General features: G+C 38.1%; 2 long non-coding RNA genes across 4 annotated transcripts; both read right to left on the reverse strand.

The window, feature by feature from the left end:
• Positions 232-57,838, reverse strand: LOC106505765. Of its 3 annotated transcripts, XR_001300483.2 has the most exons (7): positions 57,545-57,838; positions 29,027-29,153; positions 19,114-19,203; positions 18,506-18,619; positions 17,640-17,843; positions 11,425-11,505; positions 8,890-10,667 (listed from the first exon to the last, which is right to left on the reverse strand). It is a non-coding gene; the product is annotated as an uncharacterized LOC106505765 (long non-coding RNA). The 3 variants fall into 3 exon arrangements; XR_001300484.2 differs by lacking the exons at positions 8,890-10,667; positions 17,640-17,843 and adding an exon at positions 232-414 and having other exon boundaries at positions 57,545-57,829; XR_001300482.2 differs by lacking the exon at positions 17,640-17,843 and having other exon boundaries at positions 57,545-57,826.
• Positions 65,497-110,218, reverse strand: LOC110256550. The gene is made up of 3 exons (XR_002338180.1): positions 110,046-110,218; positions 101,672-101,761; positions 65,497-65,961 (listed from the first exon to the last, which is right to left on the reverse strand). It is a non-coding gene; the product is annotated as an uncharacterized LOC110256550 (long non-coding RNA).

A 144,179-nucleotide genomic window follows, 5' to 3' on the forward strand; every position in this document is an offset into this window, starting at 1 on the left:
CCACTGGGATTTCTCTTTTTTGCCAGTTCCTCCATCACACCCTCTCATCAGAGCCATACTATTGTCTTTCCCATCATGAAATTTCACCTTAGTCTGACCCCGATCCTGGGACTTCACTCACCTGGTTTTGAGATTGGGATGTGAAAACACTGCATAATTGAAATAGTTTATGGATCCATAATGAACTGTATGGAAGGAACATAATATTGACTCATCAAATTCAATTTTTAATTTGTTTAAAGGCACTTTTATGGTGGAGATTTGCCTTAGCTCTCACATGAATATTCCAGTGCCCCCCCTTTTTTCCATGGCATCCTCTTTTTTCACCCAGGAGGAGGTCACTACTTTCCAGGTTAGCCAACCAACATGTGAATGCATCCAGCACAGGCCTTGCCACCCCGCTTCTTCAATATCCTGGAAGAGATTTGAACAAGCTTTAGTGAGAAGCTGAGGAAAGTTTCTGAAAAAGTGACTCCCCTTAGCAGTTAACTTGAAAGAGTTGGGAGATGAGTGATAAGTACTACACTTCCCCTAGATGAGTTGATCTAAGATTAACAGCTGATCAGGAGCCTACTTTCCAAATGGATTCTGGCAGGTTCTAGGATACTTTGTGCAGCATAGGGGAGCAGCACTGAACAAGGATTGGCGTTGCATCACATCTGGGCAAAACCCGCCAGTGACATGCCTCAAAAGTGTCCTTGACCTCAGAGTGGCATAGAAGGTATGGTAAATGGTCTATGAATCTCTTTGGAGAGTTCAGAGACAGTAATCTCAGGATCTGGAAAAATGTCATGATGAGAAAAAGCAATGTCAAAGCAGAACATGATGTGGAATATATGGCAAGAGATTTGTGGCATTTCAATTCGTGAGTGTTTATTGAGTTTTTGAGTACATGTCAGATACTGTTCTAGCCACTTGAGATACAGTAATAATAATAATAAAAAAACATAAAAATCCCTGCCTCATGAAGCATTTTGGGGATGGGGAGCAAAGGGAGAGGAAGGAAAATAGACATGATAGAGGAATCCTTAAGAAGCTGAAAAATACTGTGGATGGAGAATGCTGGAGGTAAGTGGTTGATTCTGAATATAGTAATCAAGGATGGTCTCATTGAGCAAAGACCTGAAGAGGGTGAGAAAGAGAACCTTGGGGATACTGAGAATATCCAGAGCAAAGGCTCTGAGGCGGGATATGTTTGACATGTTTCAGGAACGAAGGAGGCCAGTATACCTGCAAGTGGTATGTTAGGAGTGAGTCAGGGAAGTCAAGATCAGGTGGGCCATGTGCATCCAGATCTTGGATGTGGCTATAAGCTTTGGCTCTTACTTTCAGTGAGATGGGAAGTCTTTCACTATTTTGTGTAGATGGGCAACATGATCTGACTTAATTTTTAATGGGATCACTTTAGATGCTCTGAGTAAAATCATTTATAGATATATATGGGGGAAACAGAGAGAACAGTAAGGAGGCTAATGCAATAACCCAGGTGAGATATCATGGTGGCTTGGATGGGGGTGCTGCAAGTAGATTAACATAAGTGATTGGACTCTGGACATATTTGGAAGTTGGAACAGTAGCATTTTATTATTGTATAGATATGGGCTATGGGAATATGAGGAAAAGTCAAACAAGTCCACGTTTTTTGTTCTGAGCAAATACAAAAATACGGTTGCCATTTCCAGAGTTTGGAAAGATTAAGAAAGAAGGCTAGGGGTTATGGAACATTAGGAATTGATATGGGATGTGTTAAGCATGGGATATCTATCTATACTCTTAGGAGGAGGTGGGATCTAGTGAACAAATGACAGGGTTATTGAGGAATAAAGGCAGTAGAACACATGGGCATTAAAGCTGGAAGGTAGAAATGAAAACATCTCAGCTAATAACAGCTTGTACTGATAGAGCTTTGGTCCAGAGGTTTTCTGCATGATGTAACATCAGCCTTCTCAGAACTTAGATACATTCTTGCAAAGAACAGAAGAGAAATGTGAATGAACTCAGTTGGAATTTAAAGAGACTAAGTTTATCCAGAATGGTAAACATTGTTATTTTTGCCACCAGGCAGAAACTGGGCTTCAATAAAGATTATATGCAAATGTATTACAATTTTCCTTGTGAATCTATGTTTTCTGTTGTAAATACCATATGTGCTACACATTTTAATAGCATGAGTGAAGGAAAGATAATACAGTGAATGTATGAACTTCATGAAAGAGTAACCTGAAAGGTACATTTGAATGCAGAGTGGAAAATATAAATTCAAGGAAGGAGTGGTGGAGCTCACATAAACTGATAAGACAGGTAATCAATGGTTCTTCTCTTATTTCATTAGAAAATACCCGAATGGCAGGTCCTAGATCTAGGGATCAGACCCTAGTGTGACATCAACAATCAGAGAAATCTTCAGGGAGCATGTCTCAAACCACCTCCTATGAGGGAGTCACTTGCGAAGAGTTCATGGAATTACCACTATCATTTCCACACATTCTGAAGAGCTGGCATGGAGCAGGGATTATACTTTTGCTCTATTTTTTTTTTTCTCTTTTGGACACACCTGCAGCATGCAGAAGTTCTTGGGTCAGGGATTGAATCCTTGCCACAGCAGTGACCACTCCCGATCCTTAACCCACTGCACCAAAACAGAACCCATACTTGTGCTCTAAAGGATAGAGATTAGGACTAATGTAATGGGTGCTCTTGGAAAAATGATTTCACAAGGTAAAATTGACAATGTTGTTCAAAGATGGGATGAACTGCTCCTAGGAGTTAGTGAGCACCCTGTAGACAGAGTTTACAAACAAACTCCAGAGCCATTCGGCAGAGAACTGTACAGAAAGCATCCAACAACAAGTTCCTGCCCAAACCTGAGATTCTATTAGCTAATCATGGCACCATGAAAAATGTGGACTAAGACAAATACTATTGATAAAGGCTCAGCAAGATATAGGAAGACCAAAAATAAGGACCAAACTCATGAAGTCATTTTCTGTTTGTATGCATTTGGCAAAGTTTAATGACTGGTCACAAATCTAGTGTAGACTTTTACTGGCTGATTAGATAGGAATATTTTAGGTTTATTTTAAATAGAGAGACTTGAACAGTGCCTAAATAAATACTAGATAATTTGGCAGTTAAGAATAGTTTCAGAAGAGAGCTCTTATTCTCCCTTTTTTTATAAACGTAAGCAAGAAAAAAATGTTTCTAACGGAGGTTTTAAAGGATCAGAATCTGGGATTGAAGAAGAGGCCACAAAGCTTCATTTTACTGTGAGCTGTCATTTTTCAGATGGCTCCTAATCACATTCCACAGCCTGTCTGGAAGGACCAAAATATTAGTGTTCTTAGATGCAAGGCAGTTAAGTGATTACTGTCTCATGCAAAGGCATCTTGGTTTTAGCTGAGATCGACACAGCGGAATTACAGTCTCTGTGTCCTTAAGTTGGCTTCAGACATTTTTTGACAAACAAAAAGACTACAGTCACACCATTAAGGTATGTGTAGAACTCATGGAGGAGCTCAGAATCAGGATCTTGTCTCTGTTGCATGATATCCTCCTTTGAGTTTGTAACTCAGAGTTCAGTCATTGGGCAGTCCTCTTTTTGTCCAGAAATTTCACATTTAATATCCATTCAATTCAGCCAATACTTTTTTTTAGTACTCACTATGTAGCATCTGTTATGGGAATTACTGTGGGCTTTAGAAGGTAATGTGGGCTATGTCCTGGCCTCCAGGAGCTCACAGAGGGAGTGAAAATCCAGGAAACTAACAATGAGAATGTTGTGCTTTGTGTTACAATAGAGCCCAGGGAGCAGTCCATGCTTGACTTCAGAGAGTTGATACAGGCCAACTTTTAGAGGTAATTAGATTTTAGACAAGAAGGCAAAGATGGGAGATTTTGTCTGGCAGGAAGACTAACACAAATCAAGGTCTGGGGGCATGGAAAAATAGGAAGGCTTAGCACCTCAGGCTGGTTGGAGGAAAAGTTAGGTGGATGAAGAGGGTTGAAGGTTAGAGATGAGGCCAGACAGGTAAGATGGAGCCAGAATCTTAAAGGACTTGGTGTGTTAACCCTAAGAGTTGGACTTAATATCCTGAAAGTAATAGGAGACATTCTTATTTCACAGAGTTGTTGAAGATACAACAAGATAATCCATGGGAAAACACTACAGGAACACATATTTAGAGATCTGTTTATATTTTCTGTCATTTCCATTTTGCGGGGAAGATCCTTGGACCATAAGAGAATGTAATCAAAAGATTGCGAGATAAGTGCAAAGGGTTCTGTACCTGGAAAGAGGTCAGTGAGAGACAAATCCAAGGTAAGCTCATGATACTGAGGAAGGAAGACATCCTGATGCCTTCCCATAGCCCAAGGCTCGTGTGGTTGCTTCAGGGAAGCAAGCACTTGTGTTTGCACAGAATGTAACACCTTTATATTTGCATTGGCTGTGAAAGATTGTAGACCAAGTTAATATACTTGCTTGGCAACCCTGGAAGAGTCTAGGTGTGCTCTGGTGGTTGAGATGTCAACTTTTAGAAAAACTATACAGTGAAAATAAAATTATCTAAAAGAAGCTGTTGTGATGGAAAAAGACACTAGAATCCAGGGTCAGAGAGAATCTGGACCAAATTTGAATCCTGGGGATCGTGCCCTCCCTCTTTTTGTCTTATTCTTTTTAATTGAATTTCTGCGATATAACTAGTATTTTGACAAATATATTCACCTATGTACCCATCACCTCAAACAAGATAAAGAACATTTCCATCCACCCAAGAAATTTCCTCATGCCACTTTTTAGACAATGCACTTTCACTTCTAGCCTTGGATTTATATCACTATGAATAGTTTTGGTTTTTTCCTAGGACTTCATGTAAATGGAATCATACGTATTATTTTTTGTATCACTTCTCTCTGTTTTTTTTTTTTTTTTTTTTTAATGACTGTGCCCTCAGTATGTGGAAATTCCAGAGTCAGAGACAGAATCCAAGGTGCAGCTTGTCCTATGCAGCTGCTGGGGCAATTCCAGATCATTAACCCACTGCACTGGCTGGGGATCAAACCCCTGTCTCTGCAGCGACCTGAGCTGCTTCAGTCGGATTCTTAACCTACTGAACCATAGCAGGGAACTCCTGTATGACTTTTTTTATTCAGTATATTATTTTGAGATATATTATGCTGTGTACATTAGTGATATTTCTTATTACTGTGGAGCAGTTGTCTACCATAACTCCTGATTACTAAACTAAAACGTGTTGCTCTATTAACTGATGATAGATGGATTGTGTTGAATTTTCAGCTTATTCTTTTTTTTTTTTTTTTTTTTTTTTGCCTTTTCTAGGGCTTCTCCCACAGCATATGGAGGTTCCCAGGCTAGGGGTCTAATCAGAGCTGCAGCCGCTGGCCTACACCACAGCCACAGCAACATGGGATCCGAGCCGTGTCTGCGACCTACACCACAGCTCACGGCAACGACGGATCCTTAACCCACTGAGCAAGGCCAGTGGAACCTGCAACCTCATGGTTCCTAGTCAGATTCGTTAACCACTGCACCAAGACGGGAACTCCTCAGCTTATTCTTTTATCCGTGGACTCTACTGGCAAAGATGGCAGAGACAGCACCCCTAGGCACAAAGTGTAAGTGTAACTTGCTACAATAGTTTAAAAGGAGAATTTGACAGTATCTATTTGTTTTAAAACTTCATTCTTTTTTTATTTAGCAAGTCTACTCTTTAGGATCTATCATACAGAAATAGTCACATGTTTTAAAAGCCATTAGTATGAAGCATTTTTTAAAATCCTCTACATTTATTCCTCTGGAATCTCCATCCATTCCACAGGATTTTTTTTTTGCTATTGTTGTTGTTGCATCCTTACCTTTTACTCCTCCCTGGTACTGAATTTTTTAGCTGACCTTAATGTTATTTAGGAAGGAAGGCATTTTTTAATGCAGCCAATTCCTCATCCAAAAGAACTAGAAATCTAGGAGTTCCCATCATGGCTCATTGGTTAATGAACCTGACTATTATCCATTAGGACACCAGTTTGATCGCTGGCCTTGCTCAGTGGGTTAAGGATCCGGCATTGCCGTGAGCTGTGGTGTAGGTCTCAGGTGCAGCTCGAATCCCAAGTTGCTGTGGCTGTGGCGTAGGCAAGCAACTACAGCTCTGATTCAACCCCTAGCCTGGAAACCTCCATATGCTGCAGGTGTGGCCCTAAAAAGACAGAAAAAGAACTAGATATCTATATATTCTATGTATTTGTATTGACATTGTTAACATCGGAAAACTTCGATTATCTCAAAGCTTCTAACTTTGGTTTTTCTTCTTCATCCTTAGTTCTGAACTTGTCCAGAATTTAAGAAATCACATAAGGAGTTGAAAAAGTGGAATGTTTCATATGTTGCTGTTTCTTGCATTTCTCCCTGGCATCCTGGGACACCTTGTTATCCAGCCAGGTTTTTTTAGCCAAATGCCTTTTCAAAGAGGTTTTTGTAGTTATCTAATGAGTTTACCCTATGAAGTGGTCACTGTAAGTATTTTTATTTTACAATTGATGGAATTTAGTCACAAACCAAGTAAATATCCTCCAGAGGGAAAGACCAGGCAATGGCAGAGCCTCAGACCAAGGAATGCCCTGCTTATGTCTTGGCATCTGCACGCTCCAGCAGTCCACCTGAATGCACAGCCCGCAACCTGAATGTCTGCTAGCATCTGTAAAAGAGTGGTATTAAGACAGTTGTAGAGCTCAATGACATGAGCCAAAGTCCAATCCTGGTAATACGAAAGTCTAGAGCTGATGTGCACTCTTCCACTTATGAAATGAATGTTTCAGTGTTTATAGAAGTCCTATTTTTGTGCAAAACATTATTCTAAATTTGGGGCCAAGACTAGGAATGGATCATTCTTTGGCACTTAGTATGCGTACCAAATAAGGCAAATAATAAAAACAGTAACATCGAATCCTTACTATGTGCCAAGCATGGTGCCAAGTATGTTATATAACTTTCACTATTTAAATCTCACAACAGGTAATGCTATTATTATCATTTTATGGATTAATAACCTGCTGTCCAGAGAAGTTAGGTGACTGGTTATAGTAGCACAAGGGGAAGTGACAGAGCTAGCCTTTGAACCAGGCAGTTGGTCCCTCAGGTCTGCATTTTTAATATCCTGACTATGCTGATCCGTATAAGAATGCTTCCACTTCATAGGTATTATAGGGCAGTTTGCAAATGGGTGTCCTTCTGGAAGGATGGGAAGGTGTGGTCAACAGCCCGTTATGCTCTCACTAATCACTCACTGTTTTCCACATGTATCACTCATATTTTCACACTTTTTTTGCTCTTTCTGTTTGACTCTAGCTTGAAATGAGCTCACTCCTATATTCTCCAAGCCTGCCTGTCCTTTGAGATTCAGGTCATGTGGCACAGATTTCACGATGGCCTTCTAAACATCCACCACCAGAGTTTATTTGTGTTTCCTCTGCATTCCATCGCCATCACCTGCTGCTTATATTTTTATTTTGCCTGATATTAGAGTTGATATTTTTTAACCTATTTCTTCTCTCTATGGCTTTTTTTTCCCTTGTGTTTTTAGGGCCACACCCACGGCATACGGAGGTTCCCAGGCAAGGGGTCAAATAGGAGCTGTTGGCCTACACCACAGCCACAGCCACACCAGATCTGAGCTGTGTCTGCAACCTACACCACAGCTCACGGCAATGCCATATCCTTAACCTACTGAGCGAGGCCAAGGATCAAACCTGAGTCCTCATGGATAATAGTCAGATTTGTTTCTGCTGAGCCATGATGGGAACTCCTCTCTGTGCCTTTCTTGAGTGCAAAATGTAAGTATTATTTGTCTTTCATGCAAGACTGGGCATGGTAGGTGTACCAGAAGTAGGTACACTATTACCTGCCAGAATGGTAAGGGTTAAATGTGACCAAGAAGGGGCTGGGCATGAAGTAGTTACATTTTTCTTAAACAATTATCATTTAGTCATCTGTCTTCAGGTCAAGGGCTTCTCCACTCTGGGTTTTCCAGAAGAAGATTTATCTTGGATCCAGCTCTCTTCCTCCTCTCCTTCATAGGAAAGATACGCTGAGTTGAAGCAAGTTGTGCAAAAAGGGGTTGAAGTGATGAAATTCGATCATAAATAACAGAGACCAATGGGTCTTTCTTGTAACTCTCAAAAAGCTCAGGAATGGTCTGATGTATAACGATTCTTTTCTTAACAATAATCTGCTCCCATTGTTTTAAACAATACAACCACTGAGTCTTTGGAGTTCTGTGCTCTTTGCTGGGGAGATTCAGAGGTCTCTGGAGCCGAGACTTGCAAAGCTCATGCACTTTCTTCACTTCATGGATCCAAATATAGGCTCTGGTCATCTGTCCTCTGAATGTTCATACTCTGTCTTAAAGAGGTTAATGGATCTATCCAAGATCACTGAGCTACTTTTTTTTAAAATGAATTCTCACAGGTCACATGGAGCTAAAACAAAATTGCCAGGAACTATCATTTTAGAATTTGTATCATGATCAAATTTCTCCTTTCTCTTACAGAGATCAAAGAGAATATTTTTGAACTTCTGAAAAGCTGTAGAAGAAAGGGAGACTTTTATGAACCAAGGGGTTAAGATAATAATGATAATTTAAAAAGGGCATAGTTTCTAGTTTCCCTCTCACCTAAAGTCCTGTTGCATCAGGCTGTGTCCCTGCCCAGCCAGAGTATTAAATTCACTGCAAGCTGCTCAGAAAGCTGTATCTATTTCAAGGTCGCAGCCCAGGCTGTGCCTTTTTTTTTTTTTTTTTTTTTTTTTTTTTTTTTTTTTTTTTAATGAATTGTTGGGCGGGAGAGGGGTTCAGGAGGGTGGGGAGACAGAAGGTAGAAGAGAAGGGGGGTTATTTCAGGCCTTGCTTCTCTAAGCCTTCGACGTCTGAGCCCCAGGACAGACCTTCCTGTTGTGAAATACTGGACCAGTTGTTGCGGTCTGAAGATAAACAACATTCCAGTAGTTCCCCCAGAGGCTACCCGAGGCCTTGTGCTTTTTAACATTTCCCTGGCCCTACGATGATCCAGGAGCTGAAGCTTACTGCAGTGCTGCAGTACACACAGCAATTTTGTGGTCTCTGTGTTCTTACATTGGGCTATGGTAATGAGCCCAGGGTGAGATCTAAATGCCTCTGCCTGGTTGTTAAACCCCTGCAACACTAGCATCTTTTGTGTAGCTTTGGACACCCAAGCTGTGCTTATGAGAGGTTTGTAAGAATGGTTTTTTGCCCTGGTATGCGAGGTTTCTGTCTTCATTAAAGTTGGAGGCTGAACTAGGACTCCCAGGTTATGTGAGGGCAAGTTTGGAAACCAGATGCAAACCGTTAACAAAATCCACCTGGGTTCATCATGAAAGGGTTGGGCCCCAGGTTGCTGTACCCAACAGAACAGGCATTTCAACGAGTTTCTCATTAGTTCTTGGTTCCTATATAGGTAGGCGTGGCTTTAAAGGGCATAAAACCACAACAAATCAAAGAATAGCTCAGACTTGCCCTTGACTTTATGACTGAGAATTTGAGTAATGATTCATGGACTGTGAATGTCGGCCCTGGTCCCTGGCTCATCTCTACCTGCAAACACCATTGCAGCCAACAAATTTGAGAAACACATTCTCTCAGTTCTGGTCACTTTCTGCAGCTTATCAATGGCACTTACACCCATTGTTATAACTTCACCACAGTTGCCTATAGGGCATATACAAGGAGTATTACTAACCTAATTTTAATAACAAGAAACTGAGGCTCAGAGAAACGAAAACATTTCCAAAATCTTACACCTGCCACTATTGTATAAGTCAAATAATTTTAATTTCTGTTGCCATTCGGCATTATTTTACCTTTTGTGTGGGTATGAATATGTATAATCGCTAATTCAGTCAGTTTAAGATGGCTATAGCAGGCAAACATCTAAAGTGTCCCACAGTGATTTCTACCTCCTTTATACAAAAAGAAAAAAAACATTTTTTTGCTGTAGTAATGACTTTACTATTATGTTTTGGGTATGACACTGTGGGGTAGTGTGAACAAATATGCAGATTAAAAATTTGAATATGATATTTTCAATAAAAGGAAAGCCATCATAACATAACAGAGACATAAATAAAAAGAAAAATGGCTATTTTAATCATTAGCAAATAAACACAATATTAAGACATTCACCTTTAATAAAACTTAGCACCTGGCATGCCCAGTTTTTGAAACAATGACATAATAGTAACGAATTATAGGTAATGGAAAAAATAAATAACAATAACTGTGAAAGGTAACCAAAGGCAAGAAAATAAATACTAATACTGAAAAGACTTTTGCAATCATCAAGCTAAATGGTCAAATAATCTAGGACATAAAACAGCTTAAGAGAGCAATGTCTGTAATATGATGGCAGATTCAAAGTACATGGAGTAGAGCTTGAGAAGGAGGTTAAAAAGAGAAATAAATATAATCAGAGGAAAAATGTCACACATGTACCATCCCATAGTTTTCCAAATTTTTAAATTATAAATGACTTCTCTTACTCTTGACAAAAATTCTGTGATATAGCGAAGGAAGCAAGGAGGAGGTTGTTATTCCCATTTTACAAACATGGAAACTGAGGAGCAGAGATATCAAAAGTCTTGCCTAAGGTCAAAGAAAAGAGAAAAAGTTAATAATCAGCTCTTGTACTTCGAGCTTCTCATTTATGTTTATGCGCTTAGAGCTTAGCCTTTTGTATAGTACTCATGTCAAAATCTATGTCTTTACAAAAAGCTTTTGATGGCCAATAAATAGGAACATATGGGAAAAAAATAAGCCTCCATGTATTTTAAAGCAGCAATGGAGTAATTGCAAGATAGTTTTACTTTCCATTAATAATCAATGAAAACTTTCCAATTAAACCAGAATTTGAATAATTCAAGAACTGTGTCACATAAACTCTTCTGTTCTCTTTTGGTTCTGTTTTTTACATTTTTGTCTGTTTTGTTTTTAGGAATAAGTCCAGCAACTGTAAATTTGCTTATTAAAAAAAAAGGGATTTTTCTCTTTATATAAAAATCAGTCAGTCAAGGATTCAAGTGAAGATGATTATTGCTATTCTGTTTTTGAAATGTCCTTTAGTGTGTGACATGGACGCATCAGACCATGAGGCATACTTTGCCAAAAAGTGTGATAAGAACACATACATCAGAGACAGCTAGAGGAGGGTGTGGCACCTGATGGGAAACCAGTAGGAATGGCAGCTATGACCCTGTAACTAAGGGGACAGCAGAGGAGTCCTAACTCTCCACTCTAATCTGACTGCCCAGGGCCAGTGGAATCAGCAGAGGTCAGAGCTTAAAAATCCCCTGGTCCATTTATAGACAGAAAAATAAGAAGCCAAAGAAGGAGAGATACTTACAGGTTATCAGGAAGCATAGCTGTCTTCCGTGATTTCCACTCTCATTTTCCCCCTTGTATTTAGAGGAATAACAGGATTTTTCTGGTGAGAGTAGCAAGCATTGGGAGTGTATTACATCACTGCCATGGCTTCTGGGATCTTTGCCCCCCTTTTCCATCTCCCCCAGGGGCAAGTGGGATTGATCTTTAGCCCCCTATGCAATGCCTTGGAAGAAAGCTCGGCCATACATTGCCACCATCCTATGCTTGGTTATCTAGGGCTTATCTTGCAGTGGGAGGGAAAATGCAATGTTCTAGGTTCTGGAGTTCTGTTTCTGCACTTTATACCCGTACAATCTGAGACCAGTCCCTTAACTTTACAAGGCCTCAGTGTTTTCATCCCTTACATGGGGTTTAACAGGTGCTACCATGACACCTTCACACATTTTTATGAGGATTAAAAAAGATGGATGGTATTAACAATTGTAAACACTGCAGGACAGCATAGGTATTAACACCATCTGTTTCCAAGAGGAGTATAGAATAGGGGTTAGAAGCTATGGATTTACTTAAAGTTTGTTCAAAAGCTGCTTTGGCCACTCAGAAGCTGTTTAAATTCAGGTGTGTTGTGTACCTTTGCCAAAATCTCAGTCTCTTCATTCTGAAGTGGGAATTGTAATAGTTCCTACCTCCCCTCAATGGATGACTTTGAGTGTTAAATTAGGTAATGCCACAGTGGATAACACATAGTAAGTAATCAGGATGTGTTTCTATTCCTGGGACACCATAGCTACAAACTCTGGCTACTGTGATTCCCAAAATCTGCAAGAGTAAGCCTTTCTGGAAATCCACACTAGAATTCCTTATACCGCATGGGTGTTCTTTTGAGCTAATCCTTAACTATCCTTGGGAATATCACTATTCCCGATTTTTAAAATACAGTTATGTTTATAGCAGTCAGTAGAAGTAAAAAGAATTCTGTAGAAATAATTCAGCCAGTGGAAGTAAGAGAATTTTGACAAAGTCAAAAGAATTTTTCTGTACCATGTTTTCTTACTTCTGTATTCTAAATTTTTCTTGGATGATAGTGAGCTCTGGCAGGGATGGGAAGGACAGTGGGCTTGGGAGTTGATGAGAAAAGGGAATGAAAGCGATTGAGGAGATGACCAGACTGAGAATTTCATCCTAGGTCTGCTCCAAAGACACAGTGTGACCTATCACCTCAGGTGTCTTTTCTGAGAAAAAAGAAAAGTTTCCCACTAAGGGAAGGAGGAGGGTAGGATCAGAGCTCCTCAATGTGGCAAAACAGTCATAGCAAAGCACTGACACGGTTTCTGGTACAGAATTTGTACTAAATAATTATTCTTCCCCACTCTTTCTCCTTTCTAAGGAATTCCTAGCGCTAACATTCTGTAATTTTGGAATTGTGTCTTTTGGCAAAGGGAGACAGACCCCTCTGTCATAGTTATGTTGAAGTGTTTAACATATGGGCAAAACCTCGTGGAAAGAATCCCAGGAAATCAGGTGATAGTTTCCTGGTCTCAGAAACTCCTTCCTAGTCCACCTTTAAGATCTTTTCTTTTCTTTTTTTTTTTTTTTAATAATAATTTTGTGAATCCTCCCAGTCAAGACCTTGGCACTCTTGCGTACAGAGCTATATGTACTTTAAGCCACTCTCTCTGAAGCAGTGATCCATATCTTGGTGCCATGTCATCCAGAATCCTTTGGAAACCAATGTTTATTAAAGGAGGATGGATGGTACTGAGCCAAGCCCTGCAGACCACACAGAGAACTGAACTTAGGAGCCTCACCTAATTAATTGCTCTAATTGGCTTTACTAACCAGCCAGCTTCACTGCAGAGATATTATCTGTGAGCTGAGAAAGGGATCTTAAGTATCCTCTCTAATCAAGCTCCTGATGTTATAGGAGTGGAAAGTACAGATGGGAGGGTCCGAGTGACTGTCCAAGGGTCAGAGAGAGGTAGAAGGGGTAGCACTAAAAATTGGATCTTTTGACTCCCAGTCATTTTGTCACCAGTGCCCCAAAATAATGTCAAGGCATAGAGAATGCATCTTTCTTCATGTTAAACTGAACCTCCTTCCACCAAATTTTCCAAATCTCCTCTAGACATTCAAGTTCAATAACTGAATGGACAAGGGTATGCACTCCTTAAATGAAAGGCACTGCAGAGGCTGTTTAAAATGGCCTGGAGGCTGAGCCTGCTGACCTTGCACTGGGTCAATCTTGGGTCAGACACCATTCACTAAATGGAATCTCAATGCACAGATTTCAGGGTTTTATTCTGTGGGTTTAGCTGGTATATTGTCCCAGCTGTTGGAAGTACAGGCCATAACATAAGTCTCTTGCCTCTGTTGCCCCTGTGGAGAGACTTGTGCTTGGCAATTTCAGGAAAGTCTGTTGGCTGGGGTGATGGGTTTATGGAGAATCCTGAGGAAGCAAGCAGTATTATTCAAGTAGAGCAGAAGTTCTCAATCTTGAGCATTGGAATCACTTGGAAGGTTGGTTAAAACACAGAATAGGGGCCCTGTCCCCACCTTTCATGATTCAATAGGTCTGAAGGCAGGAGTTCCCTGATAGCCTAGTGGTTGTTAGGATTCAATGCTTTCACTACTGTATCTCGGGTTCAATCCCTGGTCTGGGAGCTGAGATCCCACATCAAGTCTCTGCATGCTATGGGAAAAAAAAAAAATCTGAATGGGTCCCACAGATTGCATTTCTATCAATTTCTTTAGTGATGCTGCTGCTGCTGTTCTGGGGACCACACTGAGAGCCACTGGCCGAGAGCATAATGTGTTGATGTACACAGCTGGTATCCAGCCACATACAGCTGATGTCCAACAATTTGAATGGAATATAAAGAATTCTGGAAGCTCTCTCTTTAATGAGCTCCTTAGGCAAGCACTGCAGCTTTTTCCTTTGGGTCAGCCTGGGTCTTTAACAATCTGGCTAGCATTTAGGAAGGCATTTGATATTCTGGTTTTAATGTAAACACTTCCCACCTGTCCCAAGTATGTGTATCCCTTTCCAAGAGCTTCAACATTTCTGACATTGGCAGAACCCTAATCTTCTCTCTCCCTTCTCACTCTCTCCCTCTCTCCTGGCCAGCATCTGTTCATTTCACAGCTGTGGCTGTTTCATTCTGTCTGCCCCTTTCTCCTTGTGTCCCCAACAGCTCACTGGCCCCTCCCCCACCCCATTCGGATCAAAATACTCTGTTTTTATTTATTTACTCCACAGCTGTCAGTGTTGTGTCTGGGTCACTGCAGTGCAACTTGCAGGGAAATGTGATCCATGAAGAGTCCTTAAAACTGCAGATACTTGTAGTAACCAATGGACCCACACTCAATAACATAGATAGCTTCCTTGGTCCCTGGGTTGGTCTGAAAAAGGCTGCCTTAAGGCTGTGTGTCAGGGTGACCCCAGGAGGAATGAAGCTGAATGGTCCTTGGAATTTACACTCAACCGTTTAAAGGTATTGAACAATTCTGAGTATTTAAAACTTTAGCACTAGAAAAGGAGATGGAATTGTTCAGTGGAAAGAGCTCTAAATTAGGAATCCAGAAACTAAGTTCTAATTCCAGCTCTGCAACTAATAAGCAGAGTGACTCTGAACAATGAGCTCCCCCCTTTCTAATCCTTATATTGAAAATAGTGGACTTGATAATTTCCAAAGTCCTGCTCTCAGTGGCCTGAGTAATAAAAATGTGAAGACTCCCTTGAGTGTTTGATTTCTATATGGTGGCTCCATATCCTATACATAGTGATCCCAGCTTGGATTCTAAGGAGTTTCCAATTTTTCACTGGGGTAACTGAAAAACTTGACAGTGTGGGTTTTGAGGCAGAGACTAGGACAATGAAAGCAATATAAGTGAATAGATCAACCAATAAGGATTTATTCAGCAAGTGATATGTCTAAAGGAGATTTGAGAGAGGCAATCTGGCAAGCATTCATTCACCACTGGTTGAAGAGGGACTGAACTGGACCAGATGTAGGAAAGGTAATCAATATGAAAGAAGAATCATCATTATACAGAAGGAAAGTGAACAGACTCTGTGAATCTATTCTGCCTTCTATTCTTCATATCCATGTTCTGAGTTAAACCAACCTGAAGGATAAAAGACAGAATCAGGAGTTCCCATTGCGGTTCAGCACTAAGGAACCTGACTAGTATCCATGAGGATGCAGGTTTGATCCCTGGCCCCGCTCAGTGGGTTAAGTATCTGGCGTTGCCATGAGCTGTGGTGTAAATCGCAAACACAGTTTGGATCTGGCATTTCTGTGACTGTGGCGTAGGCCAGCAGTTACAGCTCCAATTCAATCCCTAACCTGGGAACTTCCGTATGCCACAGGTGTGGCCCTAGAAAGAAAAAAAGAAAGAAGCAACAAAGAATCATGCAGATATTAGTGGGGAAATGACCTAAGGAATGAAATGAATAATAAATACTGCCTGGTAAAAGTTTTAATTGAATTGCCCTGATTTCTCACAGTAGGTAATCTTTTTGGGAAACAGTTAATATCATATAGGTTAAAGAAAAAAAAATCCTTCTTAATGCCCAAAATGCACTCCTGTGTTAATATATTTTTTCTCTTTAGTGCCTTAATATTTTGGTGCTCTTTTTGTTGCTAATTTTTCATCAAAAAAGATGAAAAAATGCATTAAATAATAATTCACTTTTTAGAGCCAATTACAACTGCAGTACACAATCACACCCTCTTTTTCATTTGATTAATACAATCACCCTATGAGGTGGCCAAATAATCACTGCTATTCTCTCTCTTTCTCTCTCTCTTTTTTTTTTTTTTTTTTCTTTTTAGGGCCACAACTACAGCACATGGAAGTTCCCAGGCTAGGGGTTATAATCTGAGCTACAGCTGCTGGCCTAGGCCACAGCCACGATGTTAGTTTCGAGTCGTGTCTGCGACCCGCGACACAGCTCATGGCTACACTGGATCCTTAACCCACTGAGTGAGGCCAGACATTGAACCCACAGCCTTATGGATACTGGTCCAGTTCATTAACCACCGAGCCATGATGGGAACTCCCTCACTGCTATTCTCAATTCCACATTAGGGATCTGGGATCAGAGAGGATCATGGGCACTGTTCAAATGGATAGTAAGTGTGATAATGTCACCAAAATACAGACCTTAATTTCCATTAATTAATTTAAAAACATTTAATATGTCTTGAAAATAGGACTTAGTTGGGCTGATGAAGATAGAAAAGTTTTCTGTTCTTAAAGGCAGTTCAGCGGGGAAGGTCGAGCGTGTGAAGGACTGGATGCAACTATGAGTTTCAAGTGCTGTGACCAAAGTACCATGTCAAATAGGAGCACAAAGTGGTAAGCTTCAGGAGAGAAAGTCACACTGGTTTCTGTTAATCTCTAAGTTATGAAGGTTTCTCTCTGGCAGACATTTAGACCCCATTTTACTATAACTCTGTTCCTTAGCATGCACACAATATGTAGAGTGCATACCAATAAGAATTTATCTAGAAATATTGACTGTGATGCCCATTTCTATACAACAAATACAATTGATCACTTCGCATGAGTTACAAATAAAAAATATTTCCATGATGATAAACATCTCAAAATGTGATTTGGAAAAGATTTTGCAGAAGAAAGAATAAGGAAACGGCCAGTTCTGTGCAATATTAAACTTTTGGACTATGGTAAGCATGCCACATTTCCTTCATAGGGCTTCCTCAATATTGCAGAAAATTTTCAATTTAAGTATTTCTTCAACATTTTAGTCATTCTCCTGCCTTCATTTTTTTACTCATCATTTTATATTTTCCATGTTGGTAAGTTTTCAGTCTAAAAATTCCTCTGTGAATAGAGGCCATTTCAATAGAAGGTTACTTATTTTTTCTATTATTTTTCAGGTCTTTAACTCCTTTCAGAACTAAACATGTATACTTAATATAGAGCATGAGGGCATAACCTCACGAAGATTATATAGAGTTTAGTTGTTTGATAAATCGGTATGCCTGGTTAACATTTCCTCATTAATTTCTTCCAATGAAAGACATGTCTGAACTTTATATGATGAAAGAATCTTTTGCTGAACATATGTGCAAAATTCCTTTAATAAATACTTATTGAGCAAAAACAGCTATGCTGGGGGAACTAGTGGAGCTCTCAGAGGAGCCTTAGGAATGATTTAATTAAATACTTTTATTTTAGAGAAGTTCAGTAATTACCATAACTCACCCAACAATTCAGAGGCAGAGCTGGCACCAAAATTTTTCACTGTTGATTTTTTTCCTCAGAGGCTATTTCCTGTAACTGACTTAAGGTCAATGGTATTTTCAAGCAGGTAATTTTCCTGGTCCCCACAATTTCACCATAAACTTAATTTAATCATAAGTTCTTTAGAGACTTCTTCAACAGATGTTGTACCAAATCCTGCTGAAGCTGTTTGGAAACAGTGATACTGGGAAACTTTAATCAGATATTTGCAGTGTTTCTAAGCAATTAATTGACAGTGGTATTCTATAGTGCAAAGATCCCTGTTTGTTACTCAATGAAGAATCTATTAATACTTTTTGAGGAGCCCTTATGCAAATCCCTTTATTTCTCTAGGTCCTCATTTTTCTTTAGTAAAATTATGAGACTGGTTTAAAGATCTCATTTTTTTTTCCCCTGACATTCTGGCTCTATAACTCAAATCTGGCTATTGAATAAGACATTCAAGATGATCATGACTAGATGAGTCCCATTATCTTAAAGGGTATTTTGTATCACAGAAATTTTAACTGATATCTCATTGTTCATTGATTTAAATATTTTATATCAAATTTTTATTTTGTTTAATTTATCAGATACACACACACACACACATATATATATATACTCATCAATGATGTATGGGGATTTTAGATTTTGTTTACCTGAAGGTAATTGTCCCATGAAAGAAAATGGCTATGAGATAAGTCTCTTTCATGGGAAGCCAGTCCACTTAAATCTAACTGTAAATAGACCATTAACACCTCTACACTTTTGTTTATGAAACTGACAGAAGTTTAGCCTTGGGTAAAATCAGCTCAACAAACAGTGAGAGGAATGCAGTGGCCTACCCCATCATTGGAGAGCAGACTAAAAATTCTTCTTAAGTGGCCTGCAGTTGGAATAGACTGCTTCGTGAATTCTTTCCATATCCAATTCTCATGATTCTGCAATAACTCTACTTCCTGAATGTAAAAATAAACTGTTAGAAGAGCAGTGGAATGGTGACTCCCTTCCACCCTAGGACAGGTCCAACTCCCAGTTAGATTCACCTTTTTTCAACTCAGGTAAAACACCACTATCTGATTTTTTTTTTTTTTTAAACACCTACACTTTGAGGGCCTGATATGACTGAGAATAGTGAGCTATAGTAGACACATTCTTGGAAGTGAAAGGTACTCACTCTAAAAATACAGATATCATTGACCTGGCATCAATAGGCTCTCACTCCATCCCTTTGTTCCCCTCCCCCAACCCCTGCAGTCTATCTTCTGTAAAAGTACATCCAAATATAAAGTAGATGGGTCGTGTCCCATTCCATGGGATCTTGAAATGTCTGTACTTAAAATGGGATAAAGCTAAAGCTGTGTTTGAAGTGTCCTAAACTAGGGCACAAGAGCAGCTGCTCTTATTTCCAGCTGGATCCCTCAGCCTGGCAGGGAGGAAGGGCAATGGTTACCTTGACAAATTCTCATTTCCAGGCATTTGGAGACTTAGAGGTGGAGATTGCTCAAGGCAAAATGCTGACAAGTTCAAAGCAAAACAAAACCTAACAGAACAAAACAGAAAACAAGAATCATCATAATAATAACAAAATTATTCCAATGTGATTTATTTTAAAGAAAATCCATTTAACGATGTGAATAAAACATATAGCACAATCTATGCAATTCAAGATGACACATTTTTCCATCCTTCTATAGCTCATTTAACTCTACTGTTTCAGATGCATGTGTTGTTTACATTCACTATGAGGACCCAGGTATTCCAAGGTTCCTAGGTATATACTGATGAGATATATATTATTATGATGAGATACAGATCATATATATATCTACATTCAGAAAATTAGATATATCCATGTAGAGACTTGGTCCCTAGAACCAGACTTAAAGTAACGAGGAATGACTTAACAGTTACAGAAAAATTCATCATTTGCTTTACTGTTACTACTTAACATTTATTGAGACTCTATATCAGGCAATATATTAAAATCTTTGCTTATTTTATTTTTACCACAAGCCTATGAAATAAGGCATGATTGGTCTCATTTTATAAATGTCAGAAAGTGAAGCTCAGAGATATTAAAGTAACGAAGTTGACACAACTAGATAGTGGTGGATCAAGGGTCCAAACTCAGTCAAATCATACTATAAGCCTGTCTTTAAAAATACTACATTGCTTGGCAGGAAAAACAAATATAACTGATATTTTTCTTCCTTAATTCTAGTAGTCCCTTTAATGCCATGATGTTACCTAGCTGAACTAGGTAAATCAAAATTTATTAATTAAAAAAAAGAGGTAGTATAGTAGAATGAGTAAAAAGTCTATCATTCTGGCTTTTGAGCTTTAAAAATGTCTGTCTCCTTTGGAGAGAGGCAGAGACAGAGACTGGCTGACCTTATACTAATCCATTTCCTCTTCCTTCCAGTACACAGCACAACGTTTCTTCCCAGCCTCCTTTGCAGTTAGGTGTTGGAGTGGAATATGAGTGGAAGGGATGTGCACTGCATTCAGGCCTGAGACACTGGAAAAATAAAAGGACCTCCACATAAGATGATCCATGCTTCTTCTCCCTCCCTGTTGGAGGGCTGACTGGAATGAGAAGGTCCAGCTTGGCAAACTCAAAATGTGTATGTTAGACATGATGAGGCCCTGAGTCACTGTGTAGAGGAGAGCCACTGTTCAGAGGATTAGTAACATCTCTTTTACATTTTACCTGAGGAAATAGATTTCTATTGTGTCAAGACACTCTTATTGGGGGTTTATGCGTCATGTACTAATATAGGTGACTATGGGAAAAATCTTTGAAAAATAGATTTAGGAGGCTATCTGATGAATGTGTATATGTGAGGGGAAGGGATGGGGTGCTGGTGGCGGGGGCGGAAGAGTTTTCCCCTCTGGCATCCAGGTAAAGATCTCTTGAAAATTTATAGGACAAAAGACCTCATTTCTTCAAGAAAAAAAATATATGTTACATGTATATGTGTATATATATATTTTGGAAGGGAGGTATGTGAAAATTGATGGAGTTATACCTATAGATAAAAATAGATTTATAAGGCATATCAATCAATAGTAATAAACCCTTTATGTTTGAATCTTAATTCAAACAAATTGTTTTAAAAAGCACATAAGTGTGAAATATGTGGATATTAAGTAGATATTTGATGACAGTAAGAGATTATTCTTTTTTTGTATGCTAATATTTTGCTATTTAAAAGAATTCATAGCATTTAGAGATTGCCTAAATATTTACAAATGAAATAATATGATATCTGGGATTTTCTCCAAAGTAACATTGGTCGGGATGGCTGGGAAAAAAATTAGATAAAATGATTTGTTTGTGGTAGGAGATAGCTAAATCAAGGTAATGGATACATGGAGTTCATTATACTTTCTCTACTTTTATATATATTTGAAACTTTCTATTACTAAAACGTTTTTTTAAAAGGAGAATATTTCCTTAGTTAGGGAGAGAACTGAATTATTAAGCAATGCATATATAGCTATTTTGAGACCCTGAAAAAGTTACTCTGCCACTGTTTCTACCCCAGATGAAAACCCTGAGAAGGATGGCCAACTCCTCTTACAGATTTATAGAATTAGAGAATTGTGAGGCCTGTGACTTGCTTCCCAGGAAAGCCTGTACAAGAAGCGAAATCCAGTGTGGAAATGAACACATGGTGTGTGCAAATAGAGCTTTGGTCTCACAGGGTCTCTTGTGGCACAACGTGGCCCAGAATCAGCAAAAGGGGGCAAAGAGACTGAAGGAGAGCCCTAGACCTCTTGGCATGAGAAAGAGGGATAACTGAGTAGGGACCTGTGTGGACCTCAGGACATGATTCAAAGTTGTAATGGATCTCAGTGAATGCTTACACGGCGGTAGAGGACCAGATGCTTCCTGATGCCTCAGCATAGAATAAATCCTTTGGAACCTAAATGAAAACCTGGGACAAGGAGAGTATTCCTGAAGTGAACAGGGTTACCTTCCACCAACCGGTAGAATGGGGTACACAACGTATACATCATATCCAATTACACACCAATAAAGAAAATGAAAATTTTACCCACCCACATGTTGGGACTACAATTCATATACACTACAATTACAGTGCCTTTCAAAAACCCAGCGATTATTTCCACCATGTGTAAGTTCCTCCAAAGAAGCTCTAAACACTCCTCGTTTCTCTGTTTTTCTTCTTCATTGCCTTTATCTTGGCCCTTTAGGTTAGTTAAATATTTAAATTCTTAATTCCTATAGGAAAAGATCTTCCTGGGAGATAAGAACTCTGGGTTGGAGCCTGTGCTCTGCTAATAACTGTGTGTGACAGGCAAAAATAATTTACCTTTATGGATCTGAGATTCTTCTTTTTTTTTTTTCTTTTTGCTATTTCTTTGGGCCGCTCCCACGGCATATGGAGGTTCCCAGGCTAGGGGTCGAATCAGAGCTGTAGCCCCCGGCCTATGCCAGAGCCACAGCAATGCAGGATCCGAGCCGTGTCTGCAACCTACACCTCAGCTCACGGCAACACTGGATCGTTAACCCACTGAGCAAGGGCAGGGACCGAACCCGCAACCTCATGGTTCCTAGTCGGATTCGCTAACCACTGCGCCACGATGGGAACTCCTGAGATTCTTCTTTAGTGAAGTGAGGCTTTGACTCTAAATACATATTCAAGGTCTTTTCAACAGTGGGCTATTTTAAGGTTTTGTTTTGTGTTTGTCCTCCAGGTTGCAGAGAATGTCAGGGAATGTCAGCCCATGCCATGTAGATTCACTGGTTGACCCCATATAATGAGGTATCACGGATCAGAGTCTAAATTTCTGAAGCTGGGTCAGGGGTTAGGATCAAAATAATCAGTATTTTAAGCACAGTATGGTACTGGGGAAATCATAAAATGACAAATTCTAAATACTAGAAGGGATCTTAGAGATTATCTATTGCATGTTCTTTTAACCTAGAGAGACAGTTACTTGTCATATTTCAAACGATAGTGGTAGAGCCTCACTTTGAGCATGAGTTTTTTGGTTTATGGCTCAGTTAATCTTTTCACTATTCCTTCCAGCTTTAACTATAAAGCTGCAGATTTCAACACATCTATTTTGTTGTTTATCTCAAATACTATTACTGAGCATCTGTTGGATACAGAATGCTATGAAAGCTTCTGTATGAGTCATTGAAAAGCCACCCATACTTGTTAATTATATCAGATAATGAAAGTTCAACTGGGCTTTGTTTTGTTTCCTCCTTGCCCCCACAAGGGGTTTACCACCTATGTTTTCTTTTTTGGGGGGAAGGATGAGGGAAGGAGCTTTGTTGAGAAGGCTTAAATGCATATTTTGGAGGTAAAGTTGAAAACAAAGTATAATTTTGGGAGAAGAATAGTACTTGACCCAGGCCTTACAATGTGGGTAGAATTTTGTGAAATCTGGGGCGGGGGGTAGAATTGGGAAAGATATTTCAGAGAAGAAAAAAAATCACTGAAGTCTGAAAGAAAGAGAATGTAGAGAATGGGGGGTAGGGTGGAATCTGTTATACAGATGTACCCAGAATTATGGCAAGGCTGGAAATTAGACCTGGGATTTGGACTTTGTCATGAAAGAGGGAGTCATGGCAATATCAGTACAGGAAATGATGTGAACTCTATGGGCCCAGAGTCCCCTAAAATCAATTTTGGCAAAATTAACCAGATCTCTGTTTGGAAAGATACACTGTTTGCATGTTTTGACAGTACCCCTAAGCACGGGAAAGTGCTAGGGAGGAGCTTTCTCTGAGTCCCTAAGGAGGTAAATGAAATTGGGGTTAGTTTCATTGGGAATACTAATTTTAAAATTTGAATTCAGCTAGGAGGACTGAGAAGATGTTGGCTTCAAGCCAGAACACAGAAAAAACAATGGTAAATTAAGTTAAAGTGGTTTAAACCGTTTTAAATAAAACCATTTGGCCATTAGGGCTTTAGGGCCCTGTAAGGGCCTGAAATAATTCACAAGTTTGCATTTTCACAGTGACAGGAGCAGCTGACAACGTCTACTCTGGTTTTCTTCCTGAGGGCTTGTTTTAACACGGTCTTACTTTCACAGCATATAAGGTTTAACTTTTGGAAATGAAAACCAATAATCAATTCTAAAAAATGATATTAGGTTTGCCAGACTCTAGGGTTTTTGTCAGTTTCCATCTGTGTCGCCTCTGCCTTTATATCTGGATGGTACTTATAAATAACTATTGTCCCAAGGGAATCATTTATGCCATAGAAATAGAAAAAGAAATGAAATCTGTATGCTTTCCTATGATAGCAGCTGATTGTGCAAAAATTTCCTCCATGTGTAGTTACTTAAAATAATGTGCAAGTCTTTAAGAGCTCCAACTCTGGAACCCAATACCTAGATTTTAATTCCACTTCTACTACCTTTTTGCTCTGGAACCTTGGCAGACTTAACTTCTCTGTACATAGTTCCTTCATCTGTAATATATAGGTATTTGAGGCTTAAATGAATTATAATACGTAAAGGATTTAGAAAGGTGCTAGGCAGACAGTAGGATCATTAAAGTGTCACATGTGATGATAATAATTTTAATGTATTTATTTATTCATTCGCATTAATCACTGTTCCCATCCTGGCCCTCAGACCCCAAATCTGCATGGCTACCTCCTCTTCCTATTCAAGCCAGAAATGCTCCCATCTCTGCACTTATGCTGGAATTGAATTATTCATTCTAAGAACTTTCTCATTTAACCTTTTGATGAAACGTTCTCGTTCTTTAGTTTTTGGATCATGTGACATTGCCTTTGTGAAGTCTGCTCCCAACATGCCCTTTTGTAGCAATTCTTAGAATTCACCACCACCTCTTCTGTGTTCCCATAACATTTTTCATATTGTATCATTCTTTTATGTTTGCCCTCATTACTAAAGGCTGAGCTGCTTGAGTCCACAAAATATTGCCCTTTAGTCTCTTTCTCTCTAGAACTTTAGACAGAGTACTGTTTCAAATGAATACTGTGTATAGTCATTGAAGTAATTAATTAGATGGCACTGTGCACAATGATATTGGAAAAAATAAAATCATTAGAAATCATGAGAATTCGAACAAAGACATCACTAAATTTTGTTGAACTGTCTAGAAATAAGACCTTAAGTAAACTGAAACCACATGCAGGATCACAAATAATTAAAAGGGGCTTTTCAACAATTTTTAGCTTATAACAAGTAATGCCAATTAATTTTCACTGAGTATGAAAACAATTATGCCATTACTTCCCCCTACACCTGTCACAGCAATATTTTTCTAAAAGCGTGAGGATTTATAGCATATTTCAAAAGTTTTCAGGTCCACCAGGTTTTATTTATCTAGTCCCCAAATGCTTTTAAGTTATATTTATACACACATGTCCATGTACACACACTACCAGCACCACTGCTACCATCACACTAATCCAAAGCAATTTCTTATAGATCCCTTCAGTTAATTAATTATTATCACATTATGATTTTGAATTGCTGAGCAATATAAAATCCTTTCTTAGCATCTTTGGGAATTCACGAAGTAAGAGTACTCCTAACACAGATGAATCTACAAACTAAAATATGTTGGATAATTTAGTGGATATTTCTTAAAAGGCAAAATGCAAATTATTAATTACTTTAGTTCAGTGGAATTAAAAAGGCAAAATAACAACTACGTATTGGTAACAATGATAATGATATATGCTGCAACCTACCATGATCAAAATGCAATCATAAATTTGTAGTTGCTAAATAATATTGCCTTGAAATTCATAATTTATAAAATTAATTGGATAAATTTATAATCACTGCAGACATTTTTATTCTTTTTTAGGGCTGCACCCGTGGCATTTGGAAAATCCCAAGGTAGGGATCAAATCAGAGCTGCATCTGCCAGCCTATGCCACAGCCACAGAAACACCAGATCTGAGCCCACATCTGTGATATACAACACAGCTTGTGCCAGATCCTTAACCCACTGAGCAGGGCCAGGGATTGAACCCACATCCTGACGGACACTATGTCCATTTCTGAACCACAATGGGACCTCACCGTGGGCTGTGGGCAATTTTTAACACAATCAGACAAAATTTGGCACTGAATATGGAAGATTTGAAGACAATATTAACTAGTTGATAGAAACTAGTTATTTGCTATTATCCAGGCAATTGTTCACAAAGGGAGGTTCATCAAGCTTTAAATAGTCAATGTCATGTTCTGGAACCAAAGTGGATTTACATTAAAAAATCATCTACATAAAGGAATGCCCATATCTTCACTCAACAACAATACACATTTGCAAATGAAGAAACACATTCTAAAATAAGTCATGAGTTAATGAGCAAATCATATTCAACCCAAGAAATTACAAAAGAGGAATTATGTAAAACTATGCAAAAAAGAAGTCTGGAGGAAGGAAATACAAATGGTAAGAGCAAAAAATAGTTTGAAACAAAAAAGTAAACGAAAAGAATCAAAGGCCATTTTTTAAATGGCCACACCCTCTGCATATTGAAGTTTACAGTAATAATATTCAAAATAGTATTGTAATCAAGTTATCATCTTTTTCTAAATTTCTTTTAAGATGATTATTAAAATTTTGCCTCTATTCCCTTTGTTTCTTAGTTCTTTGTATATACTTTGTCATTAATGTTTCCCTTGTATTTTAAGAGAATTTATCAATTCCATCTTCAGCTGTAGCTATTCTACTAGTCAATTTACTGTGATTTTAATTTTGTTAATCAGGAGTTCCCACCATGGCTCAGTGATTAATGAATCCGACAGGGAACCATGGGGTTGTGGGTTCGATCCCTGGCCTTGCTCAGTGGGTTAAGGATCCGGCATTGCTGTGAGCTGTGGTGTAGGTCGCAGATGCGGCTCAGATCCCATGTTGCTATGGCTCTGGAATAGGCCAGTGGCTGCAGCTCTGATTAGACCCCTAGCCTGGGAACCTCCATATGCCTCAGCAAGCGGCCCTAGAAAAGCAAAAAGACAAAAAAAAAAAAATTGTTAATCACATTTCATCTTCAAGATATCTAATTGGTAGTTTTTCACAACAGAGTTATTGATTCATCAACATGGTAAACTCTTCTTAAGCTGAAGATACTTATTATAAGTTTCAGAGTATTTTTTGCACTAGGAACGCTATATCTTTGTGTGCTAGTTCTCATGTTGATTGAAGTTGGTGACTCCCTCTCTCCCCCTACCCCATGTTATTGATTTTCCTCAAGTCTTGATGATTCTAGCTTATCTCTTCATCTTTGTATTTAAGAATATTTGACCTTTTTTAAAGAATATGATTTCTGGAGTTCCCGTCGAGGTGCAGTGGAAATGAATCTGACTAGGAACTATGAGGTTGTGGGTTCTATCCCTGGTCTCGCTCAGTGGGTTAAGGATCTGGCATTGCCGTGAGCTGTGGTGTAGGTAGTAGATGTGGCTCGGATCTGTTGTTGCTGTGGCTGCGGTGTAGGCCAGCAGCTGTAGCTCTGATTGGACCCCTAGCCTGGGAACCTCCACACGCTGCAGGTGCAGCCCTAAAAAAGGACAAAAAGACAAAAAAAAAAAACATGATTTCTGAGTTTTTCAGTCTGTCTTCAAAATTGAAAGAGAGAAAAAAAATGTGGTCTTTGCCAGGTTATACCAAGAGCTAGTATTGCAACTATGAGGATTCCTTTTAAATATAACCAATTATCCAAGACCTTACCCTGTGTCTCAAGTCCAAGCGGTCGTAGTGACCACTTTTGCTTAAAGCAAAAGCACATTTTTCTCTATTGTATATAGCCTAGAGAGTGAGAGATGTGAAAAGGAGATCTCTCTGCATGTTATCCTGAAGGTCTCCCCAAAAGACTTCCGTTCTTAAAGACCTGTTACCTTCAAACTCAGCAAACACACATGCATCGCCATCGCTACCTTTTATAGCAGTGCTCCCTTTTAAGTGTATTGAGCTATGATTTTCCTCAGTAATCAAATCCTGTGTGTGTGTTGTATGTGTACATACATATATATTTAGGTATATGACAAGAATCTGGTATAATTTCTGTTAAACAGAAGTGAATCGTCCTTGCTTTTCAGTACTATAACTCATTTATATGCCTTATTCAAAATTCTTATATATAATACTTAATATGTAATTCTATATTTATAATTTTGAATATATATACACACATACATACATTTAGTGATTTACAAAGGTGTAAAAGATGAGAAGAAGGTAGGTTCATGTCTCATTTCACCATTCGATTCACTTTCACTCAGTATCTAAGTTGAGAACATAATCACTTCCTGGTTTAAGAAAAAGTTACACTTAATAGAAATTCCAGGAATTCAAAAGAGCACAAGTCAAGCCTAGGTGTGTGTGTGGGTTAAGGATTTAAAATAATCCTTATATAAATAAATATCAGTAATTTGTACTCTTTTTGTTAAAAAAAATAAAGTTCTGAATTGTACATCTCATACCCTTTTTGTCAATATTAGAGTACTTGAATTAGATTTTAAAAATTCATTGGAAGTCCAATTTTTAATTTTAGAAATCTAATGAATTATTGGCATTTCATAACAATCTTATGCCATGCACATTAATAAATATGTGAATGAACTATGTAATGTCTTATCATCATAGATACATTTCACAATTAAAATATTGAATTACCTACAATAAGCCACATTATTAAGTATTTTTAATTAACTTCTCTCTGATTCTCCTTAATGGCAGTATTGTTCATAGTATGAGATTATAATTGTTTTAAGCCATAGAACTGCCAAGTTTCACTGGAACTGCTGACCTCAGGAATTCTTATAAGAGATAGTAAACCCCTTACTGTTTAAATTAGTTTTGATCAGCTTTCTGTTACTGCAGATAAAACCATTCTAAGACAAAAGAACTGATTTTTAAAATATTACTATTACTAATAAAATTTTCTTTTTAGGGGATAAGTTTTTAAACTTAGAGATTGATTTTGTTTTATATGTAAGTTAAATTTCATTTGTAAATATTACTCGCTTTGTCTTTTGCTGATATCTGACGATGGTTAAAATGAGTTCTGAGGGCTGGACTGGCTTCCATGATTCTGAGACAAATTCCAGAACGGAGTTAAATGTTAAACTTTACATAACAACCTGGCCTAGCTCTCAGTCACAATGGTTGAAATGAACAAATGGTTGAATATTCAGCTTTGGTAAAGTATTTTTCCAGGCTACACAACAATGAATTGCTATCAGACCCATCATGTGGCTCCAAGAAGATAAAGCTTCTTACCTATTATATATACTTAGCCAGTGATATATCTGCTCAGGCAACTGAGAATAAATCTACCTGCATGGAATTAGGGAAAAAGAATATTTTCTGAACTAAATTAATATGAACTTACTTAGAAAGAAAAAATAAAAGATTGTAGTTCTCTTGAAGTGCAGCAGGTTAAGGATCCAGCGTTGTTAGTGCAGCAGGTCAGGTCGCCACTGTGGAGCAGATTGGATCCCTAGCCCAGTAACTTCCACCTGCCAAGGGAATGGTAAAAAACAAAACAAAACAAAAAACATACTAAAGTATTCTGAAAGTTTTAAAGAAAACTTTTCATCATTTCTCTTTATTTTCATTGTTGCAGAGGAATATATACAAATGTACAAACTCTGGTTTTTCACTAATTCATATGTTTACTTGAGGAACAGATTGAAATTTAAATGTTTAATTGGAACCTTATTTGGTAGGTGAGTACTTAACTCATTTTGAAAACCAATTTTCACTGGTAGTATCGATAGCGAAAACTTCCACTAAGATCCAATGATCTTTCGGTCACTGTTTACCTAGAAACAAGTTGACATGTAAATATACAAATACTATTTGGGACTGTGGTGTCAAGGGTGATTCTCCATGGGACTAAAGCACATAAAATAAGAAATGGTTTGAAATATGTCAAAAGAAATATTTAACCTATTGGATTTAGAATCAGAAAACCTAGGTTTATGCGTTCATGTTATTACCTGTGAGATTGTGGACTTCAGTTTCTCATCTCTGAAGAGGAGATAATAATGATAATAATAATAATAACAGCAATAACAATGACAGCAACTTTTTCCAAGGAAGTGTCAAAAGGAATGAGTTAAGATATGTGAGAATTTTTTTAATGAGAAGTTTATAGAAATCCTAAATTTCAGAGGGTTCTGAATTGCTACGTAATGGGCCATGCAAAATATTACCTGGGAAAAAAAAAATAAAAGCAGAAGGCACATTTAACACTCATTTTGAGAAGAATTCGGTTTACAGTTTTGACTACGGGGCTTTTTTTTTTTCCGCTATCTGGGATTACCCAAAGGCAATCATTTATTTTTAAGTTCTTAACCTATTTCTCGGGTCAAATGTTTTTGGGGAATCCCACCAGGCCATCTCTGTAGAGTCTTATTAGCACTAAAATTGGAATCTAAGAAATCTGGGGTCTGTTTACAGCTGTCATATTAACTGTGTGGCTTTAGGCAAACGGTTCGGGGCAAACCCAGAGTTTGATAAATAACAAATGAGATAACAGATATGAAAATGCTTGGTTGACTGAATATGCCCTGGTCCCCTTTGTGAACCTGATCAAATTGAGTTCTCTGTGCCTCAGATTCCTCATTCACAGGATGAATAAGTTGGACAGGATCATCTCTGAATTTCTTCCAGTATTTACATTAACCCAGTTTCAATTTTTTTAAGTGTTTAAACATTTTGGGGAAATGATAAACCATAAGATAAATGTTTTTTGTCAGAGTTAGAATGGGAAGATAAAACTGGTAAAAAGACAATAATATCAGGATATGCCATGTTTTTTATTATGTTTTCTTTATTCTGCCTCTTTTTCTCTTCCTGAACATCCAGGACTATGGTCACAAGGATACCTTGGGAATACAGACACAGAAAAGCACCCACATGCTGACTTTCCCTTCCTCTGTTCTCTGTTTTTAGTAAGTTCAGAGTAAAGATGAGACGGAATCTACCAAGAACCGTTTCCTCAGCACTAAACTTAGACTTAGCCGAGATCCCTAGCCAAAGAAGGATCACTAACCTCTTTAAAATGAAGTGGGTCTGATTATACACATTTGACTTTCAACAAAGGATCTACTTGAAAAAAAGAAAACGTAAAGTGCCTTGGAGGTTTTTGTATTCCTTAATTTACCATAGTTTCTAAGAACAAACACTGTTTATGAAACTCACACAGTTTTAGGGCCGATTTCAGGAGCGAAGGAAAGGATCTATGGGACATCAGGGAGGAGAAAATCATGGCCCTACATCTCAGGTGCTATCATGCAAAGGTTTCCTAAAGAAAAAGAGCAGGGTGCTTATGGAGACTACAAGGCTGAGAGATGCGGGCAATGTGTTATGGAAAGTACATTCTGCCCCACATTTTCCAGGTCTCCAGCATCCTGTGGTCATATTCTCCCTTTGTATTCTCACTTCTTGTCCTCCTGGACCTAGTTAGCATGAACTTGAAGTTTCCATCTCCTGGCTCAGGAAGGTGGGAGTGAGGTTTTCCAATCATTCCAAATTTAAGTCCATTGTCCCACACAAACTTGGTTGTATTTCATAGTCAGTTACTGTAACTGTTTTGTCCAGTGTTGTAGGTGCATTTGAGATGTAGCACTTTTTTTGTGGGATAAACCTGGGTTCGTAACCAACATTTATGCCATGGTTTCCATAAGAAATTTTGATCTCAGTTCCAAAATACTTCTTGGCCTCTACATTAAGGCAGAATTGAAGATAATTGTTTTTTTTCAAGTGTACCCTTCTAAGTTGAAGATAAGAGGCACATGAGAAATGAAGGTGCAGTCTAATCATGGTCTGGTACTTGATGTCCCCTGAGTCCTCAAAGAATGTCTGGACCCCCCCAAACTTCCATTTGCTCAACACAAAGTGATACGGAACCTTTTTGAAATGAGTTGATAGTGACATGCCAGGCATCTTCTAATAATCGTTATGTTTCATTCTTCTCTCTGGCCATATGGAATTACTAATTCTCCAGAACAGCCATGCTATCTCACACCTCTGATGTTATACTCCCTCTTTATCCTTAAAGATTCAGCTCAAACATCATTTCCAAGGAAAGCTTCCTGAGCGCTGCACACACATACAACCCAAACACACACAAGACAGTCGCCCCATGGAGCTTAAACATGCCATGTATGTAAATTACTAATGTTATAGGATATATCTCACAGTATAAAATTCAGCTCTTGACCTTCCATCTCTCACTTTTTGAGAACAGGTGTCATGTTACTTGCCTTTGTATCATTTGTATATCCCCGGCATGTGGCAGGTAATCAATAAATATCTCTTGCATAACTAAATGAATACACGGAAATAGTAAGGATTTTTATGCTGAGTGATGATGCCCTTCTTAATTCACACCTCAATTTACCTGGGCCAAGCATATCTTTGGTTGGGTGAATAATCAGAACTGCTCCATGTCCCAGAACTCATTAGCAAGAGCTCTGCAGGGTGAAACCATGCTCCTTCACCCTCATTCACCCAATCACACTGACAGTAAGGAGCTACAGGGAAGCACCCAGAGCCCACACCCTTCCTGTAGACTGTCCCTTGGCACGAAGTGTTCCGAAGTCTGAGTCAGCTACTTCTGACCATCTGCATGCTTGACTGCTGCTCAAAACTCGGAAAAAAAACCGCCCAGGTGCTCAGCCTCAGAAAAACAACAAGGTGGTCTGGGACAACAGAGACCAAATTAACCGAGTGCAGAAGTAAAAAGGAAGCAAGCTCAAGCTGAGAGTCAGGAGATCTGGTCTAGTTGCTCCACTAGAAGGTAAATGGGTTAAGCTAAACCATCTCTCACGTCTTGTCTGATACTCAAGTTCTAAGATCTGAAATAAAGGGCAGTCTATCTGCACCTGAAAGGATAATAATATTTGCCCTCTCTGGATTAACCCTATTCACAGCTCAAGGTCACTGTCAGTGATGATTCAATATGCACACCGGATACTCTCCTGGCCCTCATTCCACGAGGCTCCATTCTAAGAAAGTTTAGTCTCACAGTCTCACAAAGAGCTCACTGCTCCGTTCCACACACCACGAATGATCACACAAATGGCTCTGCACTGTCTATCTGCAGCATCTCCATCAAGCACTTTATTTGTGCCCTGCAGATAGACTAGGATCCAATACTAATTTCTTTGGAATAGATCAATAGAAGCAGGACTACTACCAAGAGCATCACCGTTTACTCAGCCTGTAGTGCTTCCAAGCCTTGTGCTATATGCTCCACGTGTTTGCTCGTTGTGTTCACATCACCATTCAGTTAAGTGTTTTCCTGATATATATAAAGAAACCACAGTTCATCATTCATGTAATTCAGACAAAATCTATAAACTAGCTGAGAAATGGTATATAACAATTATAATCCCTCATATTTGCATACTACTTTAGGCTTACAAAGACCATTTTATAACATCATTCTATTTGGTTTTCACTATGATGCTTTGGCTGATTCATGATTGTTTCCACTTTAGGAAACGGAAACTCGAAGTGAGGTGAAGTGATAGCAGGTCTCTTGACCCTAGTCCTGGGCTTTCCCAGGAAACCACCAATCTTTGCTGGGATGCCTCAGCAGTAAAGAAGGGCCAAGTGACAGAGTTTCCTAGTGAAGTGGCCTGAGGTCAGACAGAGTGTATGATGCTGAATGTCTGGATCTTAGATTAAGATTGTGAATGAGATGAGGGATGAACAAATGCAGAGATGGAAAGAGGAAATTGTAGGAGAATCACTGCTCATGTTCTCCTGGATTGGACCGCATAGACATCACATCAGTAGTGCAGGGGCAGATCTGTGCTGAGCTCATGTTTAAAGAAAGGTTCCCTGAGTGTGGTAAGGGGGGAGGTCATGCTAGGTGGAGCCACTTCTGTTTCCGCAGGGGCTTTTGGTGCCTATTCAACTTGAAACTTCAAAAATAACTCATTCTGTGTGGAATAGCAGGTGTTCACAGTCAATATATTTGCTTGGCCTCATGTTGTCTGTTGTTTGGTGGCAATTTCTCTTCTTTACCTACTGTCAGGTCATTAGTCAAACAGAGTGACTCGCGAACAGTACTTAGAAAGGAATTACATATCTGAATCTTTTGGACAAGGGAAATTGATATTTCAGATTCTGGGTAAAACTAGGTTTATCAAACAAAGTTGGTGGAGGTCACTCTGTCATTTGGTGAAAGTCAACGTTTAGAAAATCCAGGATGGCTTTTATTTTATACATGCTTAATTCACAAAAGAAGTGTGGGTGAAATTCACTTTAAGGAACTAGGGGTTCTTGGAGTTCCCGTCTGGCTCAGCTGTAACGAACCTGATTACAATCCATGAAGACGTGGGTTCAGTCCCTGGCTATGTTCAGTGGGTCAAGGATTGGGCATTGCCATGAGCTGTGGTGTAGGTCACAGATGTGGCTCAGATCCCAAGTTGCTGTGGCTGTGGTGTAGGCCAGCAGCTACAGCTCCGATTACACCCCTAGTCTGGGAACTTCCATATGCCAGGAGTGTGACCCTAAAAAGCCAAACAAACAAAAACCAAGGAAACTAGGGGTTCTCTTTATCTTACGCTTTGGTCCCTCTTAATTTAATTTTAGAAGACTGCGATTGGAAGGATGATCAAATAAAAGTCATCCTTTAGCAGTGCTTGTATTCATCCAGCTGTGTGTCTTCTGTCCCTGAGTGAGCCTTGACTGACTCCTCTTCTTCTGCTTTCCTTGCACATTTAATGATTTGCTTATTTCTATAGATCTTGCCTCATAAACATCTTCAGATTCTCCTTTAAATCTCACTTCTATCTCTTTAGATTTGTCCTAGGTCATAATTCCTGTGAACTATTGTAATCGCCTTTTAATCATCATCCAGACTCCAATCTGGAACAGATTACTGACAGACTACAAACAGATTAACCCAATGTGTAAAACCTTCCATGGTTCTGCAACCTCAAGATAAAATTCCAAACCCTGCACCTTCTGCTTCCTGAACCTCATTTCTTGCCCATCTACCATACATCTATTTACTATATTGACTTGCAGATCCCAGAACTTGCTACACTCCTTTAAGTCACCTTGTCTCTGATTATGGTGATGCCTTAACCAGAATGTATTTGCTATCCTTGCCCTACTATTGATTCATTATTGCATGATATTTTTTCTCCTTTCACCCATCCCTGACTGCTCTCTTCCCCAGGCCTTCATCATCCATTTATCTTTTGGAAATTTACACACTCTTCTTAGATCTGATTTCACTATAATTTCAGTAGTAGTACCTCCATTTGTTTACTTGCTAAACAGAATTTCTCAAGTACATTAGCTGTGCTTTTTATCTTTTTTTACCTATAGGAAGACTCAATAAATATGATTTAAATAGATATCTATAATATATTAAATTTTTTCCCAGTTCAAACAGAGAAGCTACTCATATTCTTTTTTTTTCCATACTGAATGATACAGGGAAAGTCTGTATTATCATATTGATTTTTTTACTTTCTGAGAATAATCTTTATTTAATAATAAAGGTTTCTTCCTTCAAAATTGTTCATTTATGTGTTATCTAGTTTTTTATTGTATATCATTTTTATATTAAAATATTTTATTGACATATAATTGACGTACAATGTTGTATTGGTTTCAGGTGTACAGCAAAGTGAATCAGTCATACATATACATATATCCATTTTTTTTCCCATATAGGTTATCACAAACTACTGAGTACATTTGCCTGTGCTACACAGTAGTTTCTTGTTAATCATCTATTTTATACAGTAGTGTGTATATGTTATTCCCTCCCTCCTAATTCCTCCCTCTCCCCCATGGTTTATCCTATGGTAACTATGAAATTGGTTTTGAAGTCTATGAGTTTGTTTCTTTTTTATAAATAAGTTATTTTGTATCACTTTTTATTAGATTCCACATATAAGTGATATCACATATTTGTCTTTCTCTGTATGACTTACTTCATTGAGTATGATAATCTTTAGATCCATCCATGTTGCCGCAAATGGCCTTATTTTGTTCTTTAATGGATGAATAATATTCTTTATAATTATTTAATTCAGGGGTCTGCACTGCTGTAATAAATGGCTGTCTGAGAATGTGTATGTCTCTCTTCTTTACTGCATGACTTCTAGGAATGATTGGTTGTGATTCAGTCTGGCCCTAGTATCTCTCAAATTACTCATACTTTCAAATATCATTCAATCTTCATATTGATATATTGTTCACTCAACCATTTTGAAGAATTTTGGAAAGAAACATATTTAGTTTACACCATGAAGAGCAAATTGTCACTTTATAATGTAACACCATTCTTATTTAGAGATATTGATAATGTATTGGAAAGGTAAACATATTTCAGCTTGTTTATATTTGGTATGGAACATAAATGCCATTTTCATCTGTTCCTTTTCATTTATGGATTGTTTTGTAATCTGAAAACACTTACTTTGTATTCTTACTCCACTACCTTTTTTTTTTTAATGGACGATTATTTTATTAGATTTGCATTTTTTAATTTACTTTTTTATTTCTACAATACGTTTTCTTTTTCTACTGTACAGTGTGGTGACCCAGTTACACATACATGTATACATTCTTTTTTCTCACTTATCATACTCCCTCATAAGTGACTACACCAGTCAGAATGGCCGTCATTAAAAAGTCCACAAATAACAAATGCTGGAGGGGTTGTGGACAAAAGGGAACCCTCCTGCACTGTTGGTGGGAATGTAAGCCAGTACAACCACTATGAAGAACAGTATGGAGGTACATTATAAAACTATACATAGAACTACTATATGATCCCACTCTTGGGTGTATATCCAGACAAAACTTTCCTTAAGAAAACACATGCACCCGCATGTTCATTGTAGCTCTACTCACAATAGCCAAGACATGGAAACAACCCAAATGTCCATCGACAGATGATTGGATTCAGAAGATGTGGTATATATACACAATGGAATACTACTCAGCCATAAAAAAGAATGACATCATGCCATTTGCAGCAACATGGATGGAACTAGAGAATCTCATAATGAGTGAAATGAGCCAGAAAGACAAAGACAAATACCATATGATATCACTTATAACTGGAATCTAATATCCAGCACAAATGAACATCTCCTTAGAAAAGAAAATCATGGACTTGGAGAAGAGACTTGTGGCTGCCTGATGGGAGGGGGAGGGAGTGGGAGGGATCGGGAGCTTGGGCTTATCAGACACAACTTAGAATAGATTTACAAGGAGACCCTCCTGAATAGCATTGAGAACTTTGTCTAGATGCTCATGTTGCAACAGAAGAAAGGGTGGGGGAAAAAATGTAGTTGTGATGTATACATGTAAGGATAACCTGACCCCCTTGCTGTACAGTGGGAAAATAAAAAAAATTACATAAAAAAATTTAGTTTTTTTAATAAGTATATGAGCATGCATATTTCTTATTTCTTCTTATGTTCATGGTAGTAAGTTGTATTTTTTTTTTTTTTTTAATGGCCGCATCTGCAGCCTATGAAGTTTTCCAGGCTAGGGGTCGAATCAGAGCTGCAGTCACGGGCCTACACCACAGCCACAGCAACATGTGTTCCAAGCCACGTCTGCGACATACACCACAGCTCACGGCAATGCTGGATCCTTAACCCACTGAGGGAGGCCAGGGATTGAACCTGCAACCTCTTGATTCCACAAGTTACTAGTTACTGGTTACTAGTCAAATTCGTTTCTGCCAAGCCACTGAAGGGAACTTCTAATTTTTTTTTTTTTTATGGCAGTAAGTTGTATTTATCAAAGAATTTGTCCATTGCGTCCAAGTTGTCAAATTTATTGGCATAATGTTATTCATAATATCATCTATTTTTCTTTTGACATCTGTAGTGCTTTCTCCTCATTTATCACTGATATTGCTAATTAGTATTCTCTCCCTTATTTTTTTGAGCAGTCTTGAAAAGTGTCTACTAAGTATTAAACTTTTGCCTTCATTGTTTGTTTCCTATTAGTCCAGTTTCTATTTTATTGATTTTTACATGTATTTTTAATTTTTCTTAGTATTTCTCTTCTTTTAATTTGCTACCTTTCAAGATTTTTTTTATGGTGAAAAATTAGCACATTGATGTTCATCTCTCTTTTTTCCTAACATAGGCATTTAAAATAACAGCCATTTTGTTTTTTCTTTTTAGGGCCACACCAGTTGTGTATGGTAGTTCCCAGGCTAGGGGTCAAATTGGAGCTACAGCTGCAGGCCTACACCACAGCCACAGCAACAGGAGATCAGAGCCACATCTGTGACCTGCACCACAGCTTGCAGCAACACTGGATCATTAACCCAATGAGTAAGGCCAGGGATCAAACCTGCATCCCCACAGAAACAGTCAGGTTTATAACCCACTGAACCACAACAGGAACTCCCAAAATAATAGTTTTCTTATTCCTCTTTTTATTCCCTTTTCTTCCTGAAAAAGTTAGTCCAAAGGACTTTTGGGGTCCATATTGGGAAGAGGGGAAAAACTATGGTGGCCCAGAGTGAGATTTTAGATCCCGGCTAGTGTGAGGAAGGTGTCTAAGGGTAGGTTTTGGAACCCAGCTCAGGATGGAGCCTGACAAGTGTGAAGAGAGTTTGTTTGTGTCAGGGATGAACAGCTTAACTTGGAACACTGGAGTCCTGACAGGGAAATGTGAGCGTGTATGTGTCAGCAGTGAGGGAGATTTTTCCCATACAAGGGGTTAATCAAAGAAGCAAAACTATTAAGCATAATGGGAGCCAGTGTCTCACTATTAGAGAAGGGAGTTGCAAATATGGAAAGGGAAAAACAAAATGGAAATGGTGGTGTTAGGTTAGAACTGAAGCTGTCAATGTGAACTCATAGTTTTCAGTATAGATAGCTAAATAGATACAGAGATAAATTAATAATAGATATATAAATAAACATAGATATAAATGAGTGTATATGTGTGCATGCCTTAGCTTGATTCACTAAGAGGAATTGAGAGCAGTAACGTAGTTTTACAAACAAGCCTGAGTATCATTTAAATTTTGGTTTTGAAATGAAATTCTCCACTAAAGGAAACCGGAGCTCTTTGAAGGAATGGCTATTTCCAGAGCTTGGGCAGAGAAAGCACAAGATGAGCCTGGAACATTTTGTAATGCTGAAAAGTAAAGAAGTACTCTTGGCATGATGGGTACATGTCCAAAGAACAGAGATGCTAACTTGAAGGAGCTTCCCAGGCCAAGTGTGGGTCAATTTAAGCACCCAAATAAATAAAATTGGATTATAGCCATCAAATAGACTATAACTATATGAATCCACGAAAGTATAAATTAATTATAAATGCAAAGATTAATAAGTCACATAAAGGGTAAATTTGAAGATAAGGCAAAATGTGCTAAGGTACATAGACTAATCAAGCTTGTGTTAAAGAAAGATGCATTGGTAAATCCTTGAATCCACTTCAGTTTTGTTGTTTGTTTGTTTTTAGGGCCTGACTCGCAATATATGAAAATTCCCAGGCTAGGGGTCAAATCAGAGTTTTAGCTGCTGGCATATGCCACAGCCACAGCAACACGGTATGCAAGCCGTGTCTGTGACCTACACCAGAGCTCATGGCAGTGCTGGATCCTTAACCCACTGAGTGAGGCCAGGGATCAAACACACATCCTCATGGATACTAGTTGGATTTGCTTCTGCTGCGCCACAACAGAAACTCCCAAAGTCCACTTCAGTTATTCTTTAAATATCTTAAAATTAACCTCCATTGTATTCAAGTAATAGTATATTTAGTACTCTTTATAAGAAATACTGATGTAATATAATTTTAAATGATGTGTAAATAATTTATAAACAATGGCTATTTCTGAATAAGAATTATTTTTAACTTCACTCTTTCAGCTTTTCTCTAGTAAAAAGTAATGATGTTTCTTATAGCCATCTATGTGTTTTCCTAGGCAACTGTAACAAGTTTAAACTTCCTATTTAACAGAGTGTCTGAACTGGAATTTCCTGTGCTTTTCCACATCCATTCTCCGTTATCCTCCATCATGCACTGTGATCTAGGAGGCTGACATCTGGATGTCATGTCTAGGATCCCATTCCCCAAATCTTCCAAATGGATTTGGCCAAAGGAGATCAAAGCGGAACATTTGTTCTTACTGGCCAGCTTTCCACTGGATGATGGTTGGACCATGGCTCTCATCTATGGCCATAACTCTTATCTGTCACAGCTCCTGAGAGGGACCCTCCCCTATAGCTATAGATCATGCCAGGTACTGGTAATTGCTTCTTCCACCTGCCCCTTGAAATAATCTGGATACTTCAGCACCCCTTATTGTTTTACTTAAACATGGTCTACAGTTTTACAAATTGCTTTTTATTAAACACTCTTCAACAACAGTGTGCCATCTGTTTTCTGCTCAGAATCCAACTAACACAGTATCTAATGACTCCCCCCCATGAAAATTATGCTTCCTCTGACTATTGACTCACAGATTTATAGATCTTAATGTTCTATTACCCTAGTAGGTATCTTTTTAATTCTAAATAACACACTGCAATTTCCATTTCTTTCTTTATATATTTTAGATATCCTTTGACTTCCCAAGAGGAAAGATAAATAATTTAGCACCCCTACAGTGCCTAAGGGAAGTGATTTGTCAGAAGGAAGGAGCTGCGTGTTCTTAGAATTATTAATAGAAAAATATCGTGTTAAAACTGCCTTTGACTTTGGTCCTTCAATCACTATATCCTCCATTTCAGCTGGAGTTTTATCTTCTCATTATATCCAAACATCTATAGCATTTTTAAAAATAGTATTTTGGGTACATATTAAATGCTTTTTGCTACAAATATAACATGTATTAAATAATAAAATAATTAGTATCTGCAAGTATCTCATGAAATAGAGTCTATCATTTAGATAGTTGGGACTCGTCTTTCTTCAGGTAAACTTATTGGGAGGTAAAGACTATTTTGTTGTTGTTTTTTGTTTGTTTGTTTGTTTTTTGTCTGCATCTGAGGCATATGGAAGTTCCCAGGTTAGGGGTCAAGTTGGAGCTATAGACCCAGCCTATTTCATAGCCACAGCAATGTGGGATCCCGGCCCCATCTGCAACCTACACCACAGCTCACAGCAACAGCAGATCCCCAACCCACTGAGTGAGGCCGGGGATTGAATCTGCATCTCATGGACACTATATTGGGTTCTTAATAAGCTGAGCCATGATGGAAACTTCAAAACATTGTTCAATGAAGCAAGCTCTTTCGCATTGAAATATCTGAGCAGCCATATGTATAAATCTGTTGTCATAGAGCCCAACAAAGCACAGCACATGTATGCTAGGCCTGGCCTAAGTAGTGCATTGGAAAGGACTCTGATTTCTCCAAATTCCTCAACTTTTGCTGTTAACAGTGATCAGTGAGCTGGGCACCATCTGCTAAAGAAGTCTGTCTCTCAGACTTGGTCCCTCCACAGGCTTCCCCAACTCAAATGATGGCAACATCATCCTTCCAGATCTTCAAACTAAATACCTTGAAATTATCCTTGATACCTCTCTGTCTCTCACCGTGGCATTTGCTCTGTCAAGAAATTCTGTTGACTTTTTCTTTATAATTTGCACCAAGTGACAGGTGAGGTGTATTATTGTTTTAATTTTATTTTGAGACAAGTGAAGATCAAGAAGGTTAAATGTTATGGCTAAAGTCACATAGTGAAAGTATATTCTGAAAAATTAGAAAATGTAAACAGGAAAATACCCACACAGATTCCTCCCTGCCCTGCAAATCCTATTTTTTAGTGTCACGTTGAAAACATTTGTTATTATGATGTTTGGCTATGCTTTATGCTGATTAAGGCATTTCATTATTTATAAAACATCTCTTTTTCCTAACTGTAAGATACAACCCTTAATTCTTGGGAACTGAGTTTATAGTGTTTCAACCTGTGCCAGAGTTTCACTGTTGGCATTTTCACTTGTTCTTTCACTCTACTTTTACCAAGATACTAATGCTAAGAGTTTTGTGTTTTGTCTTTAAGTCTGTTTATATGGATTATAAATGGGTGAGGTCTAAATAAAAAAGAAAACAACTTTATAAAAATACTCTAGCATCATATTACATTAGCTAATATTAAATTGAACATGACTGATTTGAAAACATTTTTCAGGTGTGTCTATGCTAAAAGCAGTTCTCATTGTCCTTCCTATGTTTTGTGTGTTTAGCTAGTATTTTTTGTGTCTTTGTGATTCGGATTGTTTAGATAACATTCCTTTGTTATCCCTGAATCACTCCTGCATTCCTTTATTTTTCTTTTCAACTTGTCTATGTAAAGGGAGTAATCAGAAAATGAGTCTATCTCCTTTAAGAATAGATTGAAACTCTAGTAAAGCAACAAGCCTTTTTTTTTTTTTTTCTCTCTTAATTGAGGATCTGGCCAAATAAAAATGCAAAAATGCCAAAGAAATAGACTTATGGGAATTCAATAACACAAAACAATGGCTTTAAGAAAATTTTCAAATAGTGTATCAATAACTAGGTAGTTTTAGAAGGCATTGGAAATAAAAAAAATAGCTTATGGAAATAGGGAATCCATTGACAAGAAATCTGAGGCAGTCAGATTTGTCTCTTATGTTTTGTTGGAGTGGAGTGAGAGTTATATAAGGCAACTTCCAGTATATCTGATAGTTGATAAAAGTGTAGTATGAAGGCAGAGGAAGAGTCTGTACTACTTCTAGGTTTTAGGTTTATGTCTCTTAACTCTTAAATTACAAATAGGACAGAGAGGGTAATGTGACCTAATTTAGATACCTGGATTTGGGGATTCTAAGTTTGGCAATGTAAGGACTTGCTCTGCCTTCTTGGGAAAGTCATCTCCCTTTTGTAGGGTTTCGTGTCTTAAGTGAAAAAAAAAAAAAAAGATACTAGTCCTTTAGTCTATCTTTCCTATCCTATTTCTCTTCATTTGACAGTATTAGGATGGGCTGAATTGTCTGAATTAAAATGTCAGAAAATCCTATTGTAAGTATTTCAATGCTTCTGATTGAATGCAAACCTTTGGAAGTGAATGATAAAGATCCAATAGTACTTCGGTTTAGTTTAGTCTTGCCTGGTAAGGGATATTATAGACTTCAAAATAGCACAGTACTTTGCCAAAAACAAAAGCATAAATAACATTTATTTATTTAATCATCCAACTAACATCTTTCATCTACAAGTTTATATGATAAACTATAACTATAAAGTTACTATATAGCATCATACCTCAAACCATAGCTACGAATTATTAAGGAACTAGTATACGGCAAAAATTTGGATACTTTACCTAGAGTTTGATTATAACAAGTCTACAGAGTGTAATATTACTGTCACTTAAAAATAACCCTTAGAAATGTTTAACGGTTGTCAAAGATCACACATGCTAATAAATTACAGAATTTATTTCATATTATAATTAAAAATCACTTTCATATGTGAATTAAAATATGGATTTGAATAACATTAAATTATGTATTCCTTTTTGTAAACAAAATTAATAAGAATATATGTCAAAAATCTCATTTTCCCAACAACTTACACTGTCATGTTGACCAAAGCAGTTCCTTCCACTGGATCTTGGTTATACCCACTATACGTGGAAGGATTAAACCAGATGATCTCTATCTATCTCTACAGTCTTAAAATAATGGACTATTAATGGACTTCTGTGAGCTTTTATCCATGTTTTCCTCTCTTTTTGTATGTCCAAGTTATTGTGAGATCATATTTTTGAAGCATAATAATGTGCTTTTTAGTCCTGATGTTTTCTTTTTGACTCCTCCTCCATTTAGCCAGGTAGACTCTCTTTGGATTGCCTCAAAGAGGAGATGCCATAAAAGAAATAAAAAAGAAAAATAGAGTTAATCCTTGGCTTTTGAGTCTTAAAAGTCTTAACTTCAAGGCACTGAGTAGGATTCATATGCTTAAAATTAGATTATAGAGATTATGGGGAGGGGGAGGAGAGATGCTTTCCATTCTGGAGACTTCAACAGATGCCTTGAGTTGTGGAGAAAAAGACTGTACTGATACAGTAAGTGGGGGCCTCAGTAGGTCCAAATTGATCTTGAGTGGCACAGAGGGTAGCAGCTTCAGTAGCTGAAGACCTCCCAATCTCACCAGGGCACAGACTTAAGATAGAGCCTTTGCTGCCTGGAGCCTACGAGCAATGTGGGGGTAGAATGAGAGCCACAGCCACTCTCTCAATTTTCATTAGAATGAAGAATGCACATTGCCTGGGTTGAGGGATTTTGTTACCTGTCTTTCATCTTGGCCTCCATCTGACAAGACAGCAGCCAGCAAGCTGCCCCACTGGCTGTCCGACAGAGTGTTATCCTGCTTGACATTTTGCTTAGTCCCCATCTGACTTGCCCCAGGTACAGATACTCATTTCCATGTGCCAGAATATTTATAATGAGATATTATAAACTCTGCCACTCTAGATGGAGATTTAGGTCAGGAGAAGTAGGACAGAATAGTGTGGAAAACAAAATCCCTTCCCTTCCCTTCCCTTCCCAATGAAATATTCTTATTTTATAGGGGCAGGACTGAACACAATCATCTCTTGGTCCCATCCACAAATGAATTCAGTGATAAAATACACCTTGTAAAAAAAAGAGTCCTCTGTCTTAAACTAGAATACGTTAAAAATATCCAATAGGGCAGATTTGCCTTAAGGAATGAAACATAATCTTTCCAACATATTCTTCCATAAAGAAAGATAACTTGGGGGGGAAATGCCCCAGGCATTGTTGATGACCCTAGTAGTGACACCTATGATTGAAGTTATTTTTTATATCTTTTGATTAACTTTCATGGAAACTCAAAGCCCTGAGGTTTATTTACCTCCAATATTAAATTCACTTCTACTCCTACCCAGGACAATGTGTGGTTAAAGGAAAGGATCATTAATTCTCATTTCTAAAAGACAATGAAAATTTATGCCTGAGTCTCTTTATTTAACTGTGGATTTAAAAACGGACATCCCTGGGCAGCTAGGTCTCACTGGTTTTGCCAGTACATTTATTAAACAACTTTTGCTTACTTAAATGTGCATGTGTGGCTTTTTCCCAGAAAATATCCCATGGTGCATTATTCCCAATTGACATCTAAGGTAAGAAGAAATGTATGTCATTCCAAACATGGAGCACCACCAGCTCTAACAAGTATCAGAGAACTTACAATAGTCATTAGTATCCCCCTTTTTAAAGTTTTATTGAAGTGTAGTTAATTTACAAGGTTGTGATAATTTCTGCTATACAACAAAGTGGCCCAGTCATTAAGATACATATATCCATTCTCTCTCAGATTCTTTCCCACAGAGATTATCACAGAATACTGGGTAGAACTCTCTGGGCTAAACAACAGGTCCCCATTGGCCAATCATTCCATATACCTCAGTGTGCACACGCTAACCCCAAACTCCCAGTCTAGCCCTCCCACCCCTCTACCTGTCTCCTTTGGTAACCATTAAGTTTTTCAAAATCTCTGAGTCTGTTCTGCAAATAAGTTCATTTGCATCCTTTTTTTTTTTTTTTAAGATTCCACATATGGGTGATACCATATGAAGGTTGTCTTTCACTGTCTAACTTCACTTTATGATAGTTTCAAGGTCCATCCATGTTGATGCAAATGGCATTATTTCATTCTTTTTTATGGCTGAATAATACTCCATGAATTCTTCTTCTTAACGTATTGCTGGAGATGTGACATATTGCATTGAAGGAGCAAGATGAGATCTTTGCGAAAGAGAAAAGGCTATGTCTGTTGCAACACACTGATATTAGGATGTTGCGCTGTAAAATTAAGAACACACTGTCATTTTGATGTTAGCTCATGGTACAATCTATTGTCCATGCCATGCCTTTTCACCCAAGGTCACAATTCAAAATTCCAGTTGAGGTTTGGAACTTTGGCAATAGCTCAAGTTAACTTTTATGTTCCAACCAAGAAACATTTCCATTATATGCCTCTTCCAGCAACCTGCAAATACGTAGTCTCCACCTCCATTCAAATTCCCACCTGCTACTCCATTATTCATCAAACATGTATTGATTATTTAGGAGAGCTCTTTTTTTCTGTGCAAGAATTGGCAGTGGTTCTTGTGAAGTTTTGAGGTAAATAAGACGTGGTTTCTGCCCTCAAATTACTCCAGCCCTGTAAGGGAGAGACAGGGACTCTGAATCATATGCTGCAGACTAACCAAACCAACAACTGATTTTATGAACTTGATCTTTTCCCTTGTGATATTGGATATTTCTAAGAATTAAATCTTTCATCAAATTATAAACAGTGATGAGCTGTTTTATTCAAAAAATATTCGTGATGGTCTATCACGTAGCAAGATATTGCTAAGTATTAGAGATACAGGCAAAACTGAAGACTGGGCCCTTAATCATTTAACAGCCTGGTAAAAGGAAATCACCAATGATGTGCCATAGACTAGGTATAATGCTCCCTGGAATTCTAAATAGGTTTTGAATAATAGTAGCATTATTAAAATATCTGTAAATTCTGGGGTTAATAGACACAAACTATTGCCTTCAGAATGGATAAGCAATGAGATCCTACTATATAGCACTGGGAACTGTATCTAGTCACTTATGATGGAGCATGATGGAGGATAATGTGAGAAAAAGAATGTATATATGTATGTATGACTGGGTCACTTTGCTGTACACTAGAAAATTGACAGAACACTGTAAACTAACTATAATGGAAAAAATAAAAATCATTAAAAAATATCTGTAAACTTCTAAAAGGACTATTTCGAATGGATAAAAATAAATCTATGTTTATTTGGAAGTGTGATCTCTGGTCTGTTTGGGGGACGGGGACAATATAGCAAGATACAAAAGACTCTGTCCTTGGATCTTGAGATACAGCTTCTAGTGCTACTCTTTCTGTGTGATTTTGGGAATTTTATCCACTCTAGCCCTTCATTTACTGTGCTGTAAAATTAAGAAAATTGACAAGTTATTTTCTAACATCTGGGCCAATCCAATGAATGCAAGTGACTGGACATCACAGACTTGACTTCTTCAGTTGTTCATCTGCAAGGTCAATGGTGAAAAAAACCCGACCATGTGGGTCTAAAATGACAGGGCCAGCTGTACTAAGACCTTCGTAAAATGAACTGAGAAATGGAACTTCGAAACCAGAGGGACTTCCCAGAGAGCTGGTGAAAAGCCCTTCTTCCCCAGAGCCCAGCTCCTAGCCTAGCTTCCATTTCAGATATACCAGTTTCATGAAAAGAAGGCTCCTGAAATGAACCTGTTTGTGATCACAAATTCTTTAAGATCCAGGCCAGCCTAATCCCTTGACCTGAGGTTGTACTGAATAGAGGGATTAGGGTATTTGATGTGAAAGGTGAGACATCCTGAGGTTAGAGTCTCAGGATGAGGTCACTGGTTTGGCCCCTTGCTTATGAGACCTCAAGCAAGTTCTGTGCCAACGCAGGAGAGGTTTCCTCCTTATTTGGTTTGTGATATACACTGGACAGTCACCGCAGTGCTAATCGCAAATAAAATAGGGAGAAAACAACCTATTTGCTTGCCTAACATTTTCCACTGAACCACAATGAACTATTGCAGAAAGCAGGTGCAAATTCATATGGTGCCATTTCTACCAGTTTTCTTACAGCAAAGCAGAGTCGCAAAAGATGAACTGCCTTCTGTCTGGTCTAACTTATTTCTCCAACCATTGGTTTTGGTTAACCTTGGTGAACTATTATTAATTTCTCTTATGAATGTATGTTATTGGGTTGAAATTTTGTATTCCTGATATATTTATTTCCTTAGTATAAAAAATTATTCTATGGATGTTTCAACCAGTACCAATTTTCTGGACAACCACACATAGAATGAGTAGAAGAGAGATTTTTTTTTCCGTGTATATTTGCACTGGGGATTGTATTGTCCTATGTTTATATGAGACTTTAGTTGATGGTTGGTATGGGGCATTATATTATTGGGGAAAACTCCTGACTATTTGGTTTTTAGACATGAACACACACACACAAAATGCCTGCTGAGTGTTAGTTCTCTCAATGCAAAGTGAAATACATGAGGAACTTTGCTCCTCTCACAGAGCAACAGTGAAAGGATATTCCTCAAATTATCAAAGGGACAGTATATTCTTTTTTCATTTTTATATTTCTAGCCAAATATTCTTTCTCATGTGCCAGAGGAGACTTTGCATTATGCAAAGGTTTTAGTCACTAGAGGGAGATGTAATCACAAACTCCCTTTAGTAGGTTGGAGACCATGGGACAGATGGAAGGCAAAGGAGCCAGGAAATGACTTGGTCCCATATCCTGCCAGAAATCTCAGTGGTAACAGAGATCCAATGGGTATCTTATGTTAAGCTCACTCTCTGGTATGCTGATGGCTACTTACCAGAAAACAGCTCATCTATCCAAACCTGCAAGGACATCTCTACTGAAAAATTGGCACTCTTAAAGGGCCACAACTTCCATCTGTGTTTAAGTAAACACCTGTTACTGTTAGATGTCGTAGGTTGTTGAAAGCCTGGGCTACTTAGCAGTATCACGGAATATAAATATTTTAAAGAATATTTATGGATCCCATAAATACTTTTCTTCTTAAAGGAACAGAGATCCTGGAGTAGCAGAGGAGATAGGAAATTTACAGGTCACTTAGTCCCTTCCCCTCAATTTAGAGATGAAAGAACTGGGTCTCAGAAGAAATTCGTTTAAAGATAGTACTTAGTAGCTACTCACTGAACTAGAATTTAGGTCTCCTCACTCCTAATTCAATGTTCATTTTACCACTTTCCTTTCTATATTTCATGAAGACCTACTACTTGCTGGGTCCAGTTAGTGCTACAAAGATGAGTAAATGTTGTCTGTGACCTAAAGGAACATATGAGTAACAATTATTGGAAGGCTATGGAGGGTCCCACAGTGGAGGAACTCAAAGGGGCTAAATAAAAACAAAAGAGCTAATTCATGTACATGGTTTGGATTGCAGGTATCCCAAATACATACTATAAAGTAAATTTTTCATTCAGGTTCCCTCTCCAAACCTTGCCATCTCTGGATATTCCAGTCTCAACCCCTCTTTCGGTGAATTATTATAAATTTAAAAAATATTAGTAAGTGATGCTCAATGAAAAAAATGTATAAAATTTTAAGTAATGTTTAATCCTACTTATATAACAAGGGACATGTGTACAGAATTGAAACTGGAAGTAAATAAGATAAATGTTTACAAGCACTTGGTTTCTGAGGGCTAAAATTATGGATGACTTTTATTTTCTATCTTTTTAGTAATTATTATAGAAGTAATAGATGAATATATTTTATTATAAAAATCAAAATGTAAAACTTGGAACTTTAAAAAAATTAGAAGATATAGAATATGTTAGTGATATTAGAATTAGTGAGGATTCTATAAACAAATCCAAGAAAGCACAAACCATAAAAAAAATATTGATAGTTTTGACTATATTAAAATTTAAAACTTTTTTATGATGATATAGTGTACAAGAGCAAGTGGAAGACTGAAAGAAGACTCTTGAAACTCAAATAAATGATAATGAATAATGAAAACTGTGTCCTTAATTTATAAGAAACTTCTAAAATTAATGAGAAAATGTCAAATAACCCAATAGAAATATGACTAAATATTAAATATAGGAATTTTGAAAAAAGAGAAAACTGAAAGGCCAATACATATCTGAAACTCCTCTAGCAGTCAGAGAAAGTTAATTGAAATCATAGTGAAATTCACAACTATTAGACTAGCAAATTAAAAACTTGGAAAGTATCAAAGACATCCCACTGGTGGGAGAGCAAATTGGGAAAATCATTAGCAATGGTATTTGGGAATATCAAATACATTTGAAAATATCATACTCTTATGACTGAAAAAATCATTTTTAGGACTATTACTTAGAGGAATGCTTATATACCTACATGAAGAAATATGTTCAAGAATAATCATTATGATAGAATTTGTAAGACGGAAGTTGGTGAATGATATTCAGTAGGTGAATGAATATATAAACCCAGTGAAATTCTAGGCAGCAATGAAAATAACTGAACTTAATCTTCATGTATCAAGATGGATAATTATCAGGAGTTCTAGTCATGGCACAGCGGTAAAGAACCCAACTAGGAGGTGGGTTTGATTCTCACTCAGTGGGTTAAGGATCTAGTGTTGCCATGAGCAGTGGTATGAGTTGCAGACACGGCTTGGATCTGGTGTTGCTGTGGCTGTGGTGTAAGCTGGCAGCTGCAACTCTGATTTGACCCTTAGCCTGGATCCTCTGTATGCCGTGGATGCGGCCCCCAAAAAAAGATAATTACCAGAAACATAATGTTAGGGTGAAAAAGAGATATCATTGGATACATACAATATATTAACATTTAAATTGTTTTAAATTAAGTAAAAGACATTATTTGTACATGCTTATGTATGTATTAAGCTTATAAATCATATTGTGGGAAGGATATATATGAACAGCAAAACAGATATGATTCCTAGGGAGAAAAAGGGGGAATAGAATTTTAGGAAATTGTAGGATAAATTTGTATCCTGAACTTTTATTTCTCAGCAATTTTATGTCTTTGAAAACATGTTGTATTTCTTAAAAAGAATGATTGTATTTATTTCTCCCTAAATATGTTTTTATTTCTTTAAAATTCTGACGCCAATATGGCAAAACATAACAACATAGAAATCTGGTTGGTGTTTATATGCATGCCTGTTAATTATTTTCCATATTTTTGTGTATTTTAAATATTTCATGACACAAATTAAAACATTAGAAAATCAAGACATATCAGATAATGATGAACTAATAAATTGTAAAAATGTGCATTTATGAATCTTTTGGAATATTGAACACTGGCTGGATACTTCATGAATTAAATGATGAATTTTTAAAATATGGATAATTATATGAAAATTTACTTATAATATCATGCCTGGGATTTTCTTCAAACTTATTTACAAAGGGTGAAAATAGATAGGAGTAGGGATATAATTAGATTGGGTTTAAGTTGATAATTATTAAAATTGGGAGATATAGACATGGGGATTCAGTGTATTAGTGTCTTTACCTTCCCACAATGAAAAGTAGAAAAATGAATTGTTTAAAAAATAAGAAATTTGTAGAAGAAAAAAAAAAAAAAAAACTACCTACAGCTTAAGTTCCTCTTCTAATTGCCATCACACTGTTGTCATTTCCAGACCTATTCCCTGAAGTCCTGAATACATCTATTCCTATAGAAAAGGAAATGTTTGCTTATTATATATGTCATCATACTAAAAATATTGGGTACCTTCCTTCCTCTCACCAACAAACATTTGCTAGAAATCTATCTATGGCAGTACAATGTCCCCACATAAGTATTCTTTCTTTCTTGTGTGCCTTGAGGCATATGGAGTTCTCAGGCCAGGGATCAAATCCAAGCCACAGTTATGATCTGCACCACAGCTGTGGCAATACTGGATCCTTAACCCACTGCGCCCTGCCAGGGATTAAACCTAGGTGCTAGCACTCCAGAGAAACCACCAATCCCATTCACTGCATGGGAACTCTCCCACATAATCATTCTTAAGGCTGCATTAAACTCCGTACAAGGACATAACTTACTATCTTATTGAGCTATAGTTTTCTAAATCCAGTTGAGAATGTATGAACATAGTACAACTAACATTCTTTTGTAAATGTTATGGACATATTTCAATGATTTTTAATTTATAAATTTTTTTGCAATTAATATCTATCTAGAATTTTTCAAAATAAAATATGCACATCATGAAAACTAAGGCTTCCAATGACAACCACAAGTCTTCTGTCTTAGCTTTTCACACTGTCCAGGACATTTAGCCATTTATGGATTAAGTTCATCTGCTGGTTATTTCCAAAACCCTAAATAATGCACTTATACCACTATTACTTTTATTTGAAAATGTTACATGACATTGTTTGAAATTTTGCAAGATGAAAATTTAACCTTATTATATTAGTTCTCATTTCTTTCCAATATTTCATTTTCATGTAGTTCTATTGCTTATATTTGTAACTTTAAATGTAAGTTAAACTACTTATGATCTTATAAATATACTTATATCTTTGTTTCTTTTTTCACCAACTTCAGATAGGGCTGCTCTGCTGTTCACTTTGGAAAAGAGGAAATTAATTTCCCTAGTTTTATTTTTATACCACATCCCCCTTCTAACTCCTGTCAGCCATACTTTTCAAGATTAATAATTGCATTATCTTGGAGTTCCAGTCGTGGCTCAGTGGTTAACGAATCCGACTAGGAACCATGAGGTTGCGGGTTCGATCCCTGGCCTTGCTCAGTGGGTTAAGGATCTGGCGTTGCCGTGAGCTGTGGTGTAGGTTGCAGACGCGGTTTGGATCCCGCGTTGCTGTGGCTCTGGCGTAGGCTGGCAGCTAAAGCTCTGATTGGACCCCTAGCCTGGGAACCTCCATATGCCGCAGGAGTGGCCCAAGAAATGGCAAAAAGACAAAAAAAAAAAACAAAAAACAAACAAACAAAAAAAAAATTGCATTATTTTCTGAAGTTAATGAATTTTGTACTTTGTATGTGAACAGACTATAATAAGCAGATAACATTATGGTTCTCTAAGTCTTGGTCATTTCAGGGCTAACTATGCTAAAGTGTTTTAGGATGAATTTTCTTTTTTAAAACTCTAATGTAATCATTCCTTTGTGTTTCTTGTTATATAATTTTCTTAGAATCCATTTTAACTGGATTTACAATTCTTTGATTGCTGATACCTTTTTTTTTTTGCCTTTATTCTCATTTAGTATGTGAACTGTCTTTTCAAATATCTCTAACAATATTATTAAAAATATCAACATTACTCCTATTTCCTATGTCATTTTTGTGTCTTTGGAGTCAGATATTCTTTATTCACTTTTGAGTTTTATTTGATGGAATTTCCCATATGTCTTGTGTTACTTTGTTTCTATTCATAGATAAATATGTAGGATTTAGTTAGAATTCAACTCCTTATTTGGGTTGGTGAACTTTCTTCAGCATATCAATAGGCTTCACCTGATGGGAAACTTTCTCTACATCATGAAAATCATTTCTGTAAACAAGCAATTCCTAAATAAAATGTGATATCCTGGATTTTGTCTTGGAACAGAACAAGGATAAGAGTATTAAAACAAGTGAAATACAAATAAAATCTTAAGTTTAGGTGACAGTTATGTGTTAATGTTGTGTGCTTGGTTTGGGCACCTATGTTAGATATTAATATTAAGATAAACTGAGGGAGTGGTCTATGGGAGCTCTTCACTCTATTTTCAACTTTTCTTTAAATCTTAAATTACCTCAAAATTAAGTTTACTACACACATGCACACTACAGAGAGACAGAGGGAGAATGAGGAAGAGGGAATTCCATACTCTGTTTATTTTCTTGGCCCAGGCCATTTTATCAGAAATGTGAAGATTGAAATATATTTAACAAAAACTTATGAACCACCAACTATGTACCAGACATGGTGATAGATGCTTTGAAGATATAAAGATGAATGACGTATTTCCACTTTTGTTTATAAACAATCACATTTTAACAAAGGCATGAATGCCATTTATAATTTCCCACTTATATGGTTAAGCTGGTAACCTTGCCTTTGTAGAATAGAATAAATCAAAGGGCCCACCACCTTCCAGGCGAAGAACAAAAACTGATGTCTTACCATTACAATTTTAACTATCTGAACAGTTTCTTGCTGAGAGTAGATGCACACAAGACATGAACGTTGTGCTATACTTGTGAAGGTAGGAATAGTCTGTGATTCTGCCTTGGTGCCTAGCACAGTGTCATATGCATAGTAGGATTTTTAAGGTGTTGAATAAAAAAATGATTTATTTATTCAATAAGTATGTAACTCATGCAAACTCTGTGCTAAGTATAGCTTTTACATTTGAAGAAAATATGAATGTAAACAAGGAGAGATGATCTATGTAACATACATGTTGATGGTTAAATGGGTGGCAAATATAATGTTGTGGAAAGTGCCCGGGCTCCAGAGTCAGTAAACTTAGATTTTGAAACTGGCTCTGCCACTTATTATCTACTGTCTTTGTCATCAGACTTGCCTTGTGTGGAATAGGATTTATAACATTCACTTACAGGGGTTTAAATAAAACAATATGTCCTAAATCACATTGGAAATAAAAAGTGCTAATCAAAGTAGACATTTTAATATACAGAGATCCAAAATAAAATAAAACCAATTTTTCCTATTTACTCTCTCCAGCAATTTTGTTCAGAAAAACATTAAAAACAGCTTTAGAACATATTTTGAAGTATTTTTAACAAACTGGAAATCAACATCTGAAATTTTTTTATCAATGTGTACAATAGTAAGTCGAAAAAATTCCAATTGTACACTTTAAGAAAAGTGTTGACAAATGACTTCTTCATTTCAAGGTAAAAGCAGGTCCTGTTATTTTCATTTCTATGAAATCTGTCATCAGCTTCCTAGCTGCTCTTCTTCATGTTTTAGAGTGCACTCTCCATTGCTAATTGACCTCAAAGTGTGGTGGCCTTTGACAGCTCCCCATCATAGAGGGCTGGAAAGCAAAGTGACCAACAACCTCTTCTAGCTCTGAAGGTTCAATGCTGGAAAAGTGAGTATTTCTGAACAAGTCATTCCTGAGTGACTCGCTGTGTTCCTTGAACAAGTCAATTCACCCTTTGTGAGTGAGGTGTGCCTCTCCCTTGTATACTGATTAAGGGGCTGGAATATAATAAAGTAAGACTGTATCAAAATCATTTCACAAACACTTATTGAGACACTTCTATGTTCAAGGGCCCAAATCAGCATTTCTCTCTTTTTTTTTTTTGTTTGTTTTTTATTTTGGGGCCATACTCATGGCATATGGAGGTTCCCAGGCTAGGTGTCAGAGCTGCAGCCGCAGGCCTGTACCACAGCCACAGCAATACCAGATCCAAGCCGTGTCTGTGACCTACACCATAGCTCATGCCAGATCCTTAACCCACTGAGCAAAGTCAGGGATTGAACTTGTGCCCCCATGGATCCTAGTCAGATTTGTTTTCCCTGAGCCACGAAGTGAACTCCCAAATTAGCATTTCTACAATGTTCATAATGCACTTTTGCAAACAATATCTCAATGAATTCTCAGAAAAATCCTGAATTAGTTGTGTGGATGGGTAGAGATTATCAGCATTTTATGAAAGTGGAAACCAATGTGTAACATCTCAAAGTTTTAGGTCATAAAACTGGAATCTGAATTCGAAACTCTGAATTCAAATCCCAGTTTCCGTGGACTTAATGTTACAAAGGATTCCCAAGGGAGTAGTTGCCAAGGGGGAGGCAGAGATAATAAGACACAGATCCTACACTGAAGATGTTTGCTGTCTCTACCTAAACTTTAAGATCTTTACTTAAACTTAAGATCAATACCTAAACTGTGGCCGCACAAAGTAGAAACTGAAAGCTATAGGAAAATAAGCATAATTTAAAATATGAAAAGCAATCAAAGAGAGCATCTTTGTAATGGGAAATGTTTGATATTGGCTTTGAAGACGAGTGATTGTTGGGACCTGCTGCCTAGCACAGAGAACTCTACCCAATATTCTATGATAATCTATGTGGGAAAATAATCTGAAAGAGAATGGATGTATGTACAAGTATAGCTACATCGCTTTGTTGTAGAGCAGAAAGTATTATAATATTGCAAGTCAACTATACTTTAAAAAATAAAAAAAAAAGAGATTGTTTTGTGGGGGGTGTATATCACACATGTTGCGCACACTATTTTTTAAACAAAATATGTGTGTAAAGACTATATATATTTATATGACTAAAAGAATTATAACATGGTTATTACTCACATATCCATTACATTCTCAATAATTGTGAAATCACTCCAGTGCTCTTCATCTATTTAAAATCCTGTTCCTCCACTTTCAAATGTTTCCACTATCCTGAATGTTAATTATTCTTTATTCTCTTGCTTCTCTTGTAGTTTCACCACGGATATATGGGTCTCTAATTACATATTGTTTAATGTTTTGGTCTTTATATAAGTGAAACCATATTACACATTGTCTTCTGTGACATTTTTTTATTTGACACTTTGTTTTTGAAATTCGTTAATATTGATCCATGAAGCTGTAGTTCATTACTTTCGTATGTGAGTTGTTTTTGATTTATTCCTTTCTATTATGAACAATGTTGCTATGAACATGCTATTGTCCAAGATCTTCATTTAGGTGTGGAAATTCTGGGTCCTAAAATATGAAATCACATCTGGAAGTGTAACAACGAATCAAACCGCCTTTCCAAAATAGGTGTGCCAATTTATTCTCCCCCTGGCAGTGTGTGGCAATTTCCATGACTTCAGATCCTTGAAAGCAGAAGCCATCTTTTTCTTTTTCTTTTTTGTTTTGTTTTGTTTTGTCTTGTATTTTTAGGGCCACACCCATGGCATATGGAGGTTCCCAGGCTAGGTATCCAATCGAATCTGTAGCTGCTGGCCTACATCACAGCCACAGCAATGAAGGATCTGCTCTGCTTCTGGGACCTACACCACAGTTCACGGCAACGCCAGATCCTTAACCCACTGAGGAAGGCCAGGGATCGAACCTTTGTCCTCATGGATACTAGCCAGATTCGTTTCTGCTGCACCAGGACAAGAACTCCACAAGCTATCTTTTTCATTTCTGTGTCCTGATCCCAGTACAACACCTGGCCCAGAGTGGGTACAATGTCATGTTTGCTGGTCGAATGAATGAGGAGAGCCAATGCTTAAGCAAAGCCAGAAAAATAGGGTGCAGGTTCTTTTAGGGATTTTATAGAACACCCACTTGTTTTTTCTTCCATTAGGAAGAGACAGATGCTCTATTGATAAAGATTTTGTAGGCAAAATTACATTTTTTGTACCTACCATGGTAATGCTGAGTCAGTTTCCAGCTTGTGCTCTGATTCTTGCTAACACTATTCCCTCCTTTCTTCCTGGCTTGGACAACACTCTTTTATTATTATTATTATTATTATTATTATTATTATTATTATATTTAGTGCTTAAGGAATGCACGTTCAAGAGAGATGAATAAGAAACTATAGTTCAAGATAATTTTTTACATTATCATCTAAAATTGTACCATTATGAAAAAAACCACTATTAGCCCTGTATGGATGCACCGTAATCTATTTAATTGTTACTGAGGTCATTTTGATGTTAGTGACTTCAAGGCTAGAGGAAGTAGCTTTTGGGAGAATGCTTATTCACACAGAATGCATAGGGGATGACACAACTTTTTGACTTAAAAGTAATCCAACATTCAAAGCAGTAGCATGGACTTTCAGAACATCAGAGCAAGAAGAGAATTCCAGAACATTTAAATCATTCCCTCATTTTCCATAAGAGGAAACAGAGCCAAGAATATTAACCCCAGCAATAATGATTACACATCCTCACTCTGAAACTTCATATTGCTTCTAAAAAGTTGAAGAAAGGTCAAGTTCCTCACTGGGCATGCAAGAACTTCTTAGTATTGTGCTCTTTCCAGTAAGCCAGGTTCAGTCAACAAAAATGCTTGCTACCTACTATGTTCCAAGCTCTGCCAGAGACTTTTTTATTTATGTCTAACTGTTTATTGCTATCACCAAATACCACCTGATTTTACAAATGAAGAAACTGAGGCTGAACATTTAGCAATTTTCTTGAAGTCTCAGAACAAATTGCCACAGTGCCTAAATAACCCAAGTGCCCTGATCCCCAGGGCAGTACATTGAGATAATTCTATTCTAGGGAGTATCAATCACTTAACACATTCTAATTTCATTGAACCAAGGGCAAGTGACAATGGATTTTCCACCTGGCATTATTCTTACCTATTAGGTCTGTCTCTCTTCTTTAGTCATACATGGATGGCTTTGATTTCTTACTTTCAACTTCTCTCCAGCCTGACATGTTGCTGTGACACCCGAGTCAGAGAAGGGTGGGGGCAGGGTGGGTAGTGTGGGGTGGGTCCGGGGCAGTGAAAAGTAGATGACTGGGTGCTGTTTTTGCTCTGATATTATTGTCAAGATCCAAGATGCTGTCCCTCTCCTGTTGCTGTGTACTCTTTGCTTTGTAATTCAGAAGTGTTTATCATGACAAGCTGTGAGCAGATGGACTGGAGAGTGGAGAGAAATTTGACCCCAGAAAGATGTCACTTAAACAGCTGAGGATAGTATTTCACCAGATGTCCAAGCATTTAACCCCTTCAGGGCCTTATGAAGATCAGTAGCAATGCTTTCACTTGCTGAACTATTAAGCCACTTTTTTTTCTTCTTAGTGCATAGTAGTAAGTATTTGCCTGTTATAAAGCATGTTCTGTATTTAAAAGCATTTGTATTTAGCATCTTCTTGGATGCATTCATCAATGCAGAGAGTTGATTGTGATAAATATCATTACTGCTACTTGAAAAAATAGGCAACCGAGGCCCCCAAAATCCAAAGTCACATGGAAAAACAGAGGAAGAGCTAAAGGAATCAGGAAGTTGGGAGGGATCTCAGCAACTACCTAATCTGAAACCCATACTCAGCAGACACAACTGAAGCCTAAAGGGGTAAGCAGTTGGCCGAGGCTCCCCTAGTGCATGGTGAGTCCATATGGCACTTGAACTCAGGCCCTTCTTGTAGCCCCAGGGTATCCTTGGCTAATCTTTCAATTCCTGCCTTTACACTGTCCCAACATGCCTGCCTTACTAGCTGGCAAAAAAACAATTTGATGTGCTGGCTGGAGATGAAGGGGAAAAGGGACTTCCATGTTCTACCCAGTCATCCTGTACAATTGTACCAAGCTTCAAAAGCTCTCCTGACTCTTAATAAGTAAATGGGTTACCCAAAAAGATTGAAATCAAACATTCCTAGTAATTTTGAGAATTGCTTAACTTTCTGGGTTTAAAAAAAAAAAAGTTCACCTCTTTGATTTAAGCAGTCTGCCAACATCAAAAATAGAAAAAAAAAAAATTCTGATTTTTAAATTCTCCGTAAAGGAAAACAGAGAATTGAGAAAACTAGCGTGGAATGAAGAAAAGAATAATGGATTAGTAGTCAAATAACCAGGATCTGAATTTCAGATATATGTTCTTCTGAATGTTACTTTGATTCTCTGAGCCTAAGTTTTTTTCTTATGAAAAATGAGAGTTATTAAGAGTCTTATCTGCTTTCCTGGGAGGATGGTGAGAATCTGTGGCTAATCACTGTGACTCCTTTATATTTTATTTATATATTTAAATTATACTACACTAATATGCAATAGTATATAAAATAGCATTAATGGTCATCTCTCCTTTTGTATGGTGATGGAGACAGGTGAGCTTAGCAGCTCAGAGAACATGTTGGGGAGTTGTATTATCTGAGTTGGAATTACAGTTTTATTATTTACAATCTGTGTGACCTTGGGCAAGTTTCCTAAGCTCATTGGTAAGACATGGGTAATAACAGAATATTCTCCACTGGTTTGCTATGAGGATTAAATGGGTTAATGTGTGTAGCATTCTAAGATTAATGCATTTTGCATACTAAGTGCTATATAAGTGGTTGTTAAATTTTTTTTAAAAAAGATACTGGTTACTTCAAGGAAAATATATGTTTAGGATAACAGGAGGTTTTCTTGTGGTTTCCTTTTAGCTATATTCCTATTTCAGTTTCTAGCCATAGGACTTCCTTGCATAAATATTATCTCACCTCTAGGTACCTTCCTTGAATTCCCACCCAACATTCCTGGAAAGCCACAACCAGATGACTTTTCTTTTGGTTTTCTGAAGGGGTGAGGGTGATTGGTCTTCCTGGGTCCATGGTGACCAGATGGCCTTGAGAAGTTCTGCTGGATCAAAACACAGGTTCCATGCCACTGTGAACACTGCCTGATGACCTCAATACTGCTGCCCCAACTTTTCAAAAGCAGGAAGGGCATACCCTGGGAAGACTGAGTTTCCTTCAGTTTGAGCCCTATGGTCCATCCCTATGGACCAAGGCAGACACCATTTGCTCTGGGCTGAAACCATGTATTGGCATTCTTGATGCGTTTGGTAATGCTTACATGTTGCTGAACTACTGGTCTAAGAATTTAGTATGTATAACCTTAGTTTTAATGCTTACCCCTATGAGTTCTGCACTATCATAAAACTCCTTTTTCAGATGAGAGAACTGAAGCATGAAATGTTAAATATAACTTGTTTAAGATGGTGCGCCAGGAAATCTACACTTGGAACCTAGGATCTGGGCAGTACTGACAGCAGCTCAGCTCATTTCTACCCCCATTCTGTTTGCTGGAAACCTCTTCCATACGGCTCCGTCTAAGTGCAAAGCAATCTGGGAACTTACTTTCCAGTAGCAGCCCCAACCTATGGAAAAGGAACATGAATATTGGGGGCACATCTAGGTTCTCCTTCATAAATCCACATTTAGTAATAAATTATTTGGGGGCAACTTTCTCCAAACATGAAGAACTATGGATGAATAGTTTTATAGATCACTGAAATTTATTTTGCAGTGTTCAAACAATAATTGATTGATGTGCCTATTTCACTGCACACTGGATGATTTTATGAATTGTCATGAAAACGTTTTTAACTTGATAGTTCCAAATTGCATCTCATTGTAAATTACCTTTTCTGATTTCTAGTGAGAGCTACACATTTCCATGCTTGCAAACTAACTTTGTTTCCCCTTTTGTTAGTTTATTTTCCCTCTGTTTAGTTTGATTCCTTTTTTTTTTTTTTTTTTTTTTTTTTTTGTCTTTTCTAGGGTCACACCTGTGGCATATGGAGGGTGCCGGCTAGGGGTCTAATCGGAGCTATAGCTGCCAGCCTACACCACAGCCACAGTAACGCCAGATCTGAGCCGCGTCTGCAATCTATACCACAACTCACGGCAACGCCAGATCCTTAACCCACTGAGCAAGGCCAGGGATCGAACCCTCAACCTCATGGTTCCTAGTCGGATTCCTTAACCACTGAGCCACAACAGGAACTCCTCCTAAGATTCCTTTATTTTTAACAGGTCTTTATCAACAAGTATTTGTTTCTGCCAAATTTTCAGAAACTATTTTTCACAGGTTATTTTATTCCCATTTGTTGCTGCTGGTTTTGTACTTTAACTATATAAAAATGGTCTATTATCTCTATGTGAGTTAATGAAATGCACTTGTGCCTATTTTTAATTACATTTATTTTACAAATATTTTACAAATATTTTTAATGCTTTAAGTCTAGAAGTAAAGACTATACAGTACGAGTAAGAATCTAAATAATTTTCATTCAAATGGCAACCATTATTTCCTATTCTATGCATCGAATAGTACTTTCTCTACTTTTAATTTCCAATGCCTCTTTTTTCTTTTGGAGTTCCCATTGTGGCGCAGTGGAAACGAATCTGACTAGGAACCATAAGGTTGAGGGTTCGATCCCTGGCCTTTTTCAGTGGGTTAAGGATCTGGCATTGCCGTGAGCTGTGGTATAGGTTGCAGACGTAGCTGGGATCTGGCTTTGCTGTGGCTGTGGTGTAGGCCAGTAGCTGCAGCTCCGATTGGACCCCTATCCTGGGAACCTCCCTGTGCCACGGTTGTGGCCCTAAAAAAAGAAAAAAATAAATAAAATAAAATAAATCGAGTATACTAAATTGCATCAATTAGCAATGACAACATTAAAAAAAATTTCCAATGCCTCGTTTTCATAAAATAAGTCTAACTATAATGGGTCTATATCCAAATAACTTATTCCGTTCCACTGAAATAGATATTCTTGTGCTAATATCACATTGTGGCTTTATAATATATTCTAATAACAAGTAGGGGTTTTCCCTCTACAACATAATTAGTCATAGTTTTTAAAGACTATTCCCTATCTTTTTTTTCTTCTAAATAAACTTTAAGGAAAAGTTTGTCTAAATAAGATACAGGGTTTGGTTTACCATAAGCTCTAAACAAATATATGAAATATAAGTATTGCAATATAGCATAAATTAGTAATAAACTGAACTAAGTTCTGGTGCTGGGTTGCTCAAAGAAGAGGAAACTTGTTACTCAGTGCTCTAAAAATCACCAGGAGTAGTTCAGGCAGAACAGGATATAGTCATAATGAAAGACTTTGATGTATCATCATAAGTATTAATACAGCAAGATATCAAAAATAATCATACAATGCAATTAACTGGGCAGCACTATTAGATATGTATCCAACTTTGAATACAAGAAAAAAAATGTTTTCTGAAGTCTCCAAGGATCATTTATAATAATAATATTTTAAAGGAGAGATATTATAGTAAACAAATATAAAATAATAAACAAACAAAATAATAAAAAAATTTTTTAAGTAAACAAATATTTAAAAAGTAGACATTTTTACAATTTTGCACCTAATTAAATATTGGATAAAGGGAAAAAGATTATTTATTTATTTTTAAAAAGTCTATGTAGGGAGTTCCCATCATGGCTCAGTGGTTAGCGAACCTGACTAGTGTCCATGGGGATGCAGATTTGATCCCTGGCCTCTCTCAGTGGGTTGGGGATCCGGTGTTGGGGCGAGCTATAGTGTGGGTTGCAGATGCTGCATGGATCCCAGCATTGCTGTAGCTCTGGCATAGGCCAGTGGCTACAGTTGGATTGAACCTCTAGCCTGGGAACCTCCTATGCCTCGGGTGCGGCCCTACCCATGTGTTTGTGTGTGTGTGTGTGTGTGTGTAAATTTTCCAAGTGTTCAGAACATGGAAACTTTTTCTCTTTTGCTGCAGAATACATTCATACTTCCTAAGTTACTTTATGTTTCCATTTGCCTTAAAATTGAGAAAACTTTGCATAGTTCCTATACAGGCAAAAAATTAATCTGATCTGAGTTTTGCCATTACAGTTATCAATGATGGGTAAGGTGATTTCCGAATTAAATATATATGAATGAGAATGAAGAAAATATATGAATTCAAGTGATTATACATATTATTCATACCTTTTCAGAAGGTTCTTTCTTCTCTTCAGAAACATTTTTAAAATGTAAGGTATGTACATACATATTGAATTGATTATAGTTTGATATAGTGCTGAAGATTTTTGTCGTTTCAATATCTTTATAGTGGAGCAAAAAAATTATTAAACACCTGTGAAACCCCTGAATGCACAAGTTAAAGACTTTTATAATTCTCTCTCCCCACCTGCCATCCCTAGCCCTTCGCCTGACAGACAACTAACCTGACACACACACACACACACACACACACACACACACACACACACACCCTCCCCACACACGTCTTTTTGTCTTTTTAGGGCTGCACCTGCAGCATATGAATGTTCCCAGGCTAGGGGTCAAATCAGAGCTACATCTGCTGGCCTACACCACAGCCAGAGCAATGCAGGATCCAAGGTGTGTCTGAGACCTACACCAGAGCTCATGGCAATGCCAGATCCTTAACCCACTGAGCAAGGTCAAGGATTGAATCCTCAACCTCATGGTTCCCAGTTGGATTCGTTTCCCCTGCACCACAATGGGAACTCCAAACCTGACATGTATTTTTATTTATTTTTTATTTATTCATTTATTTATTTTTGTCTTTTTTGCCATTTCTTGGGCCACTCCTGCGGCATATGGAGGTTCCCAGGCTAGGGGTCTAATTGGAGCTGTAGCCACCAGCCTACACCAGAGCCACAGCAACTCGGGATCCGAGCCACGTGTGCGACCTACACCACAGCTCACAGCAACACTGGATTGTTAACCCACTGAGCAAGGCCAGGGATCGAACCCTCAACCTCATGGGTCCTAGTCAGATTTGTTAACCACCGAGCCACGACAGGAACTCCAACATATATTTTTAAAGCAACACTCCTTATGGGGTATTTCCAAACTATGCTACTGAGGGTTCAGAGAAAAACAGAACAAACTCTTTTATTCACACTTGTGTTTCATTAGTTACCTAATTTTAATTAAATTGTGTTAAAAAAAAGGGAGTCAGAATTCTGTGACACAAGCGGGTTTTTTAATTTTTTTTAGAAAATTATAGTTGATTTACAATGTTGTGCCAATTTCTGCTGCATAGCAAGGTGACCCAGTCATATATAGATATACACACATTTCCTTTTTAGAATGGATAAGCAAGGATGTCCTACTGTATAGCACAGGGAACTACGTTTCATCTCTTGGGACAGACCATGATGGAAGATAATATAAGAAAGGCACAGGAGTTCATGGATCTGGCATTGTCACTGCAGTAGCCTGGGTCGTTGTTATGGCATGGGTTTGATCCCTGGCCTGTGAACTTCCACATGCCATGGACTCCCCACCCACACACACACACACACAAAAAGGAAATAAACAGGTTTGGGAACAAACATATCTGATCCTTGATAACCCAAGTGGAATGTTTTCACTGTGTTAGTGCCCTAGAAAAGTGGGTCTCAAAGAGTGGTCCCTGTATCAGCAGCATTGGCCTCATCTAGGAGCTTGTTAGAGATGCAAATTCTGGAGCCCCTCTACAGACCTAGTGAACGAGGAATTCTGAGGTGAGCCTCAGGTGTCTTATTTTATTATCATTTTTACATTTCTACATACTTACATTTTATATTTTATTGTTAATCACTCTTTTTGGTTTCTATCTTTTACAGTAAGCTTATTTTTGTGGCTTTGTGTACAGCTTAGTAGAAGTCTCCTACGTAATTCTGAAGCACCATAAAGGAACCATGTGGCCTCGAACTGACCTGAGCAGTCTAGCAGCTCAGATATTGGTAGGTGGTAGGTGGGAAGAAGTCTGTTTTATGTCTCCTGCTTTACCTTCAAATCTTTTCAAACCCACTGAAAACTGGCAGGTCCCCTTGAAGGACTGCTGCTAGAGACCTAAATGCCAGGTAAAGTTGTAGCTGAATTCCCAGTTCCTAGCAAACACTCGCAAAAGATGAGTTCCCATTCTTTTTTTTTTTTTTATATAACTTTTGTGGCTGCATTGGTAGCATATAAAAATTCCCAGGCTAGGGATAGCATCAAAGTTGCAACTGCAACCTACACCACAGCTTCTGCAACACAGGATCCTTAACCCACTGACTACAGTGGGAAATCCTGAGTTCCAATTCCTAATAGAGTTGCTTTTCCAGGTCTCCAGGCAAGAGAAAAATCTTTCTGCCTGGGCTTATTGTCTGCAGAAGGAAGAGGGTAGGGGTTCAAAGGCAGCTTTGCTCAACATTTTGCTTGCTCTTTACAGGTTCTAGCACCATACCTGGGGTAAAGGGATCAGGCTCCATCCACCCTTACTCTGTTTCTCATATTCTCTTCTCAGGTGAATAAGGCTTTGCTAGTCCAAAGTGGAGATTCTCCCCCTGCCCCCTTTTTCCTGCTGCCAGGCATTCAAATGCCACCAACAGAGAAATGGATAAGAAGCTCTCACCCACCTCTCTGCTTGGTTCACTATCAGTGTGAAGAGGGCAATGCAGTGAGGACTGACGCCTGTTTTCTCTGCACTTACTCCCTGCGTGTGTGGATGGGATATTGTGGATAAAGGTGGTTCTCTGCTATAAGGTGTTGTACCTTTGAATCACTTGAGGAGTTTTGAAAAATACTAATGCCTTGGTCTATTACATCAGAATCGCTCGGAGTTCCTGGTGTGGCTCAGTGGTTAACGAATCTGACTAGGAACCATGAGGTTGTGGGTTCCATCCCTGGACTTGCTCAGTGGGTTAAGGATCCGGCATTGCCATGAACTGTGGTGTAGGCTGGCAGCTACAGCTCCGATTCGACCCCTAGCCTGGGAACCTCCATATGCCACGGAAGCGGCCCAAGAAATGGCAAAATGACAAAAAAAAAAGAATCGCTGATAATGGGACCCTGTCCAAGGTCTTTTTAAAGAGCTTCTTGTGGGTTCCTGCTGTGGCATAATGGGATCAGCAGCATCTCTGCTGCACCAGGACGCAGGTTGAATCCCTGCCCATGCCCGTCACAGCGGTTGAAGGATCCCACATTGCTGCAGCTGTGGCGTAGGTCACAAGTGTGGCTCAGATCTAGTCCCTGGCATGGGGCAGCCAAAAATGAATTTAAAAAAATGTCTCACGTGATTGATTCCAATGTCTGGTGGCTTGGGCTGAGAATCATTTGTCAAAGGAAGGCAGTAAGAACAGTCCATGAGAGGCTTTGTGTCTCTGGTTCACAGGTGAGTAAACTAAGCCACAGAGAAGTATCATTGCCTTGGGCCAGCAGGCAAGACTGGAATTGAAAGTCCCTTGGACTAAATTTCCATGCTTTCTGCAGTCTCCAGGAAAATCTCACTGACTGGCGCATTCACAATCCTGTGAGTTAAGACAGACACAAAGATTGGTTGTGAGAAAGTGTTATGTGAGTGTCAAGAAACCAGCAATTAGTGATAAATATAAAAGGTCCAAGGGAAACTGTCACACACACAGGAGAACATATTCAATGGAACAAGGTTTCTAATGCATCTGGGCTTTGGCTTTGAAATCCCAAATAAAATGAGAAAGTGTTCTCTGTGAGCTAAATGTTCCTTAAGGGCTCCCCAAATGGGGGTCACTTTTAACTGAAGGCCAATTAGCAAGTGCATGTTAGTGATTTATTTATTTATTTATTTATTTATTTATTTCCTGAGGGTAATCTCTTAGAAAAGCGTTACCCTTAATGTAACTAATTTGTGATTCTTTGTATAACTAAAACCCACTGTTCCAGTGCAGGAGGATTTTCTTACAGCTTTTCTTGGCCTCTTTTCTTAATGGCAATCCTGGTTCCTAAAACAACTCATTACTGAAGTAATTATACCCTCTGCCTCTGTAATCAGGGCCTGATTATCCAAAATTCTAAAGTTATCTCTTTCCCCCTCCAAAGCATAAAAAAAAAAAAAAAACACACACTCACACTCTTAAAAGTGCACTTTTCTCTCTTCTTTCTTCCTCTCTCTTCTCCCCCCTCATCTCTCTCTCTTTCTTTCTCTCTCAGTCTCTCCTTCTCATCCTCCCTCCCTCCCCCTCTCTCCCTCTAGCTATGTTAAAAGAACGGTTGGTTCAGAACTTGGAGTATTACATTGGAATCTCTCCAGAAGTTTATAAATCTTTTGAAGGTATGAGTCCCTTGTCAAAGGGAGGGTTTTTCTTTTCTGAGCTGAGTGAGGACAAGGTATGTGAGGATGGGCCTTCTCAGTTCAATTTGCTCAGTGCACAGGGAACCACCTCCTCCTGCTGACTAAAACCCTTTGATGACTTCCTATTACCCCTAGGCATCTTTAGCATTAAAGGCTTCTGCTTTGTTTTCTGTCTTCCTTTGCAGCCTAACCTTCTGGCACATTCCTTTGCCTTTCAAACTCCATTCCTCTTACTGGAAATGGAAATCTGTACACCTCCTTGTCTTCATGTGAAGTTTCTCTGCTGTATACATCACACATGTATGCCTGTATGATTTTCATATTCACATCTTCATGATTAACTGCCCTTTTTCCCCCCTACAAAATCCAATTGAATCATTACCTCCCCCTGGAAGTCCTTTCTGCCTTTTCCAACTCTCCTGCAGTCCCTGCCTAATCCTTGACCACCAAAAAGAAACAACAACAACAACAACAACAAAACAAAACCCAACTATTTGACTCAGAATCCTCTTTGTGTTTTCATGATACTTTGCATTACTATTATTATCATCAGTATTTTAATTTTTCTCTTTCTCAGTCAAACTGTGAGTGATGGTATCTTCTTTGTCTACCATTTCTTTCAAATAGCCCCATGACTGAACACTAAAGAGGATCTCTGGGCTTAGAAAGATCAATATGGAGACATATTTATGGAGACATAAAGCACAAATTCCTCAGGCGTGTCACTGGCAAAACCACTCTTTGCTTCCTACACTCTATTAGAAACAGTACCATGGAATGGCCATTCACTTAGGTGTACACCACTCCCTGAAGGAAGCCATCCCAGTCTCACAGGTATTGCATCCAAGCAGGTATATCAGCTGTGTCCTCAAAAGAACATTTCACCATTTCATTGTGCCAGCAGTGTCTGGGTCCTGAAGTAGTCAAAATACCACTGATTGTAAATCCATTATTGCACCGCACTTGCTGCAAATATGGGTCTTTTCTCCTTCCAGATTTGATGCTTTATGGGATCCTCTATCCATGTACTGGATGCTCTGTGAACCCTTATTTCTGATATCAGTGAAGCCCCTATAGGCAAGAAAATAAAATTTATTCCTGCACATTTGTCAATTCCAACCGATATGAAATTCTGCCTTTTCCAAGATCGAATCACTTAGCAAGTGGTAACTTGGTCTCCTCAAGAGATGCAGTTGTATTTGGAGTTCAACTTTGAGCTTCTCTTCTGGAATGCTGGGTACTAGGCAGTGGCAGTAGTTAGATCAGACTTGGTGAGGGTGACTCCAAACAATTGGATCCATCCATTGCCTCCAAGCCTATTCTGCATCTGCCTCCAAGCCTATTCCACAGCAGTCCCCAAGCCTATTCCACAGCAGCCCCCCCAACACACACACACTTTGAACCCATAGCACCACTGGGTAGGGCAGGGAGAGGAAAAATGATTCTGGCTGACATCCTCTGGCTAAGTGATTTTCTCTACTTGGTTGTTCACTGACTTTTGTGACAGATGCTCTCTGGTGGGCATGAAATGCAACTCAAAGTTTTTTATACTTGTCTTTTCCCATATACCTACCCACAAGCTTCTTCCCCAGACTTCCTTGTCTTGCCTTTCCAATCTTTCACTATTCAGGGCTCTGACCAGTCAGCCAAACCATTCACCACTGACCATGAATCTGCATATATTCTTACAACAGACTACTTTCTTTCCACTTGATGCTAATGACTAGATGTACTAGCCCCAAGCTCTGTCTGTTAGAAAGATTTCTACTTAAAAATATCTTTCAGGGTTACTCTGGGAGTGGAGCTTTAATGCAGCTGCTTTCCATTTTCAGCTTGCATCCGTGCCTGGATATCTGGAAACAACCTATCCACAAACTGAGCTCAGCTTCTCCACTTTTCTATAAGATGGTCATAAAAATTCCCATGCAACCAGAGGTGTGGCTGGAGGTAGATGTATTGGTATAACACTAGTAAATGGCATGGTCTTTGGAGCTGCTTCCTCATGTGGCTTACTCATGTTCTGTAACCCTGCTTGTGTCATAATCTCTATGCTATGATGGACCATTATCGGATCTACCTGACCATATGATTTGTGTGTCTGATGAAACCCAGCTCATAATGGACAGCTCTGGCTGCATGATCACATGATGCCCTATGGTCAGGCATTTCATCTTTGCCAGAGTGCAGAAGAATTGCAAGGGGGGCGGGGTCTAAGGAAATAAATTATCATGAAGTTTAAAAAGAAGACAATTAGCATACACTTAAACAGTGGCAGGGGTATGGTAAAGGAAATTTTAAGGTCTTAGACTTTTCAGAAAGAGGGTAAGGGTATTAATTAAATGTAGACTTTGATATGTTAGTTATTTTGTGATTTTTTTCAATAGCCACCCAAAGAATATATATAGAATGTATTACTTCAAAACAAATAAATAGTGAAAGACGATTAGAAAAAAATGCCAAAGGAAAGTCAAAAAGAAGAAAGTATATAGAAGAGTGGAGCAAATGGACAGGATAAAGAAAGAGAGTAAACTGTATTAGCAAAAACTTTGAAATTTAAATGGATTAAATTCTACAATTAAATGTAAAGGTAAATCATATTAACTTATAAAAATATGTAATTATATTGTTTTAAAAAGTATAAATATAACATGAAGATACAGAAAGTTTGAAATGAAAAGAATAGAAGTATGTGATGAAATTGCCAACTGCAAGACAATTATATTAATATCACACAACAAAGTGTAAGAAAAAAACATTACTAGAGTAAAGTAGGCTCATTTTATAGGGATAGGCATTTTAATTCATTAGAAGTTTACAATTCTTTATTTATATTCAGCTAATAATGCAGCTTCAGCTAATATGAAAAGCAAAAACTCAACAGAGTTATTATAAGAGAAATAAAAGACTTCCATAATCACAGTGGGAATTTTAACAAATTTCTCCAAGTAGTTGGTAGAAGATTGTATCAAAACTCAGTAAGGATAGAGTATAGTTAAGCACTATTATCACAAACTAGACATATTTGCATCCAATAACTACAGAACACTCTTTCTGAGTACCTATTAATATAACTGCTTATAAAAGTTGACCTTATTTTGAGTAGCAGGTTTTAACAATTGTTCCAGAATTAAAAACATACAGAACATACTATCTGAAGACAATATAATTAAGGAAGAAATACATACTTTAAAGATAATTTGAAAATACATGTTTGGAGTAGAAAAAATACACTTTTATATTAGAAATTAAATAATAAATTAAATGGAAATTAGAAAATATTTTGAACATTACATAGTAAAACTTGTGGAATGCAGCTAAAGCAGAATTTACAAAGAAAATTTTGGGCTTTTTTTTGTTTTGTTTTGTTTTTTGTTTTTTAAGGCCGCACCTGCAGCATATGGAGGTTCCCAGGCTTGGGGTCTAATCAGAGCTACAGCTACCGGCCTATGCCACAGCCACAGCAGCTCTGGATCTGAGCTGTGTCTGTGACCTACACCACAGCTCACGGCAATGCCGGATCCTTAACCCACTGATCAAGGCCAGGGATCAAACCTGCAACCTCATGGTTCCTAGTCAGATTCATTTTCACTGCGACATGAAGAGAACTCCAAAAATTTTAGCCTTAAAATGCATATGTTAGAAAAGAAGAAAGACTGAAATTAATATACTAAATGTATGTAATTAAGGCAAGACTTTCTAGGTGATATACCAGATAAAATTCAAAAGGCAAGTAACTAAATAAAATTCAGTCCTTCCTATGTGACAGTGTGGTGTGAGTATTCCTGATTAGGTGATAATCTATGTGACATTCAGGTACCAAGTCTCCTGTCATCGTGTAGCTTGATCTCCTACAGGTTCTTGGAGTTTTCTCCCTCTAGCAAATAGAAGAGAGGGAGAAAATGAATGATTACATGCAATCATTTGATAAGTAAGTCCTGGAGGTAGCATGCTACATTTTCCCCTAAACTCCATTGATAAAGATTCAGTCATATGCCCATGTGTAATTATAAAAATCAGCTTAGAAATGTAGTCTAAAATGTGACCAGGGCAATTCAGGCTCTCACAACTTCTATTCCACTTTCTACTAAAGGTTCTAGTTTGTGAGGTAAAAGACCAGATAAAGTGATAAATGTTAACAGAATGGGAAAAGAAGAAACAAACAACAAAAAAGACTGTTGATAAATGTTGAAAATAGAAAAGTTAATAATATTGCTAGATACAAAAATCAATTGCAAAATTCTATCTACCAGAAACAAGCAGTTAGGAAATAAATGTCATTCAAGCATGCAAGATGCCCTAAGACGAAGAAAATCTAAAATTTTTGAGTGATATGAAAATACACCATATCTTTGGATTAGAAGAGCCAATATTATAGAGATGTCAATTTTCTAAAACTGATCTGTGATTTCAATGTAATATAAAAAACATCACACGTCTTTATGTATATAACTTTAATAAGCATTTTCTATAATTTATACCTACGTAAAACAGACGAGACTGCCTAAGGCACTCTTGAAGAAAAAAAGAATAAAGTGGGAGAACTTGTTGTGCCAGATATTAAGACTCATCATAAAGTAACAATAATTAACACAATGTGATATTTATACTTGGTTAGACAAATAAACCAATGGCATTGATGTTTTAAAAAGTTCCAACAAAGAAAAATCAATTATTCTATAGCCATGACAAGAAGTCACCTGAATCAATTTCAAGCTTGTCTAAATAAACAGCAATAACTTGTCTCGGTGAGCACTCTTTTGTAAGCCAACCAATTTGGTACCACCCTTCTCATCTGAAAGTCAGCCAATCGGTGATGTATGTGCTCCAATAAATCCACCTCTGAGTGCCAATCAGTCAATAACAGTCTTATCCGACTTAACCACACATTTCCAGATTATGTCAACTCACATTTCTGAAAGTCCACACTTTCCAAAAGTCTTAAATAAGGTGAGCTGTCTGTTCTTCTGTCAGAGACCGACTCTTCTCTGAGAACAGACCTCTCCCTTACTCTAGTAAACAATAAACACAGCTTTGTCTTTTATGTTGAGCGATGATCTCATCATCTTTTGGATGAATAGTGTGAAGAATTTAGAGATGGGAGTTCCCTTCATGGCACAGCAGAAACAAATACGACTAGGAACCATGAGGTTTTGGGTTTGATCCCTGGTCTCGATCAGTGGGTTAAGGATCCGGCATTGCCATGAGCTGTGGTGTAGGTCGCAGACACAGCTTGGATCTGGTGTTGCTGTGGCTGTGGCATAGGCCTGCAGCTACGTCTCCACATCTCTGATTGGACCTCTAGCCTGGGAACCTCCACATGATACAGGCGTGGCCCTAAAAAGACAAAAAAAAAAAAAAAAAAGAAGAAGAATTTAGAGATGGATCACTACACAAATGGACACGATTTATAACAGAGACTGAGTCACAGGTAAGTGCAGAATAAATAATGCTGAGACAAAGGCTGATCTTTATTATACAAAATGCACAAAATGTATTTCATGTAAATTAGAAACTTAAATATAGAAGTAAAAGTTTTAAAAATTTTCTAAAGTAATATAAAATGTCTTTGTGATCTCAGTTTAAGAAAATATTTCTTTAACCAGCTTTAACCAGTCCCCCAAAAGTAGTAACTGTGAAAGAAAAAGTGATTTTTTTTTTTTGGTATTTTTAAGGCTGCATTGGAAGCCTGTGGATATTCCCAGGCTAGGGGTTGAATCAGAGCTGCAGCTGCCGGCCTATACAGCAGCCACAGCAACATGGGATCTGAGCCTCCTCTGTGACCTACACCATAGCTCATGGCAACACAGGATCCTTAACCCACTGAGTGAGGTCAGGATCAAACCCGAGTCTTCATGGATGCTAGTCAAGTTTATTACTACTGAGCCATGATGAGAACTAGAAAAAGTGATGAGTTTGTATTAAAAATTTAAAGTTATATCATTCAAACACCATAAAGAAATAAAAGGAAGCCACAGATGTTGGAAGAAGATATTGATATCACAGTATCTGAGATCAGTACTCAGCATATATAAAGAACTACAAATAAATGTTAAAAAGCAGACAACACAATAAAGAAATGGGTAAAATATTTGAACATGCACATCACCATAGAACACAGCCAAGTAGCCTATAAACATTTAAAAAGATCCTTAACTTAATTAGTAATCAGAAAAATGCAAATTAAAAACATAATGTGTTTACCATCTTAATTATTTAGCAAAAACTCAAAGGTTTGACATCATATTTTTCAAGAATGTATTGTAATGGGTAATCTCATATAATTTTAGTGTGAGTATTACATTAGCATGACGTTAAAAAATGTTCTCCATTATATAGTAAAATTGAAAATATCTACATTTTATGATTCATAAATCCTCATCTATGTATATAACCTAGAAAATATCCTGGCGATAGACACTAAGATATCTTCATAAGAATATAGATGTCAGAATTTTTATTCTCTGTCACCCCCAAAAAAACCCACCAAAGTGTGGATAAATAAATAATGGCATATTCATGAAATGGAATGCTAAGCAAGTTTAAAAAAAAATAGGAGCTAAACTAAACTAATGGATTAGGGATGCATGTGTTGGGGGTGGGACTACAAAGAAATGTGGAAAAATGTTTGCGACAAAATTTGGAAGAGTCATATCTAGGGGGTCAGGGAGGGATGTGCTTGTGAAGAGGTCCCTGTGTGAGATGTTGTCAGCATTTTATTACCCAACATGGGTTGTGATTTGGGTTTGCTTTACTTTTAATTTTTAATTTGTACTTAGAAGCTTTATGTTCTCTTCTGTGTGTATCATAACAAAATTAAAACAAAATAAAATAAGTAAAAGGAGATCTATGTGAACCTGGTGGTGGGAACAGAAAACTCACTGTGGTGGGGCAAAGAGGTGACACACGGTGAGTCAGTAGTGCACATTGCTCACAGGCTGCCATATTAGCAGAGTGCCTCTGGATGAGAGTAAACAGAAGAACCTGAAGACCTTAAATAATAAGAAAATATACTCTCCAACATGGTAGCAGTTGGGTGACTTGGCTTCAGCTTGTTAATTCTGAGACATTTCTTTATCTCTGTAGTTTTGTTCCTGCATTTTTCCACCTGAGTTTTTCATATCCCCAGGGTTGAATGATGTAAGACGACTGAAATGTCTACCAGAATCATGTCTTGATTTCTCTCTCCTCTTCGATTTATCAAGATGTAGAAAGCCTTCTCCCATACTTCCCCACACATTGTCTTGGACAGTTTGACATCACATGCGTGTTTGTAAACTGATCTTTATCAAATTGGAATGGGATTCTATTAATTCTTTCTGATGGAAGGCACGTTGGTGAGTAAGTCACCATAACCACTGTCAAGAACTGGGAAGGGTCTGATATTTGACTTGTAAGCTGTGAAGTTAGCCTGCCACAGTTTATGGGTGCTGGTAGAAGACATAAATCTATTAGGTCATCGACAAAGGGAAGTTTCCTATTCATGGCAAGAGAAGCAGCCTGAGTATCAGCAATTTTGCACGGGTTCCCTGAGGCCCAGCTCCCAAAGGGCAGCAAAAAGACTTCTAGGTAACACTTGCACACACTTAGGTACATTATGGAGAGGGATCCTGAGTTTAGGGAGCCTGAATATTTCATAATGACCTATAAGCCTTTCTTCCCCATGTTGAAAAAATGTACTATCACTCTCTTCCAAGGCTATTCACCACATGAACATCCTTGAAAATATATTTTGGAATAAAATTAGTTATTGTCTCTGCTCAGAGGAAGTATACAAATGTGGGAGACCCATGGATAATTATCCCCTAAGAACCACTGCACGATTTCTCTCTTAAAGGAAAAATTATTGGGGTATAGTTGATTTATAATGTTGTATTAGCTTCAGGTTTACAGCAAAGTGAATCAGCTGTACATAGACATGTATCCATTCTTTTTCCCCATATGTTATGACAGAACATTGAACAGACTTCCCTGTTCAATGCAGTAGGTCCTTGTTAGTTATCTATTCCATATATAGTAGTGTGCATATGTTGATCCCATCCTCCCCGTTTATCTCTCCCCCATGGTTACCCCCTGGTAACCCTAAGTTTGGTTTTGAAATCTGTGAGTTTGTTTCTGTTCCATAAATAAGTTCTTTTGTAGCATTTTTCATTAGATTTCACATATAAGCAATGTCATATTTGTCTTTCTCTGACTTAATATGATGGCAAATTTTCTATCTTGAGGTTGTCTATGAATGAGTAGAGACAGTAAGGCAGGTTGGAAACACCTGATCTGGTGTAGAGGCAGCCTGTTCCTAAATAGAGCCAAGACATCACTCTTTCAAGTGCAAAAGCTTAAAGGAAGCTGAAGGACATCTACAATCATCAGAATTCAGGAGACTAGATAGTTCCAAAACAAATATTTACAGATTTAAAGTTAAAACAAAATCTTAATGCCTCATTGCACTGAGAGATAGCTTGTCCCAAGAGAATATACTTTTAGAGTAGAAAATGAAATCTAAAAAGGAATTTCCCAGGGAATTAGTAGAATATGTAAGTACTCAGAGTATAAATATTAAAATGCAAAGCAAAACTAAAATTATTGAAAGAGTTGGTGTCCTAAATATTCCTGAACTCATGAAATATCTGTACAACTGATCTTTATCTTTTTTTTTTTTTTTTTTTTTTAGGGCCGAACATGCACATACAGAAGTTCCCAGGCTAGGGGTTGAATCAGAACTGTAGCTGCTGGTCTATATCACAGCAGTGCAGGATCTAAGCCGCATCTTCAATCTACGCCATAGCTCACAGCAATGCTAGATACTTATCCTACTGAGCAAGGCCAGGGATGGAATCTGCATCCTAATTCACTAGTTGGATTTGTTACCACTGAGCCACGACAGGAACTCCCCAGGTGGGAGTTGATATCTTCCCAAGTGATTGTTGTCAGAGAATCCTCAAATTTCCTTCCTGCATATCAGGAAAACAATCATCAAGGAAAGTCATTCTCTGGGTTGCTGTGATGGTGAGAGACATTTCAGAGCATGAGAATCCAGATGACTTCAAAAGCTACTTAATATTTATGAAACTAAGCAGAAGTATGTTTTTCTCTATGGGTTACTCAATTTCATCAAATCTTTTTTTTTTTTTTTTTGTCTGCCCTGTTGCATATGGAGTCCCGGGCCAGGGATCAAACCTGAGTCACAGTTGCAACCTACACAGTAGTTGCAGCAATGCTGGATCCTTTAAACTACCATGACCAGTCAGGGATAGAGCCTGAGCCTCAGTGTGCCACAGATGCCCCTGATCTCATTCCACTACTGTGGGAAACTTATTGTCATCAATACTTTTGTGAACCTCCCACAAATAGCCTCTCTCCATATAGAAAAGTAACTGTAAATAAAATCCGATGAGCAAACACTATTCTTATATCTTCTCTGTTAGCCCTTGTTTAAGTGGCAATTATCCATACAAAGTCTCTCTCTGCTTTTTTCTGCAATTGATCAACTCCTGGATGAGGATATGTATGAGCTCTCATACACACAAACCACACACACATTATGAGGAAAAGGGAAACTCTCATAACTGGAAGAGTCACTACAGATCATCATATTGAGTTATTATTATTGGTTTATATCTGTCTCGCCTACCAGATGTTGCAACCCTTGAAGCAGGGATCATAGTGTCATCCATCTCTATAACATCAACTCTAAACATATGACTTGGCATTTGGTAGGTTCCAATAAATGGTGGTTAAATAACAAAACACAGAAATTATCCAGTCTAATCTTCTCATTTTATAGATGAAAACAGTGAGACCCAGGAAGATGACAAGCCTAAATGTAAAAAACTACTTAGCAGCAAAGCCAAGTGTAGAATTTAACTTTTGACTCTTACAGTGCATTTTCTAATAGGCCAAGACAATTTACCATTTCCAAATGGTACAAGGAGTGTTTCTCTCAAACACCAACTCCTACGAGGAACAGCAGCTAACTGCATGTAATTAAATTAAGGTGTGAGAAACCCTGAGTACCCTTATTCTGGAACAATATCTCCACTTCATTTAAAATTAGCCACTGTGAGTGGGATGGGACAGATCTGATTATGCATCACTGTTTACCCTGACACTGACTTGAAATGAAACTACAACCCCAGTGCTGCTTTGAAAGGTAGGTGGTTGTATCCAAGAAAAATAAAGCCCCTACTCAGCAAAGCCCCTCCTCAATTATAAGAGAGATACACTACCAGTAAGGATTTTTTTTTTTTAAATAAAAGGAAAAAGTAAGAGAGTGCACATTTGAGGATAAGTGGAAAATGAATTTGATTTGAATGAAAATCACTGCACCATATTGAGGAAGAATCAAACAATGTAAATTAGAAATATAACATTGCACGTCGAAAGAACATTTCCTGGCAGATGTTACAGCTGAAAGTATGGTCTATCTTACCTTTCCTCTAAATGGCAAGGCAACAGATGAGGAAAAGAGAGAAGGAATCAGAAAATAATTGGCAGTGAAAAGGAGAAGAATCACCATGGGAGACCTATTATCAGGGTCAACTATTATTCAACTTAATGACTTGATTCACTTTTTTAAAAAAGCCTTTAAAAATTATCTGTTTATATGTTCCATATATTCTCTTTGGAGTTTCATATTGGTCAATATTGTGCAAAGAATAGATTTTACCCGAGACAATTTGAATAAAAGGATTTATTATAGCAGGGCAGATAAAAATCTGTAGGATGCAATTCCAGAATCTATTCTCGAGTCTACATTGCAGAGCTAGGCTGCCACAGGAGCTGCTTCTCCTGCCATGATCAGGAAGCTGCTCCTCAAATCAGGAGGTGTCCTTTAGTACATATGTAAATACAAGACTGCCTCAATCTGAGATGCTAAATTAGCTACAGTCTCTGGTTCTAGAACTGCATGCATTATTGTGCTCCAATCCAGAAACTTCGTGTGCAAAATTGGAAGCTGCACTAAAGCTCCAGGGTCTCTCCCTCATGCCACCTTTTCCACTCTCAAGAAGATGTTTTCTGCTAAATCAGCAAGTCTGAGAAACAGAGTTTGGCTCCAGAGCCATTGCCACATTTGCTATCATCCACAGTGAAAAATACATGCCCACTATCCCAGTTCTCCCAGTTCAAATTTCAAGTCTCATGCAATTCTACCTGACATGGCGGTCTTGGATTGCCAGCTGAAAATGAATTGGAAAAAAATTTGTTGTGCTTTCTGCTTTCCACAGGAAAGAAATCAACATGAGAGGAAAGTTGGGATAGCTATTCTGAATCAAGTCTCATAACCACATTAGACCTTACTCTTACTTCTCCAAGTTTATCTTTGAAAATTTTCAATCTTTTTTTTATTATACAGAGAATTATGTATTTGGTCCATCTTTGAGCAAAGTCTCAAAGTCTAGAGCATTCCAACTATAAGTAAGTGTTTAACAAATATCTATTTAATTTTAAAAAAGTGGAGATGCATTAGACTGGCAAAAGCTAGAGTTTCCATTCTGCTTTATACTCTGTGCTTTGTACTCTGTCCTGCTTTATCCTTTTTATACTCTGTGTAAAGTATTCTCATTTCCATCTATTAAGTCCTTTGATATCCTCAAACCGCCTGTGGAGTGGACAGGATGGCTATTAACAATCTTCATTTAAAGGGGAGGAACTTGAGGTTTGGAAAAACTAAGCAATAGCCTTACCTTAAGTTCTTATAAAAAGTAAGTGGTTCTCTAACTTTAGGATCAGATATTGCATGTGGTCTACCGCTAACTAGTTGTCTGACTTTGGGGCAGTTACTCTTCAGCTCCCACTCAGTTTCCTTTCTTGTCTGTATGGTAATACCCAACCCTCTCTTTGAGGGTTCAAAGAGAATAACCTGAAATGTACGGTGTAGATACCATGTCCTCCAGTTATGTCATAAGTATTGTGTGAGGATTATTTTCAATATTTGCAATTGTTCATCAAAAAGAAGTCATTTTTTAAAAATTTAAAAAAATATTGAAGTATAGCTGATTTACAAAGTTCTGTTAGTTTCAGATTTAGAGCAAATTGAGTCAGTTACACACACACACATACATTCTTTTTTTAATTTTTTCTTTTTAGGGCCGCACTCAAGGCATATGGAAATTCCCAGGCTAGAGGTTGAATAGGAGCTGCAGCTACCGGCCTGCACCTCAGCCACAGCAATGCCAGATCCCAGCAGTGTCTACAAACTATACTGCACACAGCTTATGGCAACGCTGGATCCTTAACCCACTGAGCAAGGCCAGGGATCAAACCCACAACCTCATGTTTCCTGGTCAGGTTCTTTTTTTTTTTTTTGCCACTTCTTGGGCCGCTCCTGCGGCATGTGGAGGTTCTCAAGCTAGGGGTTGAATCAGAGCTGTAGCCGCTGGCCTACAGCTGAGCCACAGCAACGCGGGATCCGAGCCATGTCTGCAACCTACACCACAGCTCACTGGCAATGCCAGATCCTTAACCCACTGAGCAAGGCCAGGGATCAAACCCGCAACCTCATAGTTCCTAGTTGGATTCGTTAACCACTGAACCACAATGGGAACTCCACTAGTCAGGTTCTTAACCCGCTGAGCCATAGTAGGAACTCCACACACATATATTCTTTTTCATTATAGGTTATTACAAGTTGTCATTTTTTTCAAGTGGGAGTATTATGCAATGTAAGTCTCACAAGTACATTTTGTCAGGCTAATTGTTTTTTATTGAAGATAAGTACATACAATGTAGGGGTGGAAATCATCAAGGTGAGAGGCATGAATTACTGCTGGCCCGGAGGATGAGGCTACACATTTCCATAAGAAAAGCTGAAATCAGTTGCAAAGTTAAAGCAAATCCACAAAGAAGAAAAATTTAGTTTGTCATAGCAGCACTGAACTTATTGCTTTTTCCGTAATGCAGTTCCAGAACTGAGCTCTGTCCACAAATGAGCGAAGAAGACAATGGGATTTGCTAACATTTCAGTCATGGCGTTAGATGGGATATAATGACCACTCTAAGCAACACAAGAAAATCATGTCCTGGATGCCTCTTTTTCCCACTTCCCAATCCAGGCATAAAAGTGGTTCACTTGGACGCATCCTGGCTCTCCCACTTGCCTAAGATGTGATCTTGGCTGAGCCAACAAATATTTCTGAGAGCAAATCCTCATCTGTAAAATAGAGGATAGTGCTTCGAATGTAGAGGCTTGTTTTGAGAATTAAATCGATAGTTTGTAAATGCAGCCAGCACAATACCTGGTGCACAATTGTCCCTCCAAAAACATTCCCTAAAAGTTACGTGGCTATCTGTCCCTACATTTTATAGCAGTTCCCAGATCTTTGGATATCGTAGATCATATTTATTTACCTTTTAATATAAACATGGAAAATATATTTATAGTCACTTGATTTCTATCAGATATTAATAAAATGTTTTTAAGAGAAAATTGCTCATATCGCACAACAAACAGTAAGATATTATAGTCTCTTTATAAATTATATTATTAATAATATATTAATGCATATGATATATATTTATACATAAAATATATTAATATATTTTAGTATCAAAATAATGAGATTAAAACTTTTTTAAAGTTATCAAATGTTGAAAAAATAAATTAAAATGAATGTTTCAGTACAAAATTTAATGGAAACACATGGAAAATTATGCAAAGATGACTAATGAGCAAAGCCAACTCCTTGGCTTTTAGAAAATGTCATAGAAAGCAGACAATTTATTCCCAGATGCTAGGATTTCTGCTACTTAATTTTTGGAATAATGGATTTCTAAAATAAGGAAAAGACAAATATCTAAGAAATAAACTATGAAAATGATCAGTGCAATTACTAAGCTGAATAATTAATTGTGGATGATGGAAAATCAAAGCTTATTTCATTTGTACACAGCACTCTGCAGCAGTAGCTGTATATTGGATAAATAAAATGGTTTAGAGAAAATGACACACCCTGACTTAGTTTTTTTTGTTTGTTTGTTTGGATTTTTGGGGCTTGGGTTTTTGGGTGTGGTATATTTTGTTTTTATGGGTAAGATAGTGATACCAATTGTACAAAGGGTTTTTTTGGCTGAAATAATATGTGTGAATAAGGTTTGTACACTGTAAAAATAGTATACAAAAATTGTCTTTCTCTCATACTAACTTAAATACTTTCAGGTCTATCACTAAAATTTGACCTATTTTCTCACTCATTTTAGGTACCCATCAAACATATATGAATAAGAAATCCAAGTAGAGTCCAAGTTCATTTTACTAAGTAATGCCACCTTAAGATCATCCTTGCAACTCCAATTCTGTATCCCCCTAGTAAATCTGCTTGAACTGCAATTTCTTTCAAAAGCTCCAGTTTCTTCCCATTTCCTTTCCAGAAACCCTCTCTAACCAACCCCACAGGAAACATTACCTTTCTATTTCAAAATATGTTGAAATTTGTTGCTTATATAATTATTTATTTTTTATTTATTTATTTTTTTTGTCTTTTTGCTATTTCTTGGGCCGCTCCCGTGGCATATGGAGGTCCCCAGGCTAGGGGTCGAATCGGAGCTGCAGCCACCAGCCTACGCCAGAGCCACAGCAACGCGGGATCCAAGCTGCATCTGCAATCTACACCACAGCTCACAGCAATGCCGGATCCTTAACCCACTGAGCAAGGGCAGGGACTGAACCCGCAACCTCATGGTTCCTAGTCGGATTCGTTAACCACTGCGCCACGAGGGGTACTCCTATAATTATTTTAATAACTGTTTATTCACCATTTTATGTGTAAGTCTATCATTTATCTAACTAGACTGTAAATTTTTAGAGGTTAGTCGAGAGCATTTGCACCCTCCATAGGTCTTTCCTTGTCCACACTCATTAAATGAAATGCTGTTTATGACATTAAAGATCTGGGGTTTTATCTCTTCCCAACCTGCATCAACAGAAATAAGCCACTTTCTGTAATGGAAGGCCAATCCTCTTGTCATATCCTTCACTGTGTGCTAGCCTCCTCAACTGGTTCTTCTTAATCGGAGAGATTGTCTTCAATCCATAGGAGTTGAATTCCTATGCTCCTATTGTCCCCATAGGAACTAGCACAATTCCTGTTGTCCACTTGTCCAGTTTCAATAAATGTTTGAGGAATAATTATGTGATGGGACAAAATTTGCTACCATTCAATTCTACACCAAAGAGGGCACCAAACAGAATACTGTTTTCCCATTTCACGCTCCTCTAATGAGGAAAGATTCCTCTACTGAGAAGGAGATTAAGTTGATCTACGTAATAAGGGCCTAAGAGAATGATATTATAGTAGTTGCAAGATTAAGGAAAGTGGCTAAAATTGTGTTGAGTGTTGCTTTTGATTGGTTATATGGGGCCCTTCTAAAGTCTATATATGGATAAAAGCAGAGAATGAAATGCTTTTAATTGCTTTCACCTGTTGAACAATGCTGGTTGAACTTGACAGGGCTCATGTACTGATCCACATGGGTCTCTGTGTACTTTAGGACTGTAATTAAAGGGATGAGTGAAACTATGGATCAATTAAAGTCTGAGAGAGTCTCGGGGCAGGTTTTTTAATAAGCAGGAATTTTGGCAACAGTAGACTGTGGGCTGTAATAAGCCTAGAGAACTGTCAGTTGTAGTTTCAGCGTTTTTTTTTTTTTTGTTTTTTGTTTTTCCTATTTTCACTCTTCTAAGCTTCCCCAAACTCTCATGGTCCAATGTTGGATCTGTTGGGTAAACTTGAGAATCCAGATTCAGTGTCATTTCTCACAAAGAGGAATGGTAACTCAGTCTAAGAAAAAATCAATATGAGGAGTTCCCTCTGCAGCAAAGTGAGTTAAGAACCTGACCACAGCGCCTCAGGTCGCTGCAGAAGGGTAGCAAAGGTTCAATCCCTGACCCAGCCCAGCGGGTTAAAGGATTTGCAGGCTGCGGCTTGGATGCATTCCCTGGTTTGGGAACTTCCATATGCTGCAAGTGTGGCCATGTTTAAAAAGAAAAGAAAATCTGCATGAATACACACAACAGAAAAAAAATGTATATTAGATATTTAACTCTGTGTTATACATAGTAACCAAGAAATAGGCCCTAACGTACAACAGAGTAAAACTAGATATTTTGTTATAGCTCTATAATGTAGTACTATGTGCCCCAATAATTATGCTGTGAAAGAAAATTTACTAGCATGAAAAATACTTGAATACATATTTAATTAAAAATTATAAATCGTTTATATCAAATAATTAAATGTTATGCACATATATATACACATATATGTACACACATATAAATATACATAAACAGGTATATTTATATATATAAGCATAGTTATATATAGTAAGATTTTCAAAATTTCTGTAGTGAGCATATTATTATTGTGTTCAGGAGAAAAAATAAAAACTCTTACAAGGGAGGAGAATGTATTGCACACTGATTTTTAAAGATTTACTCTAGAGGACTCAGTATTAAAGAAAAGTGCACATTAATTGAAATTAAATCCATAGAATCTCTCTGTTAACATTTTATTTACTCCCCTCGCCAAAAGGGAAGAAAACAAACAAAAAAACCTTGCCTAAGGCCAGGAGAGAGAGGAGAGGTAAAAGAGGGGAGGAGGAGGCTGAAGACTCCTCCTGTGTCCTGGTAAATGGAATCTGCCTGAGCATGCATGCCATGCTTAAGCTGCCAAACATCTTCTCTCAAAGAAATATTGAGGAGCTGCTGCTATGGCTGATGAAATCAACCTGACCAGTTCTTTTTGTCTGCCTGCCTCCTCCGCCTCCAGTTCATTGTGCAAGAGAAAGCTTAAACCATCTTCCTGTCAGGTGGAATGAGAGGATAAGCACCAGGTGGCCATGCTCCTGGTCCTGGGGCTCTGGGTGCAGCTGCTGGGTACAGGGCTAGGCTCTGCCCCAGGGCACACACCGTCCCTGTGTTGAGGGTTGGCTGGGTACAGTGTGTCCGCTTCCTATTCAAAAGCCGGAGTTTTAGGTTTGAGGAGCCAGATTCTTATGCTGTGAGGATGAATGACTATTAGGAATGCAGGAAGCAAATTAATTATTTTGCAAGAGGAATTCTACTTGGCAAGTTCAATTCAGAGACCCTTTTGTGGCTATAATGAAAGCTGGGACATGGGGAAGAGCTATGGACAAGCAGAAGGTTACATCAATTCAATTGACCATTGATTGGATATTTAATATGGCAAAGCACCTTCTAGGCATTATGGGAGAAACAAGGACTGTCCTCTAGGACTTTCTAGCTTCTGCCTGGAAGGTAGAACTGCAAACAGCTTATATGATTTGGCAGTGGTGAAAGAGACCCTAGGATGAGCTTTGGAGATCCAGTCAATCACCCATTTCCCCAAAATCAATACTACCTAAATGTAGATACTCTGGCCTTAGGCATTCTTGTGTTGATAAGTTGGTGAAAAGATAGTAAAAGAATAGTAGAACACCAGAACCCCATTGCCCATCCATTCAAAATATTACAGATTATGTCCACCAACCCCAAACTATCCAGTCACTTTGCTGTACAACAGGAGTTGAAGAAACCCTGTAAATAACTATACTTAGAAAAGATGAATAATAGTAGATATAGGATATTCTAGACACCGGTAAGTGGTCCCAATCCTGTTTTAGCAGCATACTGAAATTTGTCGTTTGGGGTGATCTACTCCCTTGTACCAAATTTCATTTTGTCTTTAGCTCCACCCATCTCTAATATTTTCTAATTGTCATGGAAACAGCATATCTGTGAGAGGCAGTGAAGTTTAGCCATATTAGAGCTTGTACCTTTCCAGCTAAAATCATAGTATTAATTATTGGGAAGAGACTAGAATGGCCCTTGATTTCTTTCTTCTCTTTCTGTCCCTTATCTTTTTGATTCCTCACTGTAACCTCCTTCAAATATAAGCTGTATCGTGCTCTTTACTTTGTCACATTCCCCAGTGATGCCCACTGACATGAAGCCTGGAAAAATAAAAACAATCCCGGTAGTGTGCTCCCACGAGAAAACCAGGAGCTCTGATGTTGGCTTCACAAAGCTATGTGACCACTGATCTTCTAGCCAGTTTCTTTCTGTTCGACTATGTGCTACCCATGTTGGTCTGCTTCTGGTCCAGCCCAATTCACTCTTGTTCACCATGGAGCACACTGATGAATGAGGTATGGACCTTGTTGTCTGGTTACTGAGAGTCCATCAGAAAAGAAATGACAAATAAGCACACAAACAACCAAATAATAATGTGGGAAAAGATAGTGTCTTTTCTTTTCAGGAAAAAGGCAAAAAAGACAGTGGGGTTCAGAAGATGAAGAACACGCATCTGGCCTGAGAAAAGTATAAAGGGAGAGGGGCCACTCAAGTTGCCCCTTGGAGAACAGAATTGTGTTTTAATAAGAGAATGTGGAGAAATAAGGCAAGATGCATTGAACAACTTAGGGTTACAAAGCTATGTGTGGGGGAGGCCTGCATGGAGAAAGGGGCACCTTTAACTTAGCAGCAGATTATGCAGCTGGAATAGCTGATTATGCTGGATCGTGGAAGACTTTGGACACCAGTGTTCCAAAAGAATGACCTATGTGGTAGGCAGTAGAAAGCTTCTAAATCTCTCTGATTAGAAATGTGACAAGATTAGGAAAAAAATGCATGATGAAATAGCTCTGAAGAATACTTTAAAAATTTAAGTATTTGTCTAAGTAAGCAATGATGATGCCTGAGTATTCTGGGAATAGATATTGTAAGAGGAAAAGCTGCTGGACTTGGCCAGTGATTAGTAACAGAAGTCCAAGAGAAAAAATCAGAGCTTAACTGTGAGTTTTGGGCCAAATTAACAAGGCCAGCTGGGACTTCCCTGTGGCAGAGAGGGTTAAGGATCTCGTGTTGTCACTGCTGTGGCTTGGGCCACTGCTGTGGTGTGGGTTCAATCCCTGGCCAAAATAAATAAGTAAATAATAAAAATAAATAAATATATATAATAAATAAATAAAAATAATAAATAAAACAAATAAATAAATAAAAATAAATAATCCCTCTCCTAAATAAATAAATAAACAATGCTCTCTGGAAGAGCCAGGGAAGTCAGGAAGAGGCACTGTCATGATGGAAGGGGACAAAGGCAGAGTGGATCTGCTTGAGCTTCAAAGATCTTGAAGGATACAAACAAGGTGTTGGTTAATTCCTTAGGAAAGTGGGTTGGTACTGAAATCCACTTAGGTTTAGAATACCTGAGTTGGTTACCATTATTGTTTGGTGGGCGTTGAAGCCATAAATGTGCATGAGAGGAAGGCAGTGAAGACAGAGTAAAGAAGTAGGAGAAATGGCTCTTTTTCCTGAAGCCTCCCTTGAGCTCTGGTAGATGGGTCTGGCCAGCACCCAAACAAGCACAGATCTGTGGGTTTCTTGGATCTGTTCACCACAGTGACTAGTCCATTCCAAAGCCCCAACAGTCAGTTGGATCAGAGTGTAACCACAGGCATCTGATCTTGACCAGAGTAAGCTCTAGAGATCAGCTCTGCTTCAGAGAGGGCCCGGAATGGAACACTTCTCAGCCCACCTTGCCTTCTCTTCAGTACAGTTACATCACAGTTGTAGAATTGCAAGGTTGAAAACAGCTTTATTTGTGTGTGTGTGTGTGTGTGTGTGTGTGTGTATTTGTATGAATAATGTATCCATAAATGTTTTGTAAATTATAAATGGTTATACCATTATTATTATTGTTGCCAATAGTATAAAGCAGAACAATATTGAGATGGTGGATAACACAAAAAAAAACCACAAAGTCTTGGCAACAAACACTTTGGGCTCCTCGTTTGTCACTTGAGAAGACCAAGAGGGGAACAGCTTGCCTGAGATCCGACAGAGCCACCGGCAGGACTCAAACCTCTGGGTTTCCAGTCAAGTCCTCTTTCCTTTTTTTCAGCCATGTTAATCCTCTCCCCATTCTTGCTTTTTTTTTTTTTTTTTTTTTTCCCTCAATCTAACACACAACATAACATTGAGTAGAGAAAGGGGTCATTTCTTCCCTTTCATTTTCAGTTCTAAGCTTGAGGGCAATTTGGAATACTTGCCAGCGAGTTGGAAAATGGAAAATTCCTTCCAGCACTGAAAGAATAGCAGAAGATTGTGTTTTAACCCACTGACTGGGCTGAGGATTTAATACAATCAGGCTTTTCCTGGGTGCTGTGGGAGATGAGGTGAGTCAGAGGGGGTCTGTATCCCAGCTCTTCACAGTCCTCTGGGAGGTGCACATGCAAACAGCTAAGGCAAAGCTGAATGGCATAACTGCCAGAGGAAGACAAACAATATTTTTGGTTAGTTCACATCCTGAATGGGTAGAAACCTGGAGGCTCTGATGTTTGGCATCGCCTGTGATATGCTAGGAGAAACAAAGGTCACCTTTAAGGAAACCATGTTTCCATAATGCCAGGCATTCTAGGAGTATTTATTTTATTAGTACTTATTTTTATTGCAATATAATTGATTTAGGATTGTTTATTTATTTATTTTTTCTTTTTTGGTGCCCTCAAGGCAGGAGTTCTTGGGCCAGGGATCAGATCTGAGTCGCATTTGCAACCTAAGCTGCAGCTATGGCAATGCCAGATCCTTAACCCACTGTGCCAGTCCAGGGATTGAACCTGGTCCCAGGCTCCCAAGACTCCGCCAATCCTGTTGCCCCACAGCAGGAACTCCAGGATCATTTGTTCTTAAAAGTGGAACAGGAGTTTCCTGGTGGTGCAGCAGCTGAAGGATCTGAGTCCTTCCAGGAGCTTGGGTTGCTTCAATGGCACAGGTTGGATCAGTGGAACAAACTTCTCTCTCCACCTGTCTTTTTACACTCTCAGACTCTGGGGGCCTTAACAGTAGACTCCAGGAAAGGCGATGGAAACATCCTATGACCCAGCACACCCAGGACAAGAAGCTACAGGGGTTTTGGCTCACTGCCAAGCTGCAAGATGAACCCGATAGGGTTCCTAAATAACAGCGTGGCCTCAGCCTCTGGCCTGACTTCGTGCTATTCCAGTCGTGTGACCTGTCTCCTCCACTGATCTAAGATAACACTTATCACAGACCGCCTTGGAATCAAGTTACTCTTGTGCAGGCCCGCTTCCGCCTAGACCCCATGCCTCATTCACCTCTATCCCCCAGAGCCCTGGCACTCAGTAAAGCCCAGTAGGAGTGTAGGGTTGGCTGTAATTACAGCAGACCTCTTCCTTTTTCACAGGTAAAAGCTATGGCTCTTCTTGGCCAATTTGAAAAGGAGAAAATGTACATTGTGTTGAAAGCCTTGAATGATTTCAGAGACCAGGGCTCTGAAAGAAATGCAGATCTACAGTTTACTCCCTGGAACTCTGTGGCAGTCCTTTCCCCTTCCACACCTGCATTTCTGTAGGTGGTTAGAGGGGTTAATATGTTTTATCCCTTTAGTTCTCAGGTTTATTTATTTATTTATTTTTGTAATTCTATGATTCTATTACTTTGCTAGGTAAATTCAAATGTAAAATCCTTTTTGGCTCAATTTCTCTTTCTTTATCTCCACTGATCCTTGACAGAACAAGATGTAAATGAATCAGAATTTGTTCTAAACATAAAAAAGTTTTATTTATTTATTTTAAACATGAGTGGAGTATAAGAGAAAGATCAATGTGCTGTTATTGAATGAGAATAATTTTTCATTCATAGGTTCTGACCTTCCAAACTCTAGACCAAAAGTCTTTAAAAGCATGGAAATAGTTATTTCTTGTTACCACGCTGAAGTGAACTTTGTTAATTTTGATTGGCAGATAAGGAAGCATCTTGGGGATTTTAAGAAATTCTCCAGTGTCACAGAACCAGTCAGTGTTAGTATCAGAATCTCAACTCAGACTGACCTCCTACTTTGTTTCTTCGCTCCTTTTATCCACCTTGAGCAAGGCACTTCTGTGTCTCAGTTTGGCTGTAAAACGGACTTGATAACATTTCACAGAATTCATGGAACATTAAAATCATATTCGTAAAACAGCAACAACCTGGGAAGCCTGAAAGAGCTAGCTAAGAGATGATCCCGTTAATAAATAGCCAGTGTCGTAGCCCAGGTCCTCAAGTCCTGCTTTCAAATGAAAGTGAAATTCAAAAGCTGTTGATCTCTCAGTACCAAAAATCTCTTGATCTTAGTTTTGCTCAATGCCTTGTCATTTTATATCCCTAGATCCAGTTATCAAATTGCATAGCTCATGAATTCAAGTTTACTTGCCAATAGAATTAGAGGAGTTAGAATAAAACTAAGAAAATCTAAAGATTATCCCTTGGATTATTTTTTAATTATTAAGTTAGCAAAATTTTTCAAAATGATAATCCTTATTAAGGATACACTGAAACTAGTGCTCTCACATATAGCCTGTGGCAATAGGAAATCCTCTGTAATACAATCTGTCAATGCTATCAGATGGCAGTGTTCGTGTATATACATATATACATATGCATGTATTTTTAATTTTATGGCCACACCCCCAGCATATGGAAGTTCCCAGGCCAAGGATTGAATCTGAGCCACAGCTATGACCCATGCCACAGTTGCAGCAATGCCGGACCCTTTAATTCAAGCTGCAGGGCCTGGGATTAAACCCACACTTCTACAGCCACCCAGTCTTCTGCAGTTGAATTTTTAACCCACTGTGCCATAGGGGAATGCCTTGGACATATATTTCTGACATACTAATTATTTATTTAGTGATGTAAGAAGGGGTGAAAATTTTGGAAAAAGGTGAATATGCTTGTCTCTTTTGCCTTTACATATACTTGACTTTAACCCAAGTCAGCCTGCAGCTTTTGTCATTTGTGGGGATGCAAGTGGGGAAGTACAGGAAGTCATTAGGGTTAGTATAACAAGAATGTGGAGGGAGAATGTTAATATTCTGTTTCTGGCAACCAAAATAGGAATTAAATGTCTACAGGAAGTAATGAAACTTAAAGCAAGGCTTATAAAGAGAAAGTGATTTCCTGAATTCCCCTGGTCTTCTACTTTAAGGCCTGAAAGATTGATCTTACATTTTAAGGAAGATACTGGTCACATAAGGAAGAGAAAGAGGGGATAGCCCATTCCTGCCAGTTTGAATAATTCTAAGAGAAGGAAGAGAAACCGAGATTAGGTACCATGTTTTTCTTCCCCATCCAGAGGACCCACTATATTGATGCGTGCAACGAGAAGTAAGAGTTGCTTAAGAAATACCTAACTAAATGGGGGAGCAGAGAGGTGGAGAGGAGGAGCAGGAAGAACCCAAAGACAGTTGGAGCAATGGCCTGCTTTCATATTCAGAGCATGATGGAGCTTAAGGCATAAAAGAACTCCAGCCTTCTGACTAGTGAACCTCAGACATGGTGCAAGAAATGAGGATCAGATGGTCTAGAAAAGTCGATGTGCCAGACCTGTTCATTACTGTGCTACTCACAATGGCAAAAAAGTCCACATAAACTCCGTGTCTAATAAGAAAGAAATATTTAAATCGAGGTACCCTCCTTTTGAATCAGAGTTTTATGAGGAAGTTGACATTGAATGTAAAAAAATACTATAGCATGGAAATCTGAGCTTTTTCTCCTGGCACTGAGTTTCATCCATTGATTTTTAAAATGTTTAAATATTTAAGATCTATTTTGCAGGTAAATTTGTGTTTTGCAATGGTATTGAACTTTTCGTAAATGAGGACTATACATTTTGTTTGCACTATATTCAAAATCAGTTGGAAGTTTTTGAACTAAATATTCAGTGAATGAAGTAATTTAAAAAACATTAGTATTGAAACTTTTAGATAAATATAGTTATTAAAAATAAAGTTTATGAACAGAAAGATGTTGAAACTTACCCCTATAAAAGCAGGAGAGAAACAAAGCAAATTAAATGATGAAAGTCCAGACTGCATAAAAAATTTAATTTTAAAATTATTTAATTTCATTTTAGAATATGTAAACTTATAGAAAGAGAATTTTAATGAAGCTCCTGTTTATATTAGATAAATTTATAGTCTATTTTAGGATGAAATAAAATGGAGAAATCCTTTTATGTTGTAGCATCTAAGTTTTGTGAAACTTCCAAATGAATAAAAAAAGAAAAAGTTTATTTAATGAGTTTTGACTTATAAAAATATTTATTGAAGAAAAGCATTCTAAACAGAGGCAAAAGACAGTATCTTTGAAAATATTTGGGCTGAAATATTTGTACATTTTTGTATGAAATATATTAGAATAGGAAATACTTTCCATTTTGCAAACTTTGCACTGAGTTTATCAAATATTTCAACCGCAATGAAAAGAGTATTTTCTCAATTAAAAATATGCCTATAGTGGGAGTGCCCATTGTGGCTCAGCCCATTGTGGCGCAGCAGAAATAATCCGAATAGTATCCATGAGGATGTGGATTCCATCCCTGGCCTTGCTCTGTGGATCAGGGATCCAGCATTTCCCTGAGATGTGGTATAGGTCACAGATGTGGCTCAGATCCCATGTTGCTGTGGCTAAGGAGTAGGCAGGCAGTTGAGGCTCTGACTGGACCCCTAGCCTGGGAACTTCCATATGTGGCAGGTTCGTCCCTAAAAAGAAAAAAAAAAAAGTCTCTAGTGACGACTCAGTTGAAAATGACAATAATTTCAAATTTATTAATTGGAAAATTGTAAAATACTTTAAAAAATATTTCAGTCAACTATCTGAAAAAAATTAAAATAACGTCACACTGAAAATATGTGTTCTTCAAAAAACATGAGTTTCCTGGTATTAGAAACATATGTAACTAAGAAAATTAGTAGAATTTGTGAACGTATACAAACAATGGTCATTCAGTTAGGTTGTTAAGTTCAGATAATTAATATGAAGACTTTTTTTTTTCCAGCTTTAATGTACATGGATACATATTACTTAAAATTTTTAGTGAAAAATTATTTCCGCTTTTATTTTTGAATGGTACTATTTTATGTACATCGTTATCATATGCCATTTTATCAAAATAAATCAAAATAGATCAAAATAAATAAAGATTTCAAAAATATTTATATAATTAATATAGTCACTTGTGATGGAGTATGATGGAAGATAATGTGAGAAAAAGGATATATATATCCATGTGTGACTGGGTCACTTTGCTGTACAGTAGAAAATTGACAGAACACTGTAAACCAACCATAATGGAAAAAATAAAAATCATCAAAAAATAATAATTTTAACTACACTTTTATTCTCAAAATTGCCCTGAATTGAACATATTCTATGATTTCCCCTAGCAGAGAGATTTCTCCATATTGCTCCTTTATATCCAAAACAAAGACTGGAGACAAAACAAAATTCTATTCTTAAGCATCGAGAAAAGACAGCAAAGAATTTTTTGTACGTGCCAAAATGATTGCACTCGGTGGTGAGGATTATGAATTCTTATTTCTTTTCTAATTTCCATTTTGAAAATTAATATCATGTTATTTTTATAAGGAGGAATTGTGCTAGAGAAAAACAGAAAGTGTTTGGAACTTCATGCAGAAAGAGACTGCTTGAGTCAGTATGGCTTCTGCTAATAGGACTGAGGGCAGCAAAGGTAAAGATGCAGGCACACGGTGCCAGCTTCCCCCACATCTCGTGAACACATGCCTTGCCTGCATCTGTCAAAGCCTCAGCTGGTCAAGATGTTCTTCCTTCCTTGCCCTCCAGACCCAGCCAAAGTAGTACTGACAAATAAGGTCAGATTTGGGGGCTGAGGTGAGTGAAGCATTTTATATTTATATCCATAGACACACACTCCTGTGTATGTTCCAGTGACTTCAGGGGACTTTCCACAGCCATGGGTGTCCTGTGTCTGGTGTGAGGTAACTCCCTGGCCCAAGTAGTTCTCTAGATGCAAATCACTGGGTGAAGGGGGAAGAGGCTCCCGGGGTTATGAATTGAGGTGGAAAGGGTATCTTTCTCCACCATGTTTATCTCTTTTCTGTTCTATCTATTCACTATGCTAATAACAAACATAGGATTTTTTGGATAGGGTGTTTTGTTTTCCTCTGACTGTGACTGCTAGCTTTAAGATTAAGGATCTATGGAATATGTGACTTCATGACTTTCAGCTTGTATATGGCTGGGGTTTTTCTGAGTGATTATTTTGATTATCTGAGGGGGACTAATATACATAGAACAAATAAAATAGAAGGCTGCTTGGCATGAAACCAATACATGGTAAGTATTGGGTATTACTTTGACCCTTTATGGAGGAACAGTGTCTAGAGGGGAGAGTTTCAGTGGAGACAAGAAGATGATGAGAAATGGTGTGAAATAATAAGAATTAACAATTTAGAATATAAGTTGAGCACATATTACATAGAAGGCTGAGACTCCGAGAATAAAATAGTGAAGACAATTCCTGACCACAAAGCATTCACAACCAGATGATGAAATTCAACTGAGCTAAGTGAGTGTAATGTCTTCCATTTCATGCAAATTTCTAACCACACTAGTATGCATTTTCTGGTATGAGTGTTCAAAGGAGCTAAAAATTGTTGACCAAAATTCAAGCGGTGGAGGGAACGGTGGCCATCCTCTCTTTATTAGTATATTTAGAGAGCAACCTCTGCCTGATGGACTCTTTTTTACTCACTGACATCCTCTAGCACAAAGCAATGGTTTAAGTGAAATAAAAGTACAGTATGGTTGTTGGGGAAGACACTGTTAGATTGCCTATCTAGCAGGTTTTTTCCATTTCTTTTTTGTTAACAGAATCTGCTTCTGTTGGGATTTGAGGTAGCAATGTGCTCAGGAAAAGTGACTCCCAACCTTCAATGATATTCAAAGGGTGAAGTTTCCTTTCCTTTCCTTTCCTTTCCTTTCCTTTCCTTTCCTTTCCTTTCCTTTCCTTTCCTTTCCTTTCCTTTCCTTTCCTCTCCTCTCCTCTCCTCTCCTCTCCTCTCCTCTCCTCTCCTCTCCTCTCCTCTCCTCTCCTCTCTTCTCCTTTCCTCTTCTTTCCTTTCTTTTTTTTAATGGCCACACCGGCAGCATATGGAAGTTTAAGGACTAGGGGTCCAACTGGAGCTTCAGCAGCCAGCCTATACCACAACCACAGCAATATCAGATGGAGCCATGCCACATCTGTAACTTACACTGAAGCTTGTGGCAAAGCCAGAGCCTTAACCCACTGAGCCAATCTGGGGATTGAAGCCACATCTTCAGGGACACTATGTTGGGTTCTTAACCCATTGAAAAACAAGTAGAACTCCTCAAAGGGTGAACTTTCATTAATTTAAGGCTAACTAATTTAAGACATTTTTGCTAGTGAGTTTTGCTTTGGCCAGTCATTTGTTCAGAGTGGTGTGCAACCCTGTTCTTGCTAATAGAAAGTAAGGGGGTGGTACAACCACTATGGAGATCAGTATGGCGGTACCTTAGAAATCTGCACATAGAACTACCATATGACCCAGAAATCCCACTCTAGGGAATATATTTGGACAAAACTTTCCTTAAAAAAGACACATGCACTTGCATGTTCATTGCAGCTCTATTCACAATAACCAAGACATGGAAACAACCCAAATGTCCATTAACATAAGATTGGATTAGGAAGAGGTGGTATATATACACAATGGAATACTATTCAGCCATGAAAAAGAATGAAATAATGCCATTTGCTTCAACATGGATGGAACTAGAGACTCTCATACTGAGTGAAGTAAGTCAGAAAGAGAAAGACAAATACCATATGATATCACCTATATCTGGAATCTAATATATGGCACAAATGAACCTTTCCACAGAAAAGAAACTCATGGACTTGGAGAATAGACTGGTTGTTGCCAAGGGGTAGGGGTAGGGAGTGGGGTGGTTGGGGAGCTTGGAATTAATGGATGAAAACTATTTCCTTTGGAATGGATTAGCAATGAGATCCTGCCGTGTAGCACTGGAAACTATGTCTAGTCACTTATGATGGAGCATGATAATGTGCAGCAAGAGAATGTGTACACGTATGTGTAACTGAGTCACCATGCTGTACAGTAGAAAAAAAATTGTATTGGGGAAATAACTATTAAAAAATAATGATAACAAGAAATAAACAATTAAAAAAATTTAAAAAAAGAAAGTGAAAATGTGTTGGGAAAGTTCAAATGAAGGAGCTTGAGAATTAAGGTTAATATTAAAGATCCGTTTGACATCAAAATGGAGAAAATAACTTGCTATATTGTCTTTAACAGAACACTTTATCCTTCTCGGTCTCAGTTACCCCATTATATTTATCACTTTTGTCTAATAAACAGAGTTAATGTTAATTTTATTTTACTTTATTTTTTTATTTTTATTTTTTTTGTCTCTTCTAGGGCCGCACCCACGGCATATGGAGGTTCCCAGGCTAGGGTTCGAATCGGAGCTGTAGCCACCAGCCTACGCCAGAGCCACAGCAATGCGGGATCCGAGCTGCTTCTGTGACCTACACCACAGCTCACGGCAACGCCGGATCCTTAACCCACTGAGCAAGGCCAGGGATCAAACCTGCAACCTCATGGTTCCTAGTCAGATTCGTTAACCACTGCGCCACGACAGGAACTATTTTAGAGAAAATAATTGGATGTTAATATGATTTCCAAACAGTGAATACCTATAACATGCAAATGATTACTATTAAGAATGAACTATTTTGATATCTTTATTTTAAAATTTTTGTACAAATAAATCAGTGATGTCATGAAAGTATATGCTAATACAACAACCCTAGGAAAGTGTGCTTTTTACTTAAAGAAACTGAAGGTAAATATAATAGTATACAAAAGACTTGCCAAACATTTATTTATGTGTACATATTTAATTCTCATTGTCTGAATTAATTTCTCTCAAAATCCATGTAATTGGTTGATAGATTGGTTTCCAGTTATTCACTCTTAAGAGCAATGCTTCAATAAGCATATTTTGCATATTTCCTTGCACAGATGTGAGAGTGTTTCTCTAGAAAAGTGAAGATTAACTTCTGTCTTGTAGCATATACATGAGTCTAAACTGTACTAAATGCTGTTAAATGGTTCTCTGGAGTGGTTGTGACAATTTGCCAATTCACTTACACGGCATGAGAATCCCCCTACTCTCTCTGTTTCACTCTTTGACATTATTGAACTTGTTCATTTTGCCAATATGATGGTAGGGGAATTGAAAGTTACTGTTGTTTAATTTGAAGTTCTCTTTTTAGAAATTAGAATAGCTAGAAATAGGTGTGATGGCAATCAAAAGAATTCATGATAACAGTGATTACATAATTGAGGTTTATTTTTCTCACATAGGAAGTTGCTTGCATCGCTTTTGCAGATCATTAATGTAATCAAGAAAATTAGGCTCAGCCATCTTTCAGTTGCATTATCCTAAGAATGTTGTCTTTTCTTTTTCATGCTTATTATCCTGTGGTTGCAAGATGATTGCCACTGTATCATTTCAATGTTCAATAGAAAAAGAGGAAGGCAGAGAGATGGCTCATATAAACTCTTATTGAATCTGTTCCTATTTATCAGCAAAGAGAGGATCCCTAATCTTCACTCCAGCAGACTTCTTATGCAGTTTTTGCTCAGAACTGTTAGTCAATATTAATACATTGTTCTTGAAGCTTTATACAAGCTAGAAAAAAATGAGTATATCCCTCATATGTTTTTTCTTATCCCAAACTGTCTAAGTATTTTGAGGATCTCTATTATTTATATGACTTTTAGGATCAAACTTGTCATGCTCGACTTAAAAAAATCCTATTGGATTTTTATTAGAATTGCATTTTTTTTTTTACATTCTGGAGAAATTTAAAACTTTATAATGTTATAAACAGCAAAGGGTTGATCCTACATTTTAAATTCAATCTGACAATCTCCGCCTTTTAACTGAAGTGTTTAGTCTCTTTACATTAATGTAATTATTGATAGAGTTGTGTTTAAGTCTACCATATTGGTAATCTGTTCTTGACTTTCTCTTAATACTTTCATGCCTTCTTTCAGATGAATAAATTATGTGCTATAAATACACTATCATTATTTTGACATTATAAGAAATGATAAAGATAAATTCTATGGGAGAAAAGGAGATTAAGCCAGATGTAATTTGAGATTTTCAGGAAGCATGAAAAATATCAAAAAGGTAAATATCTAGAAAATGTGATACATCTGTTATTTTGTATTATATAAGCATTTAAATGTCTAAATTATTTTTGAGAGGACTGTTAATTGCTTAAAGCAGAGCAATGATAATACATTGCAGTTTTTAGAGCATATATATAAATAAATCATAAAAAGAACAAAGGGTGTTTACCCTCATTTGTGGAAGAAGACTGCTTCAGCTCTAGTAGCTCCACCACGCATAGAAATAGGGGTGGCTCTCTCTCTCTTTTTTTTTTTTTTTTTTTGTCTTTTTGTCTTTTTGCCTTTTTTCTAGTGGCCGCTTCCGTGGCATATGGAAGTTTCCAGGCTAGGGGTCAAAATGGAGCTGTAGGCGCCGGCCTACACCAGAGCCACAGCAACACGGGATCTGAGCCGTGTCTGCGACCCACCCCACAGCTCACAGCAATGCCAGATCCTTAACCCACTGAGCAAGGCCAGGGATTGAACCTGCAACCTCATGGTTCCTAGTTGGATTCATTAACCACTGAGCCATGAAGCAAACTCTTTTAGGAAATATTTTAGGTTATTTTGGTATTTTTATACCTTCAAACTTCTTGTGGGTTTCAAAAACTGATATGGTAGCTTATATAGTTTGTTGTTTATGTTAGGGAGATTTTAATTTCTATATCGATCTTAATCATAATAGAATCAGAAATATATCACTCACTTTTATTAATTACGAAGTTAATATTTGATCCATAGTTTATTTTAAAGTCTGCTTTTTAGTTTGCTACTATATGAGGAATTTGATGCCTCTGATGGTGATTTATAATTTTATTGCATTGTGTATTATACTAATTATTCGACTTTTAGAAGAGTTATTATCTTGTTGGCATTACTGAGAAATGGTATGTAGACCTGGAGCTGCTGCCTCTCATTTTTTCCACAAGGATATAATCTGCCTAAGAATGAAGCCAATATAGAACTGAGAAATAGAGAAAGAGCAAGGTCTAATTATATTAGCCCATAAATCAAGTTGCTTCTAAGGTCTTACTTGGACTTTCCAGTAACATAAGTCTATTATTTCCCTTCTTGTCTCAAGCTATTTTGGGTTGGATTTTTGTTGTTGTTGTGTGTAACCTGATTAATGTGGGAAACATGATGAATACATCTTTAGGAGTATTGAGTGTGTTGTGATGGAACATAGCATGTCTCAGTGTCATAGCATGTAGTTATATCCTCACTATATATAGTGAAGATGTTAGTTCACAACAAAATATCCAGAAAGAGTTCCCTGGGGCTTGTCAGCCATGACCATATGTGATGAGTTAGTGCTACAAGAAAGGTCTTTATCATCTGAAGACATAAATCTCCTATGATGGTTAATTTTACATCCCAATTTGACTGGCTCACAGGGTACCAGATCTTTGGCTAAACATTATGGCTAAGGATTTTTGTGAGGGTATTTCTAGCCAGATTAGCATCTGTGGACTCAGTAAAGCAGATTGCCCTGTCTAGTGTGAATGGCCATCATCCAGTCCACTGAGAGCTGAATGGAACAAAAGGTAGACTTTGTCCGTTTTCTGTTTAAGTGGTTGAGGCTAGACATGGATCTTCTACCCTCAGACTAGGATTTATTCATAGTTCTCAGCCCTTCAGACTTGAACTGAACCATTTATAGGTATGCATGTGTATTATATGTTTATACACACACACACACACACACACACAAACACCCAGAAAGAGAGAGAGAAGCACACCTCCTTTTATTGTTTTGCTTTAGTGGCTTTGCAGATGTTGTGTATTTTTATAAATTGAAGATTTGTAGCAATGCAGTGTCAAGCAAGTCAGCCGAAGCCATTTTGTTCAATAGCATTTACTTACTTGGTATCTCTGTGTCACATTTTAGTAATTCTCACAACATTTCAAACTTTTTCATTGTGATTATATTTGTTATAACTTGTGATTAGTGATCTTTGATATTACTACTATGATTTGCTGAAGGCTCAGATGATGGCTAGAATTTTTTAGCAATAAAGTATTAGTAATTAAGGTACATATTTTTTTAGACATAATGCTATTGCACACATAATAGACTACAGTAGAGTGTAAACATAATTTTATATCTACCAGGAAACTAAACGTTTGTGAGACTCACTTCACTGAGGTGGTCTGGAACTGAACCCCATCTCCAAGGTACGCCTGTATATTTACATGTACAAATACATATATTCCTGGTTCTTGTTCTATTCTCTGAAGATTCTTGGCTAATACAGCTCCCTTTTGCTGTCTTATAGAGTTGGAAATAATGTACAATTCTATTGCTTTCATTACTCAAGACCTTTGGTTCCAAGCAAAATCTTTCTTAAAATGTCTGTCTTTGACTTTTTTTTTTTTTTGGTTCCTGGACCAAATTCCAATGTGTGTGTCTGTGTGTGTGTGTTGTGTGGGAGGTGTATTCCCACACAATGCCAAGCAGTTTTCAGACACCAGCAGTGTGTCTGAGAATTAAACTCATCTCTGATGACGAGCTACCCGGAGATAGGGTAAGATTTCACAGCTTAAGGATTCTGTCCTATAAGACTGCCTCTTACCACTTCAGATACCAGTCCCAGGTTCAGGTTGTTACCTGTGCTCCTGACTTTCCAGGTATAAATCAGAGGTTCCCACTATTGACCCCCACTCAGGTTGGATTTGTTTGTTGGAACAACTCCAAGAATTCAGAGAAACATTTTACTGACAAGATTACTAATCTATTATTTTTAAAAAAGATGTAACTCAGGCAAGGCCAGGTGGATGAGATGCACAGGGTAAGGCATCTGGGAAGGGGCAAGGAGCTTCCATGTCCCATCCAAGAGTACCACTTTCTCAGTATCTCCATGAGCTTACCAACCCAGATTTTTGGGTTGTATGGAGGCTTTATTAAATAAGCATGATTGTTTACACCATTGGCCATTGCTGATTGACGTCAATCTTCAGCCCTTCACCTCTCTTTGGAAGACAGAGGGTAGGACTGGAAGTTTCAACTTTCCAATCACACCTTTGGCCATCCTGACAACCAGCTCCCATCCTTAGCTGCTTTTTAAAAATCACCTCATTAACATCAAAAAGATACCTTTAGGGCTCCAAAGAGTTTTAGGAACTCCATGCCAGAAACTGGGATAAGACCAAATATATATTTCTTATTGTAAATCACAGTATCACAACCAGCATTCACATGAGGGCAATGTTACATTGTTTGCAGCTTGGCATCATCAAAGAGGAGACAGTACTCTGGGCTTGGTGACTGTCCTCATTTGTTTTCCTTGCCATTGCCAATATTTACCAAACAGAACTGGCTTTGCCATGGTTACCAGTAAATTGGTGCCTGTGCCCATCCAGCTAAGGCTGTGGTGTCTATACCTGAGCATGCATATGCCCAAAGATGCCTCGGTGTTTGCAACCTGCGGCATTTCCTGAACAGCCGCATCATGTAATTATTCCCTACATTTCTTCAGGAGAAAGCCAGAGGAAAAAAGGTTCTCTGCCAAAACTCATTTTTTTTTTAAATAAGAATTTAAACAGAATGAATCCTTGAGCAATCACTTCAGGGTAGTTTAAACAGGCCAATCCTCCTCTACAAAGTGTTTTCTGGGCCCTACCTCCTCTCTATTCCCTGGACTGTTGTATTTTACTTAGGACCTCATTTCCTCTTACTTAGACTATTAGTACCAATCCTTCTATAACTGCTTAAGGCTTGCATAAAAATGATATTAACTAGTCTTTTCAATAACCCTTTAGTGTAGGTGATGTTTTCCCCATTGTGCCAATGGTAAAGCTAAAGATAATTCCCCCTCTGTTATATTGTGAATTGGTTCTAGAACTCAGACTTCCCACTGCAGTACTTGATATCCTTATGGTTATACACTTTTGACTCTGACACCACTGTTTGAATTCGGCTGAATGAGTCCTCATAAGTAAACTACCGTAACAACAAACCGTAGATCTCAAGGATTAACAGAATAGAAGTTTGTTCCTCCTTATATAAAAATTCAATGTTGATGATCTTCTCTGTAGTCATTCAGGAACCTAAATTCCTTCCTTCTTGTGCCTTCTCATGCCTCTAACCTAAGTTTCTTCCTTCTTGTGCCTCTTCCGTGAATGATGTTTCTAGGATCCATCAGAGAACTGAGGTAACAGGATAACCCACTACTTATATTAGGAGAGACACATATATTCACAAAAATCCATTTCCCTGGAGCAGAAGCTCCTAGAGCCATAAACTTGCAAAACATTTAATTTTGACAAATTGCTAGAAATTGACTGAGGACAAGTGTGAGAGTAAGAATCTCCTGGGCCTCTCAGTCTTAGGAGAAGCCAAAGGCATTTGTGAGCTTTATGTCCAGAAACCCAACGAGATCATCCTTGTGAAGATTCCAGAAAGATCATTTTATGGATATCTCAGGGGTCGAGGAAGAGTGATTGCCTTAGTTTTCAAGGGCTGCCATAACAACATACCACAAATAGGCATGGCTTAAACCAATGGAAATGTATCCTTCATAGTTCTGGTACATAGAAGTCTGCAATAAATGTGTCAGCAGGGCCATGCTCCCTCTCAGAAACCTAGTGAGGAGAATCCTTCCTTGCCTCTTCCTAGCTCCTGGTGGTGGACATTGACCCTTGGTATTCCTTGGCTTGTGGCCACGTTGCCCCAGTCCCTGCCTCTGTTATTCCCTCTGTATGAGGATACCAATCATAGTAAATTAAGACTCACCCAAATGATTTCATCTTAACTTGATTAACTCTGCCAAGACCTTTTTTTTTTTTAAACAAATAAGGCTATATTTATAGAAAGTTCATAACCGTAATCATTATGAAATATACCTAGAATCTTCAAAACAAAGGCCTACCTTTCAGGAGCAAGGACTTTTCCAGAGCCTTATCACAACTGAGGTGAGGGAATTCCTCCCACTGCAAGCCTCTCCAGCCTTCTGCCTCACCTAAGAGAAAAAGTAAGAAAACAAGCTCAATAGAAGTTATGGCTTTAAGACAATAGACTGGAAGTGCTGTAGCCAGGAAAGGGAGTAGGGGACAGAGTGGGAAAAAGAGCTGTTCTACTGGAGAAACATTTGTGAAGGTCACAGTCCCAAGACATAGGTCCACTAAAAGACTGAGATTTTAACCAGAGGATTAAGGAACAGTCCCTATCAGGCTCCAGTATAATAACAGTGGATTATAGCTTAGAAAGCTGCCAAATAGACTCCCTCTTAAGAGGAATACTTAAGGAAGTACAAAGTCAAGAGAGGAGACAAAAACAAGGACACTAAAGAATTTGGATCTTCTGGCACTTAGAATTACAGCAAACATTAAACACAGCCAAACTCCTAGCCAAATTAACATAAATCCTCACACTAAAGGCCTATTTATCTCAGTGTCTATTTCCCAATAAACGTATACAGCTTTTAGAGCATACCAAAAGGTAAAGGAAAACACAGTCTGAAGAGATAAATCATCCTTAGAACCATCGCCATGTAGAACACAGATATTGAATTTCATGCATAAGAAATACAAAATAACCATTAATATGTTAAGGGCTCTAAGGAAAAAAGTTGACAAAATGCAAAGAGATGGGTAATATAAGCAGAGAGATGGACACAGTCAGGATCCAAGGGAAATTCTAGGAATTAAAAACAAAGCAAAACAAACAGACAAACAAAAATAAAAACACTATACCAGAAATGAAGAATGCCTTTTGATGGCTCATCAATAAATTTGACATTGCTCAGGGATAACTGAGCTTCAAGATAAACAAATAGAAATTTTCCAAGGTTAAATTTAAGGGTAACAATACATACAAAGGAAAGAAAGAAAACAGAACGACCCAAAGCAATGAAAAACTACCTTGACTATCAAGAGGAAAAGAGAGAATAGAAAGAAAAGAACAAAAAGTGAGGTAATAATGATTAAGAATTTAGCAAAATTAATGATAGGCATACCAAATTACAGATGTGGGAATTTCAAAGAATACTAGATAGGATAAATAATAAACATACATTCATATATCAATTACGATAGGATTTTCTAAGCATATCATACTCAAACTCAGAAAATTAAAGAAGAGATAAAATCTTAAAAGATGGAAAAGCAAAAAAAAAAATTTACTTCTATAGAGAAAAAAGGGTAAGAATTATAGCAGACTTGCCATCAGAAACCAAGCAAGATGAAGAACATGGCATGATATTTTTAGTGTTGAAAGGAAAACCAAAACCAAACAACTAACCTAGAATTCTATATCTGGAAAAATTATGCTTTGAATGTGAGGAAGAAATAAAGATTTTTTTCATACAAATAAAAATTGAGGCAATTCTTTGCCACCAGATGTTCCCTGAAAGGAATTTTTAAAGAAATTCTTCAGACAAAGGGAAAATGACCATCAGAAAAACGGATTTCCTGACTAGGAACCATGAGGTTGCAGGTTTGATCCCTGGCCTCGCTTAGTGGGTTGGGGATCCACCATTGCCCTGAACTGTGGTGTAGTTCACAGATGCGACTTAGATCTGATATTGCTGTGGCTGTGGCATGGGCTGGCAGCTGTAGCTCTGATTGGGCCCTGCCCGGAAACCTCCATATGTCACAGGTGCGGCCCTAAAAAGCAAAAAAAAAAAAGAAAGAAAAAGAAAAACAGATTTACATAAAAGCCAGAATTCCTGGACAAATTGGTAGTTCTAGGCCAAATGCAGGAAAACAAAATGAAACTGGAACATGCTGCAATGCCAGGAAGTAAGGAAGTATTCAAAAAACCAAAAAGGATGAGCATGTCAAAGGAGCAGAGAAGCCAACCTGAATATGCTCCCAATGGTCCAAGCTGGAATAATGTGAGCAACAAAAGAAATAATGCTGTATTGGATTATAACTGAAAGTATAAAATTAATAGGATAAGTCCATACGGATGTGTATAAACAATTAAAACAAGAAATAAGTGGGAGAGATGGAACAAATTTTTCGTACATGAGTTTTCCATATAATATACATAGAAATCTCCTTCCAGAAACTGTCAGTTAATTCTTCCTCTTATTGAGTATGGGCTGAACTTAGGAAATTGCTTCCAAATAATGGCATATTTAAAGAAAAACTGTATAGAAACTTTACAGATGAGTATTTGGTGTATTCTAACTAATGAAGTGATCCAGGTTAACATCACCAGTGCTAAGTCATGTTGCTATTACTTACTTCCTGATCGAATGTGATAAGAAGTATACTTCTCCTCTATAGTACTTTTCCTCCAAAGCCCAAAACACTGTAATCATGTAAAATTATGTCATAATCATAAAAAAGCCAGAAGACAAACCCGTATCAGGGGACATTCTACAGAATACCTGACCAGTATTATTCAAAACCATCAAGGTCATGAAGAACAAAGAAGAGTGACGAATTTCAAACACCAGAAGAGACAAAGGAGAAATAATCAATAAATGCAATATAATATCTTAGATTAGATCCTAGAAAAATTGGTGAAATCTGAATGAAACATGGAGTTTAGTTAATAGTAATATAATCATGCCAGCTTCTAAATTTTTGTCCAAAATACCGTATTTATATAAGATATTACTATTAGGGGGAGCTAGGTGAAAGGTGTATATGAATATTTTGTATTGTTTTCACATCTATATTCCATATCTTAAATCATTCCAAAATATTTTAAAAAGTAAAAAGATGAAGATACATCATGTAAATTTGAATCATAAAAAAATTTGAAGTGGTCATATTAACTTTCAGCAAATTATATTTCAGGAAAAACAATATTTCCTGTGATAAAGTGGTTTATTTTATGAAGATTTAAAGGTAAATGTATCTAGAAGACATAGAAATCTTAATGTATACTCACCCAGTAACAGGACTTCAGGAAACAAGAAGCAAAAACTAACAGAACTAATATAACACCTGCCAGTAGCAATGAGTATATGAGGTCATTTTCTGACACAGGTCTGACTTATAGATGATTTCAATATTCCTGTTCCAATGACTAATAAAAAAATAAATAAGGATATAGGAGAACCAAACAACAATTCTATAAATCAACTTGACCTAATTGATAGCATTAAATACTTTCCCCAAGAACAATAGAATGTGTTTTTCCCCCAGTGCACGTGAAACATTATTGTGATATGTTGTTCCATAAACTAAGTCTCAGTAAATGTAAAAGGACTGAAACTATACAAAGCATTTTCCTCTGTCCTAATAGAACTAAATTAGAAAACAGAGTTCCCGTTGTGGCTCAGCCATAATGAACCCGACTGGTATCCATGAGGACTCAGCTTTGATCCCTGGCTTTGCTCAGTGAGCTAAGGGTCCGGCATTGCTTTAAGCTGTGGCATAGGTCACAGACGTGGTCCAGATCTGGTGTTGCTGTGGCTATGGTGTAGGCCAACAGCTACAGTTCCGATTCAGCCCCTAGCCTGGGAACTTCCATATGCCATGGGTGCAGCCGTAAAAAAAAGACGAAAGAATAAAAAAAGCTAAGTTAGAAATCAATAAGAAGGGAGTTCCCGTCATGGCACAGTGGTTAACAAAACTGACTAGTAACCATGAGGTTGAGGGTTCGATTCCTGGCCTTGCTCAGTGGGTTAATGATCTAGCGTTGCCGTGAGCTGTGGTGTAGATCGCAGACACAGCTCGGGTCCCGCGTTGCTGTGGCTCTGGTGTAGGCTGGCAGCTACAGCTCCTATTAGACCCCTAGCCTGGGAACCTCCATGTGCTGCAGATGTGGCCCTAGAAAAGGAATAAAAAAAAAAAAAGAAATCAATAAGAAAAGGGATATATCAAATTCCCCCAATGTTTAGAAATTAAATGGTGCACTTCTAAATAAGCCATTGATCAAAAAGAAATAACAAGGAAATTAGAAAATATTTTAAACTTCATGAAAATGAAAACATGACATAACGACACATGTGGGATTTAACTAAAGCAGCATGTAGAAGGAAATTTCTAGCATAAAATGCTTGAATTTTGTGAAAGACAAGTCTAAAGGCAATGCATACATTTCCACAGGAAACTGGAAAAAAATAATGAAATCAAAACTAAACAGGTAGAAGAAAGTAATAGAGTGGAAAGTCTGACACAGAACACAAATGAAACATGCAGATATAAGCTTCTCTTTAAAAATAATCAATGAAATTGATCAGTCTGTAGTAATACAGATCAAAAGAAGGAAAAGTCACAGCTTACAATTATCAAGATGAAATAAGGTACAATTCTAAGGATAAAAAATATGATAGGGGAATTTTATAAACAACTTCAGAGCAATCTGTTTAGCAACTTAGATGAAATGAATAATTTCTAGTTAAACAAACTGACAATACAAAATGTTGGAGAGGATATGGAATAGCTGGAAATCTCACAAAGTATTAACACAGTCAACAATGGGACTGAATCTCAAAACATTACATTAAGGGAAATGTGTCCAATATAAGGCATTGCATATAGTGTACTTTAAAATTCATTTATATGAAATTCTGTAAAAGACAAATTTATAGTGACAGAAAGCAAATCAGTTGTTGCTTGATGTCAGGTTGTGATGGGACTGATTAACTAGGTACAAGGGAACTTTCCATTATGTTGGTAATACTCTGTCTCTTAAAGATGATAGTGGTTGGTGCTCCTGTTGTGGCACAGCAGAAACGATTCTGACTAGTATCCATGAGGATACATGTTCCATCCCTAGCCTCACTCAGTGGGTCAGGGATCCGGCGTTGCCGTGAGCTGTGGTATAGGTCACAGACGCAGCTTGGATCCCATGTGGCTGTGGCTGTGGTGTAGGCCACCAACCATAGCTCCAATTTGACCCCCAGCCTGGGAACCTCCAAATGTTTCACCAAAAAGCCAAAAAAAAAAAAAAAATTCCTCCTCTGTCCAGTGGGGCATGAGACTTGATAACATCTAAGGTTCTTTCTAGATCTGCATTTCTGAGACATCATATCAGTGTCCCTATCAGAAACGGGAGAGAAGAAACAACCCTCCACAAAGTTGCTGAATATAAACTCCTCAGATTTGAGAGATGACTAAAGGAAATTAAAACAAGCAAGAGCTGAAATAAACTATCAAGCCTATGTGTGATTCTTTAAGAGGAGTTTTGCCTTATTTTAAAGTTTTTGGTTTTTTGCTTGGTTGAAGAGATTTATACCTTTTAAAAATCATTCCTGTTATACATGCCCTCCTGGGTTTTCTGAAAACATGGGCTACTGCAACAAAGGCATCAGTAAAGAATATTTTCAAAGGAAGTCACTATGCATATTGTTCTGGGAGTTTGTGTTTTTGTCATTTCTTTTACTCAATATTTAATTGTTTCTTTGGTGTCAGAGATGAGGGGTTCGAGCTACCTCCAGAGGCCCTGAGAGAGACCTCATCAATAAAGGTGTCCAGAGGCAGTCTATCCATAGGTTCAACATGCATTTCTAGTCATGTTTCAGAAATCTCAGGTCATGGAACCATTGGTGAAGATTACTTTGGAAGGTTCACTTGTTTGCATATCAAAGTTAATGGTGGTCATGGATGCTATGGTGTAGCTCACTGTACCCTCCTGCCACAGGACTGAAGCACTCATTCCCTGAGTGCTCAAAGTATTGGTAGCTGAGTTCTCCCAGTTCAGACTCTTTCCTGGGACATCCTATTGGCTAAAGACATAACCTAATGTCTTCATTCCTCCTTCCTAGAAGGAGCCATCATTGGATGACTGCTCAAAGTGGAGGTATAAATGTCTAGCCACCTCCTCCCCATCTAATTAGGACTCATCTGAAGTGTCAACCCAGTGCTAAAGCTTTCTGTAGATATGACTGACTCCTCTGATGTGAGTAGATTGCAATTTTAGCCCCCTTCTGCCCAATCTTGCTTCTCCTCCTACAGATGCCCCTCCAAACACCCTTTGCAATTAACATTCTACTGTAAATCTTCAAAAGAAAATAAATATCTATTAAAAAAAAAACCACAAAAACAACCAAAAAATTCATCTCAGACTCTACCTTGTGGGGTACTGAATTGTGAAAAAGGTCCAAACTTGCTTCTTTTCATGTTCATGTTTAGTTGGAGTTCTCCTGTAAAGAACTAATATGCCCAGTGTCCTCCTTCCTGCCCCATCACCATTCTAGCTTCATCTACAGTTACAGATCTCCTACATACAATACTTCATTTCTAGGCAAGTTATCTTTTAGTTATATACATATACTTTAGGGATATGCTCAATCAAAATGCATCCATATATCCATAAAAGACATGTCCTAAAATGTTCAGAGGTACATTGCTGTAATAGTCAATTACTGAAAACTGAAAACATGTACCAGCAGTAGAATAGATAAGTAAATTGTGGTATAATCCTACAATGGAATGTCATACATCAGTGATGTGATATAGTCTCACAGTGGAATATCATATACCAATTAAAAAGAATGGTCTGAGATTACAACCAAAAATATGGATGAATCTCACAAACAAGATGTTGTGTGGAAGAAGTGAGATGAAGAGGGCATATACATTATTTAATTTTTTTAGAACAAAAGTAGAGAATATTTATCTCTATTGTCAGGATGGTGGCTATCCTTTGGGTGAGGGAAAGGTCACTAGGAGAAAGTATAATGAGAAGTCTGAAATACTGGCCATATTCTATTTCTTATTCTCGACGTCGAGTGTTCATTTTGTTATAGTCACTGAGTACAGTTATGGCACAAAATACTTATCTGCATGCATGCATAATATATATATAGAGAATGCAATAATATATTCCATATGGTACTTCCATACAGTTCAAAAAAGTGCTTCCAAACATAGGATTTTATTTGAGCTTCTTGGGACTGGTGATGCCAGGACCATTATCATCATTTTAGAGTTGAAATAAATGAGCCTTTGAAAATTGTTTCAATTCAATTCAACTAATATTTTTTAAACCCCTAATGCATGCCAGGAAGACAGGACATACTGAGTAGTAATAAATCAACCCTTATAGATTTAAAAAAAATGAAATAATTTACTCCCAAAGAACATGATTATAGAATTTTGGAAATAGAAGGGACCCCAGACACCAGCGTCACTCTCCTTTTCAAGGTGATGGTGAGGCCAATCTAGTGGCCCTGATTTGAGTTAAGTTTCTTTCTTCCTCCCTTCCTTACTTCCTCCCTCCCTCTCTTTCTTTCTTTCTTTTGCTTTTTAGGGCTGCACCCATAGCATATGGAAGTACCCATGCTAGGTGTCGAACTGGAGCTACAACAGTCAGCCTACACCACAGCCATAGCAATGCAGGATTCAGGCAGCATCTATGACCTACACCACAGCTCATGGCCACACCGGATTCCCGACCCACTGAGTGGGTCCAGGGATCAAACCCAGTCCTCATGGATACTAGTAGGGTTCATTTCCACTGTGCCACAACGGGAACTCCCTTGAGTTAAGATTCTGATTCCAGCACAGTCACTGGGTGACTCTGGGCAACTTACCTACACTCTTTGTGCCTCAGAACCTCGATCTGAAATGCAGTGTTAAAAATACCCACCTGGGGAGTTCCTGTCATGGCTCAGTGGTTAACAAACCTGACTGATATCCATGAGGATGAGGGTTTCGATCCCTGGTCTTGCTCAGTGGGTTAAAGATCCAGTGTTGCCGTGAGCTGTGGTGTAGGTCACAGACTCGGCTTGGATTCCGCCTTGCTGTGGCTTGTGGCAAAGGCCTGTAGCTAGAGCTCCTATTCAACCCTTAGTCTGAGAACCTCCATATGACTGGTGCAGCCCTGGAAAGACGAAAGACGAAAAAAAAAAAAAAAAAAAAAAGAAGTACCCCCCTGGAAGAAAGGCTCCAAGGAAAATTTTTTAAAATCTGTGAGAACATTTAACATACTTCCCAGCAACTAGCAGTCCCAAGATAAATTACTCTCCTTTCCCTCAAGGTGATCCAAGATGAGTGGCTCAAAGTCCAACACCCTTTCTCACATGCTTTTCTGCTTCTCTAAATATATACAAACAAAGACGTAAAGTGTTAGGTACACCGGGGGTGTGAGGAACATGCCACATAAGCCCTGTCCGCTTTCCAGGGAATCTGCCTTTGGAGCTTCTGTTTCATAACCTGTGGGTCTGGAGAGCCTCTGGCCAAGCAGGGAGGCAGGGGCTCTCCCTGGTGTTGACGGCATGGCTGTGAGAGTACAGATGAGTAATCCTCTCTGGGAGGAAGGCAGATATAGCAGCCTGGAAAGCACACATTCGGGAGGCTGGATAGGAGAAAGAGCTGAGATGAGCAAAGACCACCAACCTGGGTGTGTGATGCAAAGCCTCAGGAATGTGTCCGAAGCCAATACAGCGGCCATCCTCCTCGTGCTCTGTAGTCCTCTGAGCCCTGGCAGCTGTTATTGTGACTGTTGCCTGACACCCTGACCTTTGCTGACACTGTCCTTCCGTCTTGTTTTTCGCCCACTGCTGTCCCTGTTTTCCACATACATGTTGATGGCGTATAGGTCCATGGAACAGTTTGGGGAAAAAAAAAATCTCAGTCTCCTGGATACTTGTCCTAGGACTGCAATGAATCACTTGTTCAGAAAATTGAAAGGAACTCTCATTCCAGGAAAACACTGCCTGCTTCTCTGCAAAGGGCTCTCCCTAATCTGGCCATTCTCTTTATGCATGTAAAGGAGGGCCAGACTCTTCAAAGTTATTTCCACCCATGAGGAAGCTTCCTTATATTTTATAAAGCACCTTCCTATCTCCCACTTCATTTGCTCTTCACAACAGCCCTTTAGGGGAGGTGATCCAAGTTACTTCCTTTTCACTGCAGAATACAGTGAGGTTCCAAATGGTCTCCTGAATTGCCCAAGAAAGTGAATGTCAAAATTAAAACCTGAGTCTACTGAAAACCGGCCTATTGCCTTACCCTGTGCTGGCTCTCAAGTCCACAGATAGATCTACTGCTTAGCAATCTGTTCTTTCCTAACTTGTACTTGCTCTGGAAGGGCTACCAGCAAGAAGAGCCTCTTCTGTTCTCACCATAGTCTATGAAAATTAATTAAAGAAAAGGACCATGTGAGCCAAACAGACAACCTGAGGTAGCCTTGAGAATATGTTTGGATGTCTTCTCTCAGAAGCTGGATCGACATCCTCCATCTGGGATTACTCCGCTCCCCTTCTTATGTCCTGCATAAACATTTGTACTGTATTTAAATCATCTACTTAAGCATTTCTCTCTTTCCCTTACATATAAGATCCCTGAGTTCAGGGACCTTATCCATCTCTTTATTTTCTGGTCCCTGAACATGGTAAACACAACGTTTGATTGCATGGTTGAATATAAAATAATATAGTCAATGGTATTGAGAATCCAAAGGTATCTAAAAAGTAATGTTCCTTGATCCTCATTTTACTAGGAAGAGATTGAAGTTTAGACAGTGACAAGGACATAGTCAAGGTCAGAAAGAACAAGATGCAGGAACAGGACCCCTTCTCCAAATGCTAGTGTAGGCTCAATTCTGGGTTTCAACTGTAATGCTCAAGATCCCTTGCCTTTCAAATCACCCCATTGAATTATATCTGAAGATAATAAGAAAATACTACAATCTATGTTGCTGGAGAAGTCTCCTCATCCAGAAGTACTTCTGAGCATTCCTCAGAAATGTTCAGATGTTATAGTGGGTCAGGCTATATGTGGCGTACTCATCCTCTCCCCTTGCTGTTTCCCTTAATCATGGACATGGTCTCCTGCCATTCCCCAAGCACAGAGCATGATGTGCAAAACATTTACCAAAGAGCTGCCGGTAGCACAAGAAAATTGCAAAGCCAGAATGAGAAAACTGGCTATTAGACAACAATGCTTCCTGGAGCCTGTCTGCCAAATCACACCAGAAGGGTATTCTGGCTCCTTTGCTCCTGCTCAGACTTCCACCAAATTGCTAGGGTCTGCTCTTCAGAGCTACCTCTACTGGAATCCTTGCCTTGAGTACCAGTTCTGGTCTTTGGTCCTGCAAGAGGAACTCTAAAATGTACTTTTAATTTGGAAAGGAAAAAATCTTCAAGAAGAACACCCCCCCCCATCTCCATGATTTCTTAAGCAAAATTTGTCAAGGCAGGTCTGAGGAATTTGCATTTGTATCCCTTCACCAGTATTGGCTGTCCAAAGACAAAAGAGTAGGTACTTAGCTACATTACCAAAACTTTCCTAGACAAGAGAGTAGTGTACCTCAAAGAAAAACTCTTACTTCTTTATTGAACCACAGTAAGAAAATACACAGTAAACTTAGAATGCCTATTTTGTTCCAGTTTCCATTAATCAAATATCCAGGTGTCCAACCCCACAGTGCTTTTCTCAAAACTTGGGAGCTCTCTGATCAGGTGCAGGTGGCCAATGGCAAATATTTGGGATCCATGTGTATTATTAACAATAATTAACATTTATTGAGTGGGTACTATACGCCAGGGACTGTGGTTAGCACTTTGCATGAATTTTCTTATTTAATCCTTCCCAAATCTTATAAAAAAGACACAATGATATATTCTGGGTGTGGTTTAGGGTGCGGTTGGTTTGGTGCCCAAATCCTACCATTCATCTCTCTTCTTCTCCAGCGTTCCCAGCCAAAGAGCACATTCACCAAAGAATCAGCAGCCAAATAGGAGAGAAACTGCTGATATTAATAATGTCTGGGAAAGCCCACAAAGGAACACTCTTATGAAACAAAACTGGAGAACACAGAGGCCTGAGGCTTAGGAGAAATGTCTAATCATCCAGCCTTTAGCTTGAATAAAGGCTAGAACAAAATTCAGAGTGTAGTCAGCTTCCTAAACGGATGCCAAGAGTGGGAAAAAAGGTCATGGAATTTGACCTTAAGACACTGCCATTCTGCCCAATGATCCTCTTAAGTTTTGACCAATTAGATGAAAAATCCTTGCTCCCTAGGAAAATTCCAATGAGGTCAGACAGAGGACTGTGATGTAAGGGAGGAAATAGAGCTGCCCTCACCATAGGTCCAGGAAAATTAGTACATACAGAGGATAGAGGGCCATCCATGTGTCCCCTTTCCATATTTTATAGAAGAGGAAATAACAGCTTAGTGAGGTTAAATATCTTCTTCACCATCAAATGGCTAGAAATTTTTCTTCAAAGATAGGTTCTTTGTCTCCAAATCCTTAACTTGAACAGCTGCCTACTGACAACACCTGTTAATAATTGGCTTTTGCTACTTTCTAATATTATAGGACCTAAACTCTTTCAAACTTCTCCTCCATTGTTTCTGGGATCCTCCAAGGACTAGCTCTCAGTTGTGATCATGAACTTTGCCTGCCTTCATCACAGCACACCTGTCACTGCTCATTCTTTCCTGCTCTAGCATCATTGACAGTGTTATTATATATGAAGCTGCTAACTGAATCTTTTTCATGGTCTCTGGAGACCTATTGGGTTTCTCTGGGGTCCATCTTTACCTCTGTGGGCACATATACCACTACAGGTTTCAAGGGGCTCAAGAGGTCTTGAGTTCTTTCACACTAAATTCATTTTGGATTCTATGCAAAAGCACAGACAATTCCTTCCTTACTATTTCTTTGACACAAACTCTGAGGAAGTGCCACAGTGTCTCTGAGAGTTTTAAAGCAATCTGTCTCTTGAGTTTCTGTTTGCAGAGGCAATGTGCTACCCAGTCACCTCTTTCCATTTTTGTGTCTGATATTTTTTTAATCCAATGCCCTTGTAATTTATTCCTTATGCCCACTCCCAAGATTTTAAGATTTTTATAAGACATCTTAATTTCAAGAAAAGACCCCCCCCTTAATTGAACTGGAGAGGCTTATTAATTATTGAAAATATTCCACTAATCTTTAGAAAGAGCTTCATGTTTTTATTATTAATATGCAAGAAAGGGGAAAATAAATGTGAAGAGGCTATGTTGTTACTGGCCTCACAAGTGCTACCAACTCTCCTATACAACATGTCTTGAGAACATGTGAAAGGAAGCCAGGGAAATAGTGCTTCTCTTGGATATTTGCTGGGGACTGGATTTCTGACTTACCAGTCTCCCTTACTGCTCATCTGTTCACATCTCTATCACCTGGCTCTGTCCTCTGTCCTTTAATACCAGCTTGCTTAGGATGCCCCTCTGGAGATATACACCTTTCTCCACACAATCAACTCTCACCTTATGTGGGCACCCATACTTCTGAATTAGAGACTTTTTCTATCACTTTCTTCATCAGATGAACTCAACCTCTCGCGGCCCTAAAACAGGGAAAGTGTCATTATCTATTTCCCATGTTCGAATGTTCAAGTTTGTAACTGTTTGGCTTCCTATAAACAAAAATAGGAAACAAAATTAACAACCCAGATTTCTGGTGTCTCAAGTCAGTGTAACTTAGAAAAGAAAAGGGTTATTTAATACGTTCCCTAAAAAGTTTGGACAATTCACAAATATGTGGAAATGAACACACTTCTCCAGAGCAGGTGGGTCAAAGAAGAAAGCACAAAAAATATTAGAAAGTAAATTGATATAAACAGATACAAAAACACAACATACCAAAACTTACCTCTTCTATATTAAAAAAAAGAGAGAGACCTTAAATCAATAACCTAAACATTCACCTTAAGAAACTAGGAAAAGAAGAGCAGACTACACAAAGCAAGCAAGGGAAGGAAATCGTAAAACATTAGAACAGAAATAAAGGAGAGAACAGAAAGAAGCAAAATCAAAAATTGATTCTTTGAATAGATGAACAAATTGACTAAATTTGACCATATGACAATTGAGCCTGTTGGAGACAATAAGGCAATTGAGCTCATTTCCAAAAATTGATGCTAGAGAAGTTTGTACTCTTTGCAAAATGCCCATGCTTTTGTATAAAGTGGATGGACACAATAAAAATAAGTTCCTTCAATCCTTTCTTGCTAAGCACCTACTCTATGGAAGCTCTCGCTATGTAACAGTGGTTGTGAGCCAAGAGAGCTGTATAAGACACAAGACTTCAAAGAGTACTAATAGAGAAATAGACATGTATCGGATTCTGTTCAGAATCATTTATATGGATACTTAACATGTAGTAATAACATGAGTGACTATAATAAAGGCAATATGAGGTAAGGGCCATTAAAGATACAGGCAAGTTAACATATTCCAGCTGGGGAAATCAGGAAGGATCTGAGAAATTTTGATTACATTTTGACATGTGATGAGTAGGGAATGATGATTTTATTTTGTTTTGTTTTATTTTATTTTATTCTTTTTGGCTGCCCTATGGCACATGGAGTTCCCAGGCAATGATCAGATCCAAGCCACAGCTGCCACCTACACAGGATTCTTAACCCACTGTCCCAGGCAGGGAAGCAAATCTCGAATCTGTGTTCTGCCACTCCAGACACACCACCAATCTCACTGTGCCACAGCAGGAGCTCAGGGAATAGTGTTATTATTTTTTAATAGTATTTTTCTCGAGAGGACTCAAATATTTACAAGTGGAGAGTTTAACTTGGTGTTCAGTTTGACCTGACTGTAGAATTTGTTTAGGAAAAGAGTATAAACATAGACATACATTTAGGGGATAGAAATGGAAAGCTTGGTTGCTGATGCCAAAAATTTCAAATCATTTTATAGGCAGTGAAAGAATTTTGAAGGGTTCCAATCAGGAGATCCTTGTGATTAGAAAGTGATAGGCAGTGATTTTTTAAGAACCTATTGCCAATGTTGAGAGTTAAATGGGAGCTGGATCCAGAAAGAGGCAAAAAAGCAATTAGAATTCTCTTTCAACACCCTAGAGGTCAGGGGGATATGTGCCAAAAAAAAATCCTTGTGTGGTGAGCTTTTATAACAAATCACATATATTTTTTCTTTCTTCTTATAAAATCCATTTTATCTCATTGCAAAAAGGCAGAAAGATACTGAAGAAAGTGAAAGTAATCCATAACGCTCCAATTAGGAACAAAATAGTCTTTATTTTGGTCTACTTACTTCTAATTTTTTTTTTTTTTTTGGCCTGCGTAATTAAATTTTCCAGGGTTAAGATTATAACACGCATTTAATAGTGTATTTTAATATAACATTATAAGCATTTTTAATACATGTTTATTGTCTTAATCATATTTTAGAAAAAATGATAGAAAAATTTCTTAAGTGACGGTAACTGTTAATCATGCTTTTTAAAAAATTGATAAATATAAACACTTAAAGAGGAAAAGAAAGCTAAGCTATAAACCACCATTTAGAGATAAGTAACAATAAGTATCCTTGAAGTACATTTTAAGTATAGAAATTTACAGTAACAATTGAGGCGCTCCTGTCACGGCTCAGTGGTTAACGAATCTGACTAGGAACCATGAGGTTGTGGGTTCAATCCCTGGCCTCGCTCAGTGGGTTGAGAATCCGGCGTTACTGTGAGCTGTAGTGTAGTGTAGTGTAGTTTGCAGACACGGCTCAGATCTGGCGTAGCTGTGGCTCTGGTGTAGGTTGGTGGCTACAGCTCCTATTAAACCCCTAGCCTGGGAACCTCCATATGCCATGGGTGGGGCCCTAGAAAAGGCAAAAAAGACAAAAAAAAATGCTAACAACTGAATAATACTAACTATTGAAAAATACTATATAAAATGGTCTAGGGCTATCTTTTTTTTTTTTTTGCTTGTGATTAAAAATCATTTAGAAGTGGTTTACATGTTGTATAATATTAGAGCTACATCACTATTTGTTCATACCTGACAGTAACTATAACAATTTATTTACTGATGTAGAGCCAGGGCAAACTATTTCTTCATATTTTCATTACAAATCAAAAAAGAAAGTACCTAAGTATAAAAGATAATAAGTTAGATAGACACCAATAAAGTGAGCTTGAAAAAAATAGTGGCATGGAATAGAGATAAAATCAAATAGCAATGGATTGGGAAACAGAAAAATGATAGACTTAATAAACAGAGTCGGTAACACTGCTCTTTGAAACTAAAAACTTAGTCTTCGGTCTTGGATTCTTCTTCCAGTTCCACTGACAACTGTCTTGGGAGAATATCACTTGTCAGGCTTAATTTCTAGCTTCCCTTACTCCACTCTACATAAGACACAAAACAACAACATCAGGGAGTTCCCATCAGCTCAGTAATTAAGGAACCCAGCTAGCATCCATGAGGATGCTGGTTTGATCCCTGGCCTTGCTCAGTAGGTTAAGGATCTGGCATTGTAGTGAGCTGTGGAATAGTGGTATAGGTCAAAGACATGGCTTGGATGCTGCATTGCTGTGGCTGTGGCATAGGCCAGTCGCTACAGCTCCAATTGGACCCCTGGCCTGGGAACCTCATATGCCTGAGGTGTGGCCCTAAAAAGACCAAAAAAAAAAAAAAAAAAAAAAAAGCCACATAAATATGCAATTCATCTGATTGAGATTAAATAAATATATTGAGCTTTTGAAAAATTAGGATGCTATTTCAATTTAAAAATATTTTAGCTTAAATTAAATTATATCTTTGTAAAGTCAGTTTTAATATATGAAAGTTTTATCTCAAAATACAAAGAATACATTCCAGAGTTATAAGCTCTTGCACAGGCTGGAAGTGTAAGAAAAAGTCTTAAATTTTCTTCTTAGATTATTTGTATGAGGAGCAAAGTAAGCAGATGAATAGTCTTGTTTCACAGAGGAGGCAGCTGAAAGAATAGCTTAGTCAAGGCATCGGGAGTTCAGTGTCAAACTCCTGCTTTCACATTGTTTCTCCATCACTTAGTGCCCCATGGACTTGGTTGAGCTAATCTCTCTGCACCTGTTCTTTCAACTGTAACATGAAACACTGAGGATGCTATGCTTCCAAAAGACTCTGAGAGACAGGAAGAGAAAGTATCATTTTGAAAAACATTTAGCAGTAATCACTTTTAATGATTTTGCTACCCAAGACACTCATCTTTTCTTCGTATCTTATTTTAAAAAAATCTTTACAAGCCTAGCCTGCCGAATTGATAAAATTAGATTTGGACAGGACCCCCAAGAATGAGTATAGTACAAAAGCATACTTGGACTCATGAAGGTGGTCCATTGGTAGGATGTATCGATTTCTTGCTTCTCAATGTTTATAGTTTCACATTTCTCCAAGATCTGATTCAAATCTCTTATCTATTGAGATTATAACCTGATTCAAATTTCTTCATTGAGATTATAGTTAGAGATTAGGAATTTTTCTATGAGGAGAAGACAATTGTACCTAAATCTTCCTTATGTTTAACTGAAAGAAATTCATTTGTTTATTAATCATTCAGTAAACATAAAAATTTGCTTGATTACTTAATTAATGCTTTGCAAGATGCAAAAATAAATAAGACATGGTGTCCGCCCTAGGGGCATTTACAATTTATAAGCAAGGGACTCAATACAAATCCTTGGGAAAAAAAAATATGTATGTTTATTCAGAGAAAGGCTTCACATGGATTCAAGCCCGGATGCTTCTTTGGGAAAATAAGAATTGAGCTATTAATTGAAGAATTTAGGATTGTAGGAGTTTTATGGGACAGGGGAAGGCAATACAGCCTGAAGTGAGATAGGCTTTGAAAGCCTTGCCCCATTATTCAAGGTGATGAGCGTGTTTTGGATACATTTGAAAACTTGAAACGTGATAGAACCTGTGTTTTTAGGAATATTATTTTTGTATCTACATGAGAGAGAAGGGACAGGAAGGTAAGGGTGGCATTTCTCCCTCCCTCCTAAGGCAGAGGTGGGAGGCTCTGGAAGGAATGACATGACAGAGGGGACCTGAGAGGCCAGTGAGTCTCTCTGCATTGCACAAATACTACCAGAAGAAAGCTTTCACTTTCATGAATGCCATCTCGGAGATGCAAAACTCCCCCGTTGGCTGGCATCGATTCGCCTTTATTTACCTTCTCTGAAACAGCTAGCAGGTTCCATACGAATGATATCTTCTTGGCAGGTTAGACTGCTGAGACAGTTTCTTTCCTCCGTGGATAAATAGGCATGTCTGACTAAATCTGGAAAGTCTTGTTGCTTGACTACAGTGATGCTTTCCGCAAAAGCCTTCAACGGGGCCATGTGCTCATATCTTTGTAATCATCACCGTTGTTGTAATAAACTCAAAATGTGGCATTCGCTCTGGAACACACCCAACCCTCTGCCTAGCTGTGAACTCATGCGAGAAAACATCCCCACCTATCCCCACAGAAAGGCTGGAAGTTTATTTTGTTCCAAGATTCGAAGCCAACTAATGTTTGAGCAATTTCGAAAAAATGGCTATTTTTAACCATGGTATCAGTAGAACCATTTTTTAAAATTCATTTACGAGGAAATGGTTGCAGTTTACTTTAGAAGTAATTGGCTTTATCATGAGTAGTATAATGTTCCTGAGTACAAATTTGTTATTTTTGAAGTTTGAGCCTTGCTCTTTTCTAGATTTTCATTCTGTGCCAACCCCTAGCTAGTACCTTGTAGTGTTTAGTGATTGATTTTGCTATATTTCTGTTTGATCTAAACTTATAAATGAGCATAATAGAGATAAAATAGAAATATTTAATTAATTTGTGCATTTATTCATTCCAAATGATATTTAATGATTCCCCACCGCCTTTCACCATCCATTGTACTAAATGCCAGGGGTAGAGTTTACATGGCCTTTGCCCTCCAGAACTTATATTTTTATAGAAGTCTAAGGCATGCCTACAAATATCTCTACTATTATTCCTCATGTTATGGGTCTATGAACAAAACACTGGAGCACAGAGAAGAGATTATTTATTCATCAGAAGAATGTAACACATATTCACAGAGGATATGACATGTTAGATGAGTCTAAGAAGTGAATAGGATACAAACAGATAAAAACAGAAAGAACATTCTAGAATGAAGAAAGATCATGAAGACATGAACTGCAAGGCGTCTTTAGGAGGGCAAATAAGAACAGCATGGAGATACATTCCCGAGTCTGAACTTGAGCAAGCTGCCCAACCTCTCTTGAAAACTGAGATAGTAACACCTCTTGTACTCTTGGATTAAATGAGGAAAAATACATGTAAAGCACTTGGTGCCGTGAGACTATTCAGTAAGTATAGTTTGATGGTATTCCAGAGTAACACATGTTTTCTGGAGGTACAGGATGTGTAGATGAGAGCGGAGAGGGAGCTGAGATTAGAAACATTGATTGGCATCAAATCATATGGCCGCAAAACTGAGTAGCTTAGATCACATTCTGAAGGCCAGCAGCAGCCACCTACTTTTGAAGCAAATCTTGGCCAAGGTCAGATTTTTATTCTACAGAGATCAAACTGAGACAGGGTGGGGACTAGATTGCAGGAGGGGGAAGCTACGCTTAGACTGGAAGGCCAAAGAACTGATCCAGGTCAGAGAAGCCGGGATTGAAACTCTGCACGTGCTGTGTGCTACAAGGAGGGAACAGACCCACAAGAAATGTAATTCACACAGAGAAACTAAATTGGAAGGGTTTAGCGACTACTGAACGTGGCAGTGAAAAATCCCAAATTATCTCTCAGTGAAACTCTAAGAAATGTAGGCAAATTTGCATTTTGTTCTGCAGTAGCACAGATACATCTGCTTATTGCCCAGCTGCTTGGCGTTGGAAGCTAATCCACATGGAAAAGAACATGGCTATTTTCTGCTGCTAAGTCATTCCCAGGCATGTGGGAGTGTAGAAAGAATTGAATCCCCCCCCCACACACACACATACACCATCACCACCACCATCAGTCCCAGACCTTTTGGTATCTATCGACAGATTCTTGACTTATTGGGAGAGGAAGTTGAATCATTTAGTAGATTCCTCTCTCATTTTACTGCACTCAGAATAAGAAGTGACCTATCTAAAAATCAGAGTGTAAAAAGCACCAAAGCCAGAACTCAAATCCAAGTTTTTCATGCTTAGCCCTTCACACTCTTCCTTTGACTCCCTTGATAGGATAAATTGCTGAGAATGCAAACAGACATCTCTAATAGCTGAAGAGTGAGCATTAACTTTGTCTCTATGCGGAGAAGTGAATTATTTAGCTTTCCTTTTGAACCTTTAATGCCAGTTGAAGGTCAATCAAATGAAGATAAAACATCCTGCAGCTTATGTGTAAATTAGTAGTAAAAATTATTTGATTCATGAAAAAAACACACATATACAAACCTACAGGGGCACATTGCTGGAGTCAAGTTAGGCAAAATAATTTTTTAGTTTTCTTAGTTTTGATTATAAATTCATGGAGACATTTTTACAGAATGAACTACAGGTTCCAATTAGAATCAGCTCAAGGATTATTCTCCATGAATATAAAAATGTTAATTCCCAGAGTTCCCATTGTGGTTCATTGGTAAAAAAAACCCGACTAGTAACTATGAGGACACAGGTTTGATCCCTGGTCTTGCTCAGTGGGTTAAGGATCCAGTGTTCCGTGAGCTGTGGTATAGGTCACAGACATGGCTCAGATCCCGTGTTGCTGTGGCCGTGGCATAGGCCAGCAGCTGTAGCTTCAATTCAACCCCTAGCCTGGGAATTTCCATATACCATGATTACAGCCCTAAAAATACAAAAAAACAAACCAAACAAAACAAAACTATTACAATACATTTAAAGTTAAAATCCTCTGTCCTTTATATTTACCCTTTTTGTTTGGGAACAATGATATAATTCTAAACCACTGATGCTTGTCTTTTTAAGGGTCATCTAAACAGAATGTTAACTATTTTCCCTATTTCATATGCAGTATATCTGAGAACCATTCCTGAATAACTGGGTTGGGATCATTATTATGAATATAGATTGACCATATTTTAGATCTGGAAATGTCCTTAGATATGACCTACTATTTTGATCTCTGTGTGATGAACTACGTGTAATTTGTTGATGAGATCTTCTACTAGGATATGCAGGATGAATATAAACCTATAGGCCTCTAGTCCAAAGGTGGCATGATCTAGTGTATCCTCAAGGAACTAGGAGTATTTAATGCATAAAAAAATTTTAAAAGTGAGCCAAATGCAAAGAGCAATCAAAACATTGCTGTCTGGGGCAGAGAAGAAAGCAATGGATTTGGGGGAAAAGAGAGGTGAATTCTCATTCCAATTCTGTTACTCTCCTGGGTTAACTCTCTGTTGTTGTTTTCCTTTGTTTGTTTCAGTTATCTCAGTTGTAACAAGATGATCACTATGAGTGTTCCTTTCAGGTCTGACCTACAATTGTGTGATTCTTCTTTGAGGGTGTCTTCTTTTAAGCAGAGTTCAGGATAAGCTGAGTGATGAGTAGCCTGATTTAACATAGAAAATCCAACATTCAAATTCATTCTCATTTCACTCGGGATTTTATTTTAAAGTGATATTTAGTGAGCACTTACTAAGTGCCAGAGTATGTGCAAAGCACATTAAATGTGTTCACTCATTAAATCTTTCAACTCTATGAAATAGGTACTATTTGGTCTTAGCGACTTCTTAACATCATAGGGTATTTTTGTCATGTATCTAATAGGAAATTTAAGCAGCCTTCCTAGTGTTACTGTAAGCAGGATGTGAATCCAAGACAGCCATCTGAAAGCATTACCAGAGCATCTTTCTTGATCAGAGAGAGCTCATTGGCTACACATTTCCCTGCCCTGACCAATGAGACACTCTTCTGCCGAGTTACCAGTATCACTAGGTTGGAAAGAAGTCTTAGGAAGTTTACATCATCCCTATATTTTTGAAGTTACTAAATGTGAAAAATATCATGACCTCAGTGTTCCCTAGCTGAGCCAGATTCATAGCATTACCACCACCTGCTCTTCCAAAGGTTTCCATTTAATGCAGGTTTAAAAATAAGGGCTCTGAACTCTCTCTTGCTTTCTTTAGAGAAAAGGTGTAAGTCTGGTTGGAGTGTTTAAGAAATTCCAGGGTGATGCAGTGGAAAGAACTTGTCTCAACTCCACCACATGACCTTGGGCAAGTCAACTGCACAGCCTTTCAATTTCTCCATCTTTAAAACAATGGTTGAACAAGGCAATTTCATTGGAGGAGAAACAACCTGAATTAGATTATGTATCAGTTTATTGCTCTTTAATTTCCACACACACACAAAAATCTTTAAAGACTAAAATGTACAATACTTGGTAAAACATGGACTGCTAATGAAATGCTTTAAGCAGTAGGTTAAAACATTTAACACCCTTTTGTATTTTCCTCCCTCCCTTCCTTTCTTCCTTTTTTTTTTTTTTGTTTTTGTTTTTAAATCTCTTCTTTATTTTTCCCCTTTTTTCCATCCAGGCATTACTCTAGGTGTTAGGGATACAATTGTGAATAAAATAAACTAGGGTGATCTAATCATGGAACACATATCCTGGGGTGGCAATAACATGTAACTCAATAAATAAGTAATTTAAAGTTGGAAGAGGGGCCATGATGAGAATTCAATGGGAAAGGGGATTTAAAAGTGGTGTTTGCAACTAGGGCCTTTTATATTTTAGAGAGGGTAGCTGAGATGGGTTTCTCTGAAGAGGAAACAGTTTGCTGGAGATCTATGTGTTAAAATGCAGGTAGAATTTTCCTGAGAGGAGAACACCACTGACACTTGAAGGTAAGGTACATGCAAGGGGCTGAGGAAGACATAAGCATGGCCAGTTCAAAGAAGAGAAAGAAGGCCTAGGGTCAGGAGCATGGTGAATTTGGGGGAGAGTGGAAGGAATGAGATCAGAGAGGTGGGCATAACCCAGGCCATGGAGCGCCTGTTAAGGGATTGGATTCTTACTCCAAGCATACTTGAAAACCACTGAAATGTTTTCAGTAGCGGTATGATATATTTCATATTTAGAACTACTTCTTTAACTGCAATGGTTTGTAAGGGACAAGAGTAGAAGCAGAAAGACATGTTATAGAAAGTAAAATGAGTAATTCAGGATATCTAAACATCCAGGAGCCTGGGGAGTAAGCAGTATGCTTGTTGGAAGAAGTGAAATTTGAATGGGAATCTGGTTTGAATGCATCCAGTAACAGGCAACCCTTTACCTTTGAAGGCACCCTACTCTCCTTTGAGACAACTCTCTCTCTCAGAAATGACAGGCTACAGTCAATCACAGTAAGCAATAAGTGCTCAGTAAGTGTTACTTCTTGCATGTTTGCCTTGTAGTGTTCATGCATCTGCCCTAGATTCATCCTTTGTGGTCACACATGATGATTCAAGGACCCTAATTAAAACCCACTGAGTGTACAAAGATGGACTGAACATTTCAGTTTCCTTTAATCAGCTAATTGTGTACAATTTTACACTCATTTAGAGACAGAACAACAACCATTACCCCTCCCCCAGAGCCTAATTACCATAGGTGTACAATTCTTGTTACACACACACTAGGACTGTGCCGTGATTAAACTGTTATCCTGATTTGCCTATCCAGACATAGAGAGAAAGGTCTGGGTGTTTGCAGTTTTGGGGGCTAGTTGCTAGAGAAAGAAGAATGTCCCTAAGGCCAAACCATGCGGATTGGCCTTAACTAGCATTAGTCATAGAGTGACTGGAAGACAGCATGTACTAGGTGAAAAGGGACATGGTTCCAGCCATATGGAGGCAGATGGGGTTCTGAAAAACAAGGGAGATAGGCAAGAGGCCAGGAACTATAGATGTAATACAGCTGTGTTGGGAGACTAGGTGAGCAGTGACCCAGGGTTACAATTTTTCAGGGCCCGTTAACTAATACGTATATGTCCTAAGTAAGCTAGATGTTTTTTCTGTGCCTTGTCCTTGGTTCTCCTGCAATTGGCCTTTAGTATTAATAATTTTGTACAATTCTATCTCATCTCAGCTATTTACCAAGGAACCAAGAAATGGGATATGGAACATCATTTGGCCTAGAACTTTAACAAGAAAGTACCTCATATCTGAGATGCAGCATTAGGAATCCACAGCAGAGCCTGAGGGCATCATGGTGGACTAATGGTGAGAGAATCTGGTGATCCTTTTCTCTGTTCTTTTCCAGGTAAAGATTCTGCTTTGATTCTCACACCTTGTGTTTTGTATTACATAACTGAAGATATTTCCCTTGGATCCTCGCCATCCTCAAAACAGGCACTCTGATTCAGTTGCTTTCAAAAGTTTGGTTGTCAGCCCAAGAGGTCAGTAACATCTGGGAATTGCTAGAAATGCAACATCTTGGACTCTAGTCAGACCTTCTGAATGTAGAATTCTTGGGGTAGGGGTTAGCAATTTCTGTTTAACAAGCCACTCCAGATGATTCTGAAATACATTAAATTCTGAAAAACATTAAAACATTAAATTTCAAAAATCCCTGCTCAAATTGGTCCTAAAATGAGGAATGTAGAAGGGTTCCACACTTCATCTTAGTGAGGTAGAGCAGGATTTACTTTACTTGCTATAATAATCTCTAGGTCCATCCATGTTGATGCAAATGGCAATATTTCATTATTTTTGAAATATTTTCCAATACTTTCAATATTGGAAAATATTTTCAAATATTTTCCAATACTTTCAATATTGGAAAATATTTTCAAATATTTTTCAAATTCAAAAAGTGTACTTTTTGAATTTCAAAATGTGATTTTTTGTATTTTTCTAAATTAAGAAGTATGGTTCAGAATTCTTGTTGTGGCTCAGCAGGTTAAGAGCAAAACCCAACTAGTATCCATGAGAACGCAGGTTCGATCCTGGCCTCGCTCAGTGGGTTAAGGATCTGGCATTGCTGTGAGCTGTGCTGTAGGTCTCAGACATGGCTCAGATCTGGGGTTGCTGTGGCTGTGGTGTAGGCCAATGGGTACAGATCCAATTCGACTCCTAGCCTGGGAACTTTCATATGCAAGTGTGGCCCTAAAAAAAAAAAAAAAAAGCAAATAATAAGAATTAGAATGATAGTAAGGATTCTTATCAGGAGAAATGCTGATGTATACACTGCACCTTGTCCATACACCTATAATACTCATTAAAAAGAAAGAAAGAAAGAAAGAAAGAAAGAAAGAAAGAAAGAAAGAAAGAAAGAAAGAAAGAATTAATTCATTAGTTAAAAAACACTCATTGAGCATCCACTGTGTGCCAAATGTTACACACATGTTCCACACATGTTCATAAAATGTTGTAACATTAGACCTTAGACTTTGGAACTCAAATGGAAGTAAAAAAGGAAATTGGGTCAGAAGTGTGGTATAGGTCAATGGTTGGGAATATCCAGAAGAGAAATGTGCATTGCTACTCAGATTTGAAATTTTTTTCTTGGAATTCTGTGTGGGAGAGATGAGGGGAGGTCCTTCCTAAAAGAACATAAGCAAGGACTTTGGGGTGGGAAATGATGTCACACTTGCAGGGAACACAAGCGCCTTTCTTTTGCTAGAAAACATACTCTCCCTTAGAGTGCTATTTTGAGCCTTACCAATCTAGAACAGCATATAGTAAGCCCTCAGTCCATAGGAATGCTTTGATTACTACACCTGGAGTAGATCTATTTTGGGGAGAAGAGGGATACGGTTCTTCTGCCCTGAGGATTCCTTCTGCCTATTCACACACTCATCCAAATCCCAAGTCTACCAACAAAACAAAAAGTCCAACTTGAAAAACCCTAGACAATAATATATTTTTAAAGTATATTCTCCTTCATAGGCCACAGAGGAATTTCCAAAGCCTGTCACACACTGGAATTTTCGGAAACTTTCTGACTCTTGTCTGTTTCTTCTATGTCTGCCTTATTTTTGTGATGAAACTGCTCTTCACCACCAGAGTGAACAGGAAGTGGAAGTGGCTTCCACATCTGGAGCAGGAATTTCTCTCTAGGAAACATTCTCATAATAGTCTGGTGAAAGAAGTATCCACTTTCTCTAGAAAAGAAGCAGAAAGAGAGGTAGAAGAGGGAAATGAGGAGTGAACAAAAATTCCTCCTACAATGTGGTAGGCAGGGCCCCAAGGGCTGATGCTCTTTTACTTTTTCAATCCATCCATCATGAGGTAGGTGGTGGGGCTAGACCCAAATTCACCACCAACTTTCAGAACACTTTTTAAGAGCTAAGTGAGGAAATGAGAGTTTGGAGGTAAGGGAACCTGCTGTGAAGGGAGGGAAAAAAAAAATAAGACTGATTTTTTTTTTTTAAGTCCTTGAATATACTGATTGGTGATAAGCTCTGACTTTCAAAGAGCAGAGTGGAAGGATAGATAAGGAAGGGTAATACAGGAGGCCAGTAAAGGTGCTGAGGATCACGGTTGTGAGATAGAATTCTAGAGATACTTTAAAAAACACAAATGTCCACCCCTACCTCAGCTCCTCTTGTTATGGGTCAGGGGTCCACCCTGACCTTCAGTCTGTTCTAAATGTCTCCACATCATTCTGATGGGCAGTAGGGGTTGAGACCTCTGATTTAAAGAGGTTGAAGAATCAAAAGAAAGTGGAAATGATAATAAAAATAGTCAAATATTTACAGGCAAAATAACCAATAATGTTCTGATATTTATCATAGATTTCATATATACCAAAAATACATATACAATCCCAAAATACTTATCTTTATTTTTATTTAAGTGGTATTCCTGATGGTAGAAATTGTTTAAAAGAGAATGCGAAAAATAACAGATGTCTTTGGGTAATTGTATAAAGGTGAAGGTTTTTTTTTTTTTTTTTTTCTGTTTCTTTATATTTGTTGATTTTTCCAAAACAGATTTAGAATGTGCTCATTTTTTCAGATGATATAAATAAGACACAAAGCAAAAATCTGCATATTGAATCATTTTATCTACATTATGTAGAAATATATACCTATAATTACATGGTAATTTGAGAGAGATATTCACATAAGAAAAGATCCTTTAAACATAACAGCAATTCAAACTTTAAAACAACTTCACCATTGCCTTTCTTAATTTAAAAAAACTGTTCACAGAGGTCCCACTGTGGAACAGTGGATTAAAAATCCAACTGCATTGGCTCAGGTCTCTGCAAAAGCACTGGTTTGAGTTCCGACCTGGAGCAGTGGGTTAAAGGATATGATGTTGCTGCAGTTGCAGCATAGGTCACAGCTGTGGCTCAGTCCCTTCCATATGCCTCGGGTGCAGCCATAAAAATAAATAAATAAATATTTATACTATTCACAAGATCACCAAATGCTAGTGACCACTGAGTATTTGCTATTCATTTTTTTTTTTTTACCCAATACAGCTCCTGAGGGTCAGTACTTTTATTAGTCATGTCTAATAAGGGAGGAAACAAAGGCACAGATGGGCTAATTAACTTGCCCAAGATCAACAGACTGAAAAATGGCAGAGGTAAGGTGAGCTCTCCGTCTTGCTCCATGGCCTGGACAGTATCCTGTACTACCTAGAGCTGATGTGTCTGTTGATTTTTGGAAGTCTTCAGAACTCACCTACATCTGGGATGTCAGTTCTTTAGGCAGACTTGCCAAGTTATTTTAATGGCTAGGTAGGCACCTAGCTATGCATGTTACCAGGTATGCAGCAAAGTTCCTTAGCTGTAAAGAATCATACAAAAGAACTTTACGTCTACAAGAGTTAATGAATCTTAACCCAATCACACATTGGATAGTCAAATACGGAGAGTTAAAAGTTATATTCTACTTAAATAACAGCAATCCCAGGAGGTGGTTGGTGATCAGTCTTCATTAGCTCACATTTTAGTTTAATGGCCACTAGTAACAACAGAGATAAATTTTATAGGTGCTAATTGACCCTGCAGGAAGCCTTTGAAGTTCTCCCACTAGTTTGGGACTTCTTTGAAGTTTTGTTTTAGCTAAAGTGCCAGGTCAAAACCTGGGAAAAATGCATATTAGAGAAATAAATGCAGATACCAAAACCTTCGCAGTATATGAGTAATTGTAAAACTGTGGTTTAGTGACTGTGAGAAAAGCGAACCTGAGCAGAACTTGATATGAAGGGATTCCCCAAATTGCTCTAACTTTTTTTTTCTTGAGGAAGGACTTAAGATTTTTGTGAGTGTTACCACTCTGTTCTCACAACATTAGGAAGAAAAGAGAAAATGGCCTGCATATTCATAGTGCACTAAAGACTTTACAACTTGTTTGACTCAGAGAAGAGCAAATGCAAAACTCAGGGAGGGAAAGCAACTTGCCCCAGGTTTCTCTGCCAATGAAGAGAGACATTGGAAGCTATTCAGGTAAGGAGGACAGCGTATCTTCCACTCCACCACAGCTGCCCTGATTCTTCAGCAGTAGAAGTTGAGTCAGAATTCAACAAGTAGGGGAAGGACACGCAGAGCTAGTCATGGATGAAATAATGAGGAAGTGAAGAGTTTAAAACGAGAAAATTACACTGGTCCAAGAGTTACATTCTAGTGAGGCTCTACATTGACTTAATATACAATCAAGAGGCTGGCACAATGTGAACAGAATAAAAGTATTTGCAAGAGTCTGCATTTGACTCAGGAATTATTCCAAGTTTGGTTTTGATCCATCTGCTTCTCCCTCTATGGTCACTAGCTCTTTGTGATAGGAGAGATTTATTTACTTAATCTTTTTTTTTTTTTTTTTTTTTTTTTTTTTTTTTGTCTTTTGTCTATTGTCTTTTTGTTGTTGTTGTTGTTGTTGTTATTGTTGCTATTTCTTGGGCCGCTCCCGCGGCATATGGAGGTTCCCAGGCTAGGGGTTGAATCGGAGCTGTAGCCACCGGCCTACGCCAGGGCCACAGCAACACGGGATCCGAGCCGCGTCTGCAACCTACACCACAGCTCACGGCAACGCCGGATCGTTAACCCACTGAGCAAGGGCAGGGATCGAACCCGCCACCTCATGGTTCCTAGTCGGATTCGTTAACCACTGCGCCACGACGGGAACTCCAATTTACTTAATCTTTATTTGTTTATTTGTTTTAATAAAAAATACAGTTGATTTACAATGTTGTGTTAGTTTCAAGTGTACAGGAAAGTGATTCAGTTATGTATGTGTGTGTGTGTGTATACATATTTTACATTGGGATTAAAATATACATACAATTTTATATAAAATAGATAACCAAAAACGACTTGCTGTATAGAACAGGGAGTTATATACTCAATTTCTTGTAATAACCTATAATGAAAGAGAATGTAAAAAGAAGGAGAGATTGCTTTAAAACCCTGTCCTGGCAGAATCAACTCTAGTTGAAAGTCCCCTAGAGAAAAATAGAGTGGATGGTACACGATACCCAGGAATGGTGTAGAATTGACTTTTCCCATGGGAAGAGGAAACCTGGCTTAGTCTCAATGTAACTGTGCCTAAAATCTGAAGAATGGAGAAGGACACCTCACGGCCTCTTCCACCTGTCTGATTTTATATGTAGGATTCCTCCTCTTTTATTCCTTGGAATATTGGAAAATTTTCAAAAGTAATCTTAGCACATTCTGTGCCTTTTGAGAACCATGGATGAAAGGGACACATAAATTTCAGTTATTATTACTTACATGCAATAATTTTTGTTAGATTTCCCTGACACACATTCTCCTTTGTGATATTTTTCTGGGAGTATGTTTATGTGTGAGAGTGTGTGTGTGTCTAAGTGGCTTTGACCCTAGGGCTTTCTTTGATTTATAGTCAGCGCTATAAGTTATGCTGGGGTGGTTTCAGAGTCTGTTTGTTCTGGCATCCCAATAAAGCCTTCCTTCCCATGGCAACACCAGCATATGAAGTAAGGCCTAAGGGGAAACACAGTTTTTGTTGCCCAGAATGAGGCAATAGCATTTTTGGGGTGTCATTTTTCTGGATGGTATGTTATTTCTCAAGCACCCTCACTGGTAGAAAATGATAAAAACTTCAGGGTCTGAATATTACCATGGGAAGCAGTAATCTCAGTTTTCCTTAAACAAGTTGAGTGATCTTTTGAGACTTTAGTTTGAGGGCTTTTCAATTTGCCCTCAAAACTTTGGGGCAGGACCTCCATGAATAGACCCAACATCCCCTTCCAAATGTTCTTCCTTTTCATATTCTAGAGGTCCAACTGAGCTCCAAGGTCAATTCTCTCCTGTCATCAATGCCCTCCTCTGCTTACTTTCAGAAGAAATCGGTGCTTCTCAGCCAGGGCTGCAAATGGGAATCCCTTGGGGGAGCTTTCAAAAACACCAATGTCCAGATCCCACCAGCAGATATTCTGACTTATCAGCAGTGTGGGGGCAAGGCATAGGCAACAATAGTTCTCAAAGGTCCCCAGGGAATTTTAAGGTAAGGCCAATGTTCAGGACCACTGATCTGATTCAAACTCTTTGAGACCTGAGAAAGAAAGTAACTTCCTCAGTCATGAAGCGAATAAGTTGTTTTTTGACTATACGTGTTGACTCATAGTTGATTAAAATGGTTATATGTAGTTAATCACGAAAGTATCATCTAAATAATTTCCAGGCTGTTCACATAGCAAATCAGGCCATCTATGGCAGTTGAGCACCAAAATTCCCATTTGCTTTTTGCACCAAGCCAGAATGTGCTGATTTGTCATAAAGAGAGTGATTACGGCTGAAGGAAGGAGGACTACGAATAGTGGAAAAGTTGACTCTCCTGCCACACCCTTCTGCCTAAAGGACGTTTTCTGAAACCTGTGTCATGTATACAGGAAGGGTGACTCCTGGGTATTTCTGCATAGTATAGCCCAGTGATGGAAATTCTCTATTGGGCTCTGCACTCCTGCCCTCACTTATTGATGGTTCAGGTAGGTGTGTATATCACAAAGTGTGAGACTATGAAATTTCTCAGCTAGCCAGTTTATGCCAGCACAAACTTTGTACCCAAGAGCTCTCAGTTTATTAGTTATGTGTTAATATTTGAAATCAGAAACCAGGACACATTTTATTTTTTGTTGTTGCTTCTATGTGACGTGATGGTTTCTAAAAAAGTGCCAAGAGCTATTTTTGATAATGACTTCTACCTTTTCAAAGGATTTTAAGGCCAGATTCAAAGTACTGGAATGGTGAAGCACAAGTCCCCCAAAGGAGAAAATTTACATTAATACCAGCCTTCTTATTGCCACCATGCCTGCTGATCATGTGCACTCAAAAAAAAAAAAAAAAAAAAAAATTCACAACTTTACTAGCAACAGAAATCCCTGGAACTTCTACTGTTGGTGCCATTGTCTCTGCCTCTCTTTACCTTCATCCTTTGCCACTTCTGTCCAAATAATCTAGACATTTCCATGTACAAAGATATGAATATTTAGGAATTTATGTTAGAGTCCTATCTCACCGAATGGTAGAACTAGAGGGACTCTGAGATAAATGTAAATTCTCCTATTTTCACTACACTACCATCTGCTCCCATTTCACAGATGAAGTCATAGAGGTTCTTGGAAGTTAAATGACTTGACCACAGTCATAGAGGAAAACTGGGGTAAAAGAATAGGACTAAAAATACCAAGTCTACAATTTCTATTCATTTCACACCACAAAATGAAGTAAATCATAATATAAAATGAATTAACTATTAAGGCAAGCATTCCAATACACTCTTAGGGATCACCTTACTTGCATAGTACCATGTATACTAATCCTGTGTGCATAAACATCCTTAACTCTTGCTTATCTGTACCACTAGAGGCAACAATCACTTTTATAATCATTAGTCATTGAAAGTTTAACACAGAGAGCTTTAAAGCTTGACAGTGTATTCAACATAAATGCTCCAATCTCCCTATTACCAGTAACATGTAACATGCCCTAAAAAGGGCAAGTGGATTCTCAAGATAAGGAAGAATTGAATGATACTCTGGGCAATTCATCCCGATTTATTTAGGCCTAGTATTTTCAGAATTCCATGATATATATATTTAATACTGTGAATGCCAAGTTGAACACAAGAAAAACAGAAAACATCTAACAAAAGGTGAAGTAAGGTGACTTGAGTTTTCTTAGCAATACCAGGCAAAACTCTCATTCTCTGCACTTATCAGCTCTACTAACTCTCAAATAGGGCATTAGAGCCGAGGACCTTTAAGGCTCTGCCTTTGTCTGGATAACCTTCTTTTCTATGAAACTGGTAAAGACCAATCACTTGACTGTGGTCACTGAATGGATGGTGGGGGAAACCCTCATCAGGTCCTGCTTCACCTCAGAGACATATTTTGCCAAGTCAAAAAGGACTACGAAAGAAGGTGATGGGAAAACAGAGATTTAATTCCCTCAGCTCCATGGAAATATGTGGGCTTTCCCTTTTGGCTTCTCTAGATATGTGAGTCTCAAAAATATCAGATGTGTGGGTCTCAAAAATATCAGAAAGTGAAATAAAGAACAAGAGGGGTTATTAAGGTTAAAAAAAATCACCTATATCGTATACATATGAAGGATGTCATGAATGTTCCGTGTCCTTAAAAAGAAAGAATTCTGGGAGAGGCCTCTGTGTAAAGAACATCTTTGGAAGAGAAGAGCTACATGCATGCACAACATTCCCAAATGATAAATAACCTGGAGACTATGTTCCCCCAAGCTCACCTTACCAAAGGGAATGAGAAAATATCTCCTAATTTTCATACTAGGGGTGGCTTGCACCCAGCACACTTGAGAAAAAAGGTAGGTGTAATCTAGTCTGGGTGACTTGTCCTTCATGGAGTTTTAAATGGCTTCAGGGGAGAAAGTGCAGATGGCAGCAGCCCCACCCATAGCACCTGAGCTCACTCAGTGCTTATACTTCCCACTGTATTTTCTAGAAGAAAGTGTTCCTCAGGTGATCTTTAAGGGGCAAAATACATCCACCATGCTCCTGGCTACTGTTTCCAGCACAGATGAAATGAAAATGTATTTATAACACTGAAGGTAAATCAGATGCCCCTGCCTCAGGTCCTCATCCTTAAGAACAGTCATCGCATCAATTCAAAGAACTGCATTTTGGTTTCCTGAATACTGAGAATAGGAAAAATAGGTTTTTTTTTTTTTTTTTCCTCCCAAGGTCTGGAAGAGTTTTTGACTCAGGAAGCCAAATTCATCTCCCTATTGTAGATGGAGGGTGGGTGTAGGTGTTTGCTTTATGTTACGATGACAAGCAGTGCATACCTTTCTGAGGCGAGGTCTGGGCGTACCAGGGTGTGTCCCAAAGGAAGTCAATGTTCAGAGCTTTATTTTTTTGTGTGTGTGAGCTATTCAGTTTAATTATACCCATGCTGCTAGCTCACTTTTTTATTATTACTCTTATTCATTTTAATATCCACTTCCCTTGGCTAAGCATAAAGAAAAGATTCGTTTATTATTTGAACAGCTTCATATTTATGCTGCCCTATTAGTTTGCAAAGCCGGAGACTCCACTGTAAGCGTGCTGTAATAATACTCAGAGAAGATGAGCTCTAATCCAGCTTCTAGCTCAGGGCAAATGAGCTTTGGAATTGCTCAGAATTTAAAGGCACTTGACTGACAAGAGGAGGGGGTTGGGGGAGGGGATAATCAGGGCAAGAGTGAGGGGACTGGGGACCAGGAGCAAGATGAGACAAATGAGACTGGCAGTGCATATGTCTCTGTTCAGTTTTAAGTTGGAAAGGAGAATAACAGATTATACTTGACATCTCGAGAACAGAAGCTGTCAAAACTGTCAGTCAGTGGGAGATTGATTCCTTTCAATTACTTGTGAAACCAAGAAGTTAAGAGACAGGAAAGATCTATGAGGCCATCCAGCTCACTTCAAGTCCCACAGTGTTAGTGAATTTTCATAATAGAGAAGATGAGGAAGAACAGCATCTATTCATTCATTTCATCATTTCATTTATTTACTCAATAGTCTTCCCTCCCACCTCCTCCTGTAGCACTTACTTTGTGCCAGGCCAGGTGCTAAATTCTGATGATATCAATGTGTGCTAAGTGCTAAATGCTGGTCATTCCAATGTCCAAGATTCAATCCCCAGCTTCAAAGAGCCCACCATCTTCCATGAAAGTCAGATACAGAAGCCAGTGATGCAAAGGCACTGTGATGGTTGTACTCACTTGAAAGCTGTGTGCCAGGTACTGATGTGAAACAACAACAAAAAAAGAATGAGGTGATCACACCTTACAGTATTCAGAGAAGCCACCCCTTTCCAAAGTTAAAGATGCTGAACTGGATCTTGGAGGAAGAGGAGGAAAAATCTTCTTTTATCTTTTTTTTTTTTTCCAGCAGGATCAGAACCTCTCATTACCTCCAAGCCAAAAGACACAGAATAAGCACATCTCCCTTTATTATTTCAGATTGGGAAGCATCCTGGAGAAATAATCCAACTTCACTGTAATCATCTGAGATCATTTAGGAAATACACATTCCAGAACGCCAATCGCCAATAGAGTTTCTGTTTCAGTAGGTCCAGAGGGGATTTCAAGAAATTTGTACTTTTTTTGTAGTTCAGGAACAAATTCTGATGTGGGACCACACTTGGGAATTACTATCAGATAATAATTCTTAAAATGTGGTTCCTGGACCCGCAACATCACCATAACTTGGGAACTTGTTAGAAATGAAAATTCTTGGCCTCTATCCCATACTCATGGTATCAGAAATTCGGGAGGTAAGGTCCAATAGTCCGTAGTTTAACAAGCCTTCCAAATGATTTTGATGCAAGTTGTAGATGAAGAACCCTTGCTCTGAGGCAACTAATTAGCTCATCAGATGATACTTCTACATTGTAGCTGGGGAGAGTTTACTGAATGGACTATTTTATAGTAGTGGATAATTTTAGGAGAAAGGACAAGGAATGAAGCAGCCTTGGATTAGTAACTTTTGAAGTGGTTATCACCCAATGCCCAAAAGGCCACAGGGAAGGAAAAATGGTATAGGGGTCTGGCAAGAGTTGGAACATGGAAGAGGGTTCGTGTAACAGGACCTGTCCTGCATGATCTTCGCAAGGTAAAAGGCCATGGTTGGCATGGAATAAATGCACAATGTGTTCTCTCCTCTCACCCTCTAAATTCTTACCTGCATCTTCCACTTTGCAAACTTAACCTGAAGTTAAAAGACAACTATGCCCAGGTGATAAAGTCTGGGGAGATAAATTTTCCAGGGCACAGAATAGGGCAGAGAACTACAGAAAATGAATTAGGCATCGGAGCAGAAAACAAAGTATAACCAGAATATAACCAACCTCTCAGATTCTTCTCTCCTCCAAACCTGGTTGCTATCATTGCCTTTTCAACTTTTTTAAGTCACTTCTACTCTGCTATTTCCGGACTCTGTCTTTTTTTTTTCCCTCTGCTTTGTCTATGAGAATGTTGGTGATAGGAAACTCACTATTGCTAGAGAAGAGCCACCAAGTCTTCCTTCTTATTACTTGTATGCATTGTTCCATGTTCTCCTAGATGGAAGACCTCCAGCTCTTCAGCCATTTGAAGAAGCCCATCTCATTTGTTTTGTCAATATCATTAATTCTTTAGATTAAACACCTGCTATTTCTTTTACTGTTCCTCTTCTGGCAAGTATTGGAGTTATCTTCAAGTCTGATTACTCTGCTCACAGTCCAATTTGCCATGTTCCTCTAGTTATAGAGATCTTTGACTTGTAATGGGGTTACACCTGGATAAATCCATCATCAGCTGAAAATACTGTAAGTCAAAATGTATTTAATCTACCAAACATCAAAACTTAGCCTCGTCTACCTTAATCATTTTCAGAACACTTAGGTTAGTCTACAGTTGGGCAAAATCATCTAACACAGAGCCTGTTTTATAACAAAGTATTGAAATATATCATGTCATTCATTGTATACTGTACTGTAAGTGAAAAATCAAATGGTTGTACGGGTAGAGGGTGGTTGTAAGATATTGGTTGTTTACCCTTGTGATGGCTGACTAGGACCTGAAGCTTGCTGCCATTGCCCAGCACAAGGTAGAGTATTGTACCACATACAGTTAACCCTGGTAAGATTGAAATCCAAAATGTAAAGAATGATTGCTGCTGAATATGTATTGCTTTCCTGCCATGGCAAAATCAAAAAGTTATAAGTTAACCATCATAAGTTGGGGACCTTCTGTACTTAGAAAACTCTTCTTCTTCATATCTCCCATAGAAATCTGCACAGACCAATCTGATTCCATAGGCATTGCCCATCACCCAGTACATGCCAGGTAACAGGCTTAAACAAAGACATTTCAAAGTCTCTGGCTTCAGACTCTTCACTGTAGGATTTGTACATATGAAATTTTTCTAAATTGTATCTTGCTTCTCAGCAACTATGAAAAACTCAATTTGCATTATTTCATGTATGATTTCTAATATTCCCCCAAAGTAGAAACCAGTAACTAATATTATGCTATATTTTACTGGGGGACTGCAATGCATAGTCAGATACTATCTTGCCAAGGTCACAGTAAATGGGAGAATAGCCCTGAGTTCTGCTGCTTCTCTGTTTTGGCCAACTATGGTTCCAAAACTTGAATTTCAGAAAGAGAGGATAAGTGCATTTATTTTAAGGAAGAGAGATACTATATGTTGCTCCCTCACATTTTGATTTATATAGTTTCCAGAGGCTTGTACCTCAATTTCTCTGCCACCAATATAGAGAAGATTAAAGCCTACTTTCTTCAGAGCTTGAAAATTAACTAATATGTGTTTTGAAGAGCCCAAACTATCCTTAAAATTATCTTAAAAGATGCAATTCATGATGGAAATAACATGATTGGAGGAATCTTGGATAAGTTTTGATCCATCTGCCTCAATTTTTTTTTTCTTTTTGTGGCCACATCTGCAGCATATGGAAGATCCCAGGCTAGGGGTTGAATCTGAACTGTAGCTGCTGGCCTTTGCCACAGCAATGCCAGATCTGAGCCACATCTATGACTTGTGCTTAAGTTTGTGGCAACACTGGATCCTTAACCCACTGAGCATAGCCAGGAATGGAAACTTCATCCTCAAGGAGACTACATCAGGTTCTTTAGCCGCTGAGCCATAATGGGAACTCCCCATCCTCCTGAAATTTTTAGCATACATCAGAATCACCTTAAGGGCTTCAAAAACTATATTTGGGGCCAGACTCTCAGCATTTATGATTTAGTAGGGAAAAGGAGAGGCCTGAGAATTCACCTTTCTAACAAGTTCCCAGCTGGTGCTCATGTGGTGGCTTGAGAACCATGCTTTGAGAACCCTTGAGCTAGCCCATTCCTATATTTTAACGAAGAGATCACTGAAGTTCAGAATAATAAGGATCTTTGCCTATGAGATAAGGCCATGATCAAAAGCTGATTCTTTTCTTTCTCATTTCAAATTTTCCTCCATTATAAAACTTCTTCCCTCTTCTGAATGACCATTTTGTTTAGGTTATTCCTATTGGTTTTACATCACTTGGAGGTACCAAGGCATTTGCCTTCCCTTCAACCTGTGTCAAATAGACACACAATGAATTAAAGACTGTGCCTTTACTACACAAAAGAAAGGCTTCTAGATAAGGCTTCTCTCTGCCTTTTAACAAGATCTCAGCCAACAAACCCCTCCTAAAGGCAAACCCTGGAACTAATAGTCCTTTTTTTTTCTTTTCTTTTTTTTTTTAATAAAGGACTAGTAACTAGTATGACTTAGTTTACTCCTGTCTGATGGCAGATGTCTTGAAACTGGTTGGAAACTTTGAGAAATTCATTTACTCTCCCCATGTTTCTATTCTCTCCATCTGTAAAACGGGGTCAGCTGTATTGTACCTCATGTGCAAATCTGTGTGCTGTGAGGTTTAGCGGGTAAATGACTGCAAAACATGTTGCAGATGGATGTGTTATGGAGGAATGCTTAATATCAAAGTGAGATGTCATTTTCTTTCACTCTGCATCTGTAGTTTGTAAAACAAATGCTTCTAAATTCACAGTATTTTTCTCACATGTACTATTTTTTCCAGAGTGATATTTTCCCAAAGACTCCTGCTGACTTAAGCTTCTGGAACCTTGTGGGTGGATCTGCTAAATTAAAGACTTGCATTTAAATTTTCTGTATAACACTGGTGGGCTGAATGCATCACAGTGGCTGAGCAAAGTAGAGAAGATTTCTAGTCCTAAGAGATGTGAGCAGAACTCTGTGGGTCAAAGGTCAGTGAATCCAATGGAACGTGAAGTTATTTCTTTACCAGAAGGTATAAACAGAAGCATCACTGGTACCCTGGGAAAACAATTAAGTGTAGTAAAATATAAGGCTACCTGGCTGAATGATAAAAGGATAGATAGATAGATAGATAGATAGATAGACAGACAGACAGACAGACAGATAGATAGATAGATAGATAGATAGATAGAAAGAACAAGACTACAGTAACTTTTCAGGTATTATTATGTAATAAGTATACAGCATTTAAACTGTGATGATAAGGATTTCAGTTCTGGTTTTATTAGTTTGTGTGTGATATCTGAATTTCACTTTGTTAATGTTTAAAATGGGTTAATAACACCTCTCTTGCCTACTGATAAGCCCATTATAAGGACTCATTGAGATATTGAAAATGAAAATTCCTTGTAAAGTGCCATCCATATGGAAGGTATTCTTGCTATCAATATTCTGCATTCTTTAACCTTTCTCCATTTTCGGCATAGAAAACTTGCTATTGTATTTTGAATATCCTATGACCACTTGCTGAAACTGTCTTTAAAGGAATAAAGGTGATTGAAACTAAGGTGTGAACTGAACTCCAGTATGGAGATATATCTGTGTGTGCATATATGTGTGTACATACATGTGTGTGTGTGTATTTGGGCATGTACATGTATAATTGTAGTTCGAAAGTTACTTTCAGCCATAGAAATATTTGTGAGATCTTATCTGGAAATAAAAAGAGGAAAGAATGGCCTGTTCTAGGGTGAAACAGACCTGGTAGATAGAACATTTGCAGAGAGATGTTGCCTTTCCTTAAAATACAGGTCTGATTTACTCAAATTCAGACCCTTTGTCCATTTCATGTAATTCAGGATTACAAGTTGAAAGGCTAACATTTTAAGTAAAAGGGCATCTTCTGTGCAGGGTCTTAGAATATGTGTTATTGATTCCCATTAACAAACAAATGTTCTTAACTCATTACCTCGAGGTAGCCTCAGTCATCTGGACAAATCAGCTTTGACTCTGGCTTAAGCTACCCTTGAGATACATATAATTTATTCTAGGATTTTCACTGCATGTACACATGCAGAAAGATACAGCTATCCAGGAGAGCTGAATTATATTAAAACAACTTAAAATTTCTGGCAATAATGCTCTCTGATAGCTGAGAAATTGTTGGTGATCTTGTTTGTATTTACATTTATTTACAACTAAAATCGCTCACCTCAAATTTTAGGGAACTGCAGATAAAGACCTAAAGAAAGGCAGAAGTCCCTGGGTCTGAGGAATTCTCTTAGATTCAAACTCCTTGTGCACAATCTGAGGATAATAAAGCCCATCTCCAGTGTTATCAATTGAGTTAAATGACCAAAACATGCATAAGGTACCTGGCAAAAAACACAGGTGCAAGGGTATCATTTCTTCTCTCTTTGATAAGTTTGACCAGAAGCATTCCATCTACAACTGGGAGCTTCTTCTCACAGTAGATTCATCCTCTACAATAAGTGAGATACACGTAAGATCAGATGGAAAACAAGTAACTCACCTCATGTAGATGAATCAAAGTGGATGAAGAAAAGTAAAGCTATGGAAAATGAAAGATTTTGTTTCCCTCTAAGGGAGTAGTAGTGATAGAGGCTTTTGGTTTTGTTTTGTTTTTTTGGTTTTTGTTTTGTTTTGTTTTTCTTCTTGACAAGAAAGGAAAACACATGTTTTTAACAATGACCCTAGGATTTGAAACTATCACACTTTCTACCCTGGAGTCTGAAACTTTTCTAAAGAGAGTCAGATATTAGTCTATTAGTCTAAGAATCTCTGGACACACTAACTGAGCAATTAAAAAAAAAAAGTAATTCTTCTTTCTTCAGTATACTAATCTTCACAAATAAATAGCTATTCCTCACATGGGCTTAAGAATTTTGTAACACATTTATTAAAATGAGATTTTTTTTTTTTTTTTGTCTTTTGTCCTTTTAGTGCCACACCCGCTGCATATGGAGGTTCCCAGGCTAATCAGAGCTATAGCCACCAGCCTGTGCCAGAGCCACAGCAACACCAGATCTGAGCCACATCTGCAATCTACACCACAGCTCACAGCAGCACTAGATCCTTAATCCACTGAGCAAGGCCAGGATCGAACCTGCAACCTCATGGTTCCTAGTCAGATTTGTTTCCTCTGCGCCATAACAGGAACTCCCAAAATGAGATTCTTTAAGTAGGCAAGGACCTGTAAAACGATTTGACTGAGGCCCTGCATACCCCGGGGGTATCTCTGGTCATACCTGTCCCCCCAAAGTGGCAACTGTAGGAGGAGGAGTAGCATTATTTGTTACAGCTCATGAAGTCACAAAGTCTGGGAACGACTGCATTAAAGCAGAAAATCACTGGGTCTAATCAGTATGCCTACAGCTCCACCTTGATGCTAGCATTGATCTCAAAAAGCTAATACTTGGAACTCAGCCTAACATTAAAGAAGAAATCAGAGGAGTTTCTATTGTGGCTCAGCAGGCTAAGAACCCAATATGGTCTCCATGAGGATGCAGATTTGATCCCTAGCCTTGCTCAGTTGGTTAAGAATCTGGTGTTGCTGCAAGCTGTGGTGTAGGCTGGCAGCTGCAGCTCTGATTTGATCCCTAGCCTGGGAACTTCCATATGCCACAGGTAAGACTGTAAAAAGGAAATGAAAAGGAAAGGAAAGAAAAGAAAAGAAAATATTGGAATTCCCATTGTAACTCAGCAGGTTACAAACCTGACTAATATGAAGATGTTGCAGGTTCAGTCCCTGGCCTCACTCAGTGGGTTAAGGATCTGGTGTTGTTGTGAGCTATGGTGTAGGTCGCAGATGAGGCTTCGATCTGGCACTGCTGTGTCTATGGTGTAGGCCTGCAGCTTTAGCTCTGATTTAAGCCCTAGCCTGGGAACTCCCATATTCTGCAGATGCAGCCATAGAAAACAAACAAACAAACAAACAAAACAACAAAAACAAAAAACAATGAAAAAGAAAAAGTAGAGCCAGCTTTTGGCCTAATTTTATTATATATCTTCTTTATGATTCTTCTGAGTCAAGCAATCAATTAACCTCAAGAAATATTTTGGAAGAGCAGTACCAATAATTTTTTGGGTCCACAAACCTTTTTTCAAAATAAATCTTCAGAGAAATCCCATTATATCAAAAGGTGAAAATGGGGATGATGAATTCTAAAGTGGGACTAGGTTCTTCAGAGCAGACTTAACATCAGCCTCTGAGGCTTTTCTAGGGAGACACACATATGAACAGACTGGTTGATAGGTGTAGCTGAAAATAGTATAAGCAAATACAGGGACTCTGGGAACTCCTGAAGACATTCCCTCTTCTTGAATGAGTTGCATTCATGGGTGGATGAGTAGAGGGTAATTGTAAGAAGGGATTTGAATAATTTTTCAAGGATATTTGGATGTCAGCTTGACCTAGGGATCTTACATGAGTCTAAATAAGTCAATTTGATTCAAAGCATTTTGGTCACCAGGGTGATATTTTTCTACTTGCCCCTATTAAATGACTTTCTGGTCCTCTTTAGCTCCCTTAAGGATCCATCGCCATTCCAGATTTTACGTAATAAAAATTCTCCTCTGTTGCATGAGTTGTCTAGTGGGCCTTACTAATGGGAGATGAATTGTCTTAAATCTTGAACCAACTGCTTTTGAGAGTCTAGTGCCTTATCCTAGCTCTACCTTTTTCTCCTTTTTCCTCTTGATCCATCATCCAATTTTGTTCCCTCATCCCTGGATGTAGAAATGCATGCTTTTCTATGTGTGTTTTTCTTTGGGATAAAGCTATAAACCAACAAAATCTCAGAAAGTTTGTGGGTATTTGTTTAAGAATAGTTCAACAACTTACCTTTTAGGTCAGTAGTAAAATAATGCCCTTTTTTTTTCATGGGTATTTCTTTCAACAGCCCTCTTGTCATTGTCAAAGACTGAATCATTCTGCCTATAATAACCCCACTGACAATCTTTATCTCCCTTTCTGCTTTTCCTGGATGCCTATACCATTAATAGAAAACACAATAAAATGCTTAATTAATTAATTAATATGTTAAATATACTGCTTTTTGGTGGTTTCATGTGTTTTAATCCCTAGGAATAACAATATATTTCTCTATATGCAATGATGGCACACTGTCTTACACACGCAAAATAAATTTGATGGATTCTTAGACAGATCTCATTTAAAAAATTGTATTTCTATCTACTTACCTATCTACCATATAAAAATAATTAAAGTGAGATCCCATGATTTCTGTTCCAGAGGTCTCGATAAATTATTTTAGAATTTATTTTTGGTAGAAAAAATCCATATCTATTGAATGAGAAGCTCAAATACGAAGACTGAAAGTTAATTCCTTGTGATCTTTTTAGAAATCACTAGAGCTGTTCACTGAATATTCTAGGGACATAGTATAATTGCATCTCCTTATCTTGAAATAAGACATGCCTTTGAACTAGTTTTGACCAATGGAATATGATCGTATTGATATATGATATATGTCACTTCCAGGCAAAAGCCTTTACACACTGGCACCTGACTCATCATGTTTCTTTCTGCTTGTCGTGGTAATTCCTGATTTCTAGGCAACAAAATCTCCATCAGCTTGCATACCTGAGTCAGAATGATGTAGAGAAGAACTTCCAGTAAACCCACAGTGGATTTGCATTATGAATGAGAAATAACCTGTTGCTGCTTAAGTTGCTGAAATATGGAATTTTTTGTAAAGCAACACAACCTAGATTATACAGTTACCTAAACTTAGTTATTCAATCTGTAACAATAAAACAATAAATGTGTTACCAAATTTGTTGAACTTCTATGGAATTCACTTTGGTCATGATTGATGTTGGGTGGGTAAAAATGAATGACAGATCCTGTGTCCTCCAGGCCTTATAGAGAAGGCAGGACATGTACCCAATTTATGAAACAAAGCAGTATGTATTCAGAACCCTAGGGAATTTTGAAAAGGCAATGATTGCTTCCTCTTGGAATGTCATGAAAGTTTCTAAGAGGATGTGACCATGGAGCAAGACTTAAAGGATAGGTAGGGTTTGAATGTGCAGAGATAGTAGTGATGGAGTCCCCACGATAGGATGTAGGGTGAACAGTCCCAAAGCAAACAAATGTATGGCCTGTTCTAAAAGGGTGAATGTGATTGCCTACTCTGAATGAAGTAATGTACCTATTGACACCTTGGGGATGGAGTTTCATTTGGTTAGAAGCCAACCTCTCCTTGGGATAAGGAGGGCTGCTCCTCAAGACAAATCAAGTTCTGCTGAGTTCTGAAGCAGAGGCACCATATATGTGGAGCTGTCTTCTCAAAGCAGGGAGAGACAGTTTACTCTGTGTGACACAAAGCCAAAGCAAATTATTTCAAGGTGCTGTATACACACTTTTTTAAAAGAACTGCATCCAAATGCAGTTAGTTTCCTTGCCATCACAGTAAGTTTTCCATTTTACAGTGTCTAATACAGTATTCTTTTAATCTTTTAATATAAATTCTCTGACATTTCCCTTCCAAAGGCAAAATTA

This window comes from Sus scrofa, chromosome 13, assembly GCF_000003025.6.
Source record: "Sus scrofa isolate TJ Tabasco breed Duroc chromosome 13, Sscrofa11.1, whole genome shotgun sequence".
NCBI lineage: Eukaryota > Metazoa > Chordata > Mammalia > Artiodactyla > Suidae > Sus > Sus scrofa.